The sequence below is a fragment of the Trematomus bernacchii genome, unplaced genomic scaffold (genome assembly GCF_902827165.1).
Source record: "Trematomus bernacchii unplaced genomic scaffold, fTreBer1.1, whole genome shotgun sequence".
In the NCBI taxonomy this organism is placed as follows: domain Eukaryota; kingdom Metazoa; phylum Chordata; class Actinopteri; order Perciformes; family Nototheniidae; genus Trematomus; species Trematomus bernacchii.
In genome coordinates this window covers 6271721-6391689 of record NW_022987582.1, presented here as the reverse complement: position 1 = coordinate 6391689, position 119969 = coordinate 6271721, and the positions used below count along the sequence as shown (strand labels likewise).

General features: G+C 40.2%; 3 protein-coding genes and 4 non-coding genes across 7 annotated transcripts in view; 4 read left to right on the top strand and 3 right to left on the bottom strand.

The window, feature by feature from the left end:
- Positions 1-48661, bottom strand: part of col14a1a (collagen, type XIV, alpha 1a) — a 119274-nt gene extending 70613 nt beyond the window's left edge. Inside the window, 17 exon segments of the mRNA XM_034128030.1 lie at positions 151-293; positions 1969-2101; positions 4288-4427; positions 5224-5350; positions 6103-6242; positions 6441-6570; positions 6711-6856; positions 7134-7263; positions 8155-8306; positions 9189-9353; positions 9544-9708; positions 9850-9969; positions 10175-10330; positions 32922-33017; positions 33705-33848; positions 40101-40217; positions 48568-48661. Of these exon segments, the coding sequence (XP_033983921.1) occupies positions 151-293; positions 1969-2101; positions 4288-4427; positions 5224-5350; positions 6103-6242; positions 6441-6570; positions 6711-6856; positions 7134-7263; positions 8155-8306; positions 9189-9353; positions 9544-9708; positions 9850-9969; positions 10175-10330; positions 32922-33017; positions 33705-33848; positions 40101-40217; positions 48568-48661 (2298 nt within the window).
- A 9649-nt stretch (positions 48662-58310) lies between these two features.
- On the bottom strand, positions 58311-88238 carry deptor (DEP domain containing MTOR-interacting protein). The gene is made up of 10 exons (XM_034127760.1): positions 87862-88238; positions 87516-87605; positions 82788-82966; positions 82238-82361; positions 75534-75712; positions 70815-70997; positions 69919-70056; positions 67475-67545; positions 66981-67085; positions 58311-61570 (listed from the first exon to the last, which is right to left on the bottom strand). Exons 1-10 carry the CDS (start codon positions 87873-87875, stop codon positions 61448-61450), a joined length of 1206 nt encoding a protein of 401 aa, XP_033983651.1. The 5' UTR covers positions 87876-88238; the 3' UTR covers positions 58311-61447.
- A 10819-nt stretch (positions 88239-99057) lies between these two features.
- trnar-acg lies at positions 99058-99130 on the top strand. The gene has a single exon. It is a non-coding gene; the product is annotated as a tRNA-Arg (tRNA).
- A 602-nt stretch (positions 99131-99732) lies between these two features.
- On the top strand, positions 99733-99805 carry trnar-acg. Its single transcript has one exon. It is a non-coding gene; the product is annotated as a tRNA-Arg (tRNA).
- A 316-nt stretch (positions 99806-100121) lies between these two features.
- trnar-acg lies at positions 100122-100194 on the top strand. The gene has a single exon. It is a non-coding gene; the product is annotated as a tRNA-Arg (tRNA).
- Positions 100195-100858: 664 nt separating this feature from the next.
- On the top strand, positions 100859-100931 carry trnar-acg. Its single transcript has one exon. It is a non-coding gene; the product is annotated as a tRNA-Arg (tRNA).
- A 150-nt stretch (positions 100932-101081) lies between these two features.
- Positions 101082-119570, bottom strand: LOC117480260 (Wilms tumor protein 1-interacting protein). Its single transcript, XM_034127516.1, has 8 exons — positions 117800-119570; positions 112818-112919; positions 107988-108055; positions 106807-106869; positions 106024-106154; positions 105083-105134; positions 103084-103152; positions 101082-102413 (listed from the first exon to the last, which is right to left on the bottom strand). Exons 1-8 carry the CDS (start codon positions 119013-119015, stop codon positions 102276-102278), a joined length of 1839 nt encoding a protein of 612 aa, XP_033983407.1. The 5' UTR covers positions 119016-119570; the 3' UTR covers positions 101082-102275.
- Between the last annotated feature and the right edge of the window lie 399 nt (positions 119571-119969).

The window sequence follows — 119969 nt, the reverse complement described above, 5'->3', positions numbered from 1 at the left end:
AAACTATACACAGGGATATAAAAATAGCTCATCATTAAATCACTCTGCCCAAAACCATAGATCCCATACAGCAAATGCCACTTACACCTCTAAATGAACTTCATTCTTTGTGAAAGATTGAGTTTCACAGCGTCAGCTTGATCAACTCACAAACTCTTCTTCGTGGTCGCCCCTGAGGTCAGCATAGGAGACTCTGTAGCTTTTCACAAGGGGGTCTTCCAGCTCCCATGATGCCTCTAAGCTCTGGGTGGTCTCGTCACTCAGCAGCAGGTTCCTCGCAGCATGGCGTGCCACTGTCACACCACATCATAGACAACAGGGAGTTAGAAGTTGGCTAAAGTTACATTTTCTCAACTCTTAATGTGCTTCAATAAATTGTGGATTAGAAGAGTTTCAGTCAGAATGCCAGAATGCTTAAAGGAAATCATACCGGGCAATGTCAACGTGCCGATATGCTCAGACTGCTGTGAAGAGCTGGATAATAAAAGTTGCGGTTAAATCTTGCCAGATGGAGCTTCTTTTTTTTTTTCAGGAACACAACTCAGAGTTTGAAATGGTTTTAAACCAAGACGTTTTAAGGACTTAGCAGTCCTGGGTGGATGGAAATCAGTGTAAGGGCTCCATACAGATTGCAGCCTTGAATTAAAAGCATTGATTTTTATAAAACAGAGGTGAATCGCTGGCGGCTTTAACTTGTGATTTTCACAGGAGCATTTGGTCTTTTTAAAGTTCATAGGATGGTGGGCAGGGAATTAAATGAAGGAGAAATGTTGTGTTTTAAAGCTTTGAGTGAAAGAAAACTTTACTGGTTGTGGCCTGTTCTTCATACGAAACACAATCCAGATGGCCTGCAGGTCACCCTTGAGATGATGAAGTTTGAACTATAGTCTCTGGGTGAAGTCAATTTGGTAAACACACTAAATCCTGCTTGCAAATGTAATCAATCTTTCAGTACTGCATGCATCAACCTTACCCAGAACAGACAGCGTGGAGCTTTTCTAAGCTCTCAGTAATTCTGGTTTTGCTTCCTGAAACTAAATGAGCATCCAAACCCAAACTTTGCTACGGGAACTTGCTAGAACTGTGCCTGAACTCTGGCAACATCAGCTCGCCCTGGAAAGAGTCTTTCATATTTCAATGGCACTACACTTTCTACACAGATGTCTCGGCTTGAATTGTGATTGAAATGTGTCCAGCCTCTCTGCTCGGGTCGTTTTTTGAAGCAAGTACAACTTTGTCTGCTGCCCACTGGACACATGGAAGCAAAAGAGTTGCCCAGAAATGTTTCACCAAGCACAGTTTGAATCTGACTTGACATGACAAATCGTGTCTAAACTTTTTAATTGACTGTTTAGCCTGTGTTACATTGATTGTGACACTTTCACTCCTGACATTTTGTAATGTTACACAAAAGCACTTCTTACCTGCTGTTGTAGTAGACATTGTTGTCGTCCTGACCACTGAGAGGAGAAAAGAGAACATTAATCAGATAATTCAATAGAACCTCTCCTCAACATCTCTCTGTTTCAATAACGACAGTAATTAGACAGAAAAACATAAATTATTGATGGGGAAAATAGATTATTTTTCCTCTGAGATAAGCTTTGACAAACAAATCAATGCAAATGGGCTCATGCAGAGCCACGCTTTGAACTCAGAAATGCTAATTTTATGATCCTGAAATGAAATGAAAATGTGATTGGACTGATCTCAGTGGCACTTAGGTGAAGAGGGTTATTTAGGTCACAGGCTAATTTACAACATAAGTGCAACCAAGGGGATTTACATTTTTGAAATTGCACTCACTTCTCTGGTTTTTGTTTTGAAAGTTTCAAGATTCAGATTTTGTTTTTTATTAATAAAAAAAAAATGACATGTAATGTAATAAGATGCAGCAAATACTACAACTGTCTGATTTAGAAACAGCACAGCTGTTCATGCACAATCAATCAGTCTACTGTGACTTACATGTGGTCTCTATGACAGAGATGGTGTCACTCTCAGATTCATCTTTGAACACAGCCGTCAACATAACTTCATACTCAGTGGAGGGGCTCAGGCCAGTCAGGATGTATCTGTTATCACTTCCACTCAAGACCACCTAGAAGAGAAACACACACACAGGTCTTACTCTCTTATTACATGTTACTTCCAACCATATCTGCTGTATGTCAAAAAAGAGTTGTTGGCTAATATTTCGAGAACTGTCAACATGTGCTCATGCTGTTTAGTATTTTCAACGGCTCATTGTCGACATCATGTAACAAATCTTTCACTTCATTTTCTTGTCACACTTTCATTCAGAGTTTGAATAGGCGTTGATAATATCAGTACAAGTCTTTGTCGCATCAACTTGAAAACATTTTTGAATAGCTTTCCGTCATGTTGTGTTCCACAATGTGTTGCAAACATTTACATTAGGCCATCTTTTGTTTTGTGCACCTATATTTGCTCGAAGAAAATAAGTAAGAGTTTCCCAAGTAACCCCTAAGATGTGAAAAAAAGTTTGGGCATTCACTAAAAGTCTCATGGGGGTTTTTGTACTCTGAGTACATCACCAGACTTTCAAAACCAAGGTCATCTCAAGAGTTTTAGGAGATGCTGTTAAACATAAAATAAAGAAAAAAACCTCAGTGCTCAAAACAGAGAGAATGTTTTTTAAATTATTTCTCTTAAACGTGTATGTGGATATTGCAATACTGCATTAAAGAAATGATTGAATCTAGACATTATTTTAGTTATAAGTTGGATGTTCTTATTATACTCTTCGTTATGTTAAACAAAACCAACCTTAGAATAGGGCCATTGCAAGACTGGCAAAGCTATCCTCCCTATAGGAGTTAGCAGATATGTGTAGTTGCCCCTGAATATAACAGCGTGGCCAGTTGGATCAACTACTGCTGCGGGAGGCCAAACGACTATTTGTCCAAAGCAAAACTGAGTCAGACCCCAAGATAAACACAAAGAGGTCATCACAAGTGCAGAGTGCTTCCATGGAGAGCAACATTGAAAAAGGAATTTACTGTCGATGACTCAATAACCCTATTAAGCGCAGGAATTAGTCTCTATACAGAGGCCTTTGAGGCACAGTTGCATGCACATTTCAGCAGTGGGACCGGCCATTTGTGCTTTCCCAGGAGGATCTTTAGTGCTCCATTCTCTCGTTTTTCTTTGAACAATTCCTCGCATTTATTTCCATATTTTACAGCATTGCCCCCTGTGTGTTTTCGCCTGATTAAAGAGTGGATTCAAACAGACGTTTTATTGATTAACAAAGAACACAAACATCTGATTTGAAAACTGTATCAGGATGCTAGTAAAACCAATGAATCCAAACAAAACAAGACAATAAACAATGATACAATTGACTCAATTTCCTCGCATGGAGCTCTGGATTATCATAAAGTTTCAATCTGGGTCATTTTTCACTCTGTTGTTCGTCTGTCTGTTGTTCGACTATTATGTTTAATGCCTTTTCAGATAAAACAATACAGAGTGGTCGGTGGAGGATGTCAAAGTGTGTGTGTGTGTGCGTGTGCGTGTGCGTGTGCGTGTGCGTGTGCGTGTGCGTGTGTGTGTGCGTGTGTGTGTGTGTGGGTGGGTGAGAGACAGAGAAAAGCTGCATGTATCCCTTTCTCTCAGAATTACCAGCCCACCTCTTCAATTCCCCTGAGTGTTATTTTCAGCTCTGATGACTCTTAGCAAAACACACAAATACCCAGACACACTCACACAACATGCACACACAAACACGCACACACTCTTACAGACCTAAGGGCTCTATCTCTGCCACACAGCTGGCTCCAAACCCCGGATCATGGTAATAAAACACCCTAGCTGTTAATTTTGAGATGTATTCAGCTTTTATTTACACTCATGCCAGGGGTTATACCAGCTACCAGTAGTGCAGTGAGCTTACTATATGTGCAGGCCTATACATATTGGCACCCCTTTATCTGAGTAAATGGAGTGTAGCCACTTCTACCTCTGGAAAGCAAGATAACAAGTGGACCCCTGGCTAAATTAAAAAAATCTAAACCCATGGAGGTTATGTAGCTTTTGACGCCAAGTCATATATTGATGTAACATCTTTAGGGTTGAGGAAGTGAACATATATTTTGTGGTGAGCTCATAGTTGTGCCAAGGACTCAGCTTTAAAGTGTCATGCCTGTGGTGTTTTTAACATGCCAATGAAGATTATCTTAACTGCCACTTTTTGTGAGTGATCTTCAAGAAAAATGTCTTTAAAACAGACACCTTTACATATCATATTTTATTGGTACTGACCTCCTTTGTGTCGCCACCCATGAACGGGGCCCAGGAGAGTCTGTAGAGGAAGATGTCATCGGCTGAGTGATCCCAGCTGACCTGGAAGCTGTCTGCGCTCACATCATTGGAGCGAAGATCCAAAGGACCAGGAACCGGGGCTGAGAGACACAAAGAGAGAGGGTTTACTTTTTGGTTTTACCTTAATTGTCATGTGCATATGATTTGTAATAATGTGTATTCCCTATAGTTCTTTCTGATAGTCCTGGTATGTTCTGGATACCAGGACATAAACTCGTATCATGCTCGTCCATCATTCTTCTTAGAAAGTGCTAACACATTTGTGTTGGTTAATGAAGCTCCCTCTCTTAAACCTCGGTCCCTGAGCAAAGTTTGCCAAGAGATAAATACAAATCGACACATCCCTTAGAGTGAGAAGTTAAATATTGCAAAAAATACATTTCTTTCAGCAGACTCAGCATTAGAGCCCAACTGCTTGTTGCTTAAAGGGATATTCCTACAAATCGATATCCGTCAGCGTGACGGAATAGTAAAAGGACAACAAAATGACCTTTTAATGCGACTGGGCCATTATGCCGAGGTGTTAATGAGATGGGCAGACTGCCAAAACAGCAACAGGACCAGTAGGGGTAATAAAATGCAATGCTGTTTGCCACTTTAGAGAGAAATGGTTTGCCTTCTAATGGTATTAGTACAACTACTTCAGGAAATTGAGACCACATTGTCCTCAGCATAGATGGGAAATGTCGACACACCAATGTGGAAGACAAAGTAGAAGCCATTATAAAACAAAACAAATTAACAAATGTACTTGATCGTTAATAACCAATAGTGCAACGATTGGTTAAACTAAATGAGCCGTTATTTGTATTCAGCATATGCAATAAGTTCCATGGTGTCCTCTAAAAGTATCCTTACAGTGCAAAAGGGACTTACTGGTAGTGAATCCATCTGTGAGCGGCTCTGATTGGCCCTCAGCGTACAGGGCAGAGATGGCCACTGAGTACTCACTCAGAGACGTCAGCTCACTGAGGTCGTAGGAGTTCACAGGACCCACGTCCACCTGCACGGCACAGAAACACACAAACAAAGGTATGGGGTTGTGTAAAAACACAAGTTTAATCACAGTTACTGTACCTAAAAAAGGCCACAAATCCACTAAATCATGTTGTTGGTCGAGATTTATTTTAGTTCTAACACTAAGGAAATTGCATTAGCATCGTACGTGAAAATGTAAGGAGGTTATCTAACTTATTAAGGCTGTCCTTGAGCAAAGAATGTCTCAGTTGACGAACACAACATTTTAATTGACTAATTCATAAGATGATTGAATCGACTATTTTTTTTTGCGAAAGTACCACTTCAACGTTTACCAGAGAGTTGTTTGTAATATACAGCATGATAATATATGCATTAACAAATGACTTATCGACTAAAGAAATGTTAAACGACAAAGACCAACATTTGTGGGCAGTGCTACAACCTGTGCACATACAGTCACACACAGATAGAAAGCAAGCCACAAGAGAACATACCTGTTTGATAATAGAGAGTGATACAGCATGCTGATTTACAGCTTGGAATATAATTTACCAGTGCTCAATACTCATTCTTCTCTAACCTTTTAACACTCATCACGACGATCGTTAACAATTCATCTCCCCTTTGTTCTATCCTTCCCTAGTCTATATTCACTTTTTTCTCAACTCTCATCTCGACACACACTCACAGATGGAGATGCTGCCATATATAATCATATCTAAGTATGACGTCTTAAACACATAAGAATCATGGAGACACGCTCGTCACACACACCTCCTTCTTGACTCCTCCGTCCGTCTTGACCCACAGGATGCGGTAACCTTTGACCCCTCTCGGCACGGCATCCCAGCGGATGTGGGCGGAGTTGTGAGTGATGTCAGAAAACTGCAGGTTGCTAGGAGGACTCAGGGGTACTGGGAGAGAGAGGGCATGTTATTTAATGTATGTTTGTATTTTCTTTTAGTTTTGTTAGAACTAGTTTGAGTTGTAGACAGAGTGAGGATATGGTTGAAAATTGAGCAATTTGTAGGCTTAATGATAAAGGTTCAGAATAAGAGCCCTCATGAGGACAGGAGTAAAAAGGTGTATATGTGTGCATGTGCACTACTCACATGTAGTTCTTTGGATTGTAATAGGGTCACTGGCCTCGTCCCCAAACATGGCGTAAAGAGTGACGGTGTATTCAGTGCTGGGGTTCAACCCATGCAGCTCCAGCTCTGTCACTGCATCCGATAACTTTTCCTAGGAACCAAGACACACACGTTACAGGATTAAAAAAGACGCTCAGCTGCCACGTTTCTGTTTAAAATGATCAATTGTGTTTCTCTGTTCAATATATATTTTATTTTTGTATTATTCTGTGTGTTTATTTGTTTCACTACCTCCTTGTCTGTAAAGTCTCCATCATCTCTGAGCGGTGCGTACAGCAGCACATAGCCAGAGACTCCATCCACACTGTCCCATCTTGCTTTCATGCTGCTGTGAGTCACATCGAACAGCTGGAGGACCGTCACTGAGGGAAGGGCTACTACACACACACACACACACACACAACAGCACAGTTCAATCAAGGAGGAAACATAGTAATGAACCAAGTCTATTTAGTTTAGTAGATCCTAATTAAAAACTTTTGGATTGGCCTGCTGTCATGAGGGCATCGTTTTCCATATGTCTGGCTTCCATGGCTGTCAGACTTTGAATCCATCATTATATACTTGTGATTTCAGATGTTGACTGAAGCCTTAGTGTTAGGTTTTGTAAGTTAATTTCTACAATTGTGTGTTTATGTGTTCAAATAAACTTACGGGTTGTTTCTGATCCTCTGAGAGCTTCACTTGCCTCGTTTGCATACACAGCAAACACAGCCAGCTGGTACTCAGTGACAGAGCTGAGATGCTGCAACACCACTGAAGTCTCACTGCCGTCCACTACCGCCTGAGGTCCAGGAAGAGTGAGTGGGGGTAGGGTGTGCGGTGAAAGGAAGGCACAGGAAAGAGGGATGGGGTGCAGAGATGGTTAAGGGAATGGGGAAAAGGGTGCAACACATGCCAGAGAATGGAAAATGACAAATGGAGGGGAGGAAAGAGAGTTTGGGATAAAATGGGAAAAGAAAGGAAACACAATCGATTTATTAAACAGGATAAAGCCAAAACGTCTAAAGCAAAATAATATTTTTCATTCTAAACTGTACGGATGACAGTTGTGATAGAGATTAGGGCCGGGCTGAGCCAGCTGGAAAGGTCTCCTCACATGTCGCTCCATAACATCTGGTCCCCGTAAAACCAGCTAAGCGAAAGATTTAATGGTTTCTGTGGTCAAATGTTCTGGAAAAATCAAGCAGGTGCCTCTATCAGCCGGGGGATAATTTTTCTGGTTAGCCTTCTTTACTTGCAGGGATGTTTAGATGAGTTGTGATTGGAAGGAGGGGAGCGAAAGGTACGGATGAATAATGCCACAAGCGTCCCAGGGAAGAACTGAGCTTAATTCATACCCTTGCCAGAAGACCCAAGATACAGCAACTCCCACTGGTGCAGTAACATTGATGAAAAACAGAGCATACCCCGGTCTAAACCCCCCCTCTCTGTACCACTCTTGAGTCTCTTCACGTCAGTGTTAATTAGATCTTGCTTATGTTTCTACGTGTGTGTATTTTTAGACAGCAGTGAACTACAATGTGGGCTTGTAGTATGGCTATTTCTTATTCTTACTTAGTCATATATTTGTTTGTAGTGATTGCTTACTCCATGAGCTCCTAATTTAAATTGTGTCAAGTTAGAAGAAGTAAATATATGTGTGTCCTTATTAAAAATAAAACACAGTATGTACCTCCTGTGGTTCTCCTCCGCTAGCAGGGTAATAAACCACTCTGTATTTCTCTACGTTTCCGGGGGCGTGGCTCCATGAGACCCTAAAAGTCCGGGCCGTGACTTCTGATGTCACCAGCTCAAGTGGGGCTCCTGTCGTCTCTGGTATCTGTTCTGAACAAATAAAGAAGAGGAAATGTGAGGGATAAGAAACAGATTGCATACGATTATAAATAATTACTCCCAGTAAGGCAAGGCAAGGCAAGGCAAGTTTATTTATATAGCACCTTTCAACACAAGGCAATTCAAAGTGCAAAAGTAAGGGACTTTTGGCTAGAAAAACTCACATGCGTTGAGAATTTGAGTAAAGGAGATTGTGTTGGAATATCATCAAAACACATTAGACTTGATTAATGGTTTCTATATAAAAAAAAGATATCCATCCTGCATCTTTATTTTTATAGAAATTATAATTTTGGGGGAAAAGAGTGGGAAAGATGGAGAAAGAGAAAGATCTCTATAACCTATAACACTTTGAATTAAGTAGCCCAATCACTAGCCACTCAAGCTCTATTCAAATATCCAGGACTTGGTTCGCACTCCTTATAAGACCCACTTCACAACTATAGCTGGTGCAAGGCTCGTGATTTCAAAGTGACATTTTATAATCCAGTCATGCAAGAGCATTAGGAAGAGCCAAAGTGATTACACTCGCAAATAGTTTTCTCAACTGTTAAAAAACCCACTTTACCATAACTTAATATGCCTCGTATAATTTGAAGAGCAGTAAGTGATATCTCTCGCTTGCATGCGCTTACTGTTATTATACTAAGTATCAGCACAAAAATGCATCTCTGTGTGAAGGTGAGAAAGGAGCCACAATTTGAACTTTATTGACTTACACAACTATTTCTGCCACTTTTCAAGTGAACAACCTTGTGCAACACTATGAACGACTTAAAAGACATACAGTTTGGAACAACTATTATCTCTTTTGATTTCCAACGTGGGCAGACAACACGAGCAGCTTCCTCTCTTGTATCACCCAGCCCTTACTCTGTTTAATGTCCTTGTCTTGCTGCTCCACTTGTTCACACACAGTCTTGGTCAGAGCCCCTACGATGGAGCTCATGACGTTGAAATCAGCCACGTTGTAGACGTGAGATTCGCCTGGCTCTGAGGCGATGGAGTGCAGCTCATTCTCATCAGCATTCTTAACACCTGGGAAAGGAAAATCAAATGTATGACTCTCAGAACTACATTTAGAGACAGCGCTGCCAGACGGTGATGTACTAAGATCAGTTCAAAGAAAAAGGATGGAGATTCAAAGTGACCTAGAGTTTTAACTCTTTTAACAATGTGACTATTCCTAAGATTCATTGTCTCTGTGTGTGTTTGTTTCCTCCCTCACCAATGGCAAACAGCTCAACCCCAGCATTTCGCAGGCTTTCTGCCGGAGGTATGACATCATCCTGGGACTTCCCGTCTGTAATGAGGATCCCGATTTTAGGTACACCCACACGGGAGCCAGACTCGGGCTTGAAGCTGTTCTCCAAAATATAGGTCAACGCAAGGCCTGGAAAGAGAAAGAGGGAGGCATAGAAGAGGGATGAATAAACAGGATATCACAACAAACGTAGGTTTTGAACTTCCTAACAAACTGAACACTTATTAATAGCATAGCATAATGACTAATAGTATCAGTAAGATCCAGCACCTGTGAGAGTGTTTCCTCCCTTGTACGGCAGGTTCTTAACGGCATCAAGAACGGCATCTTTTGTGTAGAAAGCATTAAGATGCCACTCTATCCTGGGATCCCCACTGTACTGAGCCAGACCTGCAATCACACACAGAATTATATTACAGCGACTCATTCAATTCTTCAAAGTTGAACACCAAACAATGATAATCAAACTGATTTTGAATGTCAAATATTAGGGTTAATCTGAATAAAGCAATAAAACACAGACACAAACATCAAAAGAACATATTGGTCCCATGGTGTACCCATCTGTTCAGGAGGGAAAGTAGCAGGGACCCACCTATCCTTGTTTTATCGATGCCAACATCAAAGGCATTGACCAGATTCTCCAAGAACATGCGGACCAGCCGGAAGTTAAGCCGACCGATACTCCAAGAGCCGTCCACCAGGATTATGATGTCTGCAACGGCCTCAGTGTGGCACACAAACTGATCAACTACAAGAAGGAAAGAAGACAGAATCACATGAGACAAACAGACAGAGAAATGTACTTATCGGTGAATGAAAAGACAAATTCAATTTGTTTGTTTTTTACTTATGAAGTGCAGGTTTCACAGCCAAAACTCAGAAAACACAATAAAGGCAAACGCTGAATCAGCAGGTTTCAGGGTGTCTTTATTGAACAAGAAAGAATGTAAATACACACAGAGCATTTGCTTTGAAACTAATAAAAACACACAATGTGAACATTATTCAGCTGCCGTCTAGAGAGCCTTCTTCAAAATCTATGGTGTGTTTTCCCAGGATCTCCCCTTATGTCCTCTTCTTGAAATTAGTCTTTACATAAGTTGTTAAAAACAAACTAACTTTTCATTTAAAATAGTTTTACAGGGAAACGGTATGTATGTATGTATGTATGTATGTATGTATGTATGTATGTATGTATGTATGTATGTATGTATGTGTGTATGGATGTATGGATGTATGGATGTATGTATGTATGTATGGATGCGAGGAAGCTTCCACGTGTAATATTGAGGATAGATGTGAAAGCAGGAACACGCAGGCACAAACCCTTTTATTAGCTCATTTATCATAGTTCCATAACTGCTTACTTATGTACTCTGTATAATATCCTAAAAGTGTATCCAGTTAGTTCATTCATGTTTCACCTGCCAACAAAAGTAATAGTGGATCATCCAGAATATGCTGATCAGGTTAAACAGTTGTGTTTAAATGGAGAAAGGCGATAAAAGAGAGTGCTGACCTTAGGAAATGAGAGTTAATACTTAGAATTTTTAACTATCAACTGTAAAATAGTTCCAAATAAAAAAGGTATAGTTGCTATTTGGTTGCAAGAGGAAGACATTTCTTCCTCGGTGTTATGGGTATTTTATGGATCACAAGTACTAGCATAAACACTAAAACTGCAACACTGCAAAATGTATGTGACTTTTACTGTACTGCTTGTGCGATCATGTCAGGCTAACACTATCTTAAGATTGAAAGCTATAAAAGACACATTGTGTAACGTTACGCCATACAGGAATTTGTTTCAAGAAGTGATTTTCCAGACAGAGCCTTCTGTCTGCTGCCTGCTTCTGTCTGGCAGTTCAAACCATCCATCTGCTGCAGACGGCAGACGGAGAGAAGTGAAGACAACAAGGTCAAGAGATAGCTGAGGACAATCTTTGATTTGCAGATGCATAGCATTAAAGACTGAGGTGGTTTTCTTATAACAGCCAATCTTATTTCTTTTATATATCCTAAAAGATCAGGAGTCATTTTTTTAACAACTTACTGACTACGATGCCATTACACTGTAGAAGGTTTTGGTTTTTGTATTAATCAACCATCCCAACAAAAGGAGAAGGGAAGTTGTAGCTTAGTTTGAGAGTTTCAGCAAAATGGCAAAAGGCTGAGAGCGAAAAGATGATCATTTGTAAAGTTACCTTTCTTACAAAACAAACAAGCATGGCCTTTAAAGAAGCTCTAAGGTCACGAAATAGAAAGGAGAACCATGACTGAGCACCAGGAAGGCTTCTTTAAAGCGATACACATTCAGAGGGTGTAAGTATGTAACTGCGGTTGACACGGTGGGTAAAAAGAAAGACAAAGAACTTGATGGTTTGAAAGAAAGGGTCAGAGAGTGGGGCACTGTGCAACGTCAAAAGCCATCAAAGCAAACAGAGGAGATGTTAAACTGAGGATTAGAGGGTCGTAATTACAGCTAATTACAGCGCGCTGGTCATTCTCTGCTCTATTGTTGGCAGAGTGGTGAGACTGTCCTTCAACTAGACACAACACTGGTGTTTTACATATGAACCAATAATCAAGGCAGCCCCTCTGCTTCACATTATCCCCGCTGATGTCTGTAAACAGTCCGTTTGGTTTATTCAAGAGTCGCTCTTCCACAAAATCATTCTTTTATACTTTCAGAAACAATTTCCATAATTGCCAACGCTACATAATCTTTCTTAGTAAACACAACACTCTGAATCACAGTTTTATTGTTGTTTCATTCTGCCCAGGTTGTGTGATTTTATATTGGTGTGTGCCTTACATTATTCAGCATTTTTTTTTTGTCAACAAACAGGATGGATAAAAGGAAGTCTCTGCAAAACCTTAATACATTTGAATGCAGGACTTTACATTACACTGACACATGTCACTTGTTAGACGCTTTTATCCAAAGCGACTTACATACTCAATACTGTGGACAATCCCCACAGGAGCAATTTGGGGTGAAGTGTATTGCCCAGGGACACAACGACATGCTGACTGCAGTGGGGTTTGAACCTGTGCTCCCCTGATCCGAACACCAACGCACTAGTCCACTGCGCCACACACCTCCCTTTACTTTAGTAAAGATGTAGCTGTTCATTTCAAACAACAGGTACAAAATAATGATTTATTAGATAAACTCAACCGTTCTATCATCCCTTGATTAACCTGGGCCATCATGTTGCAGATATCTGTTAAACAGACACATAGAAGAATACGGGTTGTGGAGACATGGTGTTACACAGACAATGGTGTTTCCCCTCCAAACAATGTCAGCGAGAATGCTTTAAATATCTTAGTACTGTAGTTGCCATGGAATTGTTCTCTTTCCTGCTCTCTGTCTGAGAGCAAGACAATAGTGGCATTGTCAAAGGTCCCTACGCTCCTTCGAAGCCCCATCTGCCTTTCTTCTTCTCCTCATCATCTCTATCCTGCCTCTTCTCTTTCCGTCTAACGCCTTCGCTGCAGGTCAAAGGGCAGTAACTGGGGAACAGTACAGAAAAGTGTCTGTGCGCACATGAGGGATAACAAAGTGTGAACGAAAGAAAGCGAAGCAAGTGAAGCAGGAAGAAAGAAAACTGGTGAGAGAGAAAAATGCAGTGTTTGGGTTTGGTGAAATACCGCAAATATATTGACACATTCTGTGGTGCCAAGTCTTTCCTTTGTAGGAGTCTACGGTTACTCCTGTTGTTCTCTGGCTCTCTCCCTCACTCTGTCCATCTGCGGCTATCCAATAAGAGTCAGGCTTTGTTGGGCACAGAAACCTTTCTGAAACTCTCCGATAACCAAAACAAACTGCCACCGCAGAGCACAAGACATGTCAGTCACTACTATTGTGTGTGTGTGTGTGTGTGCGTGCGTGTGTGTGTTCCTGAATCTCTAGGATTCGCATTCACAGGCCTTAATTTTTATACAGGCCCCTTTAATAGTAGGGATGTCACAATTAAGGTTAGATGTGATTCTTGGATGAAGATACAAGTTAAAAAGGACACTTGCCAACGTTTTAACTTATTTTCACATGGTGTATTAGTCATGGGATGATGTATGTAATGTGGGGAATCTGCCAAACCTCGATATCTGTCTTAAATTTAACAACCATTTTAGTTACACTGTCCGCTGATGGTTTCTAACGTCATAGATGGCAGAAATACTACTGCAGTAGAGCTTGGCTAGTTCTCTTCTCTCTACACCTCAGCCAGATGTTGCATCTGAAACACTCTTTTCAGTCAAGCAAAAGGACATCTTGGTTTTCACAAAAGAAACCAAGTATTTCCACTTTCATACCACGTTAGAGCAGCTTTCACCATGGAAATTAAATTATACAAAGTGTTAATGTTTGAAAGCCAATTTTTCAAACATTGTTCAACAATGGATGGATCCCAGCAGCCAACACGTCGAAGTGTGCTTTGGATACTTAACTCCGAATTGTAAGTCGCTCTGGATGAAAGCGCCAGCCAAATACAATATTATGTAAAAAACCAATACGTTATTTCAGTTAAACAGTTCAAATAAATAGGAAATACCAAAGGTCAGTCCACCTTGTGAACCTTAGCGTGGGTTGTTGCTAGCTTCAGTTTTAACATCCTCACTTTAATCAACAGGTGGAACTTGGCCTGGGTCTTGAGGAGTTGTAACATTTATTGATATTTATTGATATTTATTGATTTATACATTGGCCGTAAAATAATTTGATTTACATCTTTGCTTGACTGATACATGGCTTAGAGAGAAGTCACAAAATCATCTAGAAAAACTGACTATTGAGAAACTCTCACACGTGACCCTAGAGCACTGAAGGACAGACTTTCTAAGCAAAGACCAGGACAAAGTTATCTATTAATATGAATGGTGCTGAAATGATTGTAATTTTAATGGGTTACATGAACAGGCACAAAAGCCACGTGGTGAGCTAGTACTTTGGCCTACCAGTGTCACTCAAACAGATTTGTGAGGATGTCTCTATATTCACTGATTGTGAACCATGAGGTTGGCTGAACTACATCTGAACCTTATTTGCATAGAAACAAGTGATTAGAAAAGACACTGCCATCCCTGAAACTATTTTTATGCGAGTATACATTTGGACAAGCAGCCATAATAACTGGCATGCCAGCGTGTGATTAGACAGAATGTCCACCTGGGGTCCATGAGAGAGGGAGCGACCACATGTTACCACTACAGTCCACAGTAGGCTGCAGTGCTGTGGGAAAAAGTATGTGACTCAGAGACAATTGCATTAACTTGTGTGGGTGTGGAAAAATGAGTATTAAAAATGTGACTGCAACAATGGCAGCCACTGTTAAATCTGGCTGCAACTCCCATTTGAGCAAAGACAGACATGCAGGGACAGAGACAGAGAACACAACTGGGAGATAATACAAATACACCATATAGAAAAACATATGTCTTAGTTAGTAGTAGTAAAACTTGCAGCAGTACACACACTGACACATAAAACGTTAGAATACAGGCCAGAATGCAAACAGCTTTGTCATCTCTTACTTTGGAAGACACACACACACACACACACACACACACACACACACACACACACACACACACACACACACACACACACACACACACACACACACACACACACACACACACACACACACACACACACACACACCACACACACACACACACACACACACACACACACACACACACACACACACACACACACGGATATAGTTGGGAGAGTAATGTAATGTATGCGCAATCCCCAAACAAATAAATACAGAGCACATCTTCTAACACTTATCTAGTTTAGCAAACTTTTCCTTCCTCTCCCTCCTCCCTCTCTCCGTTCTCATTAACAGGAGCTCTTCCCAGCCAGCCTTGATTTATTGCTGACCTCCATTTAGCCAGGGATCAGACAGAGTGTGCTGTCATTTCAATCTATCTGTAGTTAGGTTTTATTTCCCTCGCCACTGTGATTGTGTTTCAGTGTCTGGAATGAACATTGAGAACATTGACAGGCATGCAGATGGATGGACAGCAGCAGCGACAGTCCCCACATTAGTGAGAAGATTCCCTTTATTCACTTTGCAAAGGTTTGATTACTGCACAAACCTGCTTTATACAAGAGCACTTCACCTCCAAGATGAGGCTAATTTATAACACAAATAATTGGACATTTATTCCCAAGCAGTTTAACACAAGTTGATTTGTTTGATTTTGAGGTATCAATCCACTGAGTATTAAAATACACTTCAGTGAAATGGACGTTTTAACACACAGTGTCAAATGTTTTCCCAATATATCACTCCGGGATGAATAATAATAAGATCTTTTTCTCCTGTCTGCTGTTTATTATGGTGACCCAAATGTTTCAATATAAGCAATTTCCTGTGTTTTCTAGAGAAAATGTCCACTTTAAATCAATACAGTCTGGTCCTTTCCACCTTATCTGCTCATGTGTAGGTGGGCTCTGCCAAACTGAGATGAAACCGTGGATAGCATTTAAAGAGACAGACACAATGAAGTGAAAAACTGATCTCGCTAGAAGGTTTCCTTACATATGTACAACTGTTTAACCATATGGACCAGAGACAATATTTCTTGTAATTGTATACCCCCAGAAGATTATATATTTATTTCAGCTTCTGTGCCTGCAAATGTAAAGAATGTCTAGCTAAAAAAACGAATAAGAAAATCAAAGACATCTGAAACCGACAATCTGCCTACAGCCAAAGTGTTTTTTTAATCCTTACATTTCAAATACAATAGTGAGGCATTCATTTTAAAAACTTAAAGCTTGGACTCTTGGATTTCTTTACTTTTAAGTCTGAGTTTTCCTTAAAGAAATAGCATTACCTCCTGCCTTCATGAAATTACAATAAGTCTGAATAATTATAATTAAGTTTTTAGTCATAACTGCAGATAAAGATCATGTTATATGATCCAACACTCTAAAGCATCTACTCAATGGACCTTCAGTTTGTGAAAGGTGAGACCCGTTTTTTTTTTTTTAAACCTCTTTCCCAAGGCCAGCATAAACTTCAATGTTCAACTTGGGAGTCAATGTGGATAAAAAAGTGAAGAGAAGATGGAAATGTACACATCTACAATTAATTTCACATGAGATGAAAAAGACTTCAGCAGATCTACTGAAAGAACCACAAGCTAAGGTTGTTTTTGAACTGTGGCATTGGTAAAAAAAATTAAAAAACACCACTTCAGTGAATATCTGACTACAGTTTTATTGCTTGAAAACACATGTTTTCTAAGAAATTTAGACACAGCAGATGCAAGGGTTGAAAAAAATAATACAAGCGATCATCTCGATGTCATAAAAAAACTTGAGCATGAACACAGCTGATAGCCTGCTAAAAGAAAGCTCACAAAAACAAGACTTTGTTAGTTTTGTTGGCTGGTTTATTCAATCAAGACACAGGCAGCTGATTGATACACCTGTCATTTGCTCAGTGGCCCTCAGAGCGACTCAGACAAACTCAGCCAGGCACAAACAACATTCATATTCATCCTTGAGACCAGTGGGCTTATGGGAGTCAGTGTGTTTGTGAGTGTGTGACAGAGTGTGTATTTTTGTGTAAGGAGTGTGATGCAGTGGATTTTAAGGTGTAATCCGACAGCTGTTTTTAGGAGATTCGTGTCGTTTCACTAGAGACCGTTCCTTGCTTGGCCTTCTGATCTTTAATCTACTGTCTTGTTCTGTTACACTTCACTGAATGCAAAGATGCTCTGGGTGAACAAACCGTGTGTATGCTGAAAAGAAACATGGTCTATAAACTGTCTGTCTCTCACTACCTCTGTTTGTCACTGTTTGTCTTCCTCTAACCTCCTTGTCTGCACACACACACACACACACACACACACACACACACACACACACACACACACACACACACACACACACACACACACACACACACACACACACACACACACACACACACACACACACACACACACACACACACACACACACACACACACACACACACACACACACACACACACACACACACACACACACACACACACACACACACACTTGTTGAACTGTGTGGGTTTCTATTACGAAAGTCCCTCTTATCATGTCTGGTTATTTTTTAGCTCCATGCACACATTGTAAGAACTTTAAAGATGGGTGTGGCTGTCAAAGTAGGCTTTTTTGTGACACATGTAATACCATGCTGGCTTACTTATTAATTCTTCAGGAGGGACAGTTTGCCTGCCAGCTCACCCCCCGTTTCTATTTAGTTTAGGTCAAGCACAGGCAACTATTATTTTTGACAAATGTATATAATCATTAACTCAAGCAACTTCTGTGGCGGAGTCAGGACACTGTGAAAGAAGGATTTACTGCAGCTCAACTTATTACTAAGAGCCACAAAAAAATCATGGAAATGTTTACAAAAAAGAGCTATGGTTTGGAACTATCTCACAAAATACAATATTAGTTTTAAAACCATGATCTTCTGAGCAATAAATGGGACTCTTCAACCTTTAAAACACTTCAAGTTCGGTTCAAAAAACGTAATTTTAACCAAAAAGTGTCAACAATTGGGATCACAAGAGTTGGAAGATCGGGCTAAAAGGAGGAATGATAGGAAAGAGAGCTTAGGGGAACAATAAAAGTTAAGAAAGGTAAGGCAGTAAAACAAAGTAGAGAGATGAAAAAGAAAAAAAGAGACAGGATGAAGGAACAGGGGCTCAATGCATTAGGGGGGATTGAGGAGAGAGAGAGCAGAGAGACATACAAGCAGAACAGAAGGTAGGTAAAGTATATTTAGTCATAAATTCATTTAGATCAAGAGTTATTAACCTATTTCCCTCAAAACCACAAATGTTAACCTTGTTATGCTGCTGGAAAAACAGTCTGTGGATTAAAAAAAGTTAATTGGATTCATCCTTTGAGCTCCATAAATATCTGTTCAACATACATTTCTCTAGAAAATATAAATGGTGGCACTACAGGTAGGACAGGGCTTGAATGTGAAAAATTCTGAAAAATTATTCAAGAAATACTTTGCTGTGTCGTATCTAATTACACATATCAGATGTAAAGGTGTTGCGTTCAGGCAGTGTTGACTATAATAACCTTATCCAACTTCAGTTAATGTACAGTTTGTAATGTGAAGGTTAAATACAAATGTTCTCTTCCATAAACACATTGTTCAGTTTGGTTGATTCTAGTTAAACTACCTGTGCAGTGGGCTTGTTTCTGCGTAATAACCTAGTAACTGCCGTTGCTTGTACCCCAGCCAAAGAATTGTACAGTGTGATATAACTTATTCTTGTGACCATGAAGGGAGAGAGGAGAAAAGCCATCGCAGGGGGAAAAGAGAGGAAGGAAGTGGGCGCTAATTATTCAAATTAACCCCTGCACTTAAGAAGTCCTTGCCACTAATGACTGAAACGCCATTAGCACATCCACACACACATGTACTTGTTATCCACTGTCATACAATTAGCTCAACTCAGCCATGAACCCGCTCACTTAATCGAGGACAAGGACAGAAGTCTGGCTAGCAAAGAGACCACACACACACACACAAACCCACACACACAAACCCACACACACGTCCAAGTGAGCAATGGCTGATCCCCTCCAAAGTCTCTGAACACACATCCAACGTGTGTGAGGATAATATTTCTGAAGTTCCTCGCAACAGGAACAATTCAGCCGCTGGAAATTGTCCAAAACTAAAATGTAGACCCCAACTTGCGATAATGGAAAAAGTGTGAAAAATGTCCCTCTCTCGAGGACATTTACCTGGGTTCACTCTTTGACGCCTCACTTTTCATTTGGGTTTATTTTTATACTTTCTCTTTAAATACTCTCTTTAACGCTCCCCTTACTTTGCCCTTCACACTACACATCAGCTCATATTGAAACTGTGCATTTTCACATAATTTGTGGATCACTTTTACGATCAATTTAACATTTTCTTGGAACCTTTCATGCTTTTATGCCATGACAGGTCGTGACAGATGTTTTGCTCTCAAACGGAAAGAAGTGATGTAATTTAAAAAAGATCTTTAAAGACCAGTTAGTTTGTAGCCCGCATATTCTTGAAGGAGCTGCATGTGTTTACTGTATTTGACTCCATTCATTTGTGGTATCGGTTTTGGCCTCTTGACTCAGTCTCTCTGGCTATTTGTCAAACCTTTGACATCCTGTGTAGCCACTGAACATCACACCGAGTGAATAGAGGCCAGAAATGTAATTAAATACAGGGCAAAATCCACAACAACAGAGGAAGTCTATAACTGGTCATTCTGGAATCTAATAGGGCAATAAATAAAGTAACAAACACAGGCAGTCATACAGGTATGCACACACACACGCATGCACAAAAAGATGGAGAGATGTAGACTACATGAATGTTAAACCTGGGAATTAACAAAGTGATAAATATGGAAGGATGAAAACACACGCGCGCACACACACACACACACACACACACACACACACACACACACACACACACACACACACACACACACACACACACACACACACACACACACACACACACACACACACACACACACACACACACACACACACACACACACACACACACACACACACACACACACACACACACACACACACACACACACACACACACCTATCCAGTGTGTGTTCCAAAGCTAAAATAAATGATAATGTTAGGAATTAGGGTTGGCTATAAATATAAAAACCTGGCTCTCCAGGTGTGTGTCTGTCACCCTCTGCAGATGTGATGGATACTAGAGGACTCTTTCCGTCTCTTTAACTATCAGAGTGGTGAATGTCAACTGAATCTCATTGGCCTTCAGTTCAACTTTAACTACGTCTGTCCCTGGGGTTCACTCTGAGTGTGTGCCTGTGTGTGCGCTGGTTCAGTGTGAAGAAGGCAACACTTGGCTCACATCCCATTAGGTAATATTTATTGAAAAATGCACAGTAGGAGAGGAGAGCCTTTTTCCCTCCATTGCTACATTTGTTTTACTTGTTGGTGTATGCTTTTGGCCTTGTGCTCTGATTGCTCTATGTACGAAACCTAAGGCAAGGCGGCCATTTAATTAGAGGATTTGTATCCAATGTTAATCTAGTTAACTGACTTTTATTAAAGTGAAGCCAAATACAATCAAGCAAATTAACTATAAGTGTGCAATTGTTAACATCTTACAATTTAATTTGTTTATTTGTTTCAAAGGCAAACTAAGGCCCCGTCCACACGGAGACGAAAACAAAAATGAACCGAAGTCGATATCAAAAAAGTCTTCCGTCCACACGGAATCGGCTCAAGAAACGTGTCCGTCCACACGAGACCGCTCGACCCGCTGGAGACGCTGTAGTACATATGCCGGGCCTGTAAGTGGCGCTGTACTTCCGCCACAAAATACACCAAAAGCAGCTAATAAGATCCCCCGAGCATGGTTGCCATGGTTGCCTGGTTGCCCTTCTGTTTATTCTCCGCGGTGGAAATAGCAACATGTAGTTCATGTAATTCTCCATGTCCACTTGTTGCTGATGGTTGTGGTAGAGGAGCTGTAGATTTTGCACTAACATCTGTAGCATGGTCAGTAGCGTCTGGAGCATGAACGCAACCCTGTGATCCGCCATTGTTGTTGTTGTTGGCGAAACGCATCAGCAATGACGCGGGGGTGAGCGGGAGAGGTGGGGAGAGGCAGGGCTATGGCGTCATCGTTTTCAGGAAATGATTGTATTGGGCACATGGAGCCGCACGCGTTTCCTCAGACCTACCCACCTTGGGAGCCGTTATCACAGGCTATCGGATTCGGGCTCCGAATCCGCGTTTCCGTGTCGGCCTTGTGTGGACGAACCGTCTATACCAGGGGCTTTCAAAGTGTGGGAAGGTGAGCCTCCCCTCAGAGAACATAAGAACAGCCGCGCCCCCCCTCCCAATTATTATTGCTATCATTATTATTATTGTTGTTATTGCTATAATGCAGGGGTATTCAATTGCATTTCAAAGAGTTCCAGTAAGAGAAAATGCCAGTAAATGCTCTGTTTTCGCTGTCTACAGATTCTCTCTTCTTGTCTCGTCTCTGTGTGTGTGTTTGAATCTATCGTGCTGACTCACTGACTGCACCGATTTGATTGGCTGAGTAGCGTCACCTCCTTAAAACATTGAACAACAACTTTTTAAAACCTTTTTATCTTTATGTTTTAAACTTTTTTTTAAACATTTTTAACATTTTCAACATCGTGGATAAATCCTTATATGCTCCTGGCAACACACTGAACGTCAACTTTGCCTCCTTATTACATTCACCCAGGGGCGGATCTAGAAAAATATGCATGGGGTGGTAAGAGGGTGGCAGGAGATTTTGAGGGGTGGCATCCCCTGGCAGAAGTATATGCTGATTTAATCGCAGTCATATCAATCAATGTTAACTTGGAAAGCCACAATATTGATATTTTAACTCAATAACATTATGTGACATTATTGTGGCACATCAGTAAAGCCTTAAATAGAGATATACAGTATAAGGCGGCAGACATAATTGAATGAATTTTAACTGAACGATAACTGAATGAGTTTGTTTCACTCTTAGACCAGCAGGGGTACCAAATATATGCACAGACTGCTGCAATAAGTACATTAATTAACTGTCTCATCAATGTTTGTCTGAATTAATATGATAATATTAACAATCATATCATTCCTATCAGCTGTCAATCACTGTTATGATTCACATATTCAGTGTTATTATTAAATAAACTATATTTTTTGGAGGAGTTAATGATGAATGTTCCTCAAGATGCTTGCTCACCCTCATATATCAAAATTCAAAAGAATCAAAAGAACAGTTCAGCGCCCCACAACTTCATTGCAAACAGTTACAACCTTGACTTTACATCAGAAAGAACAAACATTAAAGAAGTGACTAACTGCATTAGGGTTAAAAAACGTGTATTCAGCTAAAACATATACATCGCCGCAGTTATTATCCAGAGGAAAGTCCTTACGTCTACTGGCCTAGTTAAATCAAATGAGTTACTTTTTTTTGGCTGGTGTAGTTTTACACACCCTCTTATTTGACTTTCTCAGGACTTAAAACAGTTTTTTGGGGGCAGACCCCCTCAAAGAAAAAAAAAAATACACATATGCCCCTTTCACACCAACGCGGTTCCCGTTCTAGCTCCGTGCTAGAGCTTTTCTGGTTCGGAACCGGTTTTTCTTTTCACACCGCCCAGAGCTCGACTGGTCACCGTTTACGTCGCTGATTTTCTCCCCAACGGCATCGGGTCGATGATCGTGTTGCTTTTAATTATACGAAGCCAGATTAAATTAAATAACTACTTCTCAAACCTTATACATTTCTCCAGAGTGCCGTGGTTCATTGTTTATTCATGTGTTTCAGCGGCATTTACCGACCGCTGCAGTGCTGCCCGCTGTTTGGCATCACAACGCTGTTATGAAAGTTTCTCTGGTATAAAATGGGTGATGTTAGCATAGCAACCGAAGCTAAACTGACTATCTTGACTACTTGTTGCTATCCTATTGTCGCATAAGCCGGCCCATTTTACCGGCGTATTTTTCATTATGATTCTACTTGTGATAGTCGGACATGAGTCATGACAACCTGTGCAGCCCATGTATTGATTCCATCCGATAGCTGCTATAATACAAAACAAAACGTCTGCCTGCTCTCCACAATGATCAATGACAGCGAACGGATGGTCAAAGTAAGGTACAAATAAACAGAATCACACTAAGCCTGGTTAGTGTTGCCTGACTTTATAAAGTGTGTTTTTTTTAATAAGTGTGTGGTTGCGTTCTAGTCACTTTGCTCAGCGCTACTGCTTGTTACAACTTTCATTTGCCGTACTCGCCATAAACTGTTATTGCTCAGGTTGATCCCGCCCCTGCCCCCGCCTCCGACGTAAGCGTGACGTATGCGGTTCACCGGGTTTCGGAGCTTAGAGGCGGCTCCGCTGCGGTGTGAACAGAAAAAAACTGTGCTTTTCAGGCTCTCGCTCCGAGCCGGCCCTGGAACCGCGTTGGTGTGAAAGCCGCAATACACACGTAAGGTCATCATCTTAACAGTTTTTTATGCTTATCGAGTCATCCGTGAGCAGAGCATCAAGTTGGCATGTCTAATACAGCTGAATGCGGCAATTACCATCTTGTTCAGCAAAACGCCTCACAAACGTATTAAGATTTAAAGCTTTAGTGCGTTTTGATTCAATGCTGAGTACAGCCAAACTTGACAGTCTCTTATCTGTCATTGTAGACCGCAAATACCTCATTCCTTCCTTCTACTTGGGTCCGAATGCTTTTCGTTTTGCGCCGTCCCGTTCAAATGAAATCGCCGCCAATCACATTTCCTCGCTCGCGCCAGGGCCAGGGGAGGGGTTACAAGGCTCGCGTCTTGTGCTGCAGTCACTTGCACTCGGACATTAGGGATTTTCTCTCATAAATGTCCGATGAGCCACCACTTTTATTTCAAAACAAAGCTGCCAACTGGGGTGGCAGCTGGGCTGGCAAGGCTATTTTTAGGGTGGCAGTTGCCACCCCATGCCACCCCGGTAGATCCGCCCCTGCACTCACCCCTACTTTAGTGGGAACAATGAGTCTGCTTCTTTGATGCGCACAGGCGGATGATGCAGGGATGCAATGTAGACAGGAATAAACACAGATCATCCTCTGGCTGCAGCCTTGACTGGTACTTGCTTTTGATCAAAGTAAGTATTATTACAATTAAAATAAAGGGCGGTGCCGGCCGTCAGCGAACCGAGCCGGTCGTCAGCGTTCTGTGATCCTCCAGAACACACAGATGGCCAGTCCACCCCTGCCAGGACCGGTCCATGAAAATCCTAGCTTCAAATAATCGTGGTCATACTTCCTCCGTTTTCTGCCAGACGCCGTCTCCTCTCTCACTTTAGGTAACTTCACAAAAAATCGATCCATGTTGCCGCTCGCATAAAGTTGGCTGAAGTTAACTAGCTAGATTTCACTGTTTCTCGTTATTTTTTTCTCACGCTGCGCCTCCCCTGAAGCTCTCTGGCACCCCCACACTTTGAAAACCGCTGATCTATATGATAGAGAACGTTAGCGGATTCAACTCGTTTCGTCTTTGTGTGGACGGGGCCTTAAACCCATATACAGAGATTACAGTGGGCCAGGTGACAACACAGTGTCAATAGTAGAGAAACCAGTATTGACCAGTGGCGAGCCGTCAGGGCCCTCTAGGCCCTCTGTGAGGGCCTAAGATATTCCAAAAAATAATATTTAAAAACATTAAAAAAAATATATTTTTTAAAATATATATTTTTTTAATATTATTTTTGTTATATTTTTCATTAGTTTTACCGAAAAAAAACTTGATTTAATAAAATAACATTTCCAAATAAATAAATCCTTCGAATCTGCCTGTTCAGTCTCTGTTTGAATGTAGGGGTTACATGAAAGAAGCTGCCTGGCCCTCTCTGCGATTCACAGAGGGCCCGCTATAGTAACTCAACGAGAGAGTAATGTCAAATGACAGTACAATTGACCAATCATATCTTCCCTCTAAATGGGTGGGTTTTATTATCGCGGACTAGATGACAAGTTCCGCCCGCTGTGAAACTTTTCTTGTTTCCATAGCAACAACAACTTCCTGTCAACAGCGTGAACTCGCCTTCAAAATAAAAGCATGCCAAATTACACTTAAAACATACAACGGCAACGAAAGTAACAAACAAAATGCAATATCATTTTCAATGTCAAAGAACACAAATTGGGTTCACAGGTGTTGTTTTGTGTGATAGAGGGTCGCTGTCATTGATGCGTTTTGCACCCCGGGCCGTTGTTTTGATATTCCGCTGAAGTATACGCTGTGACGTAATAACTTTTTTTTTTTTTTTTTTCGAGGGAAGGGGTGGGGGTCAGAGGGCCTAGGTATAAAGCTCACGGCTCGCCACTGGTATTGACTCAGAGAATCTCTTAGATCTGCAGGGCGACAGCCATCTGTTTTACTACTTTAGGCTACTGACCCACATTTCTAACAAATACAGTCATAGACACACCTGTAATACTCTTCTACAAGCACACACCACACACACAGACGCACACACACTCATAAATACACACAGATGTCCTCTGATCTAATACCATGCAGCTGTCCAAATAAAGGCTATTATTTTGAGAAACATTGTTCAGGGTCAATATCCAATAAAAAAATATAAGTGTCTTGCACAGGGGACGACAAATAGATATGTTCTTGTTTTGATAAGCAAAACAAATATATATATATTTACTGTCATTGACTGCCAGTTCATTTTGATAAAAATGTGGATAAAACAAGTAGAAATGGCTGAGCTTTAATATGGTGGATAATAGAACACAAATAAAGGATGCTGATGGCTACCGTGTTCAATTAGATGGTTCGCTTGACAACATATTCTCGTGTTTAGAACTTAACACAATGTACAGCTAAGGCTGATGGGAGTGTGTTACTTCTGCAAGTAAACCTGATTATGGATATAAGGAAACAGTCAGGGGAACAAAAAGCCCTTTCAGTTTTATTTATTTATATTAAATAGTATGTATTGTACAAAATACATTTGAAATCTATTCAGTAGTTGTCGAAACATTTGACTTATAATAAATGCATGGTGGTGCAACAACAACGTATTTTACAAAATGAAATGCTAATCCATCTAAAACTGGCTAAGATATTCAAGACTGGTCTAGAATAATGTATGGACCAACGGAAAAACATTGCCATCTCTAGAGCAATGATGCAGGGCTAAATAAACAGTTATATATTCAAAAATGATCCACAAAAAAACATTTATGATAATTATGTATAAATGCTCAGATGACAAATGTGAGAATTGTTGCCATAAAAAGCTTTTGAAAGTTTATCCAGGCATTGTACCAAAATGGAACCACTGAATCATGGGAGCAAAGATGGCAACCTGCTGAACTGACGTCAAATGGCCGCATATGTAATAGCATTACACACACTGTCTACATGTCTCAGTCCCAACTGGAAGAAGTAAACGTTTATATTTGAACATATTGGACTGTGAGACTAAAGTATGGATGTCACTAAAGCACTGAAACCGCAATGTCTTAATGCAGCCAGGTGAATGAGGAGTCCAGAGGGACTCTTTTGTTGGCAGAACTGACAGAAACAAGCGATAAATGAGTGTATGAAAAGGTTTGCTGGCACTCCAGCTGCCAAGTAGTTAAAAAAAAAGTAGTTTTCATTCATTATATCTTATATATGTATACAAGCCCTTAACTTAGTTTTAGATCTGACCTGAAGTCATGATAACTTTGATGTACAAAAAAATACAAAGAAGATTCATTTTTCTCTTAGGAGTGATTCTCTGCTCTGTTCCTGCATTTGAGATCGATTTCAATTGTATATTGACTTTCTTTATTAAATATAACAAAAGACAAACTTTGTCCATGAATCATTTATCAGTTTCTCTTAAAGGTCCCATGCCATGGCCATTTCTACTGATCATAATTCCATTGGGGACTGGTAATTCATTTCATTTCAAACCTTTATTTATCCAGGTGTATCCCATTGAGATCATTGCTCTCTTTTTCAAGGGAGACCTGCTCAAGTAGGTTCCACATGAAACATAAAAACATAAACAGAACAACAAAAAGGACATAATACAGCATCATTACAGGGATTACAATTTACATAACTATCCACATGAACAGGTACCAACAGCATCCGATTGAGTAGCATCCAACCAAGCTTTAAAAACATTTAGTGGCACCAGATTGCTCAGTTTCCATTTAATTTGCAGACTATTCCAAGACAGAGAAGCCGCGCATCTAAATGCTATCTTCCCTAAGACAGTCCTAGCAGTTGGCACATTTAATAAAACCACAGCATGCGATCTCAGGCAGTAGCCACTTACAATTCGCCGTGAGATCAGGGAGCAGATATAGGATGGAAGTTTCCCTAACATGGCTTTGTATATAAAAATGTACCAGTGACTGAGCCTCCGTACAGTTAGTGAAGGCAAACCTGCCCTTGCATACAGGGTACAGTGATGGGTTAATACTTTACAGTTTGTCACAAATCTCAGTGCACTGTGATACGCGGCATCTAACTTGATCAGGTAATTGGCAGGTGCATTCATATAAAACATGTAATAACCGGAAAAGCATGACATGGGACCTTTAAGAATTTCCTCCACAAAAACGAAATAAAGCAACTTTTAGACACTCAAACGGCTTCAACTTATGAATGATGCACATTGCACACACCTACAAATTCAAAAAGGAAATGTATATTTTCTCACTGCCTATGTCTTTGATTGATCCAGTGTGCCTCTGACTCTAATCACACTTCCTGTCTTTAAATCCCCCAAAAAGTTCACCTTTAAAGAGTTAAAGAAAAGAGTTCACATGTATTTAAGCTTCCAATTCAATTGTAAAAGTGAACATATTATCTGTCTGTCAATTCACAGTTATTACTTAAGGATTGTTAAGGGCAGCTAAAGATAAGGTCATTATGCTCCACAGCTACTATTGTTCACTGATGAACCGAAGGAGTCCCTTCTCTGATTGGACAGAATGATATAGCACTTTATTTATCAGTAGTGTGACAATTTCCTATATTAATCTGATTTGCAGTTTTATATCATGTGAGTTCCTATCCCGTTGAATATTTTGAATTCTTATCCTGCACAGTAGCCTAGGTTTTTAAATCATTGTAGCATGTCTTGGTATTTATGATTATTTTCTCTGCAGACAATGATACAGTGAGTTGAAGAAAAAAAAGTCTGACACTTCCAACTCAGAGAACTGCTATTCAAGGAGAAAAGGAATTCTCTCCACATTTTCCAGCAGTCTGCAGCTGAATCCGGTGCTTGGATCACTCTTTGATTTAAAGGCTACAAAAGAATTATTGGATCCTCTCTCCAAATGAGATTGGACTCTGGAGCTCGTGACCGATGGTTTGAACCATCGACGTTTAGGGTGAAACTTGGACAGAATACAAACTAAAGTAAAATATCTCTTTTAAAAACCGTTCTGTGTGCTCAGAGCCGAGCTCAATGACACCACAAGAGCAGACAGAACATTTGTTTTATTTAAAGCTCCTGGAGAGGACAGTCTGTATTTATTTCAGAGCAGCCTGTGCTTATAGTCTGCAAGGTATGGTTAAGTAATTTGTAAACTATCTTAACAACCAAAGTAGGTGGTCAGGCTAAATATTTTACTGAGAGCAGAATAAGTTCCGTGACACTTCCTTAATGGTCCTCTCCCCTGTACTTTAAAACTCAAACAATCAACAAATACCCATACACACATATAGATATGCAGAGTTGAGATCCAAAACAGTGTTGTATTTCATGAAGGAAAATTCAAATTTTACATAACATATTCAGAGTATATTCAAATGAATGTGTCATTATAAAAAAATCCTTTCAGAGCTACGATCCAAACATGAAAAGGCAGGGTGTGCACACAAAGACCAGTGACTTGTCTGATGTCTGTAATACACCAACAACACACCAACCATCAGAGAGGAGATGGCACTGTGAGCCAGCTGTTAATGAAAGGTTTTGTAAACAACCCACCCCGACATAAAAGCGAGCTGATTACTACTCTGGAACAAAGCGAGGATGTACTGGGATAGCATTGCTAATTCACACACAAACGTGCCAACGCATACACACACTATCTCTTTGGATCACTGTGGGACATTGGTATTATCACTGCCGAACATAAACACACACCCACAGCCTGATGCAGAGGAAGAGAAAGAGAAGCAATCACACGTTACAGTGCAACATAAAAGAGCAGTCTCCAAAGTGAGACATTATCATCACCACTATAGTACACAAAGCTGCACACACAGCCACCAATACACACAATACATGAACAAATTATATTGAAGCACAGCCGGATATTATCATAATCCCCAACAGGTACACAGCAGAAGACCAATCAAGGTCACCTCCACTGCAGTGAATGGTGAGTGGCTCAGATAACAGCAGACTGAAGGAAATCCACTTTTTAATCTACCTACTGACAGGAGGAAAGGGAGATGAGCAAGAAACAAAGAAGAAGAAAAAAACAGAAAAGATCTAAAGCTCTGTGTGGGTTTGTGCAGGCAAGCATGTTTTTAAACGAGAGATAGACAGAGAGAGAGAGAGAGAGAGAGAGAGAGAGAGAGAGAGAGAGAAAGAGATGAGAGAGAGAAATAGAGACAATATAGAGATAGAGATAGAGAGAGAATAGAGAGTAGAGAGAGATTAGGAGAGAGATGAGAGAGAGTAGAGAGAGAGAGAAGATAGATAGAGATAGAGAATGGAGAGAGAGTGAAAAGTGGCTGATGAGGTGGGATGAGAGAGTGATAGAGAGAGAGATGAGCGAAGAGTGCGGTACCACAAACAGGTTTTCAGGATTATTTTTGGTATGTTTATAAAGTTAACAGTGGTGTGAGGTCCCCGGTTCAAAGAAGAAAGTTTCAGTCAGGTTTGGTGTGAATAAGTGCATTGGTTCGAACAAGGTGTGTTGGATAAGAGGACGACAGCTGTGAATATTCTCCAAAACAATAACAGCCTTAATTCTGAACTGACTCTGTGTTGCCCTCTATGGTTGAAGAAAGCACAAATTAAAATTAATTTGGCATCGCAAAACAATAAAATATGTCTAATGGGGAATTAAATTAGCACCAGCCTCCTGCCAAATACAAGGTTTAGTTCACTGTCTGGTACCACTGACACAGTGTTTACAGTTCTGAAGCGCTCTACAGAGGCCTGTACTACGAATCCAGTTTAACATACCCTGGATATGTTTGAGTTACCCAGCTTACCTAATCCAAAACAAACGCGCTCTCGCTAAGCGGTCCTACAATGCTGGTTATCAACTCGGTAACTCAAGCCTGGTGTGCCCTATCTAGTTATGTGCGCGTTCACATGAATGGTTAGCAACATTTGACCAATCACAAACATTGACAAGCGTACTGACAGCGCAGCGTCATACTTCCTCAATGAAAAGTGAACTATAATATTAGACAAATATGAAGAAGTTAAACTTTAAACATCCATGACTTAAACACTTTATCCAGGATAAAAGCCACATAGCTGCACCTGCAAGGTGAATACAGCTGGTAAAAGAAAAAGTGTTTGAATGCGTACATTAACAGGTTTATGATATCACTGCCCTGCACTGACTTTAATTACATTTGGCTCGAGTGTTTCGTCAACTTAATGTGTTGCTTAAAATAATACTTAATCTTAACGCTAATGTTATAATAGTCAGATTGCTCTGAAGATGGGAGGTGATATTCTATTAATTTTCACGTTCACACAGTCAGTTGATTTTTGCCGGCCATCTTTCCTGCAACGGCAGTTTTTCTGTATTTCCTTTATCCTGTAATATGACTTGATCGCTTTAAACTCCGCACACTGAGCTCTGATTGGTCAGCAGGCGGTGCTTTCACTGAGTTGATCTCTCATCCTGGAACCTAACCTGCTCCGGAGGAGGTTAGCCGTTCAGCATAAGTTACCATGGAGATCTAGCCCGCTAAGAAGTGAACCAGCGTCGTAGGACCGGAAAGCCAGAGTTTTCCCTGAAGTTAGCTCGCTACGCAAAAATCCGGCTTCGTAGTACAGGCCTCAAGTCAAGTTGCAGTGTAAATATTTCTCTATCCAAAATGTCATCACTACAACATTTAATCCTATTGGACATTTGTGTGAAATTGTCAAAATGAGTGTGTAAATTATGAGTTATGGCCAAAAAGTAGTGACCTTTGACCAGTTTATTCAGTCCTTTCTTGAGTTAATGTGAATGTTTGTGCCGCTATGTGAAGAAATTCCCTCAAGGCGTTCCTAAGACCCGACAAGAAGACGAACAAACAGAGAAAGAGAAGCATATAGGGAAGGAGAACCCTAAACATAATGCCTCTGGCCTCGGTTATCGCCATTGCAGAGGCAGGGAAATTAAGTGGCCGGTAAATAATTCAGCGATGATAATAATTAATTGTGAATCCAATACTTTTCAACAACTCAATCAGTATGCAGGTTAATCCATTGCATAAGGGCACTTTAAATGCTACCATAGATTGCAGTCAATGTGAAATTTGCTTTGATTTACTATCGATTTGTTTTAATCTTCACCAATTCATTGTGTATTCACTGATGCAAAGTGTCTATAAATAAGTTTTATTACATGGTTAATTGCTCAGTGATGTTCTCTTTCTCTCTCTTTCAGTGTGTGTGTGTGTGTGTGTGTGTGTGTGTGTGTGTGTGTGTGTGTGTGTGTGTGTGTGTGTGTGTGTGTGTGTGTGTGTCTCACTTGCTCCATCAGAAAATTGAAGTGCACGTATACAATAGTAAGAGACAATTATATTGTGCTAATATAAAAGGGTTATAGACAGTGCATTGAAATGATGACACATTATAGAGGCAATTTAAAGATGGACTTCTTTAAACCATATTCAATAACCACAGCATACTGAATATTATTATTTCTCTATGAACATCACCCTGCACACAAAAACACAAATTATCCAGTTATTAGCATCCAGAAAAAATGCTTAAATAATAAGCACCGAGAACTTAAAACAGAAAACCATATCACACAAAATCAAAGCTTCTACAGCCAGAGATTCCCAGTTGAACTGGCGGTTATGGTAAAGATATCAACAGAGGGCCGTTGCTATGCAAGCAAACTAAAGATGAAAATGAATGCATTCCTCTATTCTCTCGCATTTCAGCAGAGGTTGAAATATTAGGTACTTAAATACAAAGACATATATGCTGCCAACTGAAAGAACATCTTGGTTTCAGTAGCAAACAGACAGAAAGCCAGACAGTCAGTAGAGGAGGAGAGCTCAAATGAACATGCAACCGCACAGACACAAGTTAGCGTTGTGGCGCACTCATCGCCTAATATAAAGGTTTCACAGTCACCTCGCTCAGCACTGCATATGCTAAAGACTTTCCAATGTGAATGATTTACCATTGAAGCATAGATGGTTTGGACTCTCTCACTTGGTGGGTAAGTACACCACCAGGCCCATGTCTGTCGGGGGATTTAAAAGGTGGATTCTGCTTTAACCGGTTGCACATAAACTCTGCATGGGGAAAACATTTCACAGTGGGATCCAAGTGGACACGGGCAACAGCAAACTCACATTTCTGGCTTTGTGATCCATGGAGCTGGTGTGAAGGACAACTTTGATGGCTGTTTTTCCTTCTTTCAAACATCACTATGGCAACACAATTCTTTAAGCAGATTCATACTCTGCACAATTTATTTTAGTGGTACTTTTTGTGAAAATGTGTACTGTATATGGCCTCCTGTCCTGGAAACAGTGTTTGTGTGAGTTTGTCCTACCTCCAGAGATCTCGTTGGCATCCTCAGGAGGCACGACAGACTCAGTCAGCCTCTCAGGCTGAGGAAGGTCCTCTCTATCACTCTCACCTCTCTCCACTGCAGCTGATAACACAGATGAATCACATGTGAGCAGGAAGGCTCTTAGATACACATACATACATAGAGATTAAAGTAGAGGGGAATAACTCAATTGAGTACATTACAGAGAAGACAGGGGGAAAAAGTGGAGAGGAGAAAACAAGAGGAAATAGGAAAGGTTCATCTTATTATCCCTCCTTGAGTCCTCTTGCCTCAATCACTTGCCCCAGAAATGTATTGAGACTATCTTGAAGGAGGTTCAAGTTCCTTAAATTAATTTGAAGGAGTTGAGGATAGAGGAGAGAGGAGGCTAACAGATGGGAGGGAAGTGGGGATAAACAAGAGAAGCCTATGTAGACCTCATACTTAAAGGACTGTGTTTAAAAGTGACACTTCAGCGAACAAGGATGTAACATTTCCAAATTGAGGATTTCTCTGTCATTGCATCTATCCCTCGTGTCTTACAAGTATGGACTCAGACGCGAAGATTAGATGAAAGTGAGGGAAACAATATTGCAAAATAAGGTAATTGGGATAATCCCAGGAGGAAACAAGAGGAGGGAGAGAGATATTAAGAAAACAAGAAGAGTGGGGGAAGAGGAGAGGAAATAAGACTTTAAAACATTAGAAAGGAACAGAGTATAGGGGAGGTACAAACTGCAGCAATATAATACAATAGAAGAAAGAAAAGACAAATGAACACACCTTTAAATCTGCCCTGAAGCGGTCTGCTCTGCTCACTGCCTCTGACACTGATCACACTGACAGTGTAGTCCTGAGAGGAGCTGTAGTCTGTTATCAGCACCTTGGTGTCCGATTTAGATATTATGATCTCCTTCTGCTCACCACCTGACAGAGAAAGAGAAGATTATGGATATTAGATTTGTTTTTCTTGTTGCTAGATCAGTTGCTTAGAAGCAAAATATTGATATTATAATTGCTGAGAAAAATCAAGTACATTAGGCAGGAGAGCTGATAGACTGTCCTTATTCTGAAAGTAGGTCAACATTATGTTCAAAGTCAAATTATGTTATCATAGATGTATGTGGGTGTACATGTCTTTGTGAAGAGCATCTATCTATCTTTAAAAAAAAGCTCCAAAGCTGAGAAATGTCGTGGTCCAAAGTCATTTGGTTTTTGATGATGTTGTTATTTCTACGGCCTCTAGTAAAACTTAGAGATTAAAGGTTAATGTAGGCTTTTTAAGTTAGAAAAATACAATATGTTCCTTGAAATATATTGTGGATCCTCCCAAAGAAACCCAATTTGTGAAAGTGTGTGTGTGTGTTTGTGTGCCTGCCTGCGTATTCTCCTTAGCAGTAAATCCCCATCAGGCCAACAGTTGACATTATCATCCCATTTTAATTTTGACCCTGCAATCAATGCTGCCATCAATAACGTTGTGCATGCTTTCTCAGCTCTTCTGTCACGTGTGCCTGCAGAGTGATGACTAATGATGCCTTAAGGGGGAGAGAGATAAATCCTGCTGAAGGGGACAGCAGGTCAGGTGAGGTAACGGCATGGATCATTGTTCACACCACATACCGGAACCTAGTCAGTGCTGGGGAACATAACTGCTGTCAATCAACCAAATTGCTGCACTTAAAGTGAAGGGCAGGCATTCCCGGGGTCACCATATGACAGCAGTACCACTGAGAGTACTTGTCTCAGGTTTCTTAGGGCCCCACTTTAAACCTTTTCCTTAACTCTCTTTTATCACTGAAATTGATTTATTAGGTGGCTGTATACCCGTTTCATTGTGGGCGTTTTTGGCTTGTCATAGCCATAAAGGCACAGGTGTAGTGGATAACATAAACAATGATTGCATAGGTAGTAAAGCTCAACAAAAGCTTAACTACTATGCTTATTAAACGTACCCAAAGAGAAATGTTAAAATGGCTATTAGTTCAGCACTTCACATACAGCATCTCCACTGGTTGCCTGACAAACTTGCACTGATGGCAAAATGCTGGGAAGTCAATGTACCAGGCCAAGAAGTATTTATAGCAATAAACTCCCCATAAAACTGCATATTCCCATTTGTACATGCCTGTTTTTGCAAGGATTAAACAAATGAGGTTCAACATGTTTATTTGTGACCTTTAGAGGTGAACTTTGGGAAGATCAGGCTAGCTTTTTACCCTGTTTTCAGTTGTTATGCTAACCTGTATAAACTCCAGGCCATGGGCACATACTAAGTGCATAGACAAAAACAATGGCATTGATATTATCATGAAACGCCTGACAGTAAAACACATAGGCCTACATGTATTTCCCAAAACCTTGAACTAATTATTTAAATTAGTCAAAAGTCTTAAAACATGTTTAAGTTCAAACAACATTTCCTAAGTGTTTCGTTTTCATGATATTTAAAACAGCTTGCGGTCTGTGGGATGACTCAATTGTGGAAAAGTAAAACCCATAAAAAAACATCTTCTTTCCATATTAAGTTGAATTAGGTATTGGCAAACAACTGATGCTTGACTAGGTTTTTTAATTATTGTCACACTCATTTTGAACTAGAACAAATAGTTTTTAAAGTTGGCTTGAAGTGCATTAGTTTACAATATGCTTAACATGAATACTTTTCCCAAACCAAACGTCATCTTTCAAACTATATTCTCCTCCTGAAAAGTCTTAAAATGGACTATGATGAATCTCACCTTTGCGTTGCTTGTTTGTCGCTAAATAATTGTTTCATACTTTGGCGAAGTGATGATCCGCCCTACTCTGTCTCTGATTGGATAGAACTTGTCACCTGAGTCGGTTGATTGGTTAGATTTAGGCATGAGGAAGGAGATTGGTTAAGGTTAGTTTTAGAATATCATGGTAAGCCAATCAGAGGCGGCCTGGGCCTGGGCTTGTCACTCTGATGACAGCAAACATTTTACTTTTGAATTGATAGAAAAATTACTACTTCACACAGAATTATTAATGTGATAGGTAGCCAAAGAGCCGACCTACAACAATGCGGTTAAAATGTTTCATCCAGATATATGGATCTGCTGCCTGTTAAATAAATCTGAACATTATTATGCAATCTGCACTGCTGCCATTAATACCTAATCCTATTTTAAAACCTGGACCTAAATTATTCCTCTAAACCAGGGCTCTCCAACACGTCGATCGCGAGCTACCGGTATTTCGCGGGCAGCTTTCAGTTGATAAATACTTGTGTAAAGTTTGTGAAGGCAGGAGGAAAGCTTCCGCGATCACCGTCTCCTCTCCGTTCCTCCAAACCCCGCCCCCTCCCTGAAAATAATGAGTGACAGGCTGATAGAAACTTTATTATTCACTTAAAGGTGGGGTAGGTAATTTTGGAGAAACCAGCTCGAGATCGCTAGAATTTGAAAATACACAGCCGGAAAAAATCTGCCACTTCCTTACAGAGCCCCTCCTCCAACACACACGAACGCGCACATGACCAATGAGGGCACGAGATAAGTTTGTGCCCCGATGGAAGGCTGACAGGCAGGTAGGCCATCCAGTTATTTTAGCCGGCCGGCTAAAATGATTGGTCGTGCTTTTTACAGTATTACGGCTTCCACAGATGACATTTTTTTATGGATTTTTTGTCAAAGCACTTAAGATATTTATTGCTATCGGGATGTTAAGAGCATTCCATGGAATATAACAAAAAGTGTATCTCGAGCCGGTTTCTCAAACTTACCTACCCCACCTTTAATCACTGATTGAGATATGATGAAGCTAACTTAATCTCATACATTCATGGGATTTATGTTACAGTAAGACAGAGAATGTAAGTGTGCATCCACATGCACTATTTTTGTTTTTATAATGCTGTTGTAAATACTCCTGTTGTCTGCTGTGTTCAGACTTAAAGGACACATGTCATGCTTTTCCGGTTATTACCCGTCCCCTTGTGTGTTATGAAGGTTTTTATGCATGTAAACAGTGTGCAGAGTCAAAACCCTCAAAGTACACCCTGTAGCGAGTAAAACTCTAACACAGAAAATACCTCCCCAAAACGCCTCGTTGGAGATACGTCATAGTCCATTTGATTCTTCCGGGTACAGGGTGACGTAACCCCGTACCCGGAACGAAATGGACCAATCAGTGGAGCCATTACGTTACGTCCGCGGAGCCGTTACGTTAAGCCCCCGCTGATTGGTCCAAATTGACCAATCCACGGACTTCCTCACACACACACACAGTGCAGGCAGCTCTGCTGATTTATCCTCCCTGTTGGGAGTTGGGATCGCGGCGAAATTCTCTCTGCAGACCCATTCTCACAGCGTTTATCAACCTTTTTCCTTACTCAATATCAAGCCACACTTATTGTTTTTACTTCGGCTGTGACTTTGTGTGTGCTCAGGATGAGTTTGGCTGTGTTTTGCTGTGTATCGCTAACAAGGAAACAACACCTCCACGGAGCTCAGCGCGATTCACAACGTCCCGACCAATCAGAGCACACTGGGCTCACAGGGAGGGTGGGGGCTGGAGCTATTGGAGCTACAACGAGCCGTTAAAGGCAGAGAGTGAAATTCAGTGAATACACGTAGTTTACAGAGATGCTGTATGAGAAACCAATGTGAGTTTGGAAAATTGCACAATATAAATCTATTCTAGTAGACCTCAACAATGGAATTATGATCAGTGGAAATGGCCATGACATGTGTGTGATGCCACATTCAAGACATTCACTGTCTTTTTTTTTAACATAAGACCGTTGCTAGAAGCTGCAGCTAGACTGCAGAAGTATTAGTTTTTTGTTTTTGAGGATGGAACAATTTCACACACACAGATATAGGGAGGCTAGACCTATACAATTGATTTATTATGGTTTATAATTTAATGTCAACACGAAGTAGAAGAAGAAAACGATGGCTGAACAACTGTTCAGTGTCAATCCTGTGGAGATCTCCAAAATAATGTTCAGCTTAAGTCTCAGCAAAACTCACAACATTTCTGGAGCCTTGTAGACCCAGAAAACTATAAGAACATTCACCAAGCAGCACTGAGAATGTCTGCTTTATTTGGTTCTGTTCTACATACCTTTGTGAAGCAGCATTTTCTGACATGAATGTCATGAAATCTAAATACAGTACAAGACTGACAGATGAACATTTAAATGACTCTATTAGAGTGAACCTAAGTGGGTACACTCCAGCATACACCTCTATGGTGGACTCCATGCAGCGCCAGTCATCTCACTAACTGTGAAAAAGAGTGAAATGCTTGAAAGGTGGTGATTAAGGACATTTATGTGAATGTTCAGTGATGTATGTTACTATGTAACATAATAATATGTGAGAAATCTTCGTTTTCTTGGACCTTGATGTGAAGTTAAGATGTTTGATAAGCTTTAGGTATTGCAATTTCACACATGTACAAAAGTATAGCTTAATTCAACTGATGAGGGCTATGTGAATAAATGTAAGCGATGTGATGCAAGAAGCTCTTGGCCACTTTCATTTTTTCAAAGTAGCTCTCAGATGAAGAAAGGTTGGAGACCCCTGCTCTAAACAGATGCAGCAATAACAATAAATTACAGATGCACAAAGTAAAAACTAAACTTTTATATGCTGACTTTTGCTTTATGTCCTCTGAGATTTGAAAGTAAATATAGACATCTGGCCCTGATAAACACACAAATATGCAAGTACACACAGACAAAACCCATACTATTTGAATATCATAACACATTTTTGGCAGGCTTTTTTTAACAGACTTCAAATCAGTGCTTATTTCAGTTCAAGTCATGCACTGTCAAAGAATACAGATTAAATCCACTGGACAGAGAAGCTCAGACTAAAGTAAAACACATTTTGATGCAATAAGACTTTGGTTACATTATGCTCAAAGATACAACCTAATAATCGGGTGGGGGGTTTACAGGAGACAATGTTTTTGTTTAAGTATCCAGAAAAAACATGCTACTAATTTTTCTTTGGAAAAATGACTCATCTGCTTGGACCTACAACCTAAATTCTTATCCAGTTGCACTTACATTTCTCCTTTTTAGAGAAAATCAATGGAGAAAATGTATATATTGAGTGGAAAGGTTAGTTGTCACTCAGGCAGCTTATTGTGTGATCTAAAAGGACATTTTGTTTTTAACAAAAGGACTTTGTTCGTTGTTCACCTCAACTGACCCAAAATAACTAAGATAGACATCATGGATGCAGGACAGGTATTTGTGTCCACCTTATTATCATAGAAGACTACTGTATATTATCCACATAGTGTATGGATAAAGGGAGGATGTTGTGACTGTGTCCAATTTGTTTTATTGCATTTGCTGAATGCCATTGAGCTACTGCTGCACTCCTCCCTGAGAGGAAATGGCCATACATTTCAGTTTTTGTTCTCTTTTCGGCTGTAAGATGCAGCAAGAAATTGTCAGACGAGGTGTTTCTCGCAAAGGGTAGTTTGCGAGAATGAAGTTTTATGATACAGAGTGCTTATTCAGTCCTTACTTATTCATTTTTACAATTGCTGCAAAAGTATCTTGTGCCGTGTTCAGCACCGCATTAATATTAACAAAAAGTATAAGGAAATATGGTGCACTGTGATTACTTGATGAAAGAGATGCCAATGGTAATTAGATTGATTACTGAAGGAAACAAGGTCACGGACGGATTGTGTCTGTACACTGATCATCTGCTGACAGATGCAGGATAAAAGCAGGAAGTCAGATAACAATCATGCCCGCAACTCCATACAGTAATAATGCAGTTTCCCAAATGCTACTCCATCATAACTCAGAGTATTTCTTTCCAGTATACTTAGCCAAATGTGCTGACAGGCTTTAGGGATGCAACAAAACATTGCTCTGTCTCAAGCTCGGCATAGGTGCACGACAAACTTTAAGTCCTGCACATCGCTCAGGAGTGTGATCCCTTCAAAGGAGCTTTGATAAGAAGTAAATTACATAATCCTTCCTGGAGACAGAAAATCCAAGTCATAATGGGACCCTTCCCCCCAAATTGTCAAAGTTAAGTCCCAATTCTCTTTGGCATAGAGTGTGTGTGTGTGTGTGTGTGTGTGTGTGTGTGTGTGTGTGCGTGCGTGCGTGCGTGCGTGCGTGCGTGCGTGCGTGCGTGCGTGCGTGCGTGCGTGCGTGCGTGCATGTCCCACCTGGTGTGCTCTTGTAGAGGAATAGATAGCTGTCAAAGTCTCCTTTTGGCTCCTTCCATGCCACAAGAAGTTTACTTGAGCTCAGCACTTTGAAACGCAGTCTTTTCGGAACTGGAACTGAAAAACAATTAACCACAATTATATCAAGTTCAACAAAGTTAGGGAATTATTGTAAAAATACAAAATATGTTAATGAATGAAAATGTTAATTATGAAAAAGTTCCTAGCCACAAGTCATCTTGTGTTACTATGTCACTAAGTTAGTGGTTAAACCCAGAAACAACACAGAGACCAAGAGATTCACCCCAAAAAGCCAAAAATCCTACACAGCTAAAAGGCGAAATAGATAAATGGTTAGACAGAAAGACGGAGAGAGGTCTGAGTGAATTTCAATTTTGAAATTCCAGTATCCATGGGAAAAACACATACAGTAAAGCAGGTCAGCATGGCATACAGCTCAGCTTCAACTCAAAACAGCATGAAAAAGGTTTTAAGAGGCACAGGTTAGAAACACATATTTCCAGTCAAATTCTCTTCTCAAGATACATTGCAAAGACAACCGATGCAAGGAGGGATGATTTATATTTCAGTCACAACAAATGACTAGAAGAAAATAAATGAAAAGCAGTTTTTGCCTGTAACAATTCTCAAGAGTCTGATCCATACAATATTGTGGAGAAATATCAGTATCATGGATTGGTTTACAGTAGCATCGAAGAAGAGAATTTGTCTGTTTAATCTACGGCCGAGAGACAGGTAACTGAAGAGATTCAGAGAGAGCAGCAACAGAAAAATATTTTACTACATAGTCACCTCAGATGAAAACAAAAATCGCTGACATAAGCATTATGTCTGCGGCACATATCACCATTTTGTTGTTTATGTAAGTTTACATAAACAACTTATTTTGTATTTCTATGTCTACAAAGTTTCTATAAGTGAGTCAACAGTCATCCATAAATCTGATGACACTGGCAATGTACTGTAAACTTTACCTGTGGGCACTCTTCAAATCATTTCAAAGATAGGAACAGGATAATAATTTGATTCTCTTTTTGCTTTGTCAAAGAAAAATAAGCTGAATAGGTTTGAAATAATTCCTTATTTGTTTGTAATCATTGAGTGCTCTATTCATACTTATTTCTTACTGAAATTTCGTACTACAATGTTTTGTTGTCGTTTTTATTTCTGGATGTATAAAGAGCTCATTTTGCAGCAATCTAATCTAGACATACAATACAGGGAATAACTCACTGAGCTACAATTTTAAATGCCAAATGCCAAAAAATTCCTTTTTGAAGGATCACTCCCATTAACTGCTGACCCATGTTGGCAAACCTACAAAAAAGGCTGCTGATTTTCCAATAAATGGCATGTGATGAATGTTTGTAGAGTGCTCACAATGTAAAGACTGAACATCAGCCATTATGAAGAAACTGCAGAGAATATATTGGTGATATGATTTTGACAAACCTGTGCATGATTTTCACTCGCTGATGAGAACAGACTTCCATCTTTCTCAACGGAAAATCCCAATCAGGCCATAATTAGGGAGCACAGCATGTTCGTAATTATTGTTATTTTGTAAGGAGACTTGTTTGAGTTGGTCCATTAGAGAGCCAGTTTGTTAGTTGAGTGATAAATGTGATTTTAGATTCTTGAGAAGAAACCTCGGACAAAATGAATCTGGTGAAATTTACTTTTAGTATATTAATATTCTACTATGTTTCTAATGTAGTATTTATATAACTTATTAAACCTTTTTCCCCTCCTACTGTATAATCAATTATCAAGGGTAAAGAGAAAATCCTTATTTTAACCATAACTTTCCTTCCAAACATCCTTGATGCTTTAGTCATGGCATTATCTCACACATTAATGTGAAGTGCCAACATTTAAAGAAGCCAAGAGAACAGAATCCAGTCTCAAGTTGTCAAACAAGGACAACTTCTTGAACTTTTTGTGATGCTGTTTGATCATCTTGCAGAGACACGGTGCAGCACTTCACAGTTTTACATTTAGCTTGCTTCCTTTCTTAAGCAATCACCGCGCCACCTATCAAATACTCAAAATGCATAGGATGAAACGGTATAATTACACCACACAATACGGATCTATGAATAATTTAAGTCTGGGATAGGGCCGGCTGGTAGATTATTACTCTGGTATCATTTAGTGTGTGCTTGATGGTAGTTGAATTGAGTTTGCAGAAAGGGTACTAATAACAGAGTGAACATTGCTTTGAATACTTTCATCTTTGTTTTGCATGCCAATGAACACGCACACACCCACAAGGAATATAGAAATTGTGTGTAAAAAAGGAATGGGCCAACTATGACTATCTTTTATTCTGTGATTGCATGTCAAGGTCTATGAGTTGGAGGCTATTCCAATGACAGCGACAATGATTAATGAATATGGACATAATAGCTCCAACGGCTGCAGATGCTGACAGAACATGAGGGTCTCCGATATGAATTACCCTTTACAAAACGTCCACGTCTGATCTTGTTTACCACCATACAGCCATAGATACTCACACACTCTCCCTGAATCTAGGCATCACGATTATGAAACCAATTAGACATCCTCAAGATTGTAGACTCCCTGGAAAGATGGCTTAAACTCTCCACTCTAAACTAACAGAGTTTAAAGCTATGAATGGTGCAACAATATATCATGCAAACCAGAGCCGTTTATCTCAAAGAGTCACACGGCTGGAAGCAGCGAGCCCCCCACAGCTCCATGCAGAAGTTTCTTGCCAGGTAATGAGTGCAAGTCCAGCCATTTGGCAGGACTTTGGCGGGAACTGCTTAGCAACACATTTTAGCTCCAGTAAATAGTCTCGGAGTCAGTGAAGCCTCAATGAAGCCATTACAAAATCCCCAGCGCCAGAAAATCCATCCATCAAACCCATCAAAACTACATTTATCATGTTTTCACTGCAGCTGAACCTTTATTCAAAGATGCTCAAAAAAATAGGGTCTAATTTGAAGTAGGAACTTCTAATCTCCTCACTCTTCAGGGAGTGTGAACAAGAAAAACCTTTTGACTGCAGGCCCAGTATGAAGTGAAATTAAGTGGGTTTGAGCGCTACAGGCACAGCTTGACGCCCCCAGTTTGAGAAGGGATGACTCTTCCAGGATTAGCAGCAGTGAAAACTAGCAGGGATTTCTGGATACAGTTAGCAAATGCTATCCAATCCTCTGCTTCACTTCATCTCCTCTCCCCATCCCTCCCCTGGTTCCTTGCTGTTTCAACTTCCATCCCCATCTTCTGATTTGGCTCGCCGTCCTGCTCGATGTTGGCTTCTTTTTGTCATGTTACTCTCGCTTACAATTAACTCTCTTGTTCTTCTTGCCATTTCCTTAATTCTTCCTCTTTCTTTACTCAACAGTCTCTTCATTCAACTGTCTTTGTTGCTCTGTTTCGCTTCATGTCTTTTCTTTGTCTCGTCTGAGATTTCTGGCTTTTGTCAATTTCCCTTTTCAGTGCCAGTTGAATATTTCCCATCCTCTCTAACCACTAACTCTAACTTCTCTCTCCACTCCTTACTAGAATCTTTCTCATCTCCTCATCCATTTCGTCCTTTCATTGTTTCCTATTGTCTCCTGTTTACAACATTGTAGTTCCTTTCTTTTGTTTCTTCCTGTCTCTCCTCTTTTCTGTTCTTCTGTTTCTTTGTACTTCCCTGTTTGCCTCTCTACAGATTACCCCCAATACTGACTCCATAGTGAGTATTCAGGCTCCAGTAGATTCACTAATACGTAGGATTTACAGATGACAACTGTGTGCTTGCTCTGTCACCACAAGATCGTACTGTACATGAAGGGGATGGGGGAAGTGTGTGTACAAGTGTGTAAGAGTGTGTATTTAGAGCCTATCTGACGCTGCAGCACACATCGTTAGATGAGTCCTGCGTCTCGAGAACGGTCTGTTCACAGAGATAGCACTTAACCCAAATCCACTCTAGCTTTTTCTTTCCACCTCTTTTTTATCTCCTCTGCTGCTCTCATAGAACACTTTACTCTTTTATCACATCTCTTCATGTTATCCTTGGGTTTAAACTCTCTTCCTTCTCTCCGTCTCTCCTCTTTCCTTCAAGTCTGCTCTCATCCTATCTCCTCCTCTGCACCCCTCTTCCCGGTTCTTTAACGCCTTTTTTTTCTCTTTCATCGCTTTACCTGTGTAAGTGATGCCTTTCCCTCAACTCTTATCTCTCCGCTGCATTGTGTGTGCACAGTGTGTGTGCACAGTGTGTGTGTGTGTGTGTGTGTGTGCGTGCGAGTGTGAAATCTCTCTTAAGGACTGGCTGATTATTAAGAGGCTGTTGATCCGCCCCCATGTGCAGTCTGGTGAAGGAAGCCATAATATGTTGCATGTCTGCACGGGAGAAGATAATAACCAACAAAATACTCAACTAGTTTAATTTAGCAGGAAATTAATGACATTAAATACAAATTAAATATTTTATTCTAGAATTTGTCATTCTGACACAGACCCTTTACCAGGTCTAAGTCCCTGTCTTTAAAGGTAACTGTTTCCAGCAATACTTTTTTTTTAACAATCTCATCATAACCAATATAGATTGTGATCAGAACAACAACAAAATACCCAAGTTGTTAAATTATAAATAATGGAATTGTGTTTAACTAAGATAAGGAAGTTTCTTTAACTGGGACATTTTAGAAAAACTCCATTTGTTATAATCTCAGGCAACTTGCAGAAAACTGCAGCAGCAAGATAAGTGTGATTTTACACGTGTGATTTTACACATGTAATTTTCTTCACTCTGGCAGATTTTCACAGTTGTTTCAAGAAAACCAGGACCCAAGAAGCCTTCGAACAACTTTGTACTACAACAATATGTACTGAACCGTGAGCCATTTCAGGCTCTGCACGCTATTACACTTTGTACATTTTAGGAGGACTGTCTAGGTTCCAAAACGCTAGTATGCTATTTTATGCTTTTCACACAGCAAATATTTCACCTGAAAACGATTTGTCCTACCCACACTGTATAAATTGGCATATGAATGCATATTGGATGAAGAAAGAGCTGGAAATCCAGAGTTATAACATTAGAAATTGTGCCCTCTCTTTCCTGCATTGCCAAAGCCTTGTATTTAAAAAAAAATCATTATTAGCTTATGTTCCCATTAAATAAAGTTTATTCAATTTATTTACATTTACAATGATTCATGCTCCATTGAGTTTAAAGTGGCTGGCGATTATTACATGTTGGATTACCAGTGGTCAAGGTTTGGATATTTTAGCATTTTTATAATTCAAAATAGGTTGTTCCATCTCATCTTCTCTTTTGTTTATGAATAAAGGATTTCTCATCTTTGGCTTCTCTCCCTGTTCATTACATCTGAAATTATTGGCTGACACTTTCACTCATACTAATTCACCAGGCTGCCCTCTAACCAGACACACTGGGCACAAAAACACACAAAACACACACACACACACACACACACACACACACACACACACACACACACACACACACACACACACACACACACACACACACACACACACACACACACACACACACACACACACACACACACACACACACACACACACACACACACACACACACACACACACACACACACAAATACAAACTTGCAATATCCTTGATAATGTGCTAGAGCACATAATCTTATGTGATGTGTCCTGCAGCACGGTATTGACCCGGGCTTTCAGACAATCAACCAAATCAATGACAATAATTAACTGTGCAAACAGTAAGCACAAACAAACATAAGGACAACCCAGACACATTTAGCATATTAACAATGATACCTTATCTAGGGAACAGAAATGACTATAATGTTTAATTAAAGATAAGAAAAGACAAAATCAGATGTAACAGTGGCAGACTTCCTACATGGCATCGTACCTCCATGTATACTCATTTTTCACTGCTGTATTGGAAAGTGCATCACAAGTGCACTGGAGTTTTACATGCAGTGCAGACTGCATTCTCCCATTCTTGTCTAGTACAAAAAGATTTCAGATGCGGTAATTTAAACTAAATATCTTTAGGAAATATAATGCTGCCAATAATATAAATGTTTTAGCTGAGGTGCTTTGTGTGGCAATGTGTGTCTGTCTGTCTTGTCAAGACTTAGTGCAGACTAAAATAGACTTAGTGCAGACTAAAATAATGAAAATGAAAAATAATCACTGGATTCCGAAGATTGCTTATCAATTCAATTGAATTTCCCTCTCACATATTTACCAAAATAAATATGAAGGGTATTTTTATAAAATAAGCACAATTGCTCAATGACAATCACGATTTCTTGATTAGGGTGAAGTTATGCACCATCAAGAAATGTTCTTTGACTTAAATTAGCTTATTCATAGCTTGTTAAGAATAATTGCCAGATATATTTCTTCATTAGTAATTTCTTGCTGAAAATGAACTGACCCACTCAATGGAAATGGTAGGCTAGTTCCTGACGATACCCAGACATTTGTTGTGTATACAAACATTCTCCATTGGTTTACCACACACTAATCCTCCAGCTCAAATCCCATCTGACCAGATGTTGCAGTTTATAGGGCCAAGCACAAATGAATGTCCATCACACGCACCCTAATGAAGGGATTGAGCAGGGCACACTCCCACCATGTCTGGGAGGTGGTCCATGTTCTGCTGTGATTCACTGGGATCAAATCCCAGCAAAATGTATGCTGCCACACTTCTGTCTCATCTCGAGTTTCTGCAATGAAAAACGTAACCTACAGAACGTGGGAATTGAAAAAAAAGGTTCTCAGAGAAAATTAACTGAAGAGAAAAAGAGTGAAAACGCCTTCTTTCATTTGAAAGCAATTGCTGTTTAGTAAGGACTTACACTGGTAAATAAACACAAGGCAGCCATACACAGAACCAATCAGGTTTCTAGATGATTGATTTTGAACAAATGTAAAGAGAGAAGAAAACAAATCTTTGGTTGATTTGTATGTGTAGTGTTTGTTCATTTAAAGAAGACATGCTGCTTCCCTGCTTCTCTAACACCACATCCTGGAAGGAATGTGACACACACACACACACACACACACACACACACACACACACACACACACACACACACACACACACACACACACACACACACACACACACACACACACACACACACACACACACACACACACACACACACACACGTCAGCTTAATTTTTTTAAGTGTCTCCTGGGCTCTTTTTTATATGATCTCTATCCAGACAAGCACAGTAGGTCTGATCCATTGCATTTATAAGTCTGCCAATTGCAAACACACACTCTGACAAACGGAGGCACAACACACACACACACACACACACACACACACACACACACACACACACACACACACACACACACACACACACACACACACACACACACACACACACACACACACACACACACACACACACACACACACACACAGCAGTCATTGGATTGAGAATAAAGGTCTTAGATCAGTTTGATTGAATAATCTAAATTTTCTCAGTCAAAGCATCATACAGATTTAGAGGAAATAGTGACCTCCAACATCCATTATCACTAAATAAGAGAAGATGAATGTGTAGTTTGGCTTAAGCTCTAAAGCTGATAAAGTTAATACAGTCACAGATCTTGGAGAGACGAGGAGGAGGACACGTGATACGGTGATAATGCCACACAGTGAATCATTTACACTGCAACTGGATTTTTGACTCCAGTGATCAAAAACATTGCACACAACAAACAACAATTCCCATTTTTTTATGAGACTCAGTTTGATGTAATCAGTTTAGCTGAGGTGAGGTTGATTGTGAAGCACAGTGGAGCGTTATTTATTGGGCAGCACATCGTCTAGGAAATCATAACAGCTTGAGGCGCAGCCTTACAACACGTTTATTAAACCCCCTCTGAAGCGAGGCAGCATCGGCAGCGGGGTTGCAACCACTGCCATGCTGCCAGGGTGAAATGGCATGATGATATGGAGGTGATATGATCAGGAGTGTAGGGCTGAGCCTGCACATCAAACGGAAAGGCAGCCGAGGGAGGAATGATGTGGAAACAGGGGAGGAGACACAGAGAGGTCATGTTTGTCATGAAATATTTGGAGATAAACGAGGGCAGAAAGGTGAGGGGAGAAGGGAGAGAAGAGTGAATCATCATGGGGAGAGGTTGGATGGCAGAGCTGGGAATTGAGGAAGACTTTAAAGCAATGAAATGTTGATAGTAAATATGAGCTTCTTACTTGTTTCCCCCAACCAGGGTTTGTGTGTGTATTGGTATATAAGACGGTTTTTGGACAATTAATTTTGTGCTTTTATGAGTTTCCTTCATAATAATATTTTTTTTAAATACGAAATATGTTATGGGTTAGAAAATGGAGTATGAAAGAGGATAGATGTGGGATGGGAGGTGAGAAGTGGAGAGCAAAGACGGGACAAGAGACAAAACACTTACCTTGACTCTGTGCCTTTGAGGGGAAATGGGACACTAGGACCAGTAACACCAGTGGAGCCAACAAACACCACCTATACTTTCCCATGGACAACATCCTCACAACCAGCAGTCTAGACCTGCACAAAGAGAAGGAATATTATGTTGATAAAATGCAAAGCAGAGGGAAAAATCAAGAGAGAAAGTCACTCAGAGAAAGAAAGAAGGAAAAGGGGAATTTCAGTGATTTCATGAATGCCATTCAGTTGCAGAGTTGCAAGTCGAAGAGCCACCTTGCCCACGCGACCCCAAAACGCTGATCTGGAGTCAGTTAACTCCTGTCTGATATTCACTTTGATACAATTACAGAGCAGCAGTTTGCGAGTCTAGACTGACCGCAGAGCAGCGGTCGAGCCTCCCGCCCACACTTGGGAGCAATAACAGTGGAGGACTTTGTTTGAGGGAAGAGAGGAGAAGCAGTGAACAAAGTAGCTGACAGAAAGAAAGATGGAGGACAAACAGTGTGATAGACAGACGGGGAGAGAGCAGTTTGATTGACAGTTCAGCGAGGGCAAACACAACAGCTGCTCTTCTCACTATCTCCTTCTCTCACCCCTCACTTTTTGTTCTCTGCAGCCTCCCTTTTTCTCCAGCCTGCCGCTCATTATCACACACCAGGGATGGACACAGACAGACACACTTCATCATATCTCTCCTTGGGAAACATACACTCGCTGAATAAAACAGCACGTGCAACAAAAGTAGTTTCAGGATTCAATCATTGTCTGATAGAAGGAACCTTCTGGTTGTATTATTATGACAGCCAGCTTCTCAAAAGTCAAAAGCCAGAAATATGACAATGCATATTCATAAGCATAAAATACTCCAGGAAATAGGAATGATTTTTTTTCGCTATAGACCAGCGTGCATGACCTGAAGAGGGAAATGAGAAAGATTAAACAGAAATGGTTCTCTCTGAGTGTCCCTCTAACACACACACACACAACACACACACACACACACACACACACACACACACACACACACACACACACACACACACACACACACACACACACACACACACACACACAGAGAGAGACATGTTTATCTGGGCAAATTGAGATTAGACAGTCTCAAAGTGAGGTTCAATTAAACATTAATCTCTCGACACTCTTTTACTCATTTCTGATGAAACATAAACGCATATTTTCGCCAAGTCTAAATCACTTGAAGCAATTAAGTTTATTTTGTATTCAGTTTGCGTAATTTCCTCATTCCCAGTCCAAAGGGGAACCTTGCAACTGGTTAATTGGTTAATGAAAACCAGGGCAGAGGCGTCGCCCTCGCTCATTAAAATAAAGTAGTCTATGTGCATGATTTTAAAGGGTATTTATGGAATACAGTTTTAGGACTTTCGCACGCATTTATTTTATTCTCGGAAAATTGCCCAAGTTTAGTTCACTGATCCCATCTCCAAACATCCAACGTCTCCAGTGATCATTTCAAAATGCTACTGACTTGTTTAAATGAAGTTTCTCAAGAAGATTAAGGTCAACATATAAAATGTGGTGAAGTTAAGTCGTTGCGTTACTACAGCACCTCACACCTGAGACCGTCTCACTCACACGTGCACAATGAATGAAATCGTCTTTACCTCTCAAGTCATCAATTCAAAACGACCTCTTATCCCCAAATGAAATCCTCTGAAAACCAAAGACTGTCGGGATCTCTTTCTTCTTACTCTTTCCCTCAATCTCTTTCTTTCTTTCTCTCACTCCTTCTCTCCGGATACAATCCGTCAGTCAGGAGTGGGTGTTCTACTCCTCGTATTCAGCCATCCCCCATTCCAGTGTTTTCCTCCCTGTCCAACCCTCTCCTTCGCCCTGGTTCATCTCAGCAGAGAGACGGGGGGAGAATGGGAGAGGGAGAGAGGAGAGAGAGGAAGGACTCAGGAGAGAGGAGAGAGAAGATATAGAGAGAGAGCTGAAGAGACTGAGAGAGAGAGCGATTATCTGAGTAGAAGTAGAGAGATAGCTAGAGAGCCTGCGCATGATCTAGGCGCTATATCTCAGCGCTCGCTCTGATATCTATCGCTCTCATCGTCTCTGCGCATCGTCTCTCTCTATCGAGATACTCTCTATCCGACTCTAGAGAGAGAGATCGAGAGTGCCGTATGCGCAAAAGCCCCCGCTGCCAACCTGCAGGTTTTAATCCGGTTTCAGCCCCTCGGGGCCCTTTGTGGGTCTCCGCGTTCACGATGGGACTTGTCGTGGGCAAATATCCGGAATCAGTGGCTTTTAGGGAGCCACATGGTCGTGGCTGAAACCCGTTTTTATAATGTGTTTGACTTGTAGAATAAAAAGTGTCAGTGCGCTCGGAGCAGGTGCGTATTTATTTGTCTGCTGCGCGGAGAGCTTCGATATTAAAGGCACAATGACACTTTTTACTGTACTGGAAGTTAGATTTTCAATCGGACTGTAAAGTCAATTGCAGCGTTTCAATTCACAGTCTCTCTCTACCGCAAACATCTCCGTAGATATCCAGAGATCTTTAAATAAGACTTATTTCAAACCATTTCCTTCTCTCACCCCTCAAGTCATGAGGTTGGCTAAAGAATATTGTACAAAACCTTCTGTACTAGATTTGATGGATGTCTCCAAATTGTCCAATATGTTCAAAACCATAACCTCAGTCAGTCAGCTGACATTGTTTTTAAATTATAAGAAATTACTAGTTTTAAAAGAATACTTTGAGGTTAAAAGTAACTTTATTCACATTATTCACATTCTTGCTGAGAGTTTGTTGAGAATATTGAGACCACTTCAGTGGCTGTCCTCTAACTATGAAGCTACAGCCAGGGTGGTTAATAGCTTAACATTAGGAGGACCACATTGGTATCAAAGGGTACCAGTAAGCTTACAGTAGCTCTGTCCAAAAATGTAAACAAATTGGCCATACCAGGACTTCTAAAGATTACAAATGTACAAACTAAGTCTTGTTTGCTCAATCTGCACATGCACATACGTCCAAGAGAAAAAATGGACATGTTGTGGTTTATGAAGGTATATATGGCCCAAGCTACTTTATGTCTTTATGCTAAGCTAAGCTAACATCCGTAACTGCATATCTAATGGACAATATATACAAGTAAGCTAGTATACATTTTCTCATTGAATTCTCGACAAGAAAGACAATTAACATATTTTTTTAACTCCCCTACTCCTAAAAGAGCATTACAGTGGATCGGTCAAAGCTAGTGCTGTCTCATATTGAGCAGAGAAATAAATACTTGTGTGTCCTGTGTAATCCTGTTTATAGACTCAGCTCCTCTGTGGGTGAAGAGACTTTGACTTGCTCTGAGGGGCAGGAGAATGGGAGTCATGGGAAAAAGGCTGGTGAAATGGGCTAGTGGCTTAAAACGCTGCATAGCTTCACTCCAGGTGTGTCCCTGGGGCACTACACACAAACAAATGCTCTTAACACACACACATGCACGCCTTAGCCAAACAACTGTCCAGATGCCACACACACTGTAATCAAGTGGATAAGGATTCTCTGTCGTCCTCCCTCCATCCTCCTCTCTCTTCCTCCCTTCCTGTCCGTCTGTCGTCTCTTTCCCATTCATCTGTTGCCCATTTGCAGCAGACCACACACCTAACACAAACAACGCTGGCTGCCAGAGCCTACAGACATGCTATCTGCATTATAATAGTTGATATCAAAGATTATTAGCTTAGCTCTATGTAATTCCCCTGGTCAAAACAGGTGGAAATAACTTAAGGTCCTTATTAAATCACATTTAATGGGACATTTCATCCCAATATCAATGGTTTGCGGGTAAAGTTCGGTGGAAAGAAAATACTTCCTCAGTAAAACTGCTCATAATAAGATCTGTGGATAATCTTGACTCACAGGGTCATGATTTCTAGGACTTGAACACCACAAGCCGAGTGCCAATTTATCATATTATGAGAGATAAGGCAGACTTCTCTGTTGTCCATACCTCTAAAAACTCAGCAACTCACACCCAAAATATATAGAATCTATTACCTGCACTATAGGCAACTGTCTCTTTGGGACAACATTAAAACCAATTAGTTTATCTCTCTTAAGAACAGGTAAAGTAAGAATTTGGTTGGGTGAAACTGCATGTCATATGTAAAATAATGTGCTGTCATTTTTGGTTTAACTTTGTATTCTGAGTGGCTGCGGTCCCAGGTGGCGTTTGTTTGACAGGTCCTCTCTAAGGACACAAAGGCCAACAGACCAAAAGACCTGCCCGATGGATGCTTCTGTTCTCCTTTCCTTTCATTTATTCATCTGTGTTCCCATCTTCCTCATCACATCCTCATTTTCATTCTTATTCTCTCCCCTTTTCACCCTAATCTGCTCATCTTTCTTCCGTCTATCTTTTTGCCATCGCTGACCATCCCAACTGTGGCTTTGATGAATAAATGCATCAGTCACATGGGAGAGTTGATACACAGGTCATTTATCACAGTACCATATGGTGCACCTGTCGAGCCTCATAACGCTTTTAAAGTCACTGCACTGCAACAAATATCTGTTAACTGTGTACAGGTTCTTCTCAGTCCTAGTGGTAAATGGTCATTTTAGCTTTGCTGCCACACATAGTGTTCAATATTAAGGTCAATTAAAAAATGCTGGCCCAGACATCCTTTTACCTGTGATACAAGTCTATGGCCTGAAACTAATCTTTCTTTTTTTCTTCCTCCTTCAAGAGTACTTATAATATTGCTCAGGAATAGAAAAATGTGTGCAGTTTACATCAGCAGCTGTCTTACTGTGTGGGAATTAAGATGATATATGACAGATCTTCCATTTGTAAAACCTGGATGGTACAGCAAGGGACTTTGTGTCGAGACACTATAGATAAAAAGTAAAAACTTTGACAGCCAATTATATTCAGTTTGACAGTGAGAAGGTTTAGGGAAGTGTTAAGCACACAAACAAAGTGTCTTTTTTTTAAATTGAAAATGAATACACATCATTTTGCATTCATATGTTGTCCTCCAAGAGGCAGCTTCTTTGATGAACTAAGCATTTGTAAAACACTTTAGCTAAAAAGCCTTTAAACTGATAATCCACATAACAATTGTTTTTCTTGCTTTGGTCTGTAATAAGAAGTCATTCCTTTGGTGTTTGCACTGCACAAATGTATTGTACTCGTCAAAATGATCCAACTCCACCGCATCCTCCTGTATTTCCTCTACCTTCCTATAATTAGAAACAAGTCATCATTGTTGGCTTTGACCAACAAAGAAAGCTGATATCCTGTAGGGAGAGGATTTCTCCCAGGAAACAGGAACCCCCTCATTTGTGTTTGTACAAGCACATGCTTAAGCTTGAATTGGGTGTAGGACAATTGTTTATTTAAAGATATCAATCAGCAAGAGTAAGAGAGCAGCACATTCTGTTCCCAGAAATGGTTGTTATTAATAAAGCAAAGGTTGTTTCTCTAAAAAGTAAAAACTGCAACCTGCTGCAATTCAGAAGCTGCAGGAGTGATGTGATTTAAACTTTTTTTATTTGATCCATTTGTCAAGACAGACCTTGCATGCACACACACCCAGAGAGGGAATCACACACATTGAAAGAAGTCATCTATCTGCAAACACACTTAATATTACATTTAAACAAAGACCGCTGACACTTTTTCACTCTCTTTTGTTTTCACACATCAAGGCACGCACCTCAAGCCCCCTGCCCTACATTTTCCAGACGAAGAGATAACCCTAGGCGTGGGGCTTGGCAACCGTGTCACCTTGTCTTTCACACACACACAATAAGCTGCGTTCTAACCAACAGAATAAACATGGAGTGTTTGTCTTATAAGCTTTAGAAAGAGACCTAGACAAGTTCAAGTAGAGTTGACAAGGACGCAGGTAGGGTCACTCACTCACACACATAAACTCAGACAGACTGAAAAACACTTCATGCTGTGACTTTCAACCTTTTTTCAGCTGGACACACACACACACCATTAAGACCTTGCTCTTTCTTGAGCACCGTGTTAATAACAAGCAGCAGGTTAATATGAGGGCAGCAGCAGACTGAAGTGTCCGCAGCCTACTGATTAGCCAAACTAGCACAGTTATTAGCCGGTTTGTCATCTGAAACCAGACCTGCCGTTCTCAGAGGACTGCTAACCTGACAGATATTATAAAGATAACTATCTTATCCGTTTAAAAACAGCAATTCATTTATAGGTAATAAGTTCTTAATCTAATGACCAACGTTTTTTGTAATATGCACAGACAGAAGGTACACCAGCGCTATCTTAGTTGCACACGCACAGGTTTTTTTTATTTGCCATATTCACACATGCTAGTGTGGCTCCAGGGATGGCAATGTCAGTCTGTCAACATTATGGAACAAAACGAAATAAATATCCGAGCCAGTATTCCGGGATTCCCAGGGAATTTTGCACAGACTTTCAAAGTCCCATCAGGATGAATTGTAATAATTGTGGTCATCCTTGAATTGTTATGTAGCACCATCATCATCAGTTATTCTGTTTAGGACAAAATTCTTGCACAACTTATGACATTTTCTCAACTTAACGTTAGACTAGTGAGCACATTTTAGCTTGCTAACAAGCCAAACTAAGATTGACTTCTAGGAAAACGTTATAACTATACTAATCATTGGCGTGTTAGCATTGTAATGGTGATCATGATAGCATGCTAACAAAGTTTTGTTCTGCCATCTCCAATCCACATCCATGAATTTGCACTAAAAGCAAGTCGGTATATAGTAAGACCTATGAAATAAGTACATTATTATTGGTAAAATAACTTTAACCGTGAATTAGACTTCCCTAAATCATGCACCGGCATCCTTATAAGGCGTTGAAACAAATGGGTTTTAATACCAATATAGTATCAGATCTAGGCTCTTCATGATTTCCAGTCCCACCAACTGGTATAATTACATTTTGTCAAATACGTTTTGGAAAAAAAAGGAACTGCCATTTGAACAAAGGGCGACTCCTGCCAGTGACTAGCCAGATCCCCAGAGCTGGCAGCCAGAGTTTAAGAATCGTTTGGCAGGTGGCTAACATTTCCACTTGCTGTGACTTGTCCTCAGTTCCCTGCCTGTGGGGAGGGAAGTGGGGGACAGGAGACAATTCCCTTGAAAACCAAACACTGTAATCATGCCTCAAAGGCATTCTGTCCATCAGCCTGAGAGGGCACTGAAACATTCCTCATCTCCAGATACATGAGTCTTTTACTCTCTTCTCTGTGTAATATTCAAATTGTTTCATATTTCCCACGTGATAACACTGATAACCTTTATTTAATCAAAGCAGTAGTCATGCTTTTTTAGCACCCTGTGTCAAAAAGCTAATTAAACCTCGAAGAATATTGTGATCCAGTTTATCTTATTTCAATTTTCTGGTATTACATTATTTCTCTGCCTCAATGTTATGTATGACACAACCAAAGAACAGGGATATGAAAACATAATAATAGCCTGAAACCATATACCTCAATATCACCCAGAATTAAGATAAATAGGGTATACTTTGAGAGACTATTCAAAGATTATTGCCAACACAACATGAAAACTCCTATTCTTCTTATTCTAGAATGTCTGTGGCTTTTGTCTATCTTTATAGCCTGTTTAAAGCTCTGTATGCGTGCCATTTATTTAAAAATATCCATCACGCTTGGCAATAATTAAGGAAACACTGAGTCAGGACAGAAATTAGCGAGACATTTTGCCTTTCTTGTTCTTGTCCAACACTATTAATAAAACCAAAGCCCTGCTTGCAATGCAGGTCATAATTCTCCTTAACTCCATTATTTTGGCTTCTGTCCCCGTCACAAGAGGGATATGTGTATTAATTACTTCATCTTGGCTTGTAACGTCTGCATTGGTGTTGCTTTAATTAGACCAACTGGGCTTTTGAAACTTTAATATGATCATCCCGGGCTTCTCTGAGCTCGTACATTTTTAGTGAGTTGGCCCCGTTTGGAATTGGATTCCAAAACTTTGGCAGATTGTGATTCTGTGTGCAGCGAACATGAAATTATTCTCTTAGAACCCATGAAAAGAACATATTTGGAAACAAAAAGCTCACAACTCCTCCAAAAACATAATTACTGTTTGCCTTACATTTGTTGTTTAAATGTAATACCCTCATTGCTCTCTTCTTGATCTTGTCCTCAAGCAAAAAACTGTCCAGCAGGCTTTCACTGTGTGTGTGTGTGTGTGTGTGTGTGTGTGTGTGTGTGTGTGTGTGTGTGTGTGTGTGTGTGTGTGTGTGTGTGTGTGTGTGTGTGTGTGTGCAATAGTTTCTCATTTCCTGTTTATCTATTACTCTGTTGACTGAGCAGAAACACAGACAGACACCAGACAGACAGATGAATGGATGGAGGTGACATGAAGGTTGGTTGCTGAGCTAATCAATGGATGTGTGAATGCAATGAATAGACAGATAGGTGGATGAAAGGTGGCGATGGTCTCATCTGATAAGGCCAATTCTAGTTAGTGTATCTGTCAGTCTTCCTGGAGGATAGAGGGATGAAGAAAGGGAGAGAGAAAGAGGACCCTCATGCTTGTATATAGCCACAGTGAGTAAAGTGTCACTACAAAATTACACAACTGTGAGGTGAAGGTCAACATTCATATTCTTTTGTAACTCACCTTAATTATTTTTTCATTATTTCAGTTGTCAGATGTGTGTGAGGTCAGGAATGCTTGAAAACCTGTAGAGGGGTCAGACAGTTAAGAAGATCATACAGCTATGCATTTAGTATTGTATTTAACACCCCAAAAATAATTGGTAAAAATAGATTGAACATGGGCAATTAGAAGAGTACTATGATCAGACTATCAACAATCATAATGTTAGCATTCTTGTTCTGGGGATCACATTCACACACAGACCAGAACACAGTTGGTCGAGTTTGACACATTTTTCTATTAAGTCAATGGTCCCTCGCTGAAATGAATAACATTTACCAAAGAATACAGCAAGGTTGAGACATGGTGGGGTTTAAGGTAAAATCAGCAGAAACATTTACGCTGTGGAGAACGTGTGCTACAGTACAGCAGCACCCCCTGTTAGTAAACTGTTGATAGTGCATTTAAAAGATAGAAAAAGGGGTGTCATTCAAATTAGAAAATTATGAACAAAACAGATTAGGCTACATGTTACTGTAACCTTGTGAACCATGTGATAAACGAGAAAAGTATGATTGGGACATCTACCTGTGAAGTAGGATGATGTCATAAATACCCATAACATAATTCGGTAATGCAATGGAAGATATAAACCAATTGGATTTTTTAAGAAATAATTTTGTTTACGTTTGCAGTTATATATGTGCAATATATATATCGCTTCATTATTTTATATTTATTAATGGCTTCTGTCACATAGTTAGACAATTCAATTATAAACGTCCACCTTCAATATCACCTGGCTGCTATCTCAAAGCTGTTACTGGTACAAGATGTACATTTTGTAAGTTGTACATTGTGTAGCTTTAACTTTCATTTTTTATATTTTATGAATGCTTGTAATTAATATTAAGCAATATTTGGCTCTTTACTTGCTGCAACAATGTACATTTCCCCTCTCTGGGACCAATAAAGGTATTGTGATTCTGATATTTCCATTTGTAATATACATTTTTGAACTGAATCAGACCAAAAAGCAAAAGTGTTCCATCCATTAATAACTAATTAAACAATAACCCAACCATCCTGAAAATGAAACCAGGAGCACAGAGTAGAATCAACTTGTTTATTAAACATTTAATCAACTGTTTAATACATCAGAACATCAGACTGAGCTTTAGCTGCTTTGTCAAAAACAGACAGTTACTGTTAGCTTATATTGTCGCAAACCTAACATTCAATCTCTGATAGCGGAGAAAACAAAAACACTGAAAATGTTTGCGCCATCATGAAGTGAACCTGAAGAAAAAGATCCCTTTAATTAAATGAGTGAAGTAATCGTCAAAGTTAAGGTGTAATACTGAGAATATCAACAGCACAATGTAGGAATACATTCTGTCAGGCAATATTTAAACCACTGTTGTGCTATTTTGGAGTTGGTGTCCATAAAACACTGATTGTCAACAGAACTGAGGCATGATTACCTGGTACAACTTTCAAAACAGTCAGGGATACAAAGATCTGGGAACAGAACAGGAGATTAGATGAGCATCAAACTGGGGTTAGCAGCAAAATGATGTCTTAAGGCAAATGCAGTGAAAAGTCAGCAAACCCGTTTCTGCCAACGACCACAAAGAACTCCTTAAAGACTTTTAAATCCACCTGAAGGGAAACATTTGACACTTTCATACTTATTCTGCATATTTCCATTTTCTAAAACAGTCAACTTGTCCACTTGCCTGCGGACAATCAGGAAACATTTTCCATCTTCCAACCCTACAGCTTATTTCCAGGTAAAAGAGCTAATACTGCAGGAAGGCGATTTCTATATGAAAGAAAAACTGAACACATGCCGAGTTTAGATATGAGCCGTTAATGAAATGTCTACAGTAGACTAATGAAGAACCTTGATTGAAGCATCACTCATGTCTGAAAACTATTTTTGTCATGTTACCTGCTATATGGACAAATCTGAAAAGGTATTCAAGAATATTGAAATCTCAGGGTCTTTTATATCTTCTCCAAACCCAAAACAACAGACCCAAGAACTTCGTGTTAAAATAGTATGTCATCACCCAACAAAATGAGGGGGTGAATTTTGTGAGCAAGTGAGACAAAATGTCATGACCCTTTATCAACCAGAGATAATCACTTATGTCTGTAAAATAGTCTATAACTATTGAGGAAGTTACATTACAATATTGTACCTAGAAAATGGGAAAGCATGTTGGAAAACAAAGGCCAAAATCTCTACTTTAAATTTGAAATTATTTGTCTGATAACTCAGTCCTACAAGTCAATAGAGAGAAGAAGTGCTTTGGATTAGAAGCTAATGCTACATAAGCACACATTTACATCACAATCATGCATTTCACTGCGCACAACATCGAAGCACATTGAGGGAAAACCAATGAGAAGTCCTCTGAATGACTTACTTCAGAGACTAAGAGGCAGTTTACTGTGAAGTACAGTATGTTTGGCAATAAAGATTTCCTGAAAATATCATGTCAATGTTGAATAGAAAAAATGTACTGCATTTGTATTAAATAATATTTCACTTGACTAAATTCAATGAACCAGGCAGTGTTCTTTTGTCTAAAACTAACAAGTAATATGGTCTTCTCATGCATGTATGTCTTTGCACATGGGGGGGGGGGGGGGGGGAGGCTACAAACATACAGCTAATTCTGACGATTTCTTTGAGGCTAAGTACGTACAAATTGATTTATCTAAACGTCGAGCCTGCTATGCTGCAGTTCAGTTAAACATTTATTTGTTTGTGTTTCTCACAGCATTAAAATATGTTTGTTAAAAATCAACAAAAACCTTTCCAGAGTCTATGCATTAATGCATACGGATATTACAAATCTAAATTCTGTTTTTAAGAAGAAAGCTTTTTGTCACTTAAGTGCTTTTGTCAATTTAAAACAAATGTTCTAATAGCTCGAGTGCTCTAATAGTTATTCACTCTTTAATTGTTAAAAAAAAAAAAAAATACAGAGACCATTTTTATATTTAAAGTCAATTAAATCTACAAAAAAAAAGCTTCCTAATTAAATCTGGTTGTAATAACACAAATCCAATTATAGTTTAGGGTAATTATAGATTTGTGTCATTGTTACTGGCACAAAATGCACCACATTTTGTGTTTTCAGCAATAAATGTAACGCACCTTACAAATATTTACTTATTTTTTACTAATATTTGTAAGTTCAAAACCTCAATAGTATGTTTAATAGAGTCGATCTCTGTTTTTATAAACAAACAATGACCTATGTTATTGTGGACATTTCTTGTTTTCAAATAATGTTAAATAGAAGTGATGTTGCTTCTTTAAATGTACACATTAAGGTTTCTTCTAAAGCAGAACTTCTTTAGGTTGTTTGTGCGTTAAGTCTTTCCTAACTTTTCTATATACATTGTGCCTGTTAATGTCACAGAGTTTAGCACTGAGTTTTTATTAGGTAAACTAACTAATACCTAACAGCTACAGGTAAATCTACCAGGGTTTCAATTGATTTGTTAATTTCTTTAACACGACAAGGGAAGAAATGTGTCTTTTTTCTAAATGACACTGGTTCCCCAAACAGGAAAAATCACCTTAAACCAAAGACTTCTGATGCAGGAAGCTGTAGTGTGTAGCTGTGTGTCTTCCTGCCTCTCCCTCCAGAGGGCAGCACTCAGCTACCAGGAACCTTCGCTCAGGTTTGGAAACTAACTGGGGGAGAGGTCATCAAATGTGTCAGCATGAAATATTCTTTCATATAGTTAAAGTATCTGCTTGTACTCGTATGACCATCTTGATCACTCATCCTTTGAATCCTCTTCATGTTCAGCCACAGATTCATGAAACCGTTCTGGTTTCGAAACAAACCCAGGAAACATGGGCTTCCTATTTCACACATAAAGTAGCTTCTCTATTAAAACTCTTTGTGTGAGTCTTTGAGGGCACTTTGGATCTTACCCTTTACTTGTTTTATGCGTGCACCTGTAAATTCAAAGAAAAAACTGAAGTACCACCAGTATGTTAGGTCTGCAGGTATAATAATTTACTTCACTTAAAGACCACTTTCTTGGACATACTCTGTGTCTCAGTCCTCCACCTTTGGAACTGAAAGAGTATGCCTTAAAGTCGTCCATGTTGCTCTGTCCTGTTGTGGTTTTGGAGGTCAAGGACTAAACCTTCAAGTGCCGCCGTTGTTACTGCACTACTCGTCTGTGAGGGATTCAGTCGCGGCTCTCCTCGACATTATGACTCCTCCATCACCTCCATGACGATTGTCCGGGGCCCGGTTAGGATCAGGCTGCTGACGGTCCGGTAGTCGTGAGAGAGGACGCACAACCCGTTCACCGACACCACGAAGTGACACACCTAAAGAAGAGACCAAACGGAGAGAAGATTGATGCTTTGAGTAATGCTCTCAAATTTCACACCAGTTTAACAAAAATGTAGTCAAACAGAGGTGGGAGGGAAAAGATGGGTGGCGTAAAGACAGGCATGAGAAGAAGAGAGAAATAAGAAATGATTTTATTGTGGAGTAAAATGCTTATCATGACTTCACTCTTTGAGCTATGGGAAGACAATAGCGTGGTGTGTTCAGCAATGTTATCCAGTGTTTGAGGCATATTAGGATCTGTGGTAAAGAAGGAGATCCTCAACATTAAGGAGAGGTTAAATGTTGAATGTATGGTTACCCTGGTTAAAATGTTGAAATCACCAACAGCTCATAGTCTACTGATGTTATAATCTCTTGAACCGATGCGCTCTAATTTGAGGAGAGGATGTCTTTTTTAAACTTTAGAGTTTGAATAATTCACAGAGGCTGAATGGATTTTTAACATACATCTTACTTTGTTCTTTTGTAATTTTGCAAATGAACTGGACATTTCTGGGGTTTCTTCAGGGTCTCCATTGGAAACCATTGTAACTGATGTGAATCTAAATGGACCATCACTCTCTTCAGGGCTTTATTACTTCCAAGCTTCAAGGGCCTCAAAAGCTGCAGGCTTACTGTGTGTCAACTGATTTATAACTCTGTCCCGCCAGGAAAGTAATGTTTTAAGTTTGGTTTGTCAGCAGGATTACAGAAAAAGGACTGTCCCAATGTCTATGAAACTTGGTGGAGGGTGTAGCTTGGGCCCCGCCCAGTGTCTCCACTGTCTAGCAAAAGAGAACGAATTCTCTGCAAAATGCAAACAACAGATTTACCAAAGTGCTAATATTGCTGCAAATGTTTGCCCGAGGCCCAGGAACAGGTTCATCCAGCCCTGCCATTGTCCTCAAATGAGCTCTCCAAGCATTTGATGTGTACTGGGGATGAATGTTTGACACTCCAACATTTATTTTATTTCTCTGTATTTTCATTTTTATATCAAAATGTTTGTGTCATCTCTAGTGAAGATTGCCGGAAAAATGATAAAAACGGTGCTCACAAAAAAAACCTTTTCTGTTGCCTTTAGAAAAACAATTGTCAACTCACTTAAAGGTGGGGTATGTAATTCACTTCAGAAACACTTTTTGTTATATTCCATGGAATTCTCTTAACATCCCGATAGCAATGAATACATGAAATGCTTTGACAATAAATACATAAAAAATGTCATCTGTGGAAGCCGTAATACTGTAAAAAGCACGACCAATCATTTTAGCCAGCCCGGCTAAAATAACTGGATGGCCTACCTGCCTGTCAGCCTTCCATCTGTGCACAAACTTATCTCGTGCCCTCATTGGTCATGTGCGCGTTCGTGTGTGTTGGAGCAGGGGCTCTGTAAGGAAGTCTGAAGGAAGGGGCAGATTTTTTTCGGCAGCGTACTTTCAAATTCTAGCACACTCAAGCTGGTTTCTCCATTCTTACCTACCCTACATTTAAGCAATCAGTCAATAATTCTGTAAGACAACACTGGAATGTCAACATAGTCCAAGTACAAAGAGGAACAATAAACTCTGATAGTGTTGCCCGTCATAAATTACACCAGGTACAAGTGATAGCCACGTTTAAATCACTCCAGTGTCACGCCTGCACCATGCCTTCCTTATCGCTATTTAATCACTGCTCCAACTTGGCAGCTCTGATAAGAAAAAGACAGGTTGCCTGAGTTGACTTCTAGCAACATAATGCCGTCAGTTCTGCAGCTGCGGTTTGGCTTTTTGCAAGCTTTTACAGACACACACTCACAAACATGCAAGCACACTCCCAATTCCTTCCCAAAAGTTTTCATAAAGCTCTGCAAGCGCAAAAAAGATAAAGGCTTGTCAGAGAGAGAAAAAAGCAGATAATTACTCATATATATATATCACCTATAAATCAAAAAAGTGCAGACTTTCTGCTGAGTGAGGACGGAAGAAAAACTTTCACAGATGTGTTTCATTGGCTTCTAACTCAGGAAACATTTTACTGGGAGCATCTAGTTAAACCAAACTATTACCTACATTCACTACTTCCTGTTAGTATGTTTTCATGTATCTATTTTTAAAGCATTAGATGTTTTTTCTAGCCTTGCTAAATATTTCAGGAAAGGAGAGGCAGAGTGCATCATGGGAAAGAGGGATTAAAAGAATGACAGAGTAAAGGAAAAAAAGCCAGACAGTTAATCCTGTGCTGCAGAGGAATTTCAGACTTTCACTGTAATCACATCTAAACCTCTGAGCCTATATCCCACTATTTGCAGAGTCAAAGTACTCTGAACACACCCCTTTTCTACCCACTTCTATTCATTTCTCTCTCCTTTCCACCTTTTCTCTCTCTAGCTCCAACACCTCCCCCACTTTCTCTCCCACTGATGCTTTCTCCCTTCTGTTGGTCTTGGCTGGGGCCACAATCGATTTAATGGCTGCCTGCTCTCAGAGGGTTAAAATCAGTCTCACACAGAGAAAGGAAAGATAGAAGATTTAGTGAGAGAATAAACAACATGTGTTGTTTCTCTCACTAAATATGAGGCCAAGCTGACATATCCATGAAGCAATAGCAGCTGTAAACAGTGTAGAGAATATCCGTTCTTTACGTGACCCCCCTAAAACTGAATGTCAAACAAAAGTGGGTTTGGTCAAAATGAAGGCTGAATGGAAAATGTATTTCAAGATTTTTTGCTCACTAATTAAGGAATAGTATACCTTGTAAAAGTTTAAATATGCAGAAACGTTAGGTTGTAGTTATTTGAAGCATTTCACACTACAAGGTCTAAGCACGAATAAAGTACAAATTTGTAAGATGTTGGCACATCCAGCGTCCTTGAATTCATGATGCAGCAGTTGTTTAACGCAGCACAACAATGGAAGCGCACATTATAAATGATATACCATCAACTAAAAGGCAAGATTAAGTATATTGGTCTCTATTTCAAGTAATAACACACTGTCATTTAGTAAAGACCTGTTCTGCATGTTAATAATTGTGTTTAAAATGTTGTTAGGTAGCTTGTTAAAGTAAACAATCTTTAAAAGTGATCGTTTCTGTTCAAAACCTTTTGAAGAAAAATGCTGAGGGTTCGTTTGTGTGTGCCTCAAAAAGAAAATCAGTTTCTGTGTCGTGCACCTGGAATGTTTATAGGTCAGAGGTTGGAAACTTCAGCTTGGAAAATGCCAACTTCCAAAATGCTTTTAACGCAGCATGCAAATGAAATCAATATAATAAAATGGGATAATATGTTCCGCATATAAATAAACGTACACGTAATATCAAGAAGAGAGAAACCAGCTAGTTACTGATTCACCTTAAAAATCATATATCGTTGAATAGAGATACTGAGTTGATTATACATCTATTATGAGAGAGAGAGAGAGAGTTAAAATAATGTAAAGGAACATATTGGTCAGTAAACATGTACTGGTGTGCAAACATACAGTACAGGATGCACAAATGGACAGAAAGTGAGACACACACACAACCTGCTCTACCTGCTGCCTTGTAAAAGTGCATTAGCAGAGGCTCTAACAGCGATGCATAGGATGGTTACATAAGTGCTGGGATCCATTATGGACAGGATAAGGGTGGTGTGTGTGTGTGTGTGTGTGTGTGTGTGTGTGTGTGTGTGTGTGTGTGTGTGTGTGTGTGTGTAGGATAGAGACACAGTCTTTGAAAGCTTGCATGTGTTCATAAAGAGAAATATGAAGAGCTTTGTGATGCTCTTATTTCTCTGTTGGCCTTTTGCCTGCACCGCTGTGCCAACACCTCACAGCATCTCATTCTTGCTGCTGGGTTGTATTACTGCCTAATATTTACATAACAATAAAAAAACTCAGGAGAAGTGAAAGAGGACTAACCTTTTAGGAACTGCAGGGAGTGCATTAAATTCCTAATAATAAAACTGGTAACGATGTAGCTCCAACTGTTGCACATGAAGAATGTAATCTTCAAGGATCATTTTATATTCAGATTGTGTGTAGGTTTGTTTCCCCTTAGCTTATAAAGATAATGCTGTGTCCTAAACTCAAAAAATAAATAAAAAAACCTCTACAAAATATAGTGTAAAGTTAGATGAGGTCCTCACAATCACTGAGTTCAACTGAGTAATCACACACTAAAGAAGACATAAACACACCTGCTTTCTGAGGACACATTTGTAACCGACTTTGAACCATGACACACATTTCCATGGTGATAAGACATGATATATACGACTGTTGACCGCTAACAGTAACAAACGCAGAAGTCATATTATTTACACCGACCATTTCCTCTTTCAGTGCTAAAACTTAAGATCCTCATCCTTCAATCTCTATAGCTCATGCGCCTTCTAACTGATGCTCCTGCCTTTCCTTTATTCATTCATAAGTTTAATTTGGCGGCCATTAGGGGGAGAAAACAGCAGTAGATTTGCAGTATTTCTCTGTTTAACCGAAAAAAGCATGTTATTTTTTAATCACTGTATGTCAAAACCATGTAGCTGAAGAATTTCCCAATTTATTTTAAAAGGTTATAAAAAACTAAAACATTAACAGTTTGGAACAATTAAAAGATTATACTTAGAGCCTGAGGAAATATTATAATAGTCACTTTGAAACTCTTAGGATCAGTAGTGTATCCTGTGTTTCCTCTCCAAGTCATTAGTTTCTCTGCTCCACTTTTCCTCTTTTTTTCCCATTCAGTCTTTGCTCTCTCCTCCTCTCTCCGTTTTGTGGTGTAAGTCGCCACACTCTGCATTCCCAGAATTCCTTGCTGCCACTCTGCTTACATACCTGCATGCCAGCTATGGAAGCAGAGCCACCATTACCCAGCTTTCCCTCTTCATGACTTGACTTCATGTTTCCTCCCCCAACACTTTCCTGCTTGTACAGCTTCTCTCTGACCATGTTTCTCATCACAGGATGCGTCCCTGTTTTTTTCTTTTTATTCTGCTCCGTCATCTTTGTCTAACACTTCTCGAGCAACCTGCACTTAAATATAACAGTATGCATTTTATTTAAGTGCAGACTTAAAGCACCCACTCTTAAAAATAAAACGTAGTGTGAATGCACTTAGCTTTCCTGTAAACATCTTAGCGACCAAGCAAAGAAGATCGCAGATATCAGAGGCAAATACCAAGTTTTAAAATGCCTAAGCATTTCTCAAAGACTTAAACAACTAAGGGTTTTCTCATATTGCACTGTGGGTCAACAGTTGTGAAGAGAGTACTAAACGGCACACAAAAGGCACATTTCTCCAACAGTAATACCTCCTCATATAACCTTATTCAATTAAGCTAACCCTGTTTTCTGTCTTCCCCACACCCAGTGGAGGAAGAGATGGAGGAAGCACACCAGGCTCACATTTCTGTTAAGTCTCCTTTCATCTCTCCGTCCTTACCTTCATGCCAGCAGCAGCTGCAGGTCCACCGGGATCCACAGCCTGGATGTGGCAGGGTTTGCTGCCTCGCACCACGAAGCCCCAGCCCACAGCATCACCCACAATCTGAAGAACAACATGAAATGTAGATCAATCTCAAAGTTTTTAGCGCCCACTGTTTGTATAGAACCCAAAAACATTTGCTGATGTGGTTGTAGCAAGTGAGCTGATGTTTGTGGTGAATCTCTACATAATATACTGCTTCCAAAAAAAGATCAAACCTTCCACACTGTGCAACATTTCTTTAAATAATGGTACAATATATATGTGTGCATCTTGTAGTATTCACAATTGTTTTCCTTCAAATTATTATCTGAGACACGTGATGAAGCTTCCTGAATATGCACATGACTTTAGTACACTGCGGTATTATCTATAATTGTGTGTTTGTGTCACACATTCCCACATTTGTGTGACTGTTGGTGTGTGTGTGTGTGTGTGTGTGTGTGTCTTACAGTGAATGTCTTCTTTATAAAAGATCCTCCTAGTGTCTGCAGCTCCTCTGGGCTCACTTGCCTTTTCAGAACTGTTGAGAGAAACACACACACATAAGATGTTACTTGATACCCTCTTACTTGATACCATGAAAATCGAACAAAAACACCCACACACGCACGCACACACACACACACACGCACATATTGTTAGTTAGAAAGTGTGTAGAAAGTGCTAATAATGTCACGTGTCTGGAGGCTCACTGCTTCCTGAAACAGTATAGCTCCCTTTCCCCTCCTCCAACTTCCCCTTAACATTACTCACCACATGACTCCACGCAGGACTAAAGTGGACTTTTGTGTCTCGGAAAATGATTTTACTCCCTTAGTACAACTTATGAAAAGCGTGACGTAACAGAAAACTGGGAAGATATAACTGAGTGATCAGCTACAAGGAGCCAATGTACAAATAATCCATGAAGACCCATCAACTGTACCAGGCACTGCTCATATTAAAGACAAATGTGGGTGAGTACGTGCACACACATCTCACATACTTCACAACAAAGCATATGGTTTAATATAGCAGTTGGGATGATATGAAAAGGAAATGACAAATGAGGAAAAAAATATATACATACTTAAAGGTGGGGTAGGTAATTTTGGAGAAACCAGCTCGAGTGCGCTAGAATTTGAAAATACACAACCGGAACAAATCTGCTACTTCCTTACAGAGCCCCTCCTCCAACACACACGAACGCGCACATGACCAATGAGGGCACGAGATAAGTTTGTGCACAGATGGAAGGCTGACAGGCAGGTAGGCCATCCAGTCATTTTAGCCGGGCCGGCTACAATGATTGGTCGTACTTTTTACAGTATTACGGCTTCCACAGATGACATTTTTTTATGGATTTTTTGTCAAAGCACTTAAGATATTCATTGCTATCGGGATGTTAAGAGCATTCCATGGAATATAACAAAAAGTGTATCTCGAGCCGGTTTCTCAAACTTACCTACCCCACCTTTAATGTATTAGATATTGTCTCTTTGCAATTTGTTACCGTTGTATTTCTCTATCTGGGAGAACATCCTTCAAAAAGCCTGAGTGTGCTGTTCAGTATGTGTGTTCCTGACAAAGCACTTGTGGTTTACTGTGTGCTACTTCACTTTAATCTGATGAGACAGAAGAAGTGAAGTGAGTGAGACCCTTTTATCCTCTTGATCTGGTTATTTCCATAATCTCTCTGGATATCCTGATCTCATCACATCTAGAGGACAGCTCCTCTTTAATGCCTCATCGGCTGCTGACATATTTTTATTTGTCCGTGTCCTCATGAAAGCATACCAGACTTTTTTTAATGTCTCCTTGAATGCTTTAGATTCTTTTGATATGATAAGATACGGTTAATTTGGGACAGAGGAGGATTTTGTACGTGTTTGTGTGCCTTCCTTTTCCTGTATTGCATGCGAGTGGTCATGTTAAGAGAGCTCTGGTGCTACAAAGAGACTCTGTCAAGGACTCCTCGATACATCAAAGAAGAACCAACAGCAGTAAAGACACACAAAGCAAAAAACACACACACTAATGGCGCATTTCCACTACACGGCCTCGCTCGGTATGGCTAGGCCTCGTTAGGACTGGCTCACTTAATGGCGCATTTCCATTACAGTTTAGGAACTGGGGTAGTATCTATAGTAACGCAGTGTAGGCGGAGCCGTGACGTCATCTTCAATGAGAACCCCAGAAAAACAACACAGCCGTTAGCTGTTAGCACTCAGAGCTCACAGCTCCTCATATCTGTTCAGAAACTAGACAAAAGTTAAACAAGTACAAACCACAGACTGTCTGTGTCATGGCGAATACAGTCGCTGGTTTATTTATGTCTGTATAGGCCGTTGTTGTGAGTGTGGACGGTCGGAGCATATATTGCGTTAGCTTAGCCAATCTCCATCTAGAAAACACGCATTTTAAAAGGTTTTTCACCTGCCGTCTGTCTGCAGACTTGTCAAAGCATTAATTCATGGTTTTTACTAACCGGTATCAGTATGTTGTTACTTCTGCATCATTTTGAAACGTGTATTACAATTAAATCACGGTCAAATATGTTCATCTTGTTGTAGTTGTAGCCTCCTTGCCAGCGATTCTCTCTCTAGTTTAGCATACTCAGCCCGACTCAGCCTGGTTGTTCCTGGCCCTAGAACCACGATTTTATGGGGCCAGAAAAACTGTGAATTAGGACCCGCTAGCCGGTACTAGGCCAAGTGGAAACGCAACCAAAGACGGGCCGCTGACGTCACAGCTCTCTTAAACGGGGATCCGCGCTGTAGTGGAGACGCGCCATAAATTATTTGCACGATTAGCACACAGCAATATTCCAATTTCTTCCTCAGTTTACACGAGGTCATTAACACTTTGTGTGCGTGTGTTTTGTGTGTTTGGTGTTGTGTGTGTGTTATCTCACCAGATTTGGGGTTGCAAAGCACAGGTGGACTGCTGCTGAGCGTGGGACTGCTGCTGTAATACCCGCTGCTGCCACAGCTGCTGCTCATGCTGCTCCGCCGGACTCCCACCGTCACCTTAATCTCTTTAGTGGGACTCACTGAGACGCAGAGAAACAAAGACAGATGTTAAACAAATACATAAGAAACCTTTAATGTCCCCGGAGGGTCCAATTTGTGGTACAGTACAGTGAATAATGTAGACACAATGAAACACTAAACACCAGTGTATGAGTTAACAAACAGGTAAGAGCAATAAAGCTGGATATAGACAGCAGTTTGACCATTTATTAACTTGGCCTTGGTCTACCTGCAGGTCAATCAACATTTATTTTGGATTAAAGCTCATTTGGAAGACAGATGCCTCATTTAATCCCCATCAATTATCATAAAATGTCACCATAGTTTTAAAAAAGTGGGTTACTTGTTGTAGTTGTCCAAAAAAAAAGGTATTAGTTCTGTAAAGCCTCTTTCCCATTATAAACCTTTCTGACATGGTTGCACACTTCAGTCAAGTTCCCATGGGACCTCTCTCTCTCTACCATTGTTTTATAATTACAAATCTAATCGTAGGCCAAGTCAACAAGACCCAGCACTATTTACTATTACCAACACAATATTATCTTCATATGGCAGATAGAACCAGGACAATGGTCATTTTGTGTGTGTATATCAATACAAGACAATACAATCGTGTTTTTTCACAAAATACTTCAAATCTATAATGGCAATAAAGAAACAAATCCCTTTTCCAAAATGTCTGTCAGGCTTTGATTGAAGGCCACCACACACGGACCACTACCAATAGCTGGCATACTGTGTTAAATAATGTGAGATATGAACATAGAGCAGTGAGTACCTGAGAGGAAGCTGTTGTTGCCTCCATCTGAGTTCTGTTTGCGGAGACAGAAGGGGCTGTCGTGACTCTCGGGGATGCAGCGGCTGCGCTCGTGAAGAAGTTCGATCAACCGCCGTCGTCTCCGGAAATTCATCCTGAACTGGAAGAGCAGGGGCCCGTTGGCAAAGTGGTGTTTGTTGGTGACTAAAAGAAGAATAAATATGATTTGTTAAACATAAGTAGAGAGGAATAAAAACACGGGCATCTTTAGGTTAAAGTTATGAAGAAGGTAGAGATCAAAAGGATGAGGAAATTGATTATGACATTTCTAAAACTATAACATGAACATGAAACATTGTCAGTTAAATGTCTTTCTATACTGTTTAGACTCTGACTTCTTGCACCCAAGTCCGATTATTTTACTAAAGGGCCCTTTTCTTCCCCACATGTCAACTTGGCTCCTGAAATGAACTGAGTTTAATCGAACCTGAAACTTTAAACTTGACAGAGCAGCACTTAACAAACTGTACGCTGGCCTGAGATCACCTGAGCTGATGAACAAACATGAAATGACCTCAGAGAGCTTCAACCTCAGCTACCTCAGCTGGAGGCAGAGTAATCTTTAAAATAAATCAACATGGACCTGACAAAATCACATGAAACTGTCAATTTAATGTTAATGTGCAAGCCCAGGATTTATTTGAGTGAAGTTATTCAATATATATTACAAAAAATAAAGTTTGGTGAACACTGAAGAGAAAAGGTTAAGTCTTACAGGATGAAGCACATATTAATAGTCTTGACTCAAGAGTTGCTTAATCTTTGTTTTTTAAATGAATACCCCGCATTTTATCTAATTATTTATAGCTTTGTTTGTTCATGATTTTGGAAAAGAGTTCAAAACTATAGATTACTTAAGTAAATTAAAAATATATTATTTATTAAAATAAAACAAGGGATGACGATGAAGCACCTAGCAACATACATCTGTAACCTGCTCAGAAATTGAAGCCTAATATTCTGTGTTCAATAAGTAAGCCTGTATTCCTTAAGCCTGCTCACTGCTGCAGACTGACTTATTTTCATCAAAGGCTACGCTGTAACGTCGTATCGTGATGAGTCATCAGGCCCATTCATATCACCCCCCCCACCCAAATAAAACCACTTAGGTAATATAGTGCTCATTAATCTGAGCCATAGCAGCAGATACTCTATTCCAACTAAATTGAATATGTATTGCAGTTACACATTTCAACATCAGTTACTGTATGCCTAACATCTTTAACCTACTCGCACAGCAGCTTAAACTTTATTTAAGACATTGGAACACTGACTCAACGGGAAACCTAGGTAGTTAACTGGTCAGTTGGATTATTGCGTTGCATTTAACAGTTTGGTTTCCTTAAAAATAAATAATGATATAGCCTGTTAGACCTGACATTTGGATTTGGGTATGAGCCCAAATTCTCCGCATGCAACATGAGGTTCTATTGTATTTCTGCTGTGTAGCTATTTAGTTATCGTTTGATTATTTCGTCATACGGAAGACACATTGGGCTTGTGGTTAGTTCACGTGTCCTTTGCAAGGCTAACACATTCCTTTCATCGTATGCGACAAAAGAAAACACACACTATGAAACAGCCTTTAGAGGGGTGTTTTTACATTACATTACATTGCATTTAGCTGACGCTTTTATCCAAAGTGACTTACAATAAGTGCATTCGACCAGGAAGATACAAACTTGAAGAAAACAGAATCATATAAGTACATCAGGTTTCATAGAGCCAAAACATTTCAAGTGCTACTCAACTGGCTTTAGATAAGCCAGTCCTTTATTAGTATATAAGTGCTTTGTTATCAATTCTTTGTTAGTAATTCTATCGCTCGAAGTGGAGTCGAAAGAGATGAGTTTTCAGTCTGCGCCGGAAGATGTGTAAGCTATCTGCTGTCCTGATTTCAATGGGCAGCTCATTCCACCATTTTGGAGCCAGGATAGCAAACCGACGTGTTTTTGCTGATGGGAACTTTGGTCCCCCTCGCAGTGCTGGTGTAGCGAGCCGTTTGGCCGATGCAGAGCGGAGTGCACGTGCTAGTGTTTCACTCTCCTCTCCACATTAAACATGACAAGAAATCAGGAATCCTAGTTTCTCCTGCTAGTTTTCTTCTTCTAGTGCTGCTTATTTAGAGTCAGTTAGACATTTACTGCCCTGCCCAGTATTATCACAGCCTGCTGTTGTCTTTGGCATAGCGATACAGCAACTTTACTCTGACCATTCATGTGATTTATATACTTGATTTGTTTATAGTATGAACATTATCTGCAACTTTAAGGCCCGTTCTAAAGCTCGCATTATCCCTATTCTCAGCTGGTCAGATGTATAGTGTAAAAAAAACAGTGACCATATTGTCCCATGGTAAACAATGAGCACAATGCGGAACCATCCAGACTTTCCTTCTTTATAATATACGTCTGAATGTGGTAGCATGACCTCTACACAGTAACACAGAGAGCAGTAATGCAGATAACACAGTTATCCTACACCAACATGTTTATAATGTGTTACTAATGGGAGCTGAAGGCCTGTAAACACATTATCAATAACACTTTATTACTTTAAATCACTCTCCCTACTGTAACTAAAGGGTTTGGGATGATATGAACAGTGCAAAGTCTGCATATCACGCAGTAGTGGAGCATTTGTTTTCCACAGGGAGGATGACACTGAGGTCTGTATTACATAAACTAAGTGAAGTGGGAGCGGTATTTTCATGATTTATTATTCCGTATGGACAAACAGTCTCTAATCCATATTACATTTGTTCTGCATGCTGTGTTTAAGGCTATCTTGTTTTTAATACGTTTAATAAGTTGCTTGTTTAATATGATTTATTCTATCCTGTATTTTTTTTTTTTTTAAATGCTGCATGGTAGATTTCAGAATAAGAATGGTGAAATCAACATAACGGTTTAAGTTCAAATGGAAAAAACTAAACCCTCTAGCAGTGAGGACATCTGCCTCCTCTGCAGTAATACACACTAATTAAATCAGACCTGGTATAAACTACAGACATCAGCGTCAAATCAAATTTCCTGTCATGCGGTAACCCGACGGAAACTCATTCAGGATTCATGTTCAATGTTAAAAAATGTTGTAAATATAAAACTGTAGTGGTCTGACTGTAAGAGGGGAGAATGACGACCATCCAAGGAAGTGGTAAAGGACATAAAAAGAGAAGGAAACGTATAGTCTGATTATAAAATATGATTAAGTATGAGATTATAGGACATGTTAAAACATAACTGTATGTTGATAAAATGAGTTCCACTTCAACCAGCCTCAGTACACTAAATACTGTTTTTGAATGAAGGAGTATTTTCACTTAGTGGTACAAGTACTTTTTCTTACATAACTAAGTACTTTTTCTTACACAACTAAGACTCTAAGCCTAACCGATTACATATTTCAAGTGTATATAATATATATATCACATATTCACAGATAACATAATAGCTAGTAGAACTTGTTGACCTCGTGATACCTGTGACATTCAGGTCACATTTTGCTGGTGTTTATTTCTCTGTAACATTCAGTACCTCTTGAACAGGGACCTGAGCCATATCAGGTCAGGAAAACGAGACACAGAGAATCAAGACGAGTGAAATACAACCCAGCCGGCGTGAGACATTATGTGGGTCAGTTCAGAACGACTGGGAGCCCAACATGAACTTTAACAAGTTTTAGGGGTGGACGAGAACGAGAGCTATTTTAAAATGTCCAGTTTCCCATTTGAAACCGTGTTGACCTATTTTTTGTTTCAGGTTGCAGGGCTAGTATTTCTCTTTTTTATAAAGGGTGCCACTGTAATCTATCTAGGCATATCTTTGATGCTAAAGTGGCCAGCTAAGTGTTCTCTGTGTTGAAAACATTGACTTTTCATAATCAAAACGGCGTCTTTAGGTGTGCAAATAGGGGCTGTAATCACACTGTAGGTCTACAACAGTTATCGGATTGCATGATTGCAAAGGAGCAAATAGTCAGGCCAGTAGGGTCAGTTGATATGATCTACTAGCTGAAAGGATCATGTGATTACAGCAGGGGAATTACTTTCACCAAGTGTCAAGCACAGATAATCAATCTGTCGATAGCGTCTGCCGCCCAGCTGAAGCAGAAGCAGCAAGTAATAAAATGCGCTTGAGATTATATTTCCTACATTTGATCACAATTATTTATAACCTTATTTGTGCTAGCATTGAAATGTTTAATTTCGGCTGAAATGTGAATTTTTTCTCATAATACTGTATATTTAGTTTTTAGGCATATGGGACTTTTGTTATTCTTATATTTCTTTATATTTTGCGACCAAACATTAGTGCTGTGTACCCAAAGACTGATTCCAAAAATGATTATATTGCTTTAAAAAAAAAAGGAGAATCAAGTATTTCAGATTTCATTTCAAATTCAATATCAAAGATAGAAATGTTCATAAGTAACAATATTGATAAAAACAATGTTAGCGTTTCACATCATTTAGCATTCAATTATACTGACTTTGACTTTTGATAAAAGTGTCAAAAGTATCGGACTTTAGACCAATCAGAGTACATTTTGTTGCATTTTTATTTATCATACTAAATAAAGTGTTTGGAACCAAAGGAGTAATTGAGTGATGCAGGTGTTGCCTGATACTGTAGGTTGTTTAAATAGTTACATAAAACAACAGTTGAGCGTCTTCCTCACCGTGCTGGATGATGCCATGTTCCAGGAGCCTGCGCCCCAGCTGCTCCGCCTCCTCCCTGGCCGCCATCTCGCCCTCCTGCAGCAGCCAGTCAATGAACTCAGAGCCCACCAGCGCTCGCTCATACGTGCCGCCCTCTTCCTCCCTGGTTTGTAACAAGGTGTTTTCTGTGTTCATCAACCTGTGGAGAGAAGACGAGAGCACATTTCTGTTACTATAATTGGTTCAGAAGTCAGAGAGTGGGACTGAGTAGAGTGTTGCATTCAAAATAAAATGTTATCAATACACTGAGGATATATTAAACGAACCACTCGCCCCACTGATGGTGGTTTAAAGTTTAGCTTTGTGGGAACTGTGAAAACACTAAGCAATGTGAATCCACTTAGGATCTAAGTGCAGTATTGTTGTCTCTTTCAGGCAAATATGTTATAATAACACTACATTTGGGGCCCTAGCTGAGGTCTCCAAAGCAACAGTTTGCAGGACATGTACTTTAGTCGTTTTAGTTGTAGATATTCATCTGAAGAAACAAAATGTGAGTTGTCAGAATGCTTCACATTGTTAACAGATATATTCGAGATACTTGAGGAAAGTAAAACATTTTAAAGGGAATTTCCAGCAGTGAAAGCCCTCCAAACCAGCAGCTTTTCTCATTTCTCCACTCTGTAATTTGTCTGGTCAAAGAGCACAAAGACTGCGCTGTAACTGTGACCGGATAAGCGCTTCAGCCACATATGCGAATTTAAAAACTAAATTCATGTTATTTCTTGAAGCCTTGTACACGAAAACTATGAATCAACAAACAAAACCAGACATGTACACACATGCCAAGGACATAATCACTAAATCTCTTCCTTTAAACACACTAACACCCTAACACTGAGACCTGAACTCTCCCACAGAATAAACCTGCCAGGCAGTGGTTATAAGAGATGATAAGCTCTCTGTGATACACCTGTACATGTCATAACATGCGCTACCAACGAAAAGTACCATCAAATAGACAGAGATACTAAACATGTCGCCTCGTTGTTGGCTGTGTTTGGCTGCTGGCACAAATACATTCCCACAGTCTGTTCAAACAGCTGTCATTCACTAAACTGTCATTACAACACACCAAACTGTTCAATACAGACAGGTAGATGTCAATTGAGAGATTTGTAATAATATTCAGAACATTTAATGTACTTAAATGATTGAAAACTTAAAGTTATCCTTTTGCCAAGGGATTCAGGTTCCATAGAAGAAACAGTGCTGCCTGCCTAGTTTTCAGAGAATAGATCATCTCTAAATCTGTATTAGTTAACCGTGGTTGTGACTTTTAGCAAAACAGATAAGCTAGTCAGTAAAGAGATTCATACACAATTCATAGATGGAGGGTTAAAGGAAATGTAATACATTATCATACCCTTTGTGGCAGATTCTGTTAATTTTGGACAGATCAGCCCCTGTTTCAAGTTGTTATACTAAACTAACCTGTTTTGGAACTGGCTTCGTATTTACTGTACAGGCACAAGAGGTAATCTTCACATCTAACTTACGGCAGGAAAACAACTACGCTTATTTTTGTTTGGCATGGACAAGCCATCAGCTCTATTGTTTATACATTTCCTGGGATGCCAAACATTAATGGCAAAACCTCCAGAGACCAGGACAACAATTTGCACTTTAATGAAGCTGAATGAGGACCCTGATATGTGAAATTGAACTAAATGAATGCCAAATGAAGTGCACGAGCTTGTAAAAATAGAGTTTTTTCTGCCATCCTCTCAGAGTGGTTAATTCAGCAACAACTGATGATCCAAAGCAGCAGGCCTTAAACCAAGGTAAGATAACATCTTCAATAAACCTGGTCCCATGGTGACACTATATTCCTCAAAGTTCACCCCCGGGTTGAGGTAAAAAAAATAGACCTGCAGTTTAAATTAATCTAAGAAAAATGGTTTGAGTTGCACACCCAGGAATGCTTTAGTCCTTCACTCATGTAAAGTAAAGATGTTGTTAAGATGTCAAGATATAAGATATAAATGTTGAAAGAAGTGGACATAATGTTCCATGAGACGTGCCTGAGCACACAATAACCTTTAATCCATTTAAACATGGTAAGTCAACAGATCATGATGTGTTTGCTTAAAGGGATTGTCTCAAAGTCCGGTACTTAAAAGTAAACACAGTGCTTGGGATAATAGCATCTTGGGTGTATGTAGTATACTATGCAAATCATGACACTGTTCATGTAAAATGTATCCTGATGACTTAAGGTGGGAAGATGCACACTGCCCTGACTTGGATGTGCACTCAGCGTAGTTGCTCAGTCAGCATACCTAACTCAGCTGGAGTGATGCGCACTGAGAAGAGGTTGTAGGACCACCACTGACTGCCTGCACTCAGATCCGGTGTTGCATGGTGTTTGGGCAGTGGGCACTGATAGCCATGCAACTACTTTTAGAAATAAAAATATGACTTTATAAATCGTTTAAGGGACATGTGAAGGCACTATAAAGTAAATCATAGGGTCACAGGCCGGCAAAAGTTTTAGGGAAAGTCATTCAAACTAAAAATAAAAACATTAGATTGTAAAAACACCAGAGCAAAAATCATCTGAACCAGAGGTTGATATACAGTAACCAGTACATGTTACCTCTCTCTTACTCTTACCTTTAATTATTAAACACTGAACCCGAGTCATTTCTATATATAGATTATTTCTACAGTTAGTACAACTGTAGTGGAGGAAACCAATTGTGTCTGCCTTTTTTTAATCAATTAAATGTTTCGCATGTGTTTAACAGGAGAGGCCTCGCAACTCAGTATTATTGAGCATTACTACCAAAGATGCCCTTTAACAAAAGATGACACATTTAAAGCTGCAGCATATGGTATGACATGTATACACGTGTTCATGACCTTGTTTCAGCTGCATTGTGGCCACATGACCGCTAAGTGAGTTACTGCAAGTTTTTCTGATACACAAACAGTAAAGCACAACATGACCATGAATTCACTTTCTCATGTCAGAAATGTTATGTTTGTACAGCTCTTAATCTCGCTCACAACCTCTAAAAGCTCTTAACAGTGACCTCATGGAACAGCAAATACCCGATAACATTACTTAAAGTACTTAACAGGAATTTCCGCACAGATTAGCATTACTTTAAGACAATCTAGTCTAGTTAAAACATTGTTGAAATGCCTTTATGGTAAACCTTCCTTTGTAAATAACCCTGTATGTTGGACCGGATTTCCTGTAATAATTAAAGACATCCCACCAGTTATCATTAAGCCATGGGGAAAGGTCAGGATCTTTTCTTAAGTGAAGACAGCAATTGATTTAATGAACCACTAGACATTATCAGTTGTAACTCTGGATCTTTACAAATAAAATGTTGTGTTGCTCAGTCTTGGTTTAGCAGAAAGTACTTGGTGTATACGACAGCACGTGACAGATTTCTGCAATGCAGAAGATGGTCACCAATAATGTTAATTGTGCAAAATTCAATTTGCAGTTAATGGGCTAAAACATGCAAAATGGTCCAGAAAGGAATGTGGTGCCTAGGCAATGGCAGACTAAACAGAGACATTTTCTAGCCTTGTAAAGACACATGAAACTGATACATGTCTGTCTCCTTCACTCTCTCACAATCTCTGTCTAGAAAAAAGAGCTAAGTATTGAGCTAAGGAGTTGAATGTAAATATAATATATATATATATATATATATATATATATATATAATATAAATATATCATATGTTAACGATTTATCATTCATGTTCCAGAACAGGTTTTGTAATAGTCAGAAGATTAGGAGTCAAATGTTTTTGATCAAAAGAGAAAATGGACCGCTTATGGGATAGTTTAAATCAAAGCTGTCTAAAAAACTATCTAATAAAAATGTATGTGAAGACAAAACACAAAATATCACTATAAGCACATTTACGCTAAGGTACATTAACAAAGAAAACAGAGAGCATTTTCAACGCTTTTCTTCATGCTGTATGACTGATTAACAAGAAAGTTATAATGTTTATGGTAAGCACACAAGTGGTGCTTTTTTATGATTCTTTATGGAAAAACTCAGTTTTACAGATTGGGCAATAAAATAAACTTATGCTCTTTAACAATAAACTGACAGCAAATGCCCCAGTGAGGTAAACAGAAAACACTCTGGTGACACCACACACACACACACACACACACACACACACACACACACACACACACACACACACACACACACACACACACACACACACACACACACACACACACACACACACACACACACCACACACAACACACACACACACACACACACACACACACACACACACACACACACACACACACACACACACACACACACACACACACACACACACACACACACACACACACACACACACACACACACACACACACACACACACACACACACACACACACACACACACACACACACACACACACACACACACACACACACACACACACACACACACACACACACACACACACACACACACACACACACACACACACACACACACACACACACTGAAAGGCTTGTCAAACATTGTCCTCTCTGACTAACACTGTCGCTTCGGAAATGCTGTCAAAACAACTGTTTGAAATATTTTCCTGAGGTTTGTTTATCGCTGATCGGAACATTGACAGCCCCAGAGATCAATGAGTGTGTGAGGAGTGCTGTTTATTTTTCCAATGGAAGCACTAGATGAATCTGGCTGAGAGGAAGGGTACTTGACGCCACATACTGTATGTTTACCATGTTTAACACCTTAGTGGTGGCGTGTTAGCATGCTAAAATTAACTAATTATCATTAAACACAGAGTACAGCTGAAGATGATGATAATGAAAATAACGTCACTTTTGCAACATTAAGTCACTGTACAATCTAAAAAGGTACCAGTCGGACCTTTTTAATAAAATCGGCACTGTAGTTTTTCTAAAAATAGTGCTGACAAACAGACCAGCATAACTAACTTAAACATAACCTTCTTGATGGAGATAATAATATTGACCTGACGATGATGTTTCAGAGAAAGTCAGGGAATCATCAAAGTTATTACAATTTATTTGGAGGGAAACATCAATGTGCATCACGGTATTTTAGGCTGGAAGAAGGTGAAGGACCAACCTACATGACCATTCCTTTAGCTACTAGCATGGCTCAAAAGAGGCTTGCACCAATATACAGACAATAAAAGAAAAATGCAATTTTCGAGTATATGGATATGACCTAAAAGCTGAGGCCGACATCTAATAAAGCCGCATTTCTGTTCAAGAGTAACAATACAACAGGTCTAATAGTTTTGTTATAGAAGTAATTCTGTTAAATCTTTGCAAACCAATTCTTAAATAAAGAAAGCATAGAGACTGGGAGATGGTCAGTTTCTTTGATATGGTTTGGAATGTTACTTGTGCAATAAGAGTTATCATTGAGCAAGTTTAGTTTGTAAGGAGGCAAGGAGTGTGTGTTCTTGCGTGTGTTCTTGCGTGTGTGTTCTTGCGTGTGTGTCCTGGGTTGCACCATGGTGATTACATAAACACATAGCTTTGAGAGCTAAAACGACAGATGTCTCCCCTTGGACTATTTCTTCCTCTTATGCAACTGCTTTGTGTGGGTGTGTGTGTGTGTGTTTTCTCAGAAAGAAATATGAACAATATGCCTCTGTTTGTAAGAGAGTGGATGTGTATGTGTTAAGAGAGACAGGAATAGCGTTTACTCATGTGACAAAGAGGTGGCAGGATGTGTTGGACAGGGTAGGGAAGTCAAGCTCTCTGTGTGTGTGTGTGTGTGTGTGTGTGTGTGTGTGTGCGTGCGTGTGCGTGTGTGTGTGTGTGTGTTACAAAAAAAGGGCTGAACTTATTAGTTAGTCGTAAGCGCAAAGAGTGTGTGTTTACATCAAAAACTGTACAGATGCCAATAAGAGGAGCGGAAACGCACACAAAAAGACTTTGGGGTTACTATAGCAACAATTAGTCATATCATTATTTGAACAACAACATCATGGGTAGAAAGCTGATGATAAACATAAACAGTCCCATTAGTGGTGTCCTCTGCCCTCAGATAAACACATTCTGCAGTGTCCCTGGACAACTGTTAGGACTCATCTCTTGTCAAACTGCTTCTAATATCTTCTGTTTGTTCGATCCCAGCAGGCTTTTATCATGGTTAGAAGACAGTTAAGCTCCAAACTATGCTCTCTAATCTAGTAGAATTCAATTTACCAAGACATTTTCAAAACATTAAAGGTAGCGGCATCTCCGACACACTGGTTCAGCAATTTCATTACTCATTTTTCATCACATCCTCACCCTTCAACAGTATAATCTTCGAGGAGGTAAAGCATATTTCTGGAAACATCAGTATTTGTATCAGTGCATCAAAGGGAAATATTTAGCTTGGCTCTGTCAAATATAGCACACAAATCCACCTGGCATTTGGTACTGCTTACAAAGTTGTCTAACACATAACTAAATGTCCTTGTTTCCAGATGGTATGCTAAGCTAAGCAGACTAGCAGCTTGCTAGAACGTCATAAATATCCTCCATATATAAAAGTGGTGTCAATCTTCTTATCCAACCCATGGCAAGAAAGCTGTTTCATAATATTCCTACATAGCTTCATGCTAAACAGGTGAAAGAGAACTGTCTGCGTCATGTCGTGTTTGCATATGCTCATACTTCTCATAGATCCTCTGCCCCCTCATGAAGACTTTGGCCTCACTGTCCAACGGGAACGTGCCGTCGTCTTTCCGGAAGCGATAAAACAGCTTCAGGTCTTTGAACTCCCGGTGCTCGTCACACACTGAAAACATAAGTGCTTTGAGGGTAAGTCTTAAGGATATAACCAGTGAAGTGTAATTTATGATGGTAGAAAATAGAAAGTTAAAGGGGTCATGGGAATTTAGATTTGTTGTGTATTGAGCTGTCAATGAAACCTAAACACAGCTTGGATGAGTTAACATTGAATTTGCTCTGCCTAAACTTTAACTAAAGAGGACGCTTCAGTCACTCTTTTGGGCACTGTTTTCACTGCTAGTCAAATGTGAAACAGGTAGTGTGAAACATTAATGAAAGACACAGAGAATCATCGACTAAGAGGCACACGTGATTCGCAGAAAGTGTAAACCAAGACGAAAAGAGAATGACAGAGAAAACCTAGTTGTTACAGAAATTAGAAACAACAATAGAAGTTAATACCACACAAGATTAACCCCTCACTCAGCCTCACCGTGGTGAACGATGCTCTGGTCCAAAAGCTTCTGCATGATCGTGATGGCCGTGTCTCGGTCGGAGGCCTCCTTGTGTTCGATCAGCCAATCGATGAGCTCTTTGGCCACAAAGCAGTTTGGGTAAGTTCGCAGGTGGTGCCGCCGATCCTTGATCACCTTCACCTCGTGGAGCCTCAGCCTGAGGAGAAACTTAATTAGTGAGAATTCTTCTGCTAAACATTTGATTTTATCAGCAAAATACATTGCCCTTTTAAAATTATTGATTTGATTTCAATAGCATTAACAAAACTTCCTGGTGATTATATGAATGAGATCAAGATGTGCCCTTTAGAGCGATACTGTATATGGGGCCTTTTTTTTTTTTATTCTTCAATGTAAGAAGTAATACCCTTTACCTCTCTTGGAAAGACAGTCTATTTTACTTCTATGGAAAGTCTAATAAGGCTCCATACATTTCCCTGCGGCTTCGAGATGTTTTTGTTTTATTAGAAAAGCACTTTTACTCTCTAATAACATTGCCTCCTGACAAAGTAAATATTCTTATTTTCTTCATTCACTTTTCACCTATTTATTTATATATAACCATTTTTATATATTTTCAATATGCATACACACTACAAATACTAGTAGCATTGTCATCTTTAATACAAAGGTTATTTTTTGTTGTCAGTTAAAAGGAAAAAGACTATAATTCTATATCCAATACAACATTTACCAAAAAAATAGAATGAAAGTAATGACAAAAGCTTCAAGGTCTTAAAGTTGGCTGTCATTCTACTAGTAAATAAGTGTATATATATTCAAACAATATCTTGTATATATTATACAAATATTGTTTACAAGGGGAAAACATTTACCAAAGAACAAACTGAACATTCATACAAGGACAAATCTATATTTATATTTTACTAGACAGAGCAAACCACTCCACTAGGCTCAAGGTGAAAGCATGGCATTCAAACACCGGCTGCTGGAATTTATATTGTCACTATTTGCATGGAGACATGATAACCCTCTCCTGCCTCTACAGATGGCCTAGATGCAGGTTTCACATCATCAAGCGGACCTCTTCCTGGCCCTGATTATTGTGAAACAGCCCACCACAGCCTTTAGCTGAGCTTCCTGCAGCTAGCTAGCCCCCCTCCATGCTGAGTCTGTGTGCAGCTGGCGAGCATCTCTTCGGGTTAGCAGTGACAGCCTGGTCCAATCCTGCACTGAGACCCACAAACAAGATCAGCTGAACAGATTTCACTTCCAATCGGGTCCAGCATCATCCTTTCCTCCTCCTCCACTTTTAAGTTATGTCTTAATTAAAGCTGGAAGCAATATCATCCATGTAGCTTTTTGGTTACACGATGCTCATTGTGGAAGGTTTTCTCGCTGTGTTGGTCACTCTCTGTTATAGAACTTCCTAAATGTCTGGTGTGGATAAAACAATGAGAAGCGACAGAGTTTCTGAATGAATCTCTGGCTCCCAGTATGACCATGATGAGGCCCCAGGCTGCAAACATTCACGAAGCCTTTTTCTCTATCACAGTCATCCTAGCGCAACAAACGGTCTATTCACAGCGATGAACTGGTCACAAGCCTTACTACAGCAGCTGTGTGTCTGTGGGTCATGGTTTCTGTCTTTCTGTCTGTTTCAACGCAGTGCCTGAAACAGATCTGCACTACATTACAAGCAGTTGCTATGATGGTCACACAAATCACAAATGTGTGATAAGAGGTTACAAAACAGACAGCATGCTCTTATCAGTACCAGGAACGAACACAAATGTTCTATGAACTTGTAATAAAATGATCAAACAAAAGGTGTGGATTATGTTCACTCCTAGCTTTTGTACGAGCTGTGTCTTATTTAACGTCAAATTGTATTTTAATGAACTCTACATTTCACAAAATGTAACGACTGTAACTTTCTTAGTCCCTTATGTATGTCAGCATTTGGTCTGATATAACAATTTAGACCAAAGGATAACATAAAAGCAGTGATTCATGGTGAATCAATGAGGAAGAGCATCAATGATTAAACTTTCCAGTCAGTATTTGTACTGGAGACTGTAACTACAAACAAAATCAATGAAAGACTATAGAAAGGCATAGCAAACATAACTTTAAATGCTCACAACTAAAATGAAACATACTGATGTTAAGGAGGTATATTAACCATGTTCACTTACTTTAACAAACCCAAAGTACAGCCGAGGCTTATGGAAGAATTATTGTTTTGCAGCCGTGTTGTCCAAAAAACAAATCATTAGACAAATATCGTTTTGGCCTGATGGTAGTGCTAGAAATATTAAAAAGGGACGGACATTAAAATAACCGTTTCTTATTCCTTTAAGAGAACACAGAAACTATTACAATTCATCCTGAGCGGGGCATGACAAGTTGTACCAAGTTTCATTTGCCATCAATCCAATAGTTGTTGGCAGTGGCGGCCGGCCCATAGGGGCGCCGCCCCCCCTCTTCCCACATTAAAAAAAAAATATATATATATATATATATATATTTAAAAAATATATTTTTTATTTTTATTTTTATTTTTAATAAACAAGGTAAATATTATATAATTGGTATCAGTAAAATGTATAATCTACAATAAAATCTCGTTTAAAATTGTGTTACGATGTCTAAAGTTACTGATAAGTCACATGTGTCCTGCCTGGCCTTGCCAGTGTATCATTACTCCCTCTCGTCTGGGCGCTATGCACAGCGCCCAGACGAGAGGGCAGCAAGTGCAGCAGAAGCCAACTGTTGCTATCTTTAAACTATGCCGCCGAAACATAATTTCAGCCAATCAGCGTCGTCAAATCTGATGGTCACAGGGCTCCTACGTGAGCGCCCGGTGCAGTCTGTGAGTTGTTTGGACTCGTATCCAAGGAGACAAAACAGGAAGCTGTCATACACTCTGGAAGCTACCATTAGCAGCTAATGAAAACTCCGTTTTTGACATAAAAATGGAATTATGGATCATCAATCATTTGTGACAGACACATTGGATTAACCTTCAGCTGCGTTTTTCTCGTTTTTGATCAGAATTGTTATTCTGCAAAAGGTGAGCATATCTCCGTGTTTTGCTACCTAAAGCTACGTCGTGTGATGTCTGTATTTGCTTCCCCTGTCGCGAGTTCTGATCGCTCAGTGATGATACTTATATTTCTAGAATCTGGAATCTCAGCTTGTTAGCACAGTTTATGCTGTAGAAACTATGTCCAGGACAAGGTGTTTGGAAGTTTTGGAAGATTCATAGCTAACCACACTGAAGTTATGGAGGTATTTATCAGTCTTCTCATATTTTTAAGCCTCAAATTGTCCTCCCCCCCCCCCTCTAACATCACCAGAAGTCATAATTTAGGGGGTCTTTTCTCAAAAAAATGCCCCCTAGTATTGTTTGATCACCATTTCCACAGCCCCACCTAAAATATTTTCCACCAGCCGCCACTGGTTGTTGGAATATTTGGAGAAAGGAACAGGAGTTTTTAAATCCCCATCGCTAGAGTCATGCAAGCAGCATGACTAAGAAAGCTCTTGGACTGCAATGTCTGCACAAAAGGCAGAAACACTGAGATTTAGAGACACAGAGTGAGACCCGAATGTCACATCCTTGAGCCCTTTCCCCCAGAACAGCGGTGTCTCAATGGCAAAGGACTCTGGCATAGCGAGCCCGCCCTACCCATCGTTCACTGACAGAGGCCCCACTGCCAGCTGGCAGCCTCAGTATACAGCTGTGCCAGGGACACTAACACAAGCACACACAGTGCATGATGATGACACCCAGAAAACATAAACCAATGCTAAGAGAGTTCAATAAAGAAATACCCAGGCACAAACTATTCATCTCTTGAGGTGTTGACTGGTGTTACTTTTTATGGTCCTTCAGAACAGAACCATGCTACAGCGGGTACTTCTTCAGAGACAGCCAAAGCTCTAACAGTGTATCCCACCCAGCTGGAAAGCACTATTTAGTGACGTATTTTCCTCATAGTTTAGCCGAGGGCTGAAATTCCTGGCATTGGTGCCATGCTTTACCTACTGAGCCTCTATTCATTCGCGGGAGCATGAGCCAGAGAACGCCACCGGGGTTTTGGAGCCTTTCTTTGAGTACAGTAGGTCAAAGGGTGCCAAAGGTATGTCAACAACTCTGCCAAGGTTAGCCATACAATTCCCTGATAGGAATGGGCAGGGCATGATAATGATTAGTAGGATGGTCATTCCATGTGCAGCTCAAAGGGCATTTTATTACTGAAGCAATCTAAATGAGTCATGTGTTCAGTCCTGTATAAAGCAAAACAACATCCTTAAGAATGCCTCAGGCTGAAATGTGCACGTTACAGTAGGTGAGGAGCAGCATGTGCACGGGAAGGGGTGCATGTGTGGACGACTTTGTCTGCCTGTATATCCTGCGGTGGACCTGCCTCTAGTGCCAGTTTGCAGTGAGGGGGAGCAACATGCTTGATGATTGACCTACGGTCAAACATGCTAACACCACCCCACTTTGTCCAGACAGTTCCTTGTTCAAACAAATCTCAGCCACACAAATATACACCATTGAGGACTAAATAAACAATGATTGTTTACTTACAGGATGTATTTATTAGTAGCTACTCAGTCATGGTTGTAAATGTAGTGGTCAGTTTTGCAGATGCCCCTGCTTCCACTGAATGTGTCCCCTGCAAACACACACAGGGTCCGCCTGATTCCTCCCCCGGGTCACACCGACCTACCTCAGCTGTTCTCCGGTGACGAGCACCTCGGCGAGCCGCTCCAGCTCTGCAGCCTTCTTCTGCATGTTGTTCCCGATGCCGTCCATCTCTCTGCAAACACAAGAGACACAGACCCACGGTGTTTTTGTTGCCAATGGCCTCCTACAGAGGCATCATGCTGCACTTGGAAATGCATTCGTGTATTTCTCCAAGTGAGTGATAAAAATGCTTAGCACAAAAGTGTGCACCAGGGTCTTTCTAGCTTACAAACATACAGAAAGGGGAACGAATGGGAAAAAACAAAGGCACGAAGGCGGTGATGATTTTAAAGAATAAACAATGCGCTGACATCTCGGTTTTTGCTTACCCTTCAAGCACCATTGAGAGTGAAACGGAGGGTCAATCAATAATATTCCTTTGATGAATGAGGAGGACAATTATTCCATTCGAGGAAACATGCAACAATGCAGGCAGTCAGAAGTCACAGCCCAGCCCTCCGTGTGCCAGCAGCAGCTCCATAGGTCCACTTTTAATTACTCGAAAACCTCCAACACCTTCGAATATCCGCGCGCACAGTAACGCGTGCATGCATGCCGCGAGCCCTTTATGAATCCCTCTTTTTTTGGTGCTATTTGTATGCAGCAGTTGTATAAAACACAGAGAAGCGTTTCTGTGAGCGTTGGCTCGGTTTGTTTGTCAATGACACACCACACGAGATGCATGCACGTTTTTCTCCACGGCGCAGCCAGGCCCATCCACAAAGCCCCCGCATTGGGCGTACTCTGCTGGCGTCATTGGGGGAGTCACCCGGAGGGGCGGGGTTACAGAGATGTGGGTGCGCTCGATTCTCGCTCGGTTCTGGGAAGAAAATAAAGGGTTAGGGTGGGTTGGACATGTAATTTTAGTTTGTCCAGCTATGTGTTGTTATTGTGTAGAATGTTGATCATGCCGTTTTATTCGGTCATTCCAGAATTGGAGGACATTTCTTGTCCCCCATATTAAAAAATCAAATAATCCATGCCCAAAAAGCTAAAACATGCACTTGTTGTGTTAAATATACTTGTCTTGAGACAAGATGTATATAAAGTTGTAGAACAAATGGTTTCAAAATATTATTTAAAATATCAAATAGCTCTCGAGCATCCCCTAAAATGGCATTTTTCTCTTGTCCCCGCTTCTTGGTGACCAACTTGTCATGTCAAATATAACATTTAAAATAGGGTTTTTATTTACTTTTTTTTAAAATTATTATATTGATATATTTCTGTTGTAATGGTCAAATCAATTTGTTAAATCATAAACATATTTTAAATAACAGTAATTTTACAATGAAAGTGTGTCCCACAACATGCGCGCAACCCTGTTACCGAAACCTTTTTAGCTTGGCAGAGGAAGTGAAAAAACTGTTTGTCACATGACACAGTGGAAAGGACATCAGCAAGCCATGTGCTACTACCATGGGTAGACCAAAACTAAGTCCTCTCTTTTATTTTTTATATATTTCCAATCTTGTCACTCTTGAAGGAGTGTGGCACTCATACAAACGCAACCCTGTTACTCAAATTATGAGACTAAAACAAATTAATTTCAAATGTATCTTTCTTCAGTTAAATATCTAAGTGTGTCCATTCCTTGACAATAGCATTACATTGTGCAGTTAACATTAATTCCTGAGATAAAAGCTAACATTAGCATTGATTTGCAACCCTGTTACTTGCAACCCTGTTACTATAAGTATAATATATAATAATAATAACAGGGTTGATTCTTTATTAGAAAATATATATAAAATATTATCAAACAACATTTCTGGGGTCCTGAGTATTTATTTGTCTCATTTATGTCATGATCTACAACAGGGCTATTCAATTAGTTTGGAATGGGGGCCGGTTGATGAAAATGATCCAAAGCAAGGGGCCGGGAAAAAGATGGCTTGAAATATGAGCAATTTAAGAGCTTCAGATACAGTAAATACTACAACAGCATAGTGGAGTGCATATATTGTGTTTAATTCAATCAAACAACATAGCCCCAAGGCCTTTATAGATCTAAATGGCAAGTTCAGAACTCAGTAGGCCTACATGTTTCATTTGATTTCATTTAGGTGAAATGATCTAATCATTCACGCAGAGATGCAATCAATGACAGGAGTTGTCACTACAGTATAGTAGGTGGGTTCGAAACCCGAGCCCGTCGAAGTTTTCAGGCATTGTCTACCCCTCTATCTCTCATAATGTAACACCCTCTCTGGAATAAAGGCACTATGGCACACATTTTTTTTTAAATTAAAATCTTAAAAAATAAAAATTGATTACTTTTTAACATTATACTCAAAGGGCCAGTAAATATCACCCCGGGGCCGGATTTGGCCCGCGGGCCGCCAATTGAATAGCCCTGATCTACAATCAAAAGTAATGTAGCCATTCAACCCTGTTACTTTACACAACCCTGTTACTCTAATTTCAACCCTGTTACTATCATTTTCTATTACCCTATTTGTTCTGCTTAATGAGTATTTGTAACAGGGTTGCACAAAGCATGGCACACAACAAATAAAACATCTAATAAAAAGTGTACATTTGATGCCTTAGCTGGGCAAATCACTTTTTTTATGGTTTATTATCTGTTTTTCCTAAATACATTACAAAAAAGAATAAAATAAAAGGTTCATTTTTCAAAAGTGTTGATGTCTAAATTGTCCTCGAATTCTGGAATGACAAACAGAAAAATACATAAAAATACACTTAAAAGGAGCATAGAATAGACATTAAAAAAAATGGATTAAAAGTTAAAATAGTGCATTAAAAGGAGGATATTGCGAATTCACATTGTGATTACACATCGAAGTAATGGCAGCGAATAATAATAATAATAATACAAAATTAGGTGACAGTTTAAAATGCATCAGAGTGCATTGAGAAAGTGCAGCAAAGAGCAAGAGGTAGCTTCCTCAAAGGATAATTTGTACAAATATTTTTGGAGCTTTTTTTTTTAGAGACTTCCACCGAGTATGCTTTCCTGATGTCTTTAGGTATTTTGTTCCATAGCTTTGGGCAATAATTGACAAAGGCTGCATCACCAAACTTCTTTTCGCTGCCGTTTCTGGGGATCTCAAACCAGCGGCAGAGGATCGCAGTGCTTTTGACGGCTTGTAGCTGACAAGGGAGTTGTAGGGTCCTTGCCCATTAAGGGCTCTGAGGAAGAGGACTCTAAAGTCAATCCTAAAATTCACAGGAAACCACAATCACTTTGACATCCATTCTGCTCAATATGAGAGCACTGCTACCCTAGGATGTGCTGGCAGGTAACATTTATATTTGCACAACTGCTGAAAAAATATGTTCAGCAGCATTACTTTTCCCCCCTGAAGTGCTTCAATGTTATTTAGTTCCAAAATGCAAATAATGTTGAGTGAGACTATGAATAAATGATCGGTATAAAGATGTTCATGGCAGCAATAAGAAAAAAAGTTTATTTTGCAACATCCTGTAACAGCATTCACAACAACAAAACAATGCCAGCCCCATATTGTGAAACTATATGTAATTGATATGACAATATCGATTTCTTGACCCAAACAAAGGCTTCTTTTCATAGTTTAATTTAGCTCTTGGTCTGCTCTTATTGACCCAAGATGTTCAGGAGAGTACAATCATAGGGCGTACAAATATCCTGATAACTTGTGGGCAGTTTGTTAGTGTACATAAACTAGAACACTAAAAGGCCTGGAGAATAAATACGCTTCTCAATTTATCAAAGATGTCTCAAAATGAGTTGAAAGAAGGGCATCCAGAGGAGGGAGATGTGTTGTTATCTCTGAAAGTTATGATGGGAATTTACAGTGATCCAATATGTATGTAGGTTTCCTGGCTATGACATGTTCTCAGACAGAAGGGTGTCGCCCTGACCATTGTCAGGCAATTATCATAATGGATGTTAGGGTTGTAATTAACATACTGTGCTTCCCCTTCTGTCTGCCCCCCACCCTTCTTGGGACTGTAATGTTGATTGCCAACCTTCCTGTGTCTCATCTGTATAAATGACATTGCTTTTCTGTGTAACAGGGTCAGATCTGGGTACTACCTAGGCCCTTAATAGTGCAGGACCTCTGGCCTTTCCAGCTGGAAATATGATTGATTGTGTTAAATGCTATAACTCTTTATTAAATAACACACATTTGGTTTAAGCTTGTTTATTTGTTCTTTTCTTACCAGAAGGTGATTAAGTGAGGAATTTCCACCACAAGAGTAACCAACACTAGTAAGGACAGGCGTTGTTTAAAGTGAACCTATCATGCTATATTTGAAAAATATATTGTAGGGCCATACCTATATAAAACATGTCTGTGAAGTTTTTTTTTCAAAATACCAAACAGATCACCCATTGTAGCCATGCCTCATATTGCTCAAACCCCTCTTTTGCAGTTTAGAGAAACGCAGATTTTGGGTCCTTAGCTTGAAAAAAAAAAATAAGAGTCGGCGGAGCTAATGCCTGATCAGAATTCTACCGGAGATAAAGTTAAATTCGGTTGTGATAAAACGCCAACCTGTTTAAATCAAGGATTATTTCTGAAATAGTATGGAGCTCAAATGCTTTTTCTCTTGCAGGTTTATCACAAGGTGAATTCTTTTTTTATTTCCTGCTTTTTAAACACATGTACTCTACACAGTACAGGTTAGCTCTGAGTGTTAGCGAGGCTTGCTAATGTAAACAAAGACGTCCAAAACACGTCAGGCATTGTTTCTGATAGCAACTTTCTGTGGGTCCGCCGACGTCACCTCGGATGGACATCTGTATCCGCTCGTTGTACACCCGTTTTTAAAAGATTTGGGTACAGAGGAAAAGAGAGAGGGTTTTATTTTATGACGCTGCGTGAGTTCCCCCGACGCACCGGGGACACATATTTATGTATAAAAGACATCACAAAGTGCATTTTGCATGATAGGTCCCCTTTAAATGAGCACACAAAAAGTAAACCTTTTATGTTGAACACTAAACTGGAGTAAGTAATTGTCATTAAACAACAACTGTCCAGGTAAAATCTTTTTTTTCTCTTTGCCAAACACAAAGGAAGAGATGTTAAGATGCAATGCATGCCTTTTAAAAATATTATGGAAAGCAGGTAAATCTAAATAAAGGATGTGACAATGGCCTGATAGGTATCACTTGAAGCGAAACAGTTTCTGTATCTGAAGTGAACATAAAACAAACGCTCCCAGCCTCCCACCCAGGGAAGATCAAGTAATCTGAGTTTGGTAGAATTGTACTGATGTTGACAGATATAGACTTTGAGGATCGATAACTCATAAACCAAACGCTGTTTAAGCGCAAACAAAGTATCTTACTTTGGGGTCCCACGGTGGATAGCTCTGCAACCGGAATGCTCTGGGGGGTCAAACGGCTCAGTGTGTACGCCCTATACGATAATTTTCCTGATAACGATGAGCCATAGCCCCACCTCTCCCCACCTCTGCTGCTCACTGCTGTAGCATGGCCAGTAGCTACTGTCAGCTACTGTCAGTAGCTACTGCTACTGCTACTGACCATGCTACAGATCAGATGTTAGTGCAAAATCTACAGCTCCTCTACCACAACCATCAGCAACAAGTGGACATGGAGAATTACATGAACTACATGTTGCTAAATCCACCGCGAGGCATAAACAGAAGGGCAACCATGGCAACCATGCTCGGGGGTCTTCTTCGCTGCTTTTGGTGTATTTTGTGGCGGAAGTTACTACGCCACTTACAGGCCCGGCATATGTACTACAGCGTCTCCGCCGCTTTCGAGCGGTCTCGTGCAGAAGTACAGCGCCACTTACAGGCCCGGCATATGTACTACAGCGTTTTCCCGTGGTCTCGTGTGAGCGGACACGTTAAATGAGCCACATGCGTGTGAACTGGCCACAAAAAGCGTCACCACATCACCCCAATTCTGGCCTCATTGCACTGGCTTCCAATTAGGTTCCGAATTGATTTAATTGATAACTCCTTTTATTTGTTTTTAAAGCACTGAATGGGCTGGCTCCGGCTTATATAGCAGAACTCCTCCATCGCTACACCCCAGCCAGAGCTTTAAGGTCGGCTGACCAGCTGCTGCTGGTAGTGCCCAAGACCAGGCTAAAAACCTGAAGTCACCGAGCCTTCGCAACAGCTGGCCCTAGGCTCTGGAACACTCTGCCCCTCCATGTGAGGTCGGCCCAGACCCTAGGGTTTTTTAAATCAACACTAAAATACTCACTTCTTCTCCCTGGCCTTCTAGTCAGAGCGGACGGAGCACGACTCATGACATTTCCCTGTGTTTGATTTTTGTATTTGCTGTTGTAATTTATTGTCTTCTGTTTGCTATCGCAGTAAAGTGTTTTTTATTGCATGTACAGCACTTTGGCTCGACCAAAAATCGTTTTTAAAATGTGCTATATAAATAAACCCTGATTTGATTGGATTTGATTTGAACGGAAGACTTTTTTTAAAACGAATTCGGTGTGTAAACGCAAACGTTCCCGTGTAAATGGTCTTAACAACCTTAGTCAACGAGCTACAACTTAATTTTCAGTAAAACAAGCCAATCAAGCTAGACACTTTACATTGGTCTCTTTCTGCAGCTGAAGGAGAGACCAGGGACCGTCTACAAAGTGCAGGGCCAAAAGACACACTATACAAATATTAATAACTTCCCTGCATAGTCAAGTGCTACCACAATCACTTCACACATTAATGGTGTCCTAGTTGTTTTTGAATAAATATGCTTTTTCACAATATGTGTGATTTTTTTCCTTGTGTAAAATGTTTAGTAACTTTTCTAGTATACTGTGTTGTGCAACTAAAATCACTTCACACTTTAATGGTATCGTTTTTGGTTAAATCCAAACACTTTCTGCTAAGAAATATGCTTTTGAAGAGTTTTGGTCTTTTTTTTCTTGTGCAAAATATCCAATAAATGCTATTTTAACAGTAACGCCAAACAAAATCACTTCACAGATTAATGTAGGTAGTTTGTATGTTGGTATAGCGCAACCAGCCACTGCTGAGGCTGAAATAGGTACCGCAGCTAACCTCCCTCTGCACAGTGTTGATGTTGGTTCGACTTAAAAATTACGAAACAATCTGATGACTTGTGTTTCAAGCAGCCAAAACAAAACTGCACTACAGTAGAGAATATGCATAAATGTGGTTTATCTTGCTGCCCACCTAATATATCATCAAATCACTGATTAAAGTTCCTATTTTATGAATATGTCATGAGAATCTATAATGCATTCAGTTTATGCTGCACTATCAGGAGTTTCCAATTGGAAAGTTTAGCCATAAGAAACGCAATCATTTGAAGTTTAAAGCTCCAGCCAGCTAGACAGCTCAATTTTAGATTGTTCAACACAAACACTGTTATAGTAGCCCATTTGTCTACTCTACTCAGAGGTGGTAAAAGTATTCAGATCTTGTACTTAAGTAAAAGTAGAAGTACGAGAGGGTAGGATTACTCTACAAGTAAAAGTCGTGCATTCAAAAAGTTACTCAAGTAAAAGTACAAAAGTATAAAGTTAAAATACTCATTATGATGATTGGTCCATTTCAGAATAATATATGATGTTTTGATTATAATTATTGATGCGTTAAAGTGTTCTCAAAGCCGGTAAAGGTGCAGCTAGTTTTAATGACTTTGTATACTGCAGGGTAGCTGCTTCTGCTTTAAGTGTTGATTATGTTTCACAATATGGTTTCACATCATTAATGCAAATCTGCAAAGTAACTAAAGGTATTAAACAAATGTAGTGTAGTAAAAGTACACAATTTACTTGTTGTGGATCTTAGTGGAGTAGAAGTACAGCAAAACGTGGAAATACTCAAGTAAAGTACAAGTATCTCAAAATTGTACTTAAGTACAGTATTTGAGTAAATATACTTAGTTACTTTACACCACTGGCTATACTATAGCTTCATCTACTTTTCATGAGTAGAATGAAATGTTGTTTTCTTACTTCACTACATGTTACCTCAGTATAAGGTAGGGGTTAGGGTCGGTTTAGCACTGCATAGGCCTACGTGTTTTTTGTCATTTCCGGTAAAATGTCACCTGGGTGTGGTTTAAGGCATTAAAGGGCCCATGTCATGGCCATTTCCACTGATCATAATTACATTGTTGAGGTATACTAAAATAGATTTATACTGTGCAATTTTCCAAACTCACATTGGTTTCGCATACAGCATCTCTGTCAAGCATGTGTATTCAGCAGTATTCACTCTCTCCACTAAACGACTCGTTGGAGCTCTTGCCCCCCCCTCCCTGTGAGCCTAGTGTGCTCCGATTGGTCAGCTCGGCCACTCTGTTCTGATTAGTCAACCACCAGAGAGGCTCCGCCCACTTTTTTCGGGGAACATCAGTGTAATAATGGCGTCGGTACAGCTGATATTTTATACTAACTAACCGAACTGAACCTACAACTGTTGTTATAGAAGAGTGTGACGGCCCCAGGGCCTTTGTGCAGGTGTGTTGCAGGGCTTACGGTGGGGTGGAGCTGAAGAGGGTAATCAGCGCGATCACGGACACCTCTGTAGCCGGTGCTATTAATCCCAGCGGCCCGGAGTCTCTCTCCAAAGCGGCTGCAGAAGGACGAACTCGGCGATTCTCTCCCCTCGACCACCTATCTCTGCATTTACCACAATAAATGTGCCGTGGTTTTGTAAACTCGTGTATGTCTCCTTGCCTTTCCGTTGTGGCCTACGAGCCGGTCATAACAAAGAGTAAGTTATTTTTACCTGTAATAAACTACTACTGTTTGATGAGAAATCAAATCATGGTTTGCTATATATGAATGATATGTTATAGGAGCAAATAATTCAGGGAAGAAAGGATAGGCCTACTAAGTATTTCCATTAAACTTTATTTTTAGAAATGTACAAAATGAACATAAATATACATATATACACGGTATATCATCCATTCCTCCTCGCATCTTGCCTGTGCACAGCCGGTGCCTTTTAGCACGAGGCCTCAGTAGTAGTAGAAGTCCCGTCCCCGTCATGGATTGTCCGCCAGGATCTGGCTGGACGAAATCAAATGCAAATCACAAAATATTAGAGAAACTTAGTTGTTTTAGATTCGTTAGTAGTAGTTGTGGTAGGAGTGTAATGAACAGCTTGCCTGCTAATATGCTAACCTAGCTTTGTTTACCTTGGTAGCTAACACGATATGAACGTTAGCTTGGAGGAAAGGCAACTATAATGCAGTGTAATAAAACTACTATGAACAAAAGCTAGTGGTTCATATTAGGCTAGCAATAACGTGTTTATAATTGCAATCGTATACGGGTATTCTGCTACGTTCGGTCATACAATGTAACTTGCATGAATACATTGTTTTGCGCTAGCATACAGCTAGCCTCGTTAGCTATACATGCAGTATATGTACTGTCACAATGTACGGTAAATCACCCGGAGTATACTGTATGAGTATTCCGTGTGTGTGACTGCAGACATTCTCCTGCCATGACAAACATGTAAGGCCATCTGCTGACATTGTAGTTGATATATTTAAACGCTAGCAACGCTAGATCGGTTGCATACACGCTACGCCAGCTATAATGTAATTACGTTTCGCGACTGACCGCACGGCAAATCACCCGGAGTATACTGTCAATAGGTATTTTGTGTGTGAATGCAGACATTCTCCTGCTATGAGATACATGTATGCAAGGCCATCTGCTGATATTAGAGTTGATATATGGAAACTCTAGCAACTTAGTTAGCACAGTTAGCACTGTGTCAATGGCTTAGCAGTCCAACACAGTTTACACATTTAAACAGTCTTGTTTGATAAATACACAAATAACAATGCAAACTTACAGGTTGTGTACCTGGATCTTCCCCTGCTCCAAACGGTCCAAACAAGCTGTGCATATCCGGCCTCAAACTGGGCAATGTTTTGGAAGCTTTCGTCTGTGAAATGCCGGTTCTTCGAACCTCTGGAGGAACACGCCGCTGCTGGTGTGGCCATAGCTCTTCGGGATTGGTCCATTTCGTTCCGGGTACCGCATGACATCAGGCGGTACCCGGAACTAAATGGAAGACTCAAATGGGCAGTGACGTATCTCCAACGAGGCGTTTTGGGGAGGTATTTTCTGTGTTAGAGTTTTACTCGCTACAGGGTGTACTTTGAGGGTTTTGACTCTGCACACCGTTTACATGCATAAAAACCTTCATAACACACAAGGGGACGGGTAATAACCGGAAAAGCATGACATGGGAGCTTTAAACCACACCCTGTTGCTGACCTGTAGTGTGGCGGTTTTGGGAATCACAAAATAGATTAACTGTTTCAATTATAGTCCTGTTTTTTTATTTTTTTATTGGTCCTATTTTCTTCAATAAACATCGTAAAGCTTTTACTTCAGCACAGACTTTTCCTTGGAACGAGTCACAGTGAGTAGCCGAGTTTAGCTTATCAAGCTAATTATTTATTTGGAAGCTAGCCTATGTGCTACAATTAGTCCAAAAAAAAGATCGGCACAACAAAGACACGACTTCATGGACCGGATTCTAAGCTGACAGAACACATGGACGCTTGGGATAACGGAGTTTTACTTTCAATGGACATTATTGGAGCTTTTTAACTTTTCCCCCTCTGCAGATTGGAAAGGAAAAAGCCTCAATTAGCCATGGCCGCGGCGGAAACGGATTGACTGCAGCTCATCACATCCACGTTTGCAATCCTTCTGCTTATGCTGTGAGTGTGTTTGAATCTATGGTTTGAAAATGCTGCCGCTTGTCCATTTGTGGACTGTTTTTGGCTTGTGTCGGTAGAAGTTGGCTGGTTGAAATGGCTGGTGTACTACACAGTGTGTAGTAACATCGGCGAACACGGTTGGTTGGTTGGTACAAGTGGATGTAGTCTTTTTAAAATATGAAGATAATGGAGAGGAGGACGGTCAAGCAAACCACAAAGGCCTGGGCTTGCAAAGTTAAAACACTACTAAAATAACTTTAATCAAATGTGAAAAAGATGAAAGGGTCACACGTGAAATGCACGTGCCATGCACTCATGCTCTGTGTGTCCATATCATTGGCCAATCAGATGAAGCCAAAGGAGAAACTGCTCTTCCATGATGATATAAAGAAAAATCAGGAGAATAAGCTTTACAACGTGGCCTACCCGTGTATAACAGTTTTCTACAGAAACAATTATTATATAATTCTGCAGTATAACTCCTTGCAAATAGTAGGCTAATGAATGAACACGAATGCATTAACATTCAGATAGATCAGTTAATTATTTCTGAGCATTGGTTGTAACGTTCTTTGGTACAGCCAAGGTCCGACATCGACATCTGCTGGTTAAGAAAGGGCAACGAGGGTCTATTTTTCATTTCATTTACATTTTTTCTTTTTTGTTTGTTGAAAATGAGCTTAGAAAACGCCATACGATGTAAATAATGTGTAATAGACGTGTATTATTTATTTGTTTACAGTAAGATACCAACTCTTGTGGATAAATAAAGTCTTTGTCAATATTTAAAAACTCCGGACTGTCCCTTTAAATAGTGGAAATGACGTTCACTATGGTACGCGGGCTAGTGGCGCAACGGATAACGCGTCTGACTACGGATCAGAAGATTCTAGGTTCAAATCCTGGCTAGCTCGTTCCTTTTCCCCACCTGAAGATGTTTAGATTCCTTCTGCGTGTGCTGTGTTTGAATACAGTTTGGAAGTGAGGACTGTTTTTTGAGCTTGTGTTGTGCCTGCTGGTTATGCTGAGATCGGTGGAAGTTATTTGATATGTCACTGCAGTAGGCTATAGCTCCATGCAATAGTCATGAATGCAACTAATGCACAAACATTTAGACATATTAATGAAGTATCTGTTTGCCCAAACCTATGGTGACCATAGGTTGTAACGTCCGTAGATACAGCCATGGTTGCAGTTGCAGCCTCTTGTGGATAACAAGGTCCTACAGCGACATCTGCTGGTTAATAAAGGCATAGTGGTGCAACGAGGGTCTATTTTTTTATTTCTAACAATGTTTTCTCTTTTGTTTATTGATAAGTAGGATATAATACGCCACACGATCTAAATAATGTCTAATAGACGTGTTTTTATAGTGAGATACAACTTTGAGTCATATCGACCACCATCTCCTTTAGTAAATACAAATACGCTGACTTTGGTCAAATACAGTCGGCACCCTTGTATAAATTCGGGCTGTTTCTTTAACTGGGCAGGATGACGTCCCATTTCTCCATCCGGGCTAGTGGCGCAACGGATAACGCGTCTGACTACGGATCAGAAGATTCTAGGTTCAAATCCTGGCTAGCTCGTACTTTTCCCGAACTAAAAAAATGAGTTTAGCAATGTTCTGTTCCCCTTTGCAGTATGATTTAAGCCAATATACCGAAATATGCAAACGTCTTAACAGTTTGGTTTCTCTTAGTCTCTTGACTCTATCATCCCTACAGTAATGTACACTTGTCTTAAATTTCCCCTCATTGGGACTAATTAAGGTATTTTGATTCTGATTCTTGTCATAAAACATTATTTCTTCTAAACACTACATGCTTTAAACTGTTAGAGAATACTTATATCTAAAACTAGTATTTAAAGTACACATTGTGTGACGTCATCGCCTATTTCATCGGGCTAGTGGCGCAACGGATAACGCGTCTGACTACGGATCAGAAGATTCTAGGTTCAAATCCTGGCTAGCTCGTCCTTTTCCCCACCTTTTAAAAATGCGTCTACCTATGTTCTGTTCATAGTATGGTTAGGGGATTTGTACCGAAATATACAAATGTACCAAATGGTTTGGTTTTCTCTTAGTCTCTCGTCGTTTTTCTCTATAATGTACAGGAGTATAACATTGTCCGTTCATAAAATGTTTTTCCTTTCAAACAGTTATCTAAAAATATAAATATGTGAGACGTATTTTGTACTTAATTGTGCTAGTAGCTCCCTGCTAACTGTGAGTCGAGCTCATTCTTGGTATTGAGAGCCAATCCCCTCCCCGTCTGCTACCAAGATTCTACCAATAATTGACCAATCAGCGTCTCCGTATGCCTGGCGACTCTGCGGATAAATTATCTAGATATATTTTAAGTAAAGCACATGATGTTCAGTGATATTTTACTAATGAATTGCGAACCGGACCACCTGTTTTTATTTTACCAAATACTAAACCTCACTTGTGAACTTAACTGGTGTCACCTCCATCCACCTCCGAAATATGCAAATTAACAAACGGTTTGGTTTTTCTCTTGTCTCTCGACGCTTTTCTCTATAATGTACAATAGTATAACATTTTCTTTTCATCAGACATTTTTCCTTCTAGTTATTTTTTAAATAAAATCATGTGTGACGTCATCTTGTATCTCATCGGGCTAGTGGCGCAACGGATAACGCGTCTGACTACGGATCAGAAGATTCTAGGTTCAAATCCTGGCTAGCTCGTCCTTTTCTCATTTTACCTCTGAGTAAAATAATTTGATCCTGGCTCAACTTTATGTATGGTCTAACACAAATGCATTGAGAAGATAACAACAATAACTTTGTATGTGTTTTACAAACTTTTTTAAAAGACGTTTGTAAGTAAGACATCTGATCTTTTGCAATGAATTTATTAAATATGTTCCTTACAACACTCATACAGCACATATGTTAATGTTTGCGCTTCATCTTAATCTTCAGATGGCAATGAAATAAGCACTTCAAACAATCAAGTATTAAGTTAGTAAACTCAAGACATGAATAACATTTGCATGGCAAAGGTAGGCAAACAAAACACAGCAAAAATCAAATTAGTATTTAAAGGGTTTGCACAAAAGTCAAAATACAACAAAAGTAAATAATACAAGGCTATGGTATATATGTTTTTAAATAATAAGGATGCAAATGTAACAAAATACATAGATCTACAGGCCTAGTACAATACCAACCTCTTCATAGGTGCATAGAAAACTCACAAATCTATCTCTAAGTGCTAAAAACAGTTAGCATTTGTAAATAATGTGTTTGTTTGCTACAGGAACATGTTAACCTTGCTCTCTGTGCATTCTTGCTCAGATTTGACAAAAGAAAGTAATTCAAATGTTTTACATGACTGTAATGGTAGGCCCTGAATCCACAAAGGCTTAGCAACCTGGGCATTATGGGATTGTTTAACATTTCTTTGGAATGGTCATGCTAAAAAGTTCATATTTTATTATTGCAGGAATTTGTATAAGAAATATAATTAGAAAATTATGGAATGAATGATAGTTATGCTATGATTTTGTATATTCCTCATATGTAGGTACACATAAACGTTTGTTATTGCAATAGAAACTATCATATGAGTTTATTTTCCAATATCTTAGCTGGTGAGCCAACTGAACCATTAGACAGATTATGTATGGGTGTATTTAAATTGTAGTGTAAATATAAAGTTGAAGGTATCTAAACTGAGTTGTTTATATGAATTGTCTGTTGATAGTTACACAGCCAATGCAAATGATATTTACATTAAAAAAATCACATGGCAAGACTTCTGCAAAGTCCTTCTGTAGCAGGCAATGCTTAACTGTATCCATGTTAGGGCTTTGGTGTATTACAATACTTCATTATTGGGTAAAACTTCTTAAGGCATAATGGAAACTTCATAAACACTCCTTTGAAAATACAAATCAAACCAAAGTATGATCTGATGCATTGCATTAATCAATCCTCTACAACAAGAATTGCACGTTTCTACTCGGCTGTGGATAATAACACTTTGGCCTTTCCTCCACCAGGGGTCTCCCTCCACCTTCTGCAGGGTTAGTATGAGGCGGCTGCAGGGACGGGGGAGGAGCAGCCGGGCTCCATGTGCTTCAGGTGGCAGGAGTGGCAGAGGAGGTGTCCGTTCAGAGGGTAGCAGCGGTGACCCTCCTCGTCGTTCAGCTCCATCTTACAGTCCTGAAGGCACAGAGGAAACAGAGCTGAGAAACATCCTCTGACAGCTTACAGAAGAACAGAGGATAATTGGTCTCATTTCTGCTCTGTACTGACCTCATTTCCAACCACTGACAGATTGGAAAGCAATAATTACCTCTGAAGTGTGTAGAGAACATTCAGGATAGGTTTGATTTACATTCACAAAAAAAGATTTAAACTCCTCATTATTAGCCAATCTCAAAATTGTACATATGGAAGACAGAGAAAAAAGGCACAACCCTTAAAGGTGTCCTTTATCTGCCTTATGGTACACCATTTCATAAAATAAATAGACAAACATCTGACGTTGCTTTTCTTTGAGCCACTTCAAAAGACATGGCCACTCAATACTTAAACACAAATAAAATAGGTAGCTGCTCTAAATCCACTGATTTTTATTTTTATGAAGTGAAAGACTAACATCTGTCAGTCAGCCTTTGGCAAAGAGAAATGTGCCACTTGAGTATAATGATGAGATGGAGATGATGAGGTAGATACCTGCTCTCCTCAGCAGTATGTCGTTACAGGCCAGACTGTAATTAAGATCAGGGATCTGCTCATTTGGATTTCTCTTAATGAGCCATTCAGCGGGGCCTGGCTCGCTGCCACTAAACTAAACTGTGAAACGGTAATGTACTTTCATTCAACCCACCTCACAGTGATAGCATTCCACATGATAGTCTTTGTCCATGGATACAACTCGAATGGTTTCATCAGACCCCTGGAAAGAAATTCAGACAGACAAACGCACTTAAAGGCACAGTCGCTAAAAGATACTCCACTGTCTTATTCTGTTTATTCCGACAAAAGCTTATCCAGATCTGTCGTCTCTATTTCATTGCATTTGTGGTTTAAGTGTTCACCAATTATCCCAACAAGCATACTCTGTTGCTACACAGTCGGGGGAGTTTCATCACATTTTCTGGATTAACCGTCGAAAAACAAGCTACAGCAAAACAGGGCTTGTTATTCACACGGGCAAACAAATATAGACACTGCAGGGAGGAGTCAATTATTTTTCAGTCATCTTTTTCTGGTTATAATATTAGCCTGAGAGGAAACTCCCCTGAACATCCGTTACAACAGCCCCCACCACAATACACACACACACTCTACCTCTCCTCTAAATACCAGCCTCACTGTTTCTCAAAGGGGAGGGCAGGGGACATTCCAGCGAAGTCAACTCTACTTTGGGACATTTCCCCGCTCCTTGTCAACACTTCACATCAAAGCCCAGAGATATTAGAGCTCACATTGTTCTGACCTGTAGTCGAGTGTCTATATTGAACTGTCTGCCACTCACAGCCACGCTCTGTGTCTGGGTCACTGAGTCTAGATAAGGATTTACAATCTGCTGAACTCCTGGTGAAAGGTTCAAGGTCCTCAGGTAAAAGTGAACAGTTTTTAGATAGAGGTATAAAACAGATTGATCACACTATGCAGGAATGAATTTAATATTCCTTCTGCATTGAGACGGGTCTTACTCTCCCTTTACCTTTTACATACTTGACTTACAGTTTACACCTATGTATTATTTCTCATTATGCATTTACACGTACTACATTCCTGTTTGCTTTCGATTCATTTGCAATACTGTACTGCAAATATACCTTATTCTTTCATATATTTTAACAATGTTTATATTTTAGAACATTTTATTGTACTATTTTGTTTGTATGTCTATGACTCTCATTTTGCTTTTAATTGAAAGATTAGTTTTTGTAGTAAAACAGCCGTGTAGAAGGGAGTCTGAGATCTGAGACTTTCATTGCTAGTGACTGCTTCTCTGTTATTTTTGTGCATATGATAACAATAAAGAACTTGCTAGAGGCTCTGACAGCACTTTATTCTAAAACGACAACACTGTCAGAGGCATGCTCCAACAAACCATATAATATACATATGGGTACACAATATGGAAAACTAATGAAGCTCAGCGTAAGTTCAACCAGGAAGACCGTCTATTCACTATTCCTACGTAACTACTCTCTCTCCTCTCAATAAGTGATCGGGGGCGTCACTCCAGCTTAACCAATCAATTCGCTCTATTCCCAAGAGCCTATCATAGCGCTCTGCTAAACCTTTTAAATCTGCTCTCCCCCCTCTGACAGCTGTCATTTCAGGTGACTCGAGGCAACCCTCCTCCACCCCTTTTCACCTCCTGTCCCTCTGAATCCAGGGTCAAGCTAAGCCCCTCCCCTTCAGACCGAACCCAACTATCCATTCACCACCACCAGTGTCTAGACCCCAGGGGGGTTTCATCGGATCGGTTCTACCCTCCCGAATGATACTTCCTGCACAACAGGGCCTAATCGCCAAAACCACCATTACATTCATTTGTGTATCTTTGCAATAAATATGTATTCTTACATCAAAACCGTCTCTCCTGATTGAACTAGTATTGTCCTCATCATCCGAGCATTAACTTATCAATGCTTTAGATATCCATTTTCCAAATACTAAAAACGTAATCCCAGTGAGTGACAGAGTTTCAGTGTTTTCTTGGAACAAAACTATTCCTGTTCATCGAATTAAAAGGATCTCAACCTGTGACAGATTTTGGAAAGGTTCAGCCGCAATAACTATATGAGAATTATGTCCAAATATGATAACACAGAAGATACATGTGAGAATGTTTGGTGTAAGCTTACCTCTGAGGGCAGGATGGGCTGGTTACACGCAGCACATTTAGGCGCCAGGACCCTGGGAGAGCGTAGAGAAACACATTTTCATAAACCTGTTTGAACTTCGATCAAAAAACATTTCTCTCCACCTACACACAATTCATATTTGAGGTGTCTCTAAAGCTGTTGACCCTCCCTCCTTTCCCCCGTACACTGAGTACGTTCAAGGTCCTGACTCAGCTCAGGAAATACCAGGTTTGCAGATGTGCTGGCTTTCCCTCACACACGTGATTCCCCAAATCCAGAGAGAAGTAGAAAAACAAAAAGCAAAAATGAATCCATATTTTCCACACAGATGGCTGGCACCTGGATGTCTGAGGGAATAACAAAGGGCCTCTCAGTGTGGATGGGCATGACTGTGGCTGAAAGTCAAACACACACTGTATACACAATAAGGTTTGCCTGATTTAATCAGTGTGGAGAACATGTGAGCGCTGCCAGTGCGTGGCCATGTTCCCGGCTGTGCTGAATATGTTGTCCCAGCAGGGAGAAGACTGCAACTGTTGGGGTTAGAGTGCTACAGGTGCTTCTGCTGTTCACTTCCGTCTCTACAAGTGGCTAACACGCACTTAGATTCATACCTCAGATGTTAGAAGCTCTGTTTTTGTCCTTACAGAGCATGTTGTGTTTGGATAAGAGAAGCTATGGCCGCACGCCACTCTTCACACCTCTAGCTGGACAGTGCCCCCTCCTCCCTGAATACACTTCTCATGTGTCTGACACGTGGCAGAGAGATTTAACTGACCCTTGTCGGCCAGATCCTGAAGGGGCCGGGGACTGAGCTGTAGTTCAACTTAGAGCAAGAAACCCAGACATTCTTTTCACGCTGAACTAATTCAACACAGATCAATCCTAATCAAAGGCTTGTGTTTCTTCAAAATACTGTCTAATAAGTAAGTGACACTCACCTGTGGTAGTCTTTCAGACAGTAGATTTTATTCTCAGTGTCCACAGTGAAGGGCACTCCGTCCAGGCTCTCGTTGCAGATGACGCAGCGGAAACAACCGGGGTGGTACGACTTCCCCAGGGCCTGCAGGATCTATTAAGAGAGGAATTAGTTAAATATAATGCAACCCTCTAATTCCTTCTGCTACTTCATATTGCCTCACTATCTGTATCTAATCAAATTCAAGTAGTTATTGTGTAAAAAAAAAACTAATTTTTGCATTTGCAATAACTGCATTTTTAATGATCCCTGTGGGTATTATAGCCAAGAATAGAACAACACAGAATACTAAGGATAATATATAACAATGATTACACCTAATAAATACATCTAAAAGAAAAATCTATGAAGTTTTTTCAGTTGTAGATTTCTGCTGTGATATGCATATGTTAAAAGAGCAGATGAAGCAGCAACATCTTCTGGATAGAGATCATGTGGGCACCCATGTCGACAAATTCCTTAATAAGCTGTGACACTTCCTGTCTTGATCACATGATTGTCGTGTGTGTGTGTGTTCTGTTTTTACCCATGAGCCTGTGTGAGTCCCATATGTGAGACAGAATGGGATGCATGTGCAGAGCAATGCTTCCGCCTGAGTCTTTATCCAGATGTGCCCACAGACAGCTCCTCTAAGATGAGGTAACTCAACATTTCTGCTGACGTCACCTGGCCTGGACCCCCACACACAAACACACATACACACACAAAAAGGACACACAACCGGAGAGAAGTAACAGACACTCACCATGTCCATGATCAGATGTCCACATGCGTTGCACTTGTCTGCAGACTGCTGGAACCCAGAGTACTTCAACAGGCAGAGAGAAGACGACAGTGAGGTCATTGGAATTTGGTTATTTAATGGATGACTAAAATCTCTCCGACTCTTTTTAAGACCAAACTGCTTCAGGATGCCTCCCAGGAGAAATCCAAAGTAGCCTATGTAGTGTACTAAAACATTTGCTTAAAACTGATTTAAATAACACATTTCCTTCTAACAGAACAAAACAATTATAACTGCCAGTACAGTTTGCTGTCTGCGAATGTGAATATGGTGTAATTCCTCAGATTGGCATTTAACTGATCATTCAGCTCAGCTATGTTCTATGTTAATATGTGTTAGCGGTGTCGGTGAGGAGAGGCCACACGGACTGGCCTGGCAGCAGAGCAGATGTAATTAACAGCACATAGAGGGAAAAGAGCCAGAGCAAATTTTAATCACTATACATTTTGATTTTAATTGAGCAACTGAGAGCTTTTGGTGGAAAGGCAATTACATGGGGTTTCATACAGAGGGCTCATGAGATAAACACACACAGAGCTTCTGATGGAGGGAATACAATGGTGAGTTGGGATCTATAGGGCTTTCCTATAGAAACACAACATGTAAAAAAAACGTGTTCTGGAAATACCTACTATTTTTACCAAGGGGTTTCAGTTTTGTTTAAAAAAGATTTTCTATATTTATGCATAATGAATGTTTTTCCATTTTTGTAAAGAACCTGCAGTGATTCGTGTGAACGGCCTGTCCGCCCTCTACCCTATAAACCATAGCAAAGCAGCTTCTCCAGTTACTGACCTTCTTCCAGTTTGACCCAAGAGAGGAAACTGATAGGAATCGGCTGCATTAGATGCGAAACAACTGGGCCACAAGGTCAATCCCTGTCCCCGATATTTTGTATTTACGTTGAAGGCTGACAGGTTGATATTAGGTTGCATTTAAGTGTGTGAGCAACACCTGATTAAAGCAAAAATAGCATCTTGTTAATCGTAAAACTGAAGAGATTTGTAAAATGTGAGACAATAGAGATGTGGCATACAGCTCAAAAGGTATTGTGTGTAATCTCAACCTAAAGCAACAAAGGTCACAACACCACATTCCTCAGATGTGGTTAATGAAAGATTTAGTGTGTGTCCACCGCTCACCAGAAAGTCCTCTTCACAGAAAACCCTTCCTCCGACATAGTAGAACGCCTTCCCTCTCAGCCTTCGACCTGCAGAAACACACACACAGACCATTGGCATCATGTCACTCAAGCAATACAGCAGGGCCCGCACCTTGGACTCTTGAGAATGATTTGTATTATTGAATTACAATAAGTAGATTAAAGGAGATGAGAAAAGGTATGTCGACTCAATGATATCATTCTGAAATGTCTTCCTAGTAAATCAAAGCCATGAGACCGGTCTCAGAAAATAGTTACGGCACTAATGCGTAAAGACCGTGGTGATTAATTACACCCATTGGAAGGTAATGGACCCTCTTGCAATATTCATTATATCCTGCTGAATCCCGGGCAGATAAATCAAACAAATGGATCTCTGGTGAGCTGGTGCAGGGTATATGCAGGAATCCTGAAGTCACATTTAATACCTTTTAAGACCTTTTTTAAGACCCTTTCCATACATTTTAAGACCTCATCGCCACTTTGAGTTTTAACCGGTTACATTGGCGACACACTTTACCTCACATTTACTATATACAGTATTGATTGTCCTTCCTCCTTATCTTCCAACCATTTGGACGCAAACTTGCATTTCCACATAACGATGTTGTTTAACAACTGGCGTAAACGGACCTTCGTGCCTTCTCGAATATTTCCCAAAAATGATAAACAATTCTTTAAGATAACCTAAACCTGTATATGAAGCCATGCAGTTTGAACACAATGTGAAACCAGTGGTCAGTGTGAGCGTGCGATGTCCTGTTCAGATGACGTCAAATCCAACGGGATGCCATAAATAAACTACACAGAATCACACTACACACCTACGCAATGATTACATTCAGGCAGACTGTAGAATACTACCTCTTTGGACAATTGATATACTTATTGAAAATAAGCTACAAAATGTAATACCTTGGAAAATGCCGTTTAATACTTTTTAATACTTTTTAATAGCCTTCATTTTCGCTAAATTGATTTATCAACTTTTAATACTTTTTAAGACCCCACGGACACCCTGTGGTGTCTTAATATAATATTGCTGGGACACAGAGCGTGTTGAAGTAGGACAAGGAACACATCTGGATCACGTGGGGGATAAAGCTGATTAAATCCAATTAGTAGACAGGTGCGAGAGATTAAACACTCTGCTCTATTTACATTTCACGGCATCCAGGCCAAGACCTACAGCGACCTGCTATTCTTCTTCTTTGTTCCTTTCTGGGGTCTCTCCACACGCTGCGTGTGCTTCCTGTCTGTCTGTGCGCTTTAATAGTTCTATGGTCTGGAGCTGGCTTCTCATAACAGCACACACACACATTCACACAAACACACACACATCACACATGCACACAGAGTAAAAACACTTCACATAGCTATTCTTGCCCAGGTCCCACAGGAAGAGAAAACATTCCTGGCATTTTCTGAGTGGGGGGGAATGTGGGGACCGCAGGGGTTAACCTTGGTGAACAGGAGCCTTCTTTATCTCCCATGCTCCTTCTCATGTTTACCTGGTCGCTTGGATCAAGATAGTCTCACACAGTCATTTAGCAACAAGGAATTTCACAGTTTCATTCTTAAGACATGCAGGAAATGCAGGAAATGCAGAAATAACCATAACCGCGGTACAGGGCTCTCTTCAGAAGTCAACATGTAGTCAGTATTGCATTTTATTTTGGTTAATCCCTTCTTTGGAAATAGTAAGGCTGGGTGACATGACAGGAATCACTGTTAGATGATGTATGGTCTATCGTTTTGCTACACCCTTCACACCTTTGTTTTCTAGCTAACCTGGGAGTAGGCCATCACGGGCAATCGTGAAAATGGCAGATGATTATATTTAAATCCATGTGATGAAGCACTTTGATGCTGTATTAGCTAAAAGCAGTCCTTCATGTTCCACAGGATTTACACCAAGAATATTACATACATTATATAGTAACATTTGCTGTGATAGAGGTCATTATCATATTTCACCCCTGGTACACAGATATACCTACAATGTGAAGAAAAATCATATTTTAGACTAGTAAACAGAGCTCAGCTGAAGAGGCTGACCCTACTCTTCTCTGGTAAATATGCCAATAAAAAATCTGTAGATAATTGATGAAATCAGCTGGAATTAGATGTAGGGACAAAAACAAGAAGACTTAAGTGAAACCTCATGATTCGTCTTTTTATATCAACGGCGCATGACATTCTCCGAACCAGTTATTCACAATTACATGCTGTTACTTTAACAGTATAATAATGGTCACGCTAAATCACGGTCTGGCCATGGCTAACACAATAACCAACTTAAGAAAAGGCAAGTCATTTCGATCAGGCATAGGTGTGGAGCTGGCCTCGGGTAATTACTGACAGTCCTGGAACGAGGGAAGGATGAAGAGGATGAAAGTGAGATATGAGCCATCCCTCCTCTTCACATTCCTCTCTTTTTTTCCCAGTGAGTCAGAGAGGGAAGGCTCTGAGCTTTGCGGAAAGATAAGAGCTTAATTAAAGTCAAGAGTGACTATTTGAAAAGCACCGGAAAGCACTGTGACTATTGCGCTTCCATCAAAATGTAAAATACCTGAGGGACAGAACTAAACACAAGGCCATTTTCTAATTAAAACATTCTATAAATTCCATTATGTAATCCCATTACGGAAAATAAGAACATCACAACGACCCTGCCATGGCTTCGTAATCAGACCAAGACCCTGTTTCTTCCTGTGAGTAGAAGAATGGAGTGAGACATCTCAGTAAAAGAGCACAGCTTCACATTTTTAGACATTTTGCTGTTGAGATTCAGTCTCAACTCTTAACATATCTATGTCTATACTATGTTTACCCCAATAAGAAATAAACCTTCTCTTCATTTGCAAAAAGTAATTTTGGTGGTCTTAATGTATCTCTCTGACTGTGACTAGCACCTGGGATGTTTGGTCAAGGTCCTGACAAGCTACCCACCAGATGTTAACCAGAGGTGTCAGGACCAATCAGATCCTTGTTTGTATTCTCCAAAGCCTGCCTGCTGGCTGGAGTATGGTGCTGATATTAATAAAAGCAAAAACTGCACCACTGTTCCTTACAAACTCTAGTTATACCTCACATTGCTACCACGTTGGGGTTAAAGAAAGACCCTTAATGTGGTCATAAGGAAGGTATATGTAGGTCATTTCCACCTGCATTTCATTTTACACAAAAATATACTGGAATAAATAAGAGAGACTCAAATAAGAAGGGGGCGGGGCCATTGCCTTCCTTTTCCTTCTATTTCCGCAGATAGTTGGCTAATGTGTAAACAAGTTTCCCTGATTACAAACTTGTGCTTAATCTCCAACTGGAATTGGATTGCAACTGTTTGTATACAGTCAATGATTAGCCTGGAGTGAAGCCCCCCCGCGCTCTCCTAGCCATCAGGAATGTTCTCCTGTCTCTCTGTCACCTTGGGGGACCTGGTCGAGTGAGGGCATGGGAGTTAGTTCATGGTCATAAAGACTTGCTATGCAACTCAACAAGCGTGACCAATGTCTTGACGTACAGACTGGAGGAAGATGAGAAGGGACGCTTCATTCCATACACTGTTCTGTTAGTGTGGGCACCGCATGAATACATGTGTGTGGTGAGCTCCCACTGAATGCTCTCCCTGTCCCGCATCGTGCTCCCATCTCACTTCGCCCAGCTGACATAACAGCACCCAGTGTCCTCCTGGAGCCAGACCTACTGAGGGCCCCTATGCCTGCATTCCGACCCCCAGCCGAGATGCTTTTCCCCCGGGGCCGCTCACAGCATGTACAACCCCTATGCCCTCACATGGATCAAGCTATGAGAGGTATGTGGTGTGTTAAACCCCCCACCCCCACCCCCAGACACTTCAGACATCAGCTTCAACCTGAGCCACAATGTGTCTCCTCTTTGCTCTCACACACATATGTATAAACACACAGGATAGAGGGTAAAAGAAAACATAGCGATGTTAATCATACATTTGGGGGCGTAACCAGCCAGGTCAAAGGTGCTGCAGAATAATGACACTGAGTAGAGGTCATCACAGTGCCGCACATACTCTGCATACCTACAATCTGATCATTTGAACAGAGATTTTAATTGGTTGGAGCAGAAAGGTAGGTCATGCTACAGCGAGGGCCGGGGTTCACGGTGGACCGGGTCACGCTACAGGTCACACACACACACAATGGTGATGACACTCAACTGATAACTGTGTCTATCTAATTGGTCAGGTGAACTGAAAAAAAACACATGTGCAGTTTGTTTGACTTAATGCTTTCTGTAAAGTGCATCGTTCCTTTGCCAATTAAAACCAAAACAACGGAGAACAGATATTGTTTTTGTTGTTGCCAAAGTATTTCCTAAACAAATAAGCCCTGTAGCTAACGAGTACAAGGTGCTATGTATTGACTGAATTGCTCCGTCTGTCTTTGTGTGGTCTGGAGGAATGACTGGCACACCCAGAAACCAAACACCGGCAGTACAGGACAGTAATCCCTAAATGATTGTGTGTTTTTGCTCGGGGGCAGTGAATGACTAAGGAAGAAGGTACCACTTTCAATTCAAGAGAACAGGGTCTTTGGCAGCCTATTAGTCAGTGGGTGACATGAGCTTTACATGTGAATTGACCGAAGAGAGGAGGTGAAAGTGCTCGAATGGCAGCGTAAGATTAAGTGAAGGTTTGCTGTGTGTGTGTGTGTGTGTGTGTGTGTGTGTGTGTGTGTGTGTGTGTGTGTGTGTGTGTGTGTGTGTGTGTGTGTGTGTGTGTGTGTGCGTGTGTGTATGTGTGTGTGTGTGTGTGTGTGTGTGTACTTACTACAGGCGCTGCAGGTGAAGCAGCTGTCATGGTAGAGGCTGCCCATAGCTTGGCAGGCCTGGCTGGCTCCATACACCGTTTTGTTGCACTTAACACACACTCCTGGAACCAAACACAGCGTATGATAGAGTCAGAAAAAGTCACAGGGAAACAGACATCTATGTCATGTTTAAATTGATACACACACTGATATAGAAACAACACATCAATCCACAGTGAATCAAATACTTATTTAGAATGATATATCATTTATAGTCTTAGTTCATTCTATCAATACAGAATGAGTTTGAAAGGCTATGATCCAGATTAATGCAGACAAAAGCAATTGAGGCACAGAAAAAAAATCCTTTCACAAAAGTCAGGAAGCTGGGTAGTGGCTGCTTCACTGAAAGGGGAAATATAACAAGATTTGCTTATTTGACTTGGCTCAGCGACTGAGAAGTGTGTAATTATTTAAAGACTGATAAAAATCACAATGTTCACACACAGTCAATATGGCTTCATATAAAAAATACTGGAGTCTTCTCAATATTCATCCATCCGCTCATCCAGACTCATGAGTGGATGGATGAGGATGAGAAGTATGTGCAGAGAACAATGTTTAAAAAACAAAGACATTGATAACATCCCAAAATACAGAAACACATTTCTCTCCTGTGTGTTGGGTGAAGAATACCAGACCTTTAAAAAAAGCAAATCACATGAGAGCATGCCAGGCACATTATATAATCTCTGCTTTGACTTTGGACAGCTCATGAACAACACAGGGCTTTCATGTGATCAATGTTTTTTTTTTTTTATTATCTGCAGCTGCTTATGCAACATAACACAACTTCTCTGAGAACTGACATTGTGACGTTATCTTTCTTCGCACCACTTCCTCGCCAATTTCCATCTTTCCCTTTGAGCAAGCACTGTATGACATATATGAAAACCGACATGTGGACTGAGACAAGTCACAACTCCTATCACTGCTGAGTGTAATGGGTAGTCAACAGGCTGCTAAATCAATCGGATATGGATATGAACTACCAATACAAAGTAATAGAAGGGGAGATGGCATCAGAGGGAGATAAAATCAAGATCACAAGCTTCTCTTTTAGTGTGAAGATGTGTGTGTGCATGAGGCTATTTGTGTGTGAGTGTGTGTTTTTATAGAAAAACTCCCTGGAGACTGAGAAGTAGAGCGCAGCAGAGGACCGTGGCCCTGCCCAGGTCCTGCTCGAAACACTGACAAAGAAACTTCTGTTCCCACTGTATCCAACACACATCACGCGGCTGCCTCCTCCAAAAACACACTGTTACATTTATTACCTTCAAAATGTTTCTTCTTATAGACTTTCAGTAATGCAATATACAACCGGGTTATATATAATTCAACTAAAGCCTCTCCTAATGCCACAACAGAGGACACATCATTGGGGGGGCCCCAATGGCTGGAAAGAAGATTTAGAGATAATCGAGGGATATTATTAGAAAGCAGAAGAATGTTACTCTTATGTAAGCTATTTTTGTTTACATAAAAACACAATAAAGTAGTCATGCCCTCAAATTACTGACATGAAAGAATGAAGGTTCTTGTAATCAAATTCTGCTTTTCTTCTGTAAATGTTTACTTCAAAAAGTTCACGACAGCAGGAATAAGATTCCCAGGAAAATGTGCCGTGATCTTTCCGGACTTTTCCGTGATTACACACTGGGCCAAGGGCATTTTTCTCCTCTTGTTTTTTTATTGGCTCACATTTTTTTTTGCCAAATGTGAACAAAAAGCATTAAAAGTCCATTCTCTTTTTTCTTTCCCTGTTTGGGAGCAGAAATGTCTAGTTTTCATAGTAACCTCTTTGCCATTTGGGCCACTACAATTCTGCTTTTGGCTTCAGTCCCATATTCCATCACAGTGCAAATATTCAGGGGACTGCCTGCTTGCTTTAAGTTGGGGGAGGGGTAGCAAAACAAGCAGCCAAACCTTCACCCCTCCTATCCCCCTTCACCTTTACCATTTGTCAAAACTCCAAGTAGATGCTTTTGCTGGACAATATGAGTTGACTAATTCATAACATGGTAAAAAAAAAAAACTGTCCACTATGGCAGTGGATCCAGAGCTTTTTTGTTTGATCATATAAGATAAGCACATCTCCTTTAACAAACTTTTAATTTCAAGAAAGTTAACGATTTTTGATCAATTAAACATGCACACTACGACATTTGTCTTAACTTATTTTTTAGGGGTATTATAATTAATCTCCTTTTCTCTTCTACTATACAGATAATGAAAAGTCGTCTTGTCATGTTGTAGGCTAGCCTTGCAATTTGTATCTCAAATGTAATGCTCCCTTTGTGATGCCAATTGTTCCCCAGGGTTTCAAAAATGTTATCAAATATCGATATTTTTGTAGGTAATGTATTGAAATAAGAAATTCCAGTATTGTGACACTTGGCCTAAGAAAGCCCCTATTTTTTAATACTGTATACCTTAAAAAGGACGTAGCAAAGAGAGAAATGTTCTCAATAAACAGCTGACTAAATTCCATCTATAACACATCCACCATAAGTCAGGCATCGTTTTCTTTTACCACGGCACAGACACCACACCCAGAAGTGACAAAGAATTACTTTTAAATTCAGTCAAATACAGCAGGCCATTTATTCACAGACAAACAAACACACTTATGTGCTTGAAAATATATCACACGCACACACAAACACACATAAAAGTCAGCCTCAAAAGCCTGCCAGAGCACGAGCCAAGAATCCCTCGGAAGAGCTTTTCCACTCAGCAGCCAGATGGGATAAATTAATCCACCATCTTAACACAACACTAAACGCTCAAATTAATGTGCGTGTGTATGTGTGTGAGAGAGAGGAGGAAGTCAAAGAAAGAGTGGAGGTAGAATAATGGGATGTCCCACCACTACTCCCCTCATGGATGAACTTGTCTATAAATCTCACATCCTCTCAGGCTCTTGTGGCAAAGGACAAAGAAGCATCCAAACTTGTCCAATCTCTCCGTTTGTCTACACATCCATTCAACTGCACCGCAGGCTCCATTCAACTGGTCTGGGACTCCCCTCCCCATTGTATCTTAAGACCCTCATTTCTAAGATTCCATGCTCTCTTCCTTCAGACATTCCTCAGCGTTCCCCTGGTGCAGCCGTTTGGCACTGAACTCGTTTTCCCAGAACCTCCAGCTGCAATTTTGCCAATTAGCACATGGTGTACAGCCGGGAACTCTGACGGATCTCCGCACACCTGATTGGTTAAACATCGCTATGGCACTGGCAGTCATAAAGCACATTATAATCAATCCTGTCAGGCTCATAGATAGCTTAGCATTAACCTAACAGTATCAAACCGAGTGGGATCAGCAAAAATAACAATGTACTTTACATAATTCTATACTGACTATGATTCTTATTTGATGCAACTTAACTTTTGTCGAGAAAACTAGCTTACACACGTTTTTTTCTGGCATTAAAGCATGACTCAGAGGATGAGCCATGGTCTATTGAAAACTCTGAGCAGGAAGCGTGTGTGGGCTTACACTGTATTACTTTAAAACCTACACCTCTGCTGATTGCGCTCTGTGCTCTCCCACACATCCGTACTATTCTCTTGGCTGTGCTATTTGTGAGCCTTGACAGTGACAGTGACAGTGACGTATGCCAGAACATGAACTTGGGCACACCAGGGGTCTGAGTGAGTAAGGCTGTGAAAAACAATTGTGATATTCTAGCAGGAAATTACTTTCAACAGAAAGGCAAGGGTGGGCAATGTTTGTGTGTTCAAATGGGTTCTCTGTGGCTTGGTCCAGATCATCACCTATAGCGGGAAATCACCTTTGTTATGACTGGCCTTGGCTACAAACACCTGGTAGCCATATGAGCAGCAAACATCTGCCAAGCAACATACAATATATTTTGCCTATTTACTGTATCTACAATAGCCCTTGTCAGCTGACTTCACAGCAATGTTGCATTCATTTCCTGATGTCTCTCCTACAGTCCAGATAGAGCAGCTAAAGTGCCACAGGCAGGGTCCAGGGATATGAGGAATTGAAACCAAAGTATTCTGCTGATGTTAAAAATTCCTCAACATCCCTTCCTACCCCTGTTTCTCAGCCAGTGTCCTTGGCTATAGATTATATTCATAGTTGCAAGACTCAACGAGTAAGAAATGACTGTCAAGATAAATATGTGTTGAATTCATTAAACAAAAAAACATGGTTTCTTTTTCCTCATGTGTGCAAGAAATAACCGTCACAGGTGTTGTTATGGATTATTACTATCCCTGTGCACACGTGTTCATAACTTGCACAAGCATGCACACAAAAAGAGTCACGAAAAATGTGCAGGTCTGTGGTAATGACATAATTTGCCAACATGGGAAGGAACATTAAACAATCAGACTTGTTGCAGTGCAGGACTGACATCAAGCTCTGACTAATGACCCTCATCATGAATGTTGCTTCAATAGAAAACCATAAAATCTCTGGGAGGAGATAACAAAGCAACATTATTTTTTACTGGCCTTGGCCCCACCTTCTACTGCCAAAGGGTTTGATTCAGTGCCAAGAGGGCAGACAATGAATCATTTAAAAAAAGACATGAAACAAATTGGAAAATTATTCTGTCTGCATTCCACAGAAGAAAACAAGAGAGAGGCCTCTTACAGTGTCTGCCCAATAAATCAGCTATTTTATCAACAAAGACTATCAAGAATCCCACTAAACACAGACTGAAAACAACTCCTGATTAAGCCACAGACACACACTAACACAGAGGATAAATGTGTGTAGCTGTGTGTAGTGGAAACAAAGAAGAAGCATTTCAAAGGGTGACAGTGTGTGCATGTTTAAACATGAAATACAAAAACAAGTGGATTTATGTTCTGTAATGAGGGTGGGTTCAATGCATTTTACAGCAATGGCATAACTGACAGAAGCCACTTGTTGTATCTGGATAGTAGATGCTTAACTGTCTTACCAAAGTAGTCATCCTTTGGTTGGGCATCCATCTCTTTTTCTAGCCGATTGGTGAGGGCTTCTAATTTTATTTCAGCTGCAGAAGGCCCCTGTTCAGGGGGCTGCGTGAGATGGGACTGGCAGGGTGGTTGGACAGGCTTGGTGAGACAGGGGACTTCAGCACCGACGGCATGTCCACAGACAGGTTTTTGGCTCTGACCTTGACCCTGGCTACAGCTTTTGGACACATTGCCAGGGATCAAGGCAGCAGATGCCACCTGTGATTTGGGTAAAGATGTTTCAAAAGGTGCAGGTATGAGCGAGGAAGCTGACAAAGCACCATTATGGCCGGTTGAGGGTCTTGAAGTTGGAGAAGATGGTGCATAATGGGCAGCAGAATGTGTGGAGGGCTTCTGCAAGTCAGCTTCTGCAGTGAAGGCACTCAGAGCCAGGCCTGGGATGAGGTCAGGTTTGGCTAAGGCAGAGGGCTCAACAACCCATCCCCTGGCAGGACCAGCAGATGAGGGGGGGCTCAGGGGTCCAGACGGGGTGACAGCTTGTTTCTGTTGAGGTGGAAGACTGTTGGCGGTGGGAGGTGCAGAATGGGGCTGCTGCTGAGATGTGCTGTTGCCCCCAGACCCAGACAGGGTGAGCTGGCTCTCTGCGGACGGGGCCCAGGCAGCCGGCTGGCTGGCCGGTTGACGAGCTTGTGTGGGCGCGCTGTGAGACGCGTTTCCTGGGATAGGGGGAGTAGGGATGTTCTGCTGGTATGAATGTGGCTCTAAGCGCTCCTTATTGTCGTAATTGTTTCCGTAGCCATACGCCCTGCCGACTGGAGGTTCAGACTGAATGGCTGCGAGGTGTTTCTGGCCGTCAAACTGTGCGTACGGAGTCCCAGCCGTGGAGCCCGGCACGGGGCCAGAGAGGATCGGGGGCTTCGCCGCCGCTTCACACGGCTGTCTGTAACTGTTGATGGGCGGTCTGTCTTTGGTGTAATATGTGCTGTTGTGGCCCCCATTCATTCTAATGGCCTGGTTGTTTTTTGCCATCTCCTCTTGCTGTTTCTGCATGTGTATTTTACTCATTTTAGTGGCAAAAACTTTTCGTGTCTCCTCAAAGTCTGGGTTATTTCCTGCGTCCCTTCTCATGCGAAATAAACCATCTCTGGATGCTTCATACATGTTCAAGTCCTCGATAAACTTACTCGCCTCGAGTCCAAAATCCTCGTATTTATCCATTTTGAAGATACTTTGTGTCCCAGTCAATTAAGTAAAGTAACACGTAGTTGTGTTTAGAGGCGAACGCAAAGTTAAGTCACAAGTGAAAAGAGTGATATTTCCAGGAGCTTACAGTCCAGCCACTCGTTGTTCTGACATGAGACGAGGGTCCGGACCCAGCGGGAAACTTGTCTCAAACTTTAACGTAAACGTTTTGTAAACGTCCGGCGTGAATAACTCAAAGTTAAAACCCAGCGTACTCCTCGGTGAAACTTGTCCGCCCGTCCAGCTCTGCTCTGCCGCGAACAAGCTGCCGTCTGTCTGCTTATAAATGTGAGCAGATCCCAGATCCGATAGCCTGGACGACCCCTGCCCCCTCCCCTCCTCCCGCTTCACAGTCCCAGCAGGGAGCCTTCATTCACAACTTTACCCTCCGCACCTCTGTCAAAAAGTGTTTTAAAGTAGTTCAAATATCTAATATGTCGTTAAAATCGACGATAAAAGTAGTAGCCTACTGTTAACGACCAGACCGTGGGATCACCGTTGAAGCACGGAGCCGTACGTGGCCACCGGTCTGAAAACAGAGAACCGTTTGTTTTTAAAGGGGCAGAGCTCAAACTGAGCCACAAGGAGTTGAAGTCCAGCTCTGGTTTCATTAATCATACAATGAGTAACGTTAGCTAAAATACAAGTACATGTCTTATAACAGCATAATCCCCTCCAATACATCCGTTTTATTAATAGAAATATCAAGAGTTGTTGAGTCATTCTTCTTTTTGAGTCAGCAAAACACTTTTTTTCTTGGGTAGAATCTTATTCAGTATCCTACTAAACATACACATTTGGTATTTTCTAAGTGTTTCCATTTCATGCAAAACTGAAATATGTACTTTTTTACTTCACATGTTTGACAGCTACATTTTCTACTTTATTTAGCCTACAAAACTAACATAAGATTCCACCTAACAATTATCC

Excerpts from the sequence above, each read along its gene's own strand:
- deptor (XM_034127760.1), bottom strand. Across the intron at positions 75,713-82,237 it reads GGGCAGAGGATCTATGAGAA|GTTGATGAACACAGAAAACA; the intron begins GTATGAGCATAT and ends TTCTCTCCACAG. Across the intron at positions 67,546-69,918 it reads GCTTTGCAACCCCAAATCTG|TTCTGAAAAGGCAAGTGAGC; the intron begins GTGAGATAACAC and ends TTCTCTCAACAG.
- LOC117480260 (XM_034127516.1), bottom strand. The coding sequence starts at position 119,015 with ATGGATAAATACGAGGATTTTGGACTCGAGGCGAGTAAGTTTATCGAG. Across the intron at positions 108,056-112,817 it reads CTTCACCTGCAGCGCCTGTA|GTCGAAGGCTGAGAGGGAAG; the intron begins GTAAGTACACAC and ends GTGTTTCTGCAG. Across the intron at positions 106,870-107,987 it reads TCTGTGAAGAGGACTTTCTG|TACTCTGGGTTCCAGCAGTC; the intron begins GTGAGCGGTGGA and ends TGCCTGTTGAAG.